At 52.8% G+C, this 141,918-nt stretch overlaps 2 protein-coding genes across 8 annotated transcripts; both read right to left on the bottom strand.

Moving 5' to 3' along the window:
• Positions 1-36,085: 36,085 nt before the first annotated feature.
• Positions 36,086-106,104, bottom strand: ARAP1 (ArfGAP with RhoGAP domain, ankyrin repeat and PH domain 1). Of its 7 annotated transcripts, XM_049889940.1 has the most exons (37): positions 94,905-94,948; positions 94,175-94,405; positions 93,899-94,003; positions 90,444-90,519; positions 80,217-80,769; positions 63,962-64,131; positions 63,235-63,302; positions 62,406-62,536; positions 62,091-62,246; positions 61,660-61,729; positions 61,212-61,332; positions 60,570-60,772; positions 59,928-60,034; positions 58,319-58,518; positions 56,366-56,451; positions 54,640-54,822; positions 53,308-53,482; positions 52,035-52,169; positions 49,972-50,107; positions 49,577-49,679; positions 48,478-48,673; positions 48,152-48,203; positions 47,878-48,041; positions 47,300-47,512; positions 46,842-46,947; positions 46,264-46,411; positions 46,089-46,175; positions 45,946-46,014; positions 45,550-45,667; positions 44,053-44,166; positions 43,697-43,842; positions 43,171-43,203; positions 39,426-39,508; positions 38,643-38,693; positions 38,397-38,460; positions 37,018-37,167; positions 36,086-36,697 (listed from the first exon to the last, which is right to left on the bottom strand). In XM_049889940.1, exons 5-37 carry the CDS (start codon positions 80,723-80,725, stop codon positions 36,680-36,682), a joined length of 4,365 nt encoding a protein of 1,454 aa, XP_049745897.1. In that variant the 5' UTR covers positions 80,726-80,769; positions 90,444-90,519; positions 93,899-94,003; positions 94,175-94,405; positions 94,905-94,948; the 3' UTR covers positions 36,086-36,679. The 7 variants fall into 7 exon arrangements, with proteins under 7 accessions (XP_049745897.1, XP_049745896.1, XP_049745899.1 ...); XM_049889939.1 differs by lacking the exons at positions 93,899-94,003; positions 94,175-94,405; positions 94,905-94,948 and adding an exon at positions 105,991-106,104; XM_049889942.1 differs by lacking the exons at positions 93,899-94,003; positions 94,175-94,405; positions 94,905-94,948 and adding an exon at positions 105,991-106,104 and having other exon boundaries at positions 62,091-62,243.
• A 793-nt stretch (positions 106,105-106,897) lies between these two features.
• Positions 106,898-133,383, bottom strand: STARD10 (StAR related lipid transfer domain containing 10). Its single transcript, XM_049890293.1, has 7 exons — positions 133,293-133,383; positions 132,589-132,907; positions 111,991-112,138; positions 111,220-111,323; positions 110,391-110,508; positions 108,623-108,675; positions 106,898-108,369 (listed from the first exon to the last, which is right to left on the bottom strand). Exons 2-7 carry the CDS (start codon positions 132,793-132,795, stop codon positions 108,124-108,126), a joined length of 876 nt encoding a protein of 291 aa, XP_049746250.1. The 5' UTR covers positions 132,796-132,907; positions 133,293-133,383; the 3' UTR covers positions 106,898-108,123.
• Between the last annotated feature and the right edge of the window lie 8,535 nt (positions 133,384-141,918).

The raw sequence follows: 141,918 nt of genomic DNA, 5'->3' as shown, positions 1-141,918 counted from the left end.
TAGCTCTTAACCACTATGCAACCAGGGTTTCCCTCCTATACATAGACACACATATTCCTATACACAGACATACATCCCCCCCCGCCCCACACACTGACATCCATAGAGGCACAGACACACTTGCTCTCTGCCTCCTTCTGGGACCACAGTGCTGCCTTCTCCCTGATGCCCAGACCTGCTAGAGTAATCTTTTCTACACCCAAGGATGACCCTGCCTCACCCACACCCACATGGTTCCCCATTGCCCACAGGACAAAGTCAGAGCCCTGGTCCTGGCCTTCACAGCCTTTACGGCTATTTAGCCCCAGAAAAGCCTCCTCTCTGCCACACCCACCCCTGCCTCTGGCCACACTGCACTGCTCACCAGTCTTTACACCAACACCTCTCATTCACTCCTTTCTGCTTTGTCAGGCACTCCGCCTCCCCGCTATGCTGTCAGCTTCAGGGGACAGGACTTGTTCTGTTTTTTTCACTGCTATGTCCTCAGCACCTAGAACCCAAAAGAATTGCTCAAAACGATATTTACCAGCCACCATGAGTCGGAATCCACTCGACGGCAGGTGATTGGTAAAATGGGTGGAAGAACCTTCCTCCCAGTCTGGTCTGCTCCCTTATGTAAGACTTACCCAACTGTATTTGTTTCCCTATGTGCCTCGTCCATCGGCCTGGGTGTTCCTCAGGGCAGAGACTGGGTCTGATTTAGCTCCTTGTGTCCATGTCCAGCAGGGGGCTGGGCACAGAGAACAGGAGTGGGGATGAATACAGGGTTAGAGCCCAGGGCATGGTAGCCTCTCAAGGAAGAAAACTCAGGGGTGTTTGGAAAGCAGAGCCACCTGAGGCAATCACACAAATCCTACCTGGGCCAGGTAAGGGGCCACCAGACCACTTTCTCTCCCCCCTCCTCCATCAGAATCCCTTTCTGAAGTCACCTTGACTGGCCATCCAGTCCCTGCTTGCACACTCCCAGGGATGGGGAGCCCACTTTCTTCCCATGTGAGATGGCTCTGCCTGACACTGGTTCCTCCCAGAACATCTTCCTGTCAAACCCTGATCATCCTGAGCCACAGATTCCCATGGAAACCAGGAAGACAGCAAAATGAGAGGCAGATCCTAGCTTTCTCAGCAACTCTGCCAACCTTTCCAGCTTTGGGCAGAGATGGTAAAAAGGGCTCTCGGCCTACGCCAGGGACAGGCAAAGGGGCTCAAGGTGCTCAGGCCCCCCAGCCACAGACCACCATCCTCAGGAGCCTGGGGAAGTGCACAGATGGCCTGAGAAACTCCTTGGCAACCTCCATGGAGTACCAATTCACTCACTGAGATCCACCCCCAACTGAGCCCCCTCCCCTTATTGGCTTCCCACCCCCCAAACTGAGTCCCCACCCCATCACCAAGCCACACCCCCTTACTGAGCCTCACACCTAACTGAGCCCCCAACCCTTTTACTGAGCCCCATCCTCTCATGAAGCCCCATTCCCGAGCCTTCACTCCCCATTGAATCTTACCCCCTCACTGAGCACCATCCCTCCCACAGAGTCCCTGCCTCACTGAGTTCTTCCAGCTGCAAAGCCCTTGCCCCCTCCAAACCCATTAAACCAGTTGTCATCAAGTCAATTCTGACTCACAGCAACCCTGTAGGACAGAGTAGAACTGCCCCATAGGGTTTCCAAGGAGTGGCTGGTGGATTTGAACTGCCGACCTTTTGATTAGCAGTTGAGCTCTTAACCACTACACCACCAGGGCTCCTCACTCAGTCCTAAATCCCATCTCCTTCACTGAGTTCCATTCCTTCTCTCACTCACATTCCCCCTACCCAACCCAGATAAAGATCCCACTCCCTCTCACACCTATCTCTTCCCCTCACCAGTGCCTCCTACCCTCCAATCTGCAGGATGTGAAGAGTCTACACGGACTCCAGTCCTAGGAGTGCCACATGGAAATGCCTCCTCCTGAGCCCCGCCTGGCTGGCTGGGTTCATAAGGGGGCAATCCAGTCCCCAGGCAAGGGTGGCTGCCCAGAACCCCTCCCCACCCCACCTGGACAGCTGTAGCCCACCAGCTATTCCTGGGCTAGCCCCGCTCCAGGGGTGCCTCTGGCTGCAGCAGGTCACTGACCCCTGTACCCCATTCACGCACGTGCGTGCACATGTGCACATCCACACACAAAACCAGAGCTGCTTGGAGCTGAGCCCATCAGGGACACGAAGGCAAAGAAAGTCAAAGCAACAGGGACACAAGGTCCCATGCTCTGAGAACTCCCTGCCACCTCAGAAATTGTCATACTGCGAGGCCCCAGCCTGTGACTTCAGAGTTCTAAGAACTCCCCAAGCCTCAGGGTCTAGGAAAATCAGAGCCTCTATTATCACGTCCCATTCTTCCAAGGGTCTGTGCTTCTTGCATTCTAACAATGTGAGAGCCTTGGGTTGGGAGAATGCAGGAGCCCTAGATTCTAACGTTCTGTTATTCTAACTTTCTGAGTCTCCATGACTCCAGAACTCCAACACTCAGGTTCCATGCTGGAGCTCTGTAAATAAAGGCAAGGGGAGAGAGCCCTAGCAAGCCCTGGCACAGCCCTGGTGTGGGGGACTGAGAACAGAGGTTAGACAGGGCCCAAGGAAATGAGCACCCACAGGCAGTGTCTGGGGAGTGATTGAGGTGCGCTGGAGCACAGGAGGCAGAGCTGGCAGGGTCATTGTGGGTTACTCAGGCTAGTCCCACCACTTTAGAGCTGTGTAACCTTAGACAAGTACCCACACTGCCCCAGTTTCCTCACCTGTAAACTGGGGGTCAGTCAGTCTTCTTCACAAGGTAGTTGTGAAGAATAAGTGAGATGCTTAGCACAGAGCCTGGCACATAGAACGGAGCAGAAAATGATAGCGCCTGTTGTCTTTATTCCCCAACAGCCCTCAGAGTCCCCTGGCAGTGCTGGTGTAGATGGTTATGGCAATGGGGATATTTAACCTTTTCGTGGTCCCTGAGTGACATGAGGCTGCTGCCCCTCAGGCTTCCCACACCCCACCTCATCTCCTCTCTTCCCTCTCTTCCCTGGTGGACTGCAACCCTTAGTATAGAAGACAGACCTACACAGTGGAGAGAGCTGAGCTCTAGGACAAGGAAAGCCCCTCCCACTTCTGGGCCTCAGTTTTCTCATCTGTACAATGACAGAGCGGGGCCTCCATTGACAATCCATGGCCCCAGGATTCAGGCTGTGTGGCCTTGGTTACCTCAGGGGCAGGCCTGGCAGGGAGAAGGATTTAATGGAAGCCACACTCCTGGGGCCCAGTGACAGGGGGGAGGCAGGGAGGAGTATGGGAACAGACAAGGGGACCCCAATGTGGCTGCTGCTGCTCTCCACCCCAGGAACCCCAATGCTAGAGAAGAATTTGATCAAGCCCGTCCCTCTGCACCTGGCCACAACACACCTTTCAGGAAACCCCCATTCCTCCTCCAGAAACACCTTAGTCTGACTGCTTCTGGAAGAACCATTTCCAGATACAGCCCCTGGCCCTTCCCTAAGCATCTCTGCATCCACATGCCTCCACTCCTTTGTTTATGCCTGGGTGCTTTCCCCTTCCTCTCTAAGATTTAAGGAGTTAAATATCCTTAAAGGAGAAGGAGAGGGAATGACCACCTTCTAAGTGCTAGGCGCACCTCATTTATTTCCCCATTTAATCCTCAAGATATTAGCTCCATTTCACAGTTAATAAAACTGAGGTTCTGAGACATTTGTCTAAAGTTACACGGCTAGATATGGTAGAACAGGGATCTGAATCTGGCCCCTTCCAGCTCTCAAGCCCAAGCCTCTTCCAGGAAGCTGACTCCAGGGAGAAGAGCCTGGGACCCACCCTCCTGGCTCCCCCTTCCTCTTGGCTCCAGGGCAACACTAGAGCACCCAGCGCCCCCAAACTCCAAAAGGCAGAGATGATTGTCCTCTCTTCTCTTGCCTCCCCAAGCTGGAGGCAGCCTAAACCTGGGCCACACTGCTTCCTGATTGATCGAAAGGCACTCTATTAGGCAAAGGCCCCATGGTGGGACTGGGAGATGTGGCGTTTCGTTTCTAAGCACCAGTCGCTATGGAAGCCAAGTGCTGCCAGCCCAAGGCCTAGCAACGAGGCACAGGGCGGAGGGCATTGTGTGTGTGAGGGTGGGGGGAGGTGGGGAGCTCCGAGGCAACCCAGTGAGCTAGAGGGCCGCAGTTCTGGGCTAGAAGGCCGCAGTTCTGGGCTAGAAGGCCTGACTTGCTGCCCCAGCTGGCCTTGCAAGGGAAGGAGGGATGTCAAGAGGTCAGGACCAGTCCGAGCCTGGGGACAGAGAGACAGAAACTCAGAGATAAGAGCAGAGGGAGACACAGAGACAGAGAAAGGGAGTCCAGAGAGACAGTGAAAAGCAGAGACACCGTCAAAGAGAGGGATACTGGCTTGAAGAGGGAGATGGAGAATGTGGGAGAGGACAAGAGCTGCTCAGAGTTGCAGAGACACACTTAGACAGACAATTGGCAGAGAGGGATGGACTCCCAGGGAGCAAGAGGGTATGCCGGAACAGCAGAGAGAGCCTCAGGGGGGACTGACAGAGATGGATGGACAAGTGACAGAAGGAGATAAGCCTGAAGCAGGAGGCAATATAGAGGCAGATAATAAAGGGAGAGAGGACTAGGCGCTACAGACAGGCAACTTGGGAAATACAGACAGTGGTGGCAGCAAGATGACAACGGTGATATAAGGGCAAGGGCACCAAAGCCGCAGGAGTCCTGGACCCTTCCTCCTCACTCTGCCCATCTGTGGCATGGGCATCACCAATCTTGTACACCATCCTCCTCTCCCCCCCTAGCCTCCCCCCAGAACACAGAGTCATCTAGTCACAGACCCTCAGAAAACAGACTATGGAAGTCATAGGTCCCACATTTCTCTGACTCTCATGGGGACAGGACTTGCCCCAGATCGTACAACAAAGCAGTGGCTTAGAGAGCAGGAAGTCAGGTATTGGGCCCCCTAGTCCATTGCTCCTTCCCCACCCCCACTTCCCTGCCACAAGAAGGTGGCAGAGCCTAAAATGGGACCCATCCCCCCCTTATGGGGGGGGAGCTCCAGCCTTGGGATGTTTGCTTCCTTCCTCAATAACAGGCCCTGTGTCCAGGTCCTAGGACTCCAGGATGAAGGAGATAGCATCTAGTAGAGAGAAGGACCACAGCTGACCATCTCAGGGCTCTGACTAGGAAAGTTAGCATGCTCTGGGGAGCCCGGAGCAGCCTGACCCCTTGCGGTCATGGAAGTGGCAGATGGATTTGACAGGCAAAAACCAGTTGCCATCAAGTCAATTCTGACTCATAGTGACCCCATGTGTGTCAGAGTAAACTGTGCTCATTAGGGATTTCAATGGCTGATTTTTCAGAAGTATCACCAGGTCTTTCTTCCAAGGTGCCTCTGAATGACTCAGAACCACCAAGCTTTTGGTTAGCAGCTGAGCCCACTGGCCATTTATACCACTCAGGGACTCCCTTGACAGGCAACATCACCTTTAATCCTAACCATATCCTGTTACAGATGAGAAGACTGAGGTCTGAAGTGAAAGCGACTTGCCCTAGCCAATCAGCAGATGCCTAAATCAGGACTCAAACCTAGGTCTCTTGAGGCCAGCACAGGCTGGACGGCCTGGCAGAGGCTCTTCCCCAGGGGTAGAAGTAGCTAGCTATTCCAGAAGGGGGGCTGCTCAGGGCTGCTCGGGGACCTCTTCCAGAGAGGCGGCGTGGGGGCAGCCTGGGGGAGGGTCCTGTGCTTGCAGGAAGAAGACTGTCAGGTGCTAATATTTCTCTCTCTGTCTCTTTTTCTCCCCCTCTCCCTCCCCTTTCTCTGATGGTGGAGCTAATTGTACCTGAGATTGTTAACACTGTCACCAGCACCTGACAGCCTGCTCAGAGAGCTCACAGTGCCCTCTCAGGCACCCTCATCCACCCCCGCTTGCCTCAGTCTCTCAAGTCTCCTCAGGGAAGAACAAGATAAAGACTAATTAAGCGCCTACTATGTGGCCCTTGCAGTGTGAAGCACTTCACATTCATTACCTCATTAAATTGTCCAGCGAGGTCTCTAAGGGCTTTGGCTCCCCCTACCTCCTGGCAGCTCCTGGCCCCTGGTTTCCCTAGCACCACTTCCCCCACCCTCACCACCACAGGTCAACTCTGCCTGCACCTGCCTCTGGCTCCAGGGCAGGGTAGCCCTATAGCAGTAGACGTGCACAGGTGCCTGGGAACTGGGCATCTGACTCGCAGGGTCTGCAGTCTCCATGGTGGGGGACAGTGGGAGAAGTAGGGAGAACAGGGAGGGGCAAGGGAAGGCAGGCTTCTGCAGACCAGCCTCAGCCCACACACACCCCGCGCACACTGGGCCTGCCGCCCAGAAAATCAACCTCCGGAGCTGCACTCCCCTGGGCCCCAGTTCCTGGAAGGTGGCACTGCTGGGATAATTGATCTGACTGCTCTCAGCCTCCCCTTCCAGCTGCCTGGAGGCTGCCTCCTCCATGCAGCCCCCCCTGCAGCTGGCCAGCGTCACCACCAAGATGAGAATCTAAGGGCAGTCAGTGGATGATGAGCAGTGACCTGGCAACTCCTCCTCAGCCCTGCATTCCCCATTCCTCAGGAACCTGGTCCTGGTAGATGGCTGTTGCAGGAGTGGATATGGTAACTCGTGGTTGTTCATGAGCGTGCATGTGTGTGTGCGTAAGTGAGTCAGTGGAGCTGAGGATTTTTGAATGTAAGATGTGAGCCATACAGATCTGGGTTCAAATCCCAGCTTCTCCACTTCCTAGATATGTGACCCTGGGCAAGTCACTGGACCTCTCTGAGACTCAGTTCTCTTGTCTGTACAGTGGGGCTACCAATAGCAGCCACCTAAAGGGCTGGATGAGATTACGCATGCAGAGCTCTGGAGCAATGCTGGGCATACCACATTTTTTTGACACACGAAAGCTTTTATTACTGTTACTGTGAGCGTGTGCGTGTGTGCATGTACATGTGTGTACGTATAGGTGTCCCTGAGAGGCCCAGGAGGGATCTATAGTACTCCAGCAAGGGGGCACAGGCTACTCCCTGACACTTGACCCCCCAGAGTAGGAGCTATGGCTGCACTCTCAGACTAGCCTCAGAGGAGAAGGACCTGCTGTGCCTCTACCCCTCCCCCCCAAAAAAACCCCACCTGTGTGAGGGAGATGGATGGGCTGGCGGCCACCAGGCAGGACTGGTGATTAGGAGGCTAACGGCCCAGCATCCAGAGAGGAATGGGAGGGAGGGAGGCTGAGCTGCCGGGCCATCCATCAAGGCTGTCGGCCAGCAGTGCTGCACAGCCAGTGGAGGAGAGGTAAGGGGAGAGCAGGGGAGGGCGGCAGGGGAGTGTAGGGAGACCCAGGGCCAGACAGCCAAGCCCAGCCCAGCCACTGACCCTGAACTGTAACCCTGAATGATTCACTGCTACCTTGGGGCCTCAGTTTCTTTATCGGGACAATGGGGGTAAAGGTCTTTCTCTGCCACATAAGTTCCAGCCACAGCAGGCTCAATATTAGGCCTCAGGGCCAGGAAGAGCCCCACAGAGAGTATGAGGGGCTCAGGCATGCCCTTGCCTCCTGCAGGTATCTACCTTAGTCAAAGACCCCGGAGGGTGAAGAGTAAAAGGATTGGAATAGTGTCTGGGCTGGGAGCCCAAATCCCGTGCTAAACTTGGCCAAGCTCCTAACTTCCCAGGTCCTTCCCTGGGCACCCCCACCCCATCCCACCACACAAATACATCCAAGCCAATCACCTGACAGAGGCAGGAAGAGACATAAGCATAGCCTTGCTATGCAAATTTTATTCAAACTGAGGGAAAAGTCACCCATGGGCCCTCCCCACCTTTTGGAGGTAGCGATTATCTTGAAAAGTCCTGGCCAGCAAGACTGGGCAAGACCCTAGCAAAGTCCACAGGCTCAGTTTGTCTCCAGCAATCTAAGTGGGATTGTGCAAGTCCCTTTTCCTCCCTGGGTTCATTTTTCCCGTCTCTAAAATGAACTCTTCCATTTAAAAAACAAACAAGTGACATCAACAACAGAAGTCTTCAGGGCTCCTCTTTCCTGTGAGAAAAACTGCAAACTCCTCACTGCCCCCACTGCTTCTAGGCCTACACTTAGGTACTCTGAACTTCAGCCACACCCCCACCACACTGTATGTTTCACCTCTGGACCCATACTCAGCTGCTCCACTTCCTCTCACCGGACAAACTCCTCCTCACTCACCAAGGGCCAGAAGCGTTGCCTCCTCTTCAAAGCCTTTTCCACAGACCTGGTAGAGTTGAGCCAGATCCCCTGTTGAGTCGCCAGTGCTCCCTGACACCTTCCGTGGGGCCTAGTTCAGGATGTGTCTATCCCCCCATCTTACTCTGACCTCCCAAAGGTCATGACCAGGCTGGCCTGATTCCCAGGAAGGGGGTAGGTGGGTAGTGTTGGACAGCCCAAGGCCTCAAACAAGGATCCAGCTCAGAGAAAGTAGAAGGAAGCGAAGGAGAAACAAGCAAGAGAAGGAGGGAGGGGCAGAATTACTGTCCCCAAGGTCCTTTTGGATTTAACAATCTGAATTCTATTTCCTTGAATGCCACTGCAGATGGAGCCCCCATGTCCTGGTCCCTGCCCCATCCCCTAAATCACCTCTACCCTGTCCCCCTTGGGCCCCAGTCTCCCTCGGGGCCCAGCCCTGTTGCACACACCAGCACAGAGGCCCCGAGCCAAAAGGGTTTCTGGCCTCTGCCACTGCACCCTGACTGGAGGCTAAGAGCACCACACGGTCGTCATAGTGATGCTTCAATATTGTCATCACTAATTCATTGCCAGAGCCCTGGGAGGCCAGCAAGGTGTGAGGAGAGCTAGACAGAGCTGATCAGAGCAGACACTGGGGGCAGGAGTCTTGGGGCCTTGGGCCTAGTGGGGGGCAGGGACTAAACTCCACCACACCATGCAGCTGCGTCCTCCCCTCGGCCTCCCAGCACCTGTCAAGGAGGAGGAGCACAGGAGTCTGTCCTGTGCACCTACTGTGTGTCCAGCTCTGTCCAACTGCAGAGTTGGGGGCGGTTCAGAGAAGGCTGGGATGGAAGCTTCCACTCCCCCAGCCTCTGTGAGTGTGATATCCTGGCCCTGCTCTCCTGAACAGGGCAGGGAGATGTCCTTCCTCATGTCACAGGGCCTGAGGAGGGGCCTGAGTGGAGGCAAAAGGGAGGGAGGGAGCCCATATGTTCTGCCCCCTCCAGGCAGATGCAGGCCAGACACTGCAGCTCATTTAATTCTCTCCAAAACCTGCAGGGTCAGAATTATGACTCCACTTTACAGATACCTGGATTTCTCTCTGCACACATCCTCCCAGTCATCCCATTCCCTTCTCCAGCAAGACTTTCAGGATGCACCCCCCCCACTCCCTACTCCCCATCCTTTGAACTCCCAGGGATGGTGGCTGAGGGTCCCAGGCTGGGTTGATGGTTCCTCCTTCTCTCACGACCACCATTAAAGCAGAGTGGAGCTGTCCATGGTCCTAAACCCTCCCAGACCTCACTGGAAGCCTGGCTTCTTTGCGTTGGAAGTCACCAGCTCATCAACCTGTGGAGAGAAACCAGGGAACAGGCACTTCCCTACCCTCCTCTCAGCTAGTTCTTAGTGACAAGGAGCCTCAAGACAAGGAACCCATTTGGAGCAGGAGAATGGGAACTTTGGAAACTAACATGCATCCACTCAACAAGCATTTACTGAGCACCTACTGTGTATGGCCCTGTGAAAGGAGCTTGGTATATACAATAGAGAACAGAACAGACCTAATTCCTGCCCTTGTGGAGCTCTTGGACTAGTAGAGTCAGCAATGGGGTTTGCTTTACACATATTAACCCCTCAATCCTTACAATATGTATGAAGGGTAGACATTGTTATACCCATTTTACAGTAGAGCAAACCGAGGCTTTGGATAATAAAGGAACCTGCCCAAGGCCACATAGCTAGTAACCAGTAAAGGCAGGGTTCAAACCGAGATATGTCTGACTCCCAAGTCCCATTCTTGGTCTGTTCCTATGGAAGGTTCACAGACCTAGTCTCCGTCCTCAAAGAGTTTATAATCTAGTTCACCTGCCCCAGTCTTCTTCAATAAACACCACTGGAAAGTGTCTTCTGAGTCGGATATGAATCACTCTGGCTGCAGCTCTGACTTGGCCTTTCTTTGTTGGAAACTCACTGGGGCAGAGGATCAGCTTTCATCTCCTTCCAGACACCTGGGGTGTTTCCATGAGCTTCAGCCCCTTCTCCACCCCCACCTTGCACAGAGGCCTCCCCCCACAGGAGGGTGCGAGGTGTGCAATCTAAAAATACCTTAATCCCTCCCTGCTCTCGCTCTAATTAAGCTGAGTGAGTCACTACTTTAAGTAATTTATTGCTAGTTACATAATTGCTTTAATATTTGGTTCTAGAACTGGGGAACAAAAGTGCCCCTCTTCTTTTTAGGGAATTGCTAATCCACAGAGTAGGGTTTAAGGCCCCTGAGGAAGGATGTGGAGAGTAGTGGAGTCATCTTGGCCATCCCCCTGCTCCAGCCCAACATATGGCACACCTGGTCCAGGGAGGAGTAGCTTGGTGGGAACACCAACTCTCTGTCACCTACTCGGTGGGTTCCTGAGGTCACCATTCCCAGCTGATCCAGACCTCAGACCCAGGGTTAGCCCTCAAAAGACCATAGCTTGCACATCTCTTCCCTCCCTGGCCTCATGACCTCTGGCCCCATAGGAACCAAGGCCCAGAGAGGGTGAGCCATTCCTTGGTGTCTCCCAGCTTGTCAAAGACAGCCTCACTCCAAGTGCCAGATTGTCAGCTCAAGGCAAACCCAGCACCTCTCTTAGCCCTGTAAGATATCACACCCTCACCTTTTGGACCCCCTTGGCAGTAATAGCTGTGCAGAATTGTTAGCCATGCAGAAACAAAGAGGGGAGGTGCCAAGAGCCAGCTATGGAGGGCACATAGTAGGTGCTCACACAACGGATGTTTGCTTCACTCCATTCCAATTAGCAAGGAGTTATTAAGCACCCCGTGTGCACTCACACATCCTTGATCTCATTAGCGCTCTGCCTGCACTCACGCAGCCCAGAAAGGCAGCCAAACTGTGTACCAGGTGCATTACCCTCTCTGTCTCATTTAATCCTCACCGCAGCCCTAATGAGGTGGCGCTATTGTCATCCCCCTTTCACAGATGAGGAAACAGAGATGGCACAACCCACACAAGGTCCTGTAGCTAAGAAGTGGAGGAGCCGAGCTTTGAACCAGGAAATAGTCGTCAAGACTTGTGCTTCTAATCACCCCCCTCTACTGCCTCCCTTTCCACCACTCTCTAGCAGTTTGTCAAACTGTGGTGGCTTTCATATTGCTGTGATGCTGGAAGCTATGCCACTGGTATTTCAAATACCAGCAGGGTCACCCATGGTGGACAGGTTTTGGAGGAGTTTCCAGACTAAGGGAGACTAGGAAGAAAGGCCTGGCAATCTACTCCCAAAAATTAGTCAGTAGAAACCCTATGGATGAGAACAGAATATTGTTCAATACAGTGCTGGAAGATGAGCTCCCTAGGTTGGGAGGCATACAAAATACACAGTGGCTGTAACGATGGACTAGAACATACCAACGATCATGAAGATGGCACAGGACCAGGCAACGTTTTGTTCTGTTGAACATGGGATTGTCATGAATCAGAGTTAACTTGACAGCAACTAACCACAACAACACTGCCTCCATTTACCACACTAATGGCATGGGTTAGGAAGCAATGCCCTTGCCCTCTGAGCCTAGGCCCTGAATAATGAGGATTTCACTAGGCTTAGGAGTAGGAGCAGGGTACCTTGGATCAGAGAAGACAAATGAGCCTGTGTAAACTCAGAGAGGTGGCAAGGGGCAGGTTGGCTTTGGAAAGGAGTGAATTGGGTCAGATGGCAAGCCTTGCAGAAGCACAAAAGAAATTAGGCAGAGAACCTGAAAGTAATCGGCAGAGTCTGAAAAACTGAGGCAGAGGGCACTGGGCTGTGTCATCCTGTGGGTTTAAGTGCCTCCTCAGGCCCTGAGCAGTCAAGATCCATCATAGCTATGCCTGACTCGGTGCCCGCCAAATTTGTCTTTGTCCAGTTTCTCAGCTCTAATAGCCCACTCACACCCAAAGTCACCACCTCACTGGGAACAAGCAAAAATTCTTCACCCCAAAACTCGGCGGAGACTGGTCGGAAAACAGACTACGGTGCCTTGTGGCAGGGGAAAGCTCCAGTGGTTGGGGAGTATGGAAAGGTTCCTACCAAGGCTCAAGGAAGCCTTCCCGGAGGAGACACCAACGGCTGAAGGACAGGAGTTAGCCAGGTGAAGGGAAGGGAGCATCGAAGAAGAGTGTTCCAGGCAAAGGGAACAGCATATGCAAAGGCCCAGAGGTGAGAGATCCAAGACCAGTGGGGACGAGGGTAGCTCAGTCTGGCTGTGTTGTTGGCAGTCTGTGTGTCCATGCTGAGTGCAAGTGCTTCTCTGGGTGTCTGTGTGCACTGTGTGTGTGCTGAACCTATGCCTGGGCTGAATGTCTGGCTGTGCATGCCTGTGTTGTGTGTACCGGTGTTTCCATTTGTTCTGTCTCTTTTGTTTCTAGGTCAGTTTTTGAGATTCGTTCTGTGTCTCTTTCTCAGTGTATATGGTGTCTGTGTTGTGTGTGTGTGTTGTGGTCTGCTTCTCGGCGTGCAGGGTTCTTCTGTTTATTTCTGTTTATTTGTGTTTCCCTGTGTGTCTCTATGCCTGGATAGTGTGTGAGTCTCACTGTGTTGTGGGTTTGTGGCCTGGACACTCAGGCAGCTGGGGCGGAGGAGAAGCCTGGGGCACGGGGTACTAGAGCTGGGATCCAGTTGCACACAATAACACCTAATGGTCATCAAGTACTTAGTGGGGGAGAAGTGCACCAAAGATGCTAATTAATGATGATAATGAGTCAGCCATCAGAGGCCCAGTGGAGGCTGAAAGTGGGTCCCCACTGGCACACAGACAAGCTGGCTGGGCTGAGTCCCTAATCCCCTAGCACAATGAGGGGCCTGTCCTCACTGACTCATCTCCCAGGGAGGCCCAGGACCCAGGCTCTGAACAGCAAGAAGGATTGAGGTCACCCTCTGGGAGGAAGGTCTTAAAAGGGAGGACTTTTACTAGCCTTGGCAGTGGAGAGGTCAAAAGTGTCATCAGGAGGTGAGTTAGCAGGGACACAGCTTTGCTCTTGGGTGTCACGGTCTGGGGGAATGGTTGTGGGTACCATGGGTGGGTGCTCTGGAGTATAGAAGCAAGGCAGGATAAGGCAGGGAGGGGTTCCCTGGAGGAGGGCCTAGAGCCAAACATCCCTGCCTCGGTGGGTGAAGGCTGATGAATTAGGCCTACAGCTCAGGTGGGGGATAGGGAGTGGGGTGAGGGGGATGGAAAAGATATGGGATTGGGGTGGGGGGCTGTGACTCCTCCTCTGACCTGTCATGTGACTCACACGTCCTCAGCTACACCTGACACAGCCTATTGCCTCTCACCTGGATCTATCTCCACACCAGCCTTCTCACTGGCCCCTCTAATTCACCCTTCATTTTGAGCTTCCTAAAACCCAAAGCTGACCACAGCCTGACTCTGCTAAACCCTCCTCAGCCTCCCTGTGTGAGCCGGGTCTCCACTACTCTTCCTCTCCACCACCCAGCCCTTCTTCTTGCCCATGAGCCCAATATCTGCCACCCTTGACTTTCTGCTATTCTCTAAGCCTTTGCTCTGCTGGGCTTTGTGCCTGGAATGCCCTTCTTCCTCTCCTCCATCTGGAAAATTCTCATTCATCCTTTAAGGTTCAGACTCAGAGAAGTTCTCTGATCAGCTATCCCAGACTGGGCTTCTTTCCCTGTACTCACCCCACCAGGTTCATTGCCTGGGCCTGGGTGTGCCTGTCTCCAACAAAGATGAGGGCAAGGGCTGTCTGAGCCCTCTCCATGGCCAGGATGACAAGCCTGGTGACAGAGAGGGGACACAGGAAGACATCATCAAGGTTGTGTGGAACGAATGTGCAGACGGCTTGGTGGGCTCCAGGGCATACTGAATTCTAACAATGACATTCTTCAGCAACCACACAGCTGCTCAGATAGGTAACGATGGTCATGGTAAAAAGCAGCTCCTTGCCCCACTGCCAGAGGATGACTAGATTCACGTGGGAGCACTCAGGAAACGATGGTGATACCTGGGCAGCTCACTAGGCCTCAGTGAATGTGACAAAGCTGGGTGTTTAGAGGCAGAGCCTGGCTTTTGGTCCCAGCTCTGAAACCAACTAGCTGTTTGGCCTTGGGCAAGTCTGCACCCTTTCCGGGCTTCAGTTTCCCTCATCCATTTGCTTCTCCAGATCCAATCTCCACCCTTTTCCACTGCACTCTGTGCCCCAGAGGCTGACACTTCCCTGCTGCTTTACCTGGGATCCCTAGCCCTCTGTCTTCTAGTTGGCTTTGCCAATGGAGGCAGGGCAGAGGGCACTGGCTAGAGATCTGAGGGTGAGAAGTGAGAGGGCCCAGGGTATTTATCTCCCTCCCTCATCCCTCCTCCTTTGACAAGCAGTGACTGTGATCAAGGCCCCTCTACCATGGCTCTGGCTCTCACAAGAACAGAGGACACCTTCCTTGCCCCTTCATGCTTCTTGGATGCTAGTCCTAAGTACCTACACATCCCCTGTTAGTTCCCTTACCCTCACCCTAACCCCTGTAAATAGCTGCTTCATTAAACTGCCTTCAATTAAACCATCTGAGTGTGTCATCTGTTTCCTTCCTACAAAACACAGCTAACTGCTTGAAGGATTGTTGAGGTGACTAAAGAAAGTAATTTTAAAAACACAAAGGACACTCTGTAAACACTGGTTCTCTCCATCTAGCCCCAAGGCCCGCCCCACTCAATTTTAAAATAACTTGGACTTCTCAGGGCTTGTGAAGGATGTGGTACCCAACTGCCTGCTTCTTTCCTCTCCTACCTACCCCGCCATCCCCCACCTCCAAGAAGCTTCCGCCCCTTCCCTACCCAGAGCTGATATCTGAGCCCCCCACCCACGGGCCTCCCACACTAACTAGAGCCCCCAATGACTCAGCACAAAGGAGGCTGCCTGTTGCCAGTCTGCCTGTCTGCCGAAGATTCTCCCTCCCCGCCCGCCTGCGCTGAGGCTGCAGAGCCCACACAGAGCTGCCTAGTTCTCTATCCCCCCATTCCCATCCCCAAGTGTCATCGCATCCGGTCCGTGCCTCCGCATCCAGCCCCAAACCACCTCCAGAGAGACAAATTTCTTCCCAGTTCCCCAGAGAAGAGGAAGCCGCTGCTTCCAACTGGTCGGTCTAATTTCACGCCGTCCCTCTACCAGAGCCGCCAGGGGGCGCACTGGGGAGGCTCAAAACTCCCCGTGCGGAGAGGGCTGAGGCATATCTTTATCCGGCCCTCCCCCGACCCCGTGGCATCTAAAGATTCAAAGGACTTCAGAGTTTGCAGCCAACTTTCCTGCTAAGGCAGACGTCTCATCTGCAGCCTCCCTAACCGAGGGATCCGACGGTGAGAAGTGAGAAGGCTCAGGGTATTTATCTTCCTCCTTCATCCCTCCTCCTTTGACAAGAAGTGACTGTGACCAAAGCCCCTCCACCATGGCTCTGGCTCTCGCAATGAACAGAGGACACCTTCCTTGCCCCTTCAGGCTTCCCAGCCCCCACTCTAACACACACCACATCACTCCCCCATGGACAGGAAACTCATACTTCCCTCCCAGGCAGACCCTTCCCTGTGAGATGGCCTTGCCTCCCCCACATTGGGCTTACCTGGGCCTCCTGTTCTCCCCCACAACCTCAGGGGTGTCTCCAAGCCACGGAACCTCTGTACTAGGAGCCCAGGAAAATATAGGGAGACACTCAAACGTTAAGAGTAGTAGAAACCTAAAAAAGCACCTGCCACACAGATAAGGAAATTGAAGCTTCTAGAGAAGGCCCCTCTCCTGGCCTCATCCCACCTCTGGGCTCTTCTCCATGGAGTCTCCATGCTCCACAGCCTGACAGACTTCACAGTTCCTGGGAGGAGTCGCACCGCAGGCAGAAGCTCTGGCAGGGACTTCAAAGGTGGCATCTGAGGCTTGGGAAGCGTGGAAATGTCCAGGTGCCGGAGGTGGCCTCAAGCTGCAGACTTGGACGTCTACTCTGAGCTCCCCCCAGGCTCTCAGAGGCTGGAGGAAGGCCTTCCAGACCTGCCCCCTCTCAAGCTACACTAGGCAGACATATCTCTCCGCATCAAGCCCTGCCATCTCCTTCTGAATCATGCTGTGTGACCTTGGGTTAATCACTGCCCCTCTCTGGACATCAGTATTCATATCTGTACAACAAAAAGGCTGGGTTGGGAGTCCCTGGAACCCCATTAGTGGGGTGCAGTTGTGGTCATTAGAGTTCCCTGAAGAGAATAGAATCTAGACACCCCTTAGCCATGTCCAGCTCCTCAATCCAATAGCCCAGGATCTCAGATGGCCCATCCTGACCCTCAACACATAGATATATCCGGTTCCTCCAGGGCTCTCACTGAAAGGAAGGGACCCCCACGTTGCCTGAGGGAAGCCCAGCTCCACACATGGATGATGGGCATGATGCTCCTTCAGCCCAAGTCCACACACACATTGTGTCACTCCCTTCAGTCCAGTGGGATCCAGGGGAGAAAGTATTGAATAGCCAGACCTTGGCATGGCCCTGCTGGGTCAGCAGAACAGACGTATACATCTTCACACACACATTGACTCATCCATGCACTCACACACAGACACCATACACACACAGATGGACAACCACATATAGTTTCATTAGAACACATGTACATAACACTTTACATACATATACACACCCAAGCCACACTGACATGCACATAGCTGTTTGTCAGTAGTCAGACATATAATTGGACACTCACATGCTCACACACGTGAATATGTCCACGCTTTTACATGAACACTTATCTACACACTCTCATTCTATCAGACACATGCACAGCCAGAGCTCACATTCAGGTACACATACACACACACACATGCATACTCAGAGACATACAAATAAACCAGCCAATCTCACCCAACTCAGTATCAAACAAACCATGATCCAGTAGAAAGCCAGACCCCAACTGTAATGCTATTTTAAATCCATTTCCAAATCTATGCATGCCCCAGAACTGTGAGGAGAAAATTTCTCATCCCAGGGTTCGATCCCTTCCAGTGTGTTTGTCCCGGCTGTGTGGGGTCCAGCCTCCCCTCAGCCTTCACTCCTCCCTATGTCATTTCAGCAGGGCCCTCTCACCTTGGGCCCACTGGGAATGAAGAATGATGGACTGCCCTCTCTACACTCTTCATCCTTGCTCCTTGTCCAGCCTCTTCTCTCCCACTAGCCCTTCAAACACAAGGAAGATACAGGCTAGGGTGGACTGTCTGTGACAGCAACCCCTGCTGGAATCATGTGGCATTACAGCACAGCTCTTTCGTACACAGTCATCAGTCCCCAGCTGGAGTGGAGGGGAATAGTGAGCAAGTGAGAGGAAGAGAATGAAGAGGAAGAGAAGGAGGAAGAAATCAGAAATGTGGAAGAGGAAGAAGATTGAAGTACTGGGAGCACCAACAGTGGAGTTGGGAAATCTCAGGCCACCTTGATTTCTCCACTTCAATCCATTTAGCACAGGCTGCAAAATCAGTCCTTCCAATGCCCAGCTCTAATCACGTCCTGCCCCTCCTCAAAACCCTTGGATGGATCTAGGGCCTGGCTAGCCCACTTCTCAGCCTTATATCTCACAGAGCATAGTTCTTTCTTCTGTCCCCTGAGCTAGGCCTTCGCTCAATTATTCCTCTGCTGAGATATCTCACCCCCAGCTTTAATTGTCCCTATCATGCCTGTTCTTCAAACCTGGCCTTTTTTGCCTGAAGAAGTAATCTGTGGAAAAAGCAGGAACCCTGGATGTGGACAGATCTGCACTCCAGCCCTGGGTCCACCTGTCACTGGCTGAATGCCCCTGGGCAAGTAATTTCCTTTCTCCAGAATACAGGAGCCTCTGGGGTTTGTGGTGAGGATTAAAAGAGATAGTAGATATGAAAACTGTGTTTGGGAAGCTGTAAAATTCTGTGCGAATGTGTGAAGTGACATAATTACGGCTTAATCCTTTTATCCCTACCCCCACCCACACTCCCCAACACAGAGCAGTCTGGGGGATCCCTGAAGGCAGGGGCTGAGGCTGCTTCACCTCTAGGGCCCCATCGCCCAGAACCCATTGGGGCCTGCCCCTAACCAGCCTCAGTAGCAGGGTGTGGATTTGGATCAAAAGAGGCAGCATGAAGTGTACTTAACTGCACATGCACCCAGACGACAGCTCCTAGAATGACACAGTGTCATGGGTGTGGCCACAGGCTTAACCCTTTCCTCATCGAGCCCTTTCCTCCACTGAATGCTCCAGAGATCGAATTCAGACCAGACAGGGGCAGCCTAGGGAGGTGGTCACATGTCTTCAAGGCACTTTGGTCCCTCTTCACAGAGTTCCTTGCCATGCCTACCACCGATGAGGCCCCAAGCTTGGCCTCGTTTTCTCCCCTACACTAGCATGGCCTCCAGGCTCTGGCTCTGGTCTCTCATCCTTCAGGCTCCCACCGTATCTGTCTAAAACTGTAGGTGAGTGTGGGTGGTTCGTAATGGCAGCAGCTAACCTTTATGAGCACCTGCTGCATGCTTGGCACTAAGCTATGCACATTCACTGGCTCCTCACAGTTATCCTGCCAGGAAAGTATTATTATCCCCATTCTTCACATGAAGGTCAGAGAAATTTTAGGTAACTTGCCCAAGACCACACAGCTACAATGTAATGGTCCTGAGATTTGAACCTGCACTTGCCTGCCTCCATCTCTAGTCCACACTCAAGGTTCCTCTGAACCCAAGGTACCCATCCAAAGATTGAGAAACCTCAGGTCAACACATCTCAGCAACTACACTCTTGGGAAGTCCTCCTGGATGTCTGACTTAAATCTGTTCTGCTGCACCAAACCCCAGTTCCCTCCAGTTTTCCGGGGAGGGCAGTGAGAAGGGTGACTTCAGGGACTTCAAGAAGTAGGTCACGTCACTGGGGACCTGGCCTTTCCCAGGGAGCAGGTAGCTAAACAATAGGTGATAAATTCGTGTGAAAACATTCCTGTTGCTATATATATCGACTTCCTGAGAGGATGGGGATGCTGACAGGGAGCCCATGGCCCTCACCCTGGAGGCCACAGTCTTGTGGCTCATACAAGCTGGGCACTCAGAGCAGCAGACCAGGCTTTCTGCAGTCCCGGGGGCTGGGCAGAGGGGGCGGGAGGCCAGCACGGAAGGGGGCGACATCGCCTTCTCCCGACCAAAGCTGCCAAGTTCAAGCTGGCTTATTTGCATGTTATTTTGCATATATTTACATATCACTTTCTAAAAGGGCCCCACTTTCTTCAATCACTGCCTCTTCCCTATTTCCAGGGTCATTGTTTGGTCCCTGTACACCCTCTTCTCAAGCAAAGAGGAGATCTTTGGCAGGTGCTGGATGGGGGCCCTGGGAGAGACCAAGAGGTTGCAAATTTACAATGGCACCTAGACACCCACACACCTCAGTGACAGAAGGCGCTGTCTATAGTCTAACCTCAATTCCGTTGCTCGTCTCCTGCTGCATCTCAGCCCAGTCCTCTTCCCTACCCTTTTAATTCATGCTTAGGTCATTCTGAACTCCTACAGCCCTTGCATAAACAAAGCCATGCTTGCTTTCACCTTAAGGCCTTTGCACATGGCATACCCTCTTCCTGGAGCTGTCCCTCCTTTCTGCCCTAAGAACAGTGACTTTTCCTTCCAAAGCCAGCCCCCACGGCCCCTCCTCCTAAATTCCTTCCCCTGACACCAGCAGAGGTGGGGAAACCCCTGGGCTTCCCTCCATGTGGTTATTGGCTCTGTCTGTCTCTCTGCAGGGCTGCCATGTTCTGTTGGGCAGCACAGAGGGCCCACCAAGCATGGCTGATGAATGAATGGACAAACAAATGAATCTTGACCACCCCTCCTCTGTCTTTCTCAGCCCCCAAAGGTGCCTACCAGTCTCCCTCTCCCTAGATGACTTCACTCATCCTCGGGAGTGGCAGGGGTGGATAATGTCTCTGCCTCCAACTCCCCTTCCAGTTAGGAGACTTCCCTCCTCATCCCCACAGCCCACTCTCATCAAGCCAGGAAATGCTGGCAGGAAGTTCTTCCTGTTGTCTATCTTCACTTGCTTTTCTGAGCGCGCCTGCTTTTTCATCATTATTTTTGGAGAGCAGTCAGGGATTTCCGCCATCTCAGTTTCACAGTCTGTAAGTTGGAATAAAGGCTGCTCATTTTTCCCCAATCTGTCCAGGATGTGTTCATACCACTCCTGCCTGAACCATTACATCCCAGCCTGCCCCCTCTTAGAAGGAAGGACGGTGACACAGGGTGGAGAAAGGACATAAAGCAAGGCCCTGTAGCCTGGAGGGAGGCCCAGGGAAGATAGAACGACCACAAGGGAGGGGCTACCCAGGAAGGAAGAGATGAGTGTTCTGTCTCTGCAGTGTGCAGGCAGGGGCTGGCCAGATCTGCAGGGAGGCTCCAGAGAGGAGTAAAGCAACTTCTAGAAGGTGGCCCAGTTGCTCTTAATGTCCTTTCTCACTCAGAGGCTGCACTGAGCCCAGGTGCCCAGCCTGTGCTGGGAGTGGGGTGGGGAAGCAAGATGAGGTAGGCCCTGACTCAAGGAACTCCTTGGCTGGCTAGGTAAGAGACTCATACACAGAGGACATTGCAGGGGAAGGCCAAGTCTGAGCCACATACTTGATCCTGTACCATGATGAAGGGAGAGATTTCAGAATGGCTTGTGGGATCAGAGGGAGGAGGGAACCAAGGAGGGCTTCCTAGAGGAGGTTTCCTAGTCAAAATTCTTTCCCTAGCTCCCTAATCCTACAAGAAAAAGTCCAAGCCCGTTAGCTTGGCATTTGAGATCCTACAGAATCTGGCCCCTTCTGCCTTCTCTTCCTCTTCTCACTCCTGTCATCCCAAACTCTTTCTGTCCCCTGAATATGCCGTGCTCTCTCACACCAACCCAACGTGCTGTTCCTTCTACTCTTCCCTGCCTGGGCAGCTCCTTCCTAGCTTTCAGAACCCAGCTCAAATGTCTCTTCCTCTGAAGCCCTGGCTTGGTGTGGAGCCTCCTCTGTGCTCCCACAGTTCCTGGGGCTTCCCCCTGCACAGCACTGCTCATACTGTGGGGCTACAGGTTTCTCCTACTGCCTCCCTCATCAGACTAGACACTCCTGAGAGCAGGGTCTGAATCAACGTCCCTAGCAGACTATCCCTGGCATCAAGGAGTCCCTGTTGAATGAACGAATACACGAATGGAACCAGGTTGAGTGGGTAGGATGTATAGGCCCAAGTGGCAGAAGCCTGGGGAGTGCAGGCCTAGCCTGACAGCAGCATGGCTGAGGGAGAGACTCCCAGTCCATTAAGACTGAAGGGGCACTGCTGGAGCTCTGCCTCCCCCTCCCATTTGGCTAGATCCCAGCCAGGCCATCAGCAGCCTCTGGGGACAAGAAGCTGGAGTGGGAAGCAGGAAGAGTGGCAGGAGCTGCTTGGTGGGCAGGGGACCAGGGGATGGAAGGAGAAAAAAGACAGTTAACCCTCGCTGAGCTGACCCAGAGCCCCTGGACCCTGCCTAGGAGGGCTGCTCCCCAGGAGACAGCTCAGCCAACCAAGAGGTCCTGAGCAGGGTCTGTAGGAAGAGATTGAGGCTGAGATCTGATGGAGGAGGTTTAGCCCCAGGCTTGCAGTGTGTATGTGTACTTGTGTGTGTAGTTGTGTATGTGTGTGTGCATGTGTGTGAAAAAGCCACAGCCTCAGTTTCCCTCTATAAGGAGTAGGTGGTTCCATGATCTCTGACCCTCTGTATGCTGCAAGAGTCTCTTCCACTACCTGGGTCCAACATCCAGTGGCCTGAGCCTTCCAAGAGCTTTTTCCCTCCTGACATCCTGCCTCTCTGAGGTCTGTCCACAGCACCCCCCAGCCTAGTCTAAGCCTGAGACCCCTCAGTACTCCTTTCCCTACCCTCTTCTATCGGGTCTTTCCCAAGCCCTCAGACTTCTCCCTTCAGGAAGCCCCGGGTCTCATCTGTCCTTGGCCCATTCCAACCTGGGCCTCACTGATCTCCACATTGACCTGACCTCCTCACTGGCCTCCTGGCCCCCACCTTTCCCTTCTAGTTCAACCTTGACGGTGCCACGGAGCAGCTTTCTAAAACCCAAATCTGATCACATCCCTCCCCTCATAAAATCTTCCCAGGCTCCCCCAGGATAAAGCCCAAGAGGCCTGGAGTTCAAAGCCCTGCAGAAGGTGGCTCCTGCCAGCCCTTCCAGCCTCTTCCTACTGCTTCCTTCCACATGACCTCCTCACTGTTCCAGGCACAAGTCCAATCCCAATCCAGGGCCTTTGCTTATGCTATTACCCACCCCCTTCACCTGTTAGCTTGATCTTGATCTTTACTGCTTAATTATTCTCAAGCTATTTTATGTCTGTGAAGCTTAGAAGGCCCGTTATTGCCTATTTCTTTTCTGCATCTCCCTATAGGGTGTAGAATGAATTGCTCTGAGCTCATGGGGGTGGTCACACATTCAGCCACTCCCTCCCTGCCTCAGTGGGTCACAGTATCCCAGCTGTGTCCTCAACCACTAGGGGGAGGAAACAGCCACCCACACACACACAGATGAACACACACATATAGACACATGCATGCACACCAGCCACAGAAGCACCAAAATACACACTCATGCTATTGCACATTAGCACCCAAACCAGAACACTTACGTTAACACATACATCCCAACACACACACACACACACAGAGATACCGATGTTCACACACTAATATACACACAAACATAAATGCACACGGAATCAAACAACATGCATATTGAGACAGTCTTTTACAGACGCAGTACGTTATTAACGTGCATGACAACAAACTCAAACACACACACATCTACACACACACACCTACACACACACATGCACCAACCTGCACTCATACGTGTACAGATAAACTCTCAGAGCCACACATGGATGATCACACACGCTGAGAGGCTGCTGCACATCCAACCACCAAGGACCCCAAAATTCTACAGGCTCCCCTGCATCACACGTGTCCTCACACACCTCACACGTGTACACACATACACCCTCACACAGCCTGGCACAAACCTGCACCTCCATTGATTTGGAAACACACACACATACACACACATCACCTGCCTGTACCTCGGCAGCCCTCAGGTGGTGGAGGGGCACCTCCATAAAGCCCCCCTCCATTCACCTGCACGTGCATACACACATCTGCACGTGGGTGTACACGAGGCTGGCACACACAGGCCTCGTTCCAACTAGCTCCATGGCTCCCTGTCTCCCATCTTGGGACAGGTGCTTTGGGGTGAAGTTGCATAAAGTGACAGCCTTGAACCCCAATTCCATGGGAAGGGTGGTTGCCTCAGACCCTCACCTGTTCTGGGGCCACTCTTATTCATATTCTCTCTCACACACACACACACACACAAACTCACGCACTCTGGGACATTGTCCCTCTCCAGGGTCCTGAAGCACCGTATCTTAGACCCCAAAGCTCTTTGGAACTCCTTGGCAGACCTCCCCCTCCCCATGCCCTGAAGGGTTGGCTCAGGTTCATCAACAAACCCTCCCCCAGCCAGCAGCCCCCTCTCTGGGACTCCAGCCTCATTGCCCCCTAGGTTGATATGAGGCACCCCCACCCTGCACAGAGTCTTCCAGCAGGCTGCAGTCTGGGAACCCAGCACCCAGGACCAAAATCGATCCTCCCACGTGGCTCAGCTACATGCCAAGCCCAGCTCCTTGGAGAGACTGCCAGGACCCTGTCCGTAGTGCCTCTTGCAGCCGCCCAACCTGAACACCAGTCCCTCGCTAGTACTCACGGCTCAGCCGGTCGCGCTGCCGGGTACTGCTGGCTCCTGCAGAGGATGGAGTGGCCGCACGCCTGCCCCATCGCTCCTCATCGTCCGCCTCCCCACCAGACTAAGGTGGCACCTCGCCCTGTCCACCCTGCCCGGGGTCCCGGGCCAGGTGGCTGGCCTGGCAGGCACGGGGGCCAAGAGAAGCAGCTTGCCCCCCACTCAGCCTGGACTCAACACCCCAACCCAGCTCTGCTGCCCCAGCTGCTCCCGCCTCTCATGCTGTCTCTGCCGCTAGCTGGCTCGGCTGGCTCTGGGAGGAGAAGGTTGGAGCAGGTCTGATAATGCAGAAGTGGGAGGGAGGAAGGAGGAGGAACAGAGAGAGGCCCAGACAGAGAGAGGGAGAGGGAGGGGTAGAGAGAGACTCTGACTGGGAGAGAGGAAAAGAAAGACTCACACACAGAGGGAGAGACTGAGAGAGAGAAAAGGGACAGAGAAGGGAAGAGAAACACTCAGACATGAAGAAAGAGAGAAGAGAAGGATTGGAGCCTCACAAAGATCAAGATAGAAATACAGAGATCAGAGACTTATGGGGGAGAACACACACACAGAGGAACAAAGAAAAAACAAAGACAGAGAAATGGAGAGAGAAAGGAGAGGCCGATGGAGTCCAGAGAGGTGTGAGGATGAGGGGCTTACAATCTTCCATTAGCTAGGGAAGGAGATGGAAACCCAAGGGCCAGGTGAATGGGACCCAGGCCTTCTGCTATTCCATCAAGTCTGAAAGGGCCAAGACCCCAGGTAGAGCTAGCTGCCAGCTCATCTGGGCTCCCTCACTTGGTTTGTATCCTGTCCTAGGATCCATCCTCAGCATGGAGTTAGGCACACAACGGCTCAGGGAACTTTTTGCTGATGGCCATTGGACTCAGAGACTTGTTATGGACCCCATCTCTTGATGACTCTGTTTGGCTGGGACAACATGGGAGATGGTCCCTGAGCATGGACTTCCGCTAGGAGTTGTAGGCACCTGGGCCACAGTTCACCCCACATGGCTTTCATTGCCCACAAGCCTGCCACACCTCTGGCCTGTCCTGAGGACTCCTCAGGATGAAGCCTTAACCCCATGGAATGGGGACACTTTGGGCAGTGGATGAGGTAGGGCATAGTTTCAGCACAGTTCCTGTTGTATGTAGGAGAAAAAGCACCACAACCTGAGGCAGAAGATGGAGGTTCAAGCCTGGATCCACCACTAGCTTGCTCATTCATCTATTCATTTATTCATAAACACCTACCATAAGCCAGCCCCCTCAGATGTGGCTCAGAATGCCCCTGCCTTGAAGAAGTATGCAGGCTATGGGGGGAGGGGCAGGACTTAAAGGCTATGATGGTGGGAGGCACAGTGAGGGGATGTGGAGCCCACAGGGAGCCCCCGGCCAAGCCAGGGCATTGGCAAGCATTCCCAGAAAGGGGATCTGAGCAGAGTCTTCAAAGGCAAGGAGGGGACCCCAGGACAATGGTATGTTTTCCAGGCTAGAAGAGCTACGTGTAACCCTCAGCAGTAACCTTGCCTTTCTGGGCTGTGGGTGGAATAGCCCCTGCCCCACACAGCAGGCTCTAGGCAGAGGAGCCCATGAGACCCAGTGGAAACCTGGACCATGCTGATGAGCAGGGGGTACATAGTGGGGAGAGGAGATGGACAAGAATGACTGAGCTTGTGGAGGAAGCCTGCCAATGCTGAGAGTGGCACAAAGTGGTTATCTTGTGGCTTGGGAAGAGTCAGGAAAGAAAACATGAAGGAGTCTTTGCTTCCCATTGTGGCTCCAGAGGGTAGAATTTTAGATCTCTGAAATCTTTGGGAAAACTGTTTTTTCTCTTGAAGGGAATGAGGCCCAGGCTGGTCCTAAACCAGCTGAGTCAGCCCGGAATCTGTCTTGCTTCTCAGTCTGATGTATCCCTGGGGCCCCGATACTCCATCCCTGCAGGCTGGACAGACATTCTCTGGGCTCAGAGAGCCGAGGCCCTGGACGGTGCCCAGTGGTGGCCTTTCACAGCTCCCATTCACCCACTGACAGCTCACTCATGGGCCTGGGGAGCCTGGCCATAAGAAGCTGAGTCAGAGCCTTGCATTTCCCCAACATACACACACTACAGCTCCAAGGAGGGCCCCTCTTGGGTGCGGGTGGACACAGGTGTGATGAGGCCTCACCTGTCCCTCAGCCTCCTTTCTGTTCTCCCACTCTGAAATTGATGCTGGTGGCCTCATCCTCAGAAACCTCCTGGGAATATGTTCAAGAAAGCTGGGTGGGAGGGAGGGTATCCTCCCCTTCCACTGCCACACCAAGCTCCACAGCTGCCCCAGAACTAGGGAGTCTGCAGGGATGAAGTGCAAGTTCCAGGACTTAGCAGGTCTAATGGGTACACCAGGACTTCAGACCAATGGAAGTTCATACCAGCTCTGCCCCGAGTCTTAGGCAACTTATTTCACCTCTCTGAACCTCAATTTAGTTTTCTCATCTGAAAGAGGGGTCACAAATTCCAAGATGGAGGAGTTGTAAGGTTTGAGAGATGCCTGTAAAACTCCTAGTAAACAGCGTGTCCCTCCCACCTCCACCAAAGAGGTTGGATTCATGGGGCTGAAGCCCAAAAAACCCATTGTTGTTAATTCCAACTCATAGCAACCCTATAGGACAGAGTAGAGCCGCCCCATAGAGTTTCCAAGGAGCACCTGGTGGATTCAAACTGCCGATGTTTTGGTTGGCAGCCATAGCACTTAACCACTACACCACCAGGGTTTCCATGGGGCTGAGGGGGTAACAATTTGGGGTAGGGGTTCCGGTAGGGCAGTGCTGGGACGGGGAGGTTCAGAGAGAGAAGAAGACTAGAGGCAGTCCAGGCCTGTTCTTTCCGCCTATGTCTTGAACAGGTGGGCAAGCCCAGCTGATGGAGGAGCCCAAAGGTCCTGTGATTCCACGGCAAAGCCCCGCCCCCGCAGGCTCCGCCCCCCGGCGTCGGCCGCTCTCCAAGGTGCTGAGGCCTGCGGCCTCGCTCACAGGCCCAGGCCAGCTGCCCCTCCCCCACCCCGCCGCTCATCAGCCGTTGTTGTTGTTAGTCGCCGTAGAGTTGATTAAGACTCATGGTGACCCCATATATGCAAAGTAGAACTGCTCCATAAGGTTCTCAAGACTGTGACCTTACGGAGGCAGATTGCCAGGCTTGTCTCCCGAGGAGCCTCTAGGTGGGTTAGAACCGCCAACCTTTTTGTTAGTAGTCAAGCACTTAACCGTTGGCGCCACCAGGGACTCAGCTCATCAGCAGGCGCAGTTTTTTGCTAGCTGGGGAGCTGGGGGCGGGTGAGAAAAGGCAGGATGCTCCTAGGAGGCGAGGTAGCTGCCCAAAGTGATGGGAGGATGCAGCCTCCGGAATCCGGCTCCGCCTTGCCTCAACCGCCTCGCCTCCCGAGGACTACAGGCTCCTTACTGCCAGAGGGGGCGGCCTCTTCTCAGCGCCCTCCCCTGCCCCTCCTGCGCGGCAGTTTCCCTCCCACCTTCCAGACGGCCCCTCCTGTCTCCCTCACTGGCTCATCCTGTACTCGCCCCCTCAACGTGGATGCTTCTCCCAGGAGCATCAGGCTCTCATCACTTCTCATTTTCCACCCCACCTGGCCCCTCTTGGAGCATGGAACTGTCCTCCAAAGTCCCAACCACTCTGAGTGCCCCCTACGGTTCAGCCCTCTCTCTGGAGCTCCAGATGTCTGTTACTGGTTGCTTCCTGGACATCTTCCCTGGGGACATCCCTTAAGCCCCTCACACTAAAATACTCAACATCCAACACACCTCCCAAAATTTCCTGTCGTTATCCAAGGCGTAAACCAAAAAAACCAAACCTCTTGCCATAGAGTCGATTCTGACTCATAGCGACCCTACAGGACAGAGTAGAACTGCCCCATAAGGTTTCCAAGGAGTGCCTGGTGGATTTGAACAGCTGACCTTTTGGTTAGCAGCTGAACTCTTAACCACTACGCTACCAGGATTTCCATCCAAGGCATAGCAAGCTTCTAACCCCCAGGCCAGAAATCTCAAAGTCACTTGGCCTCTTCCCTTTCCTCCACCTTCTGTGTCAAACTTGTCACAAAGACCTGTCAATCCCCCCCTCTGCAATTCTCTCACACCCATCCCCTCTCTCCACCCCTCCCCCCATGCCCCAGCTTCCTTCTTTCTCCCCTCTTCATTCCCAAACCACCTCTCCCAGATCACCCTCTCTATCCCACCTCTACCCTGCACTCCTTAGGCCAGCTTTCTAAGACATCTGTCTGGTCATGTAATGCCTCAAACCCTTTGCATGGCTCCCCAGTGCACTCAGATAAAGGCAAGTCTCCTCAGCCTGGCATTTGAGGTCTTTCACAATCTGGCGTCACTGGTGTCTCTTCAGCCTCTGCTCCAGGTGAGGCAGTGGCTGGTCCCTAAACACATGCCAGTCCTTTCCTCCTTGGCATTGTGCAGGCTGTTTCTTCTCCCAAGCTGACTTCTCTTTTCCCTTTTCTCTGTCCATCCCACACTTACCCGTCCTTCCTGGGCTAGTTCAGCACACATCCTATCCCCTACCCACAGGAGACAGGGTAGACAGAAGTCACTGGCTTCTGGGCAGAGGACCGAGCAGCCTTTGGCTGCCTCTCCTTTACCTCAACTTGCTATCTATCCCACCACCTCATCCCCCCCGCCCCAGTTCATTTGATTTCTTCTACTGGATCATGCTTTCCTCAAGGGCTGGCCCAAGTCCTAGTCACCTCTGCACCCGCAGGTGTCAGTGAGACATAGTGGAGGGAAGTTAGAAGGAAGGAGAGAGGGGTGAATGGGGAAATGAGGTGGTGCACATCAGAGTCAGCTCAGGTCAGGTAAGAGGCTCAGGTGGACGTGGGGACGCAGGTGGTAGTGGCAGCCGCCCCGGAGGCAGATTTAGGATGCAGAGTGTGAAACAGCCCTAGGCTCTCTGGGGACAGACTGGTAATTGGCAGAACATGGATTTCACGGACGGTTGGCCTGGACCTCCCTGAGTGACTCCCTACGGCTGGGGGTCAGCATGGGTCCACATCTGGGTCTTGGGGACAGGATCCCAGGTATGGTGGGGATGGAAAAGTGCAGAACTCAGGTAGCCATCTCACAGTGCTCCTCCCCCTCCCTCCTCTCCTCAGCTAGGAAGCTGCCACCTGTAACTCTGAGGACAATGGCTGGAGGAGTCCCACGGCCTTGGGAAATGCCTGGTCTAGTTTCTGCATTCCCGCATTAAGCACACACCCTGGTCCACAAGGCCTTTGCTGACAAAGGAACGCAAGGCCTCCATAACCTCCTGAACAGCTCTAAGTTGGGGCAACTTCTTCTTCATACCTCAGGAAGGTGGCTTTCGGAGCTCAGAATCTAGGGTTGAGAGGTTTGGGCACTTAGATTCTATGGTTGAGAGGTCTGCATCAGGCTCCAAAATCCATCACAGCTGCCCTCTGAGGGAAGGGCAGTAGAGGCAGAGAGCTTCCTGTTTCTGCAGGGTGGGTGGAGGGGGGGATGTGCTGGCGGACAGATGGAGAGTTCAGGGAAGAGGCAGACTGGCTGTTCAGTCCTCCACCCATTCAGTGACTTCTGCCTACCCTGACCCCTGTGGGTTGAGGGGCAGGGTGTGGGTTGAACTGGCCCAGGAGAGGTGGGTAGATTTTGGGATGGGCAGAAGAAAGGAAGAGGAAAGGAGAGAAATCAGCCTGGGCTGGAGTTGGACCAGGCACTTGAAAGTGCCTTCTGCCTAAGGTTGAGATCATCACCAGGTATATGAAGCAGGGAGCATAAGATGCGAGAACCAACAGAGTCCAGTTCCTCATTGTACAGATGGGGAGACTGATGGCAGAGATGTGCCCACGTTTCACACAGCAGGTAAAAGTCAGGCTGGGTCTGGGACCAGGACTCCTGGCCACTGCCCCACCAGACTACCTCCTCCTGGTCACAACCTTCCACCTCTCCCTCCTCCTTACTCCCTTCCTCTATCCAGCTGGGACAGAGGCCCAGGAGAGAAGGCTGTAGGTTCTGTCAGGGTACAGCTTGTGGCCCTGGGGAGGTGTTCCAGGAACGTGGACTTTCAGCAGGGATGGATCAGGGCAGAAGTGGCCTGTGCAGTCTCATTCTGGGGAAGGTTTTGCTCTCCCTGGAGCCCCGGATTCCTCCCCAATACGGTACACCAGCCTCCTCCTTGTCCTGGGCCTCCCACTCAGCCCTGATCTACCTCTTCCCCCTTAACTCCAGGCACCTGGTGGGGGGAGGGCAGAGGGGGTGTGACTCAGTGGGATAAAGGCAGCTGCTATATTTGAATTATTATGTAAGCCAAGAGGGAGGCAGCTGCAACGTGACTCCATCGAGGTGGAGAGAAAAGTTGAGGCCAGGCTCAGGAGGCAGGGTTCTACTCTCCTTCACCTGTGGGCTCCAGCCTGGGCATCAGACCCGAGTCTAAAAGGAGCTGGGGACTGGGAGCCAGTTTCTGCACTGCTGGACCGCAAGGTCTTCCCAGGTCTAACCGCGCTAGGAAGGCGTTGTTCCCTATCCATTTTCTTAGAAAAATAACCTCCACTAGTTCCCTTCTAGGGAGCACTGGTGACGCAGCGATTAAGCGACTGGCTGCTAACCAAAAGGTCGGCAGTTTGAATCCACCAGCTACTCCCTGGAAACCCTACGGGGCAGTTCTACTCTGTCCTACAGGGTCGGGTTGCTATGAGTCAGCAGTGGGAGTTGGTTTCTAGAAACTCAAAAGCCAGACACAGACTAAGCCTCCGATCTTCTCCCTGATCCCCTGAAGACACAGTTTGCCACTCATTTAGAGAAAGGTGCCTGCTGGGGACAGCTCCAGGCATGAAGCCTCAGCCCACCTGCACCACCTGGAAAGGGCCTGTGCTCCTGCCCCAGCTATACCACTTCCACCGAAGTCTCCTGACATTGGCAAGTTCACGCTTCGGTTTCTTCACCTATTAAATGGGAACAAAAAGTGTATCTTCCTCATAGGGCTTGTTATAACGATGAAATAGGATGACACATGCAAAACCCTTAGCACGGTCGGTGATGGGTGCTCCCTAATGGTATTACCAGAATTATTATTTGCACAATCATTATTATTGCCAACACTAAAGACTGGTCAGACCTCCCAGGTGGCTGGATCCATGGTTGGACTGACTGCTAACCTGGATGGAAGATGGGATACCAGAGGAGGGAGCTGAAGTGTGAGTTAGGAGAACAGCCAGACTTGCTGTGTGACCCTGGGCAAGCCCCTGCTCTCTTTGGCCCTGTCTATGAATGAGCCCTCAGGGTCTCCAGCTCTAAGCTGGTGTTGGCAATAGGACTTTTTCCCTACTGGGATTAGTGACTTGCATTGGAAGCTGTGGAGCACAGGTTGGGGTGTCCTGGGGGGTGGTAGGAGGCAGGCCTGACAGCCAGTGCTGGGCATCAGGCACAAGGCCCACCTTTTCAAGGCCTCTTGGCAGCTCCTCCTATGCCCCCCGCCTAGGAGAAGGCTGTACCCACCCAAGTTGTGTTGCCATGACGCTGGTCTCCATGGTACCAGGCACACAGCTCTCCCCTAACCCAGAAGGAGGGACTGGAGGTGACAGAAGCTGAGGAGGTTCAGGCTCCCTTGGCCTGTCCCTTGTCTCCATCAACCCCTATGAGGTCTCCATCCTGAGCCCTTTAGGAGGGAGGACAGGGAGGGACAACAGTTTCCACTTCAGAGGGTCAAAAAAGTGACAGAGGACTCAGAGGGACTTAGGTGGAGGGAGAGATACACAGGAGTGCAGAGCAGCGGCAGAGGGGGGAGGGGAGGGTAGGAAGAGCTGGGGAGACAGACAGACAGGGGGTGAGGACAGATCGAGAACATGATACTCACAGAGGGAGAAGTGCCTCCCAGGCTGACAAGTGGTGGGAGACAGTGTCCAGCCCATCTCTTTGGTCTGGGCTTTGAGGGTGGGTGGTGGTGGGAGGACAGAGTAAAGGAGCAGCAGGAGGGAGGGGGAGCAGTTTTCCTAGGCAGCCCCTTGTGTGGGGCGGGGGGCTGTTCCTACATGTGCTTTGCTTGTGTGTGGCATGGGCTTGCTGATCTGGAAGTGCACGCTGAGGTGTGCGAGCACGTGTGCAGGGTATGCATGTTTGTGCATATGTGGCATGTGTGCGCCGGTGCCGCCATGTCTCCAGGGTGATAAATACAGCAGTAGGAGCTGTAACCAGGGCAGAGAAAGTGCGGAAATTTCCATGGGCTGGAAGTCGCGTGAGAGAAGGGGCACACTGGGCCTCAGCCAGTTTGGGCTGACCAAGGACCTTGTCCCTGCCAGCTCTCCCCTGGGCCAGTCCCTAGCTGAGCGCAAGTGATCTGGGCACACTTACGCATACTCCAAGTGTACACACACAGTAGAACGGAGGACAGAGGAGCAATCCAGAAACAGCAGCTTCCTGAAGGAGGCAGATTACACAGCGTCATACTGGAGGAGAGATTGGGAGTTCAGGCCAGCTGTATGTGTGAGTGTGAGTGTGTGTGTGTGTACACACGCACACACTGACATACATACACTCTCCAGAGAAGGGTCTGGGCCACTCAGGTTACAGGGCTGGCTAAGAGAAAAGATGCTCCTTTTTCTGGCAGTGGGAAGGTTCCAACGAGCACGTTTGACTGGGATGTGGTCTTATCTCAGAGGTGGAGAGAGGGGGAAGGCAAAGACATCAACACTCGAGGCATGGGGGATAGGTCCTGGGGTGCCAATGGGCACTAAGCTCCAAACACGACAGGCTGGAGTTTGGTCACATTCCCTTGCCGCTACTCATCTCATCCCCTATCCCTGAGATATCTTTCCCTCTGAACTCCAACCATCAAAATATTGCCTGTCCTAGGCTTCCCTCCTCCATGGAGTCCATCCTGATCAATATCTCCCACTAGGAGAGTTCCATCCATCCCCAATACCACTTACATCTGCTTCCCCTCAGTGCTCAGGAAAGCTCTGCACACTGAAGGTGTTCAATAAATGCTTGTTGAACAAAAATATATTGGGCCTGGAAAGGACTCTGGATGCCATGATGTCTCCCCAGATGTGTCTGGGGAGGAGGTTAACAGGGTATAGTGTTGTATACTTCACGCTTGTTAGCTCATTTAACCCTCTCAAACTACCAGAGGGTAGGTACTATTAATCTCTCAAGTACAAACAAGAACACGGAGTCCCTGGTGGTGCGAATGGTTAAGCACCTGACTACTAGTCAGAAGGTTAGCAGTTCAAAGCCACCCAGTGGCGCCTTGGAAGGCAGGCCTGGTGATTGCTTCTGAGAGGTCACAGCCTTGAAAACCCTATGGAGCAATTCTCTGCACACATGGGGTCGCCATGAGTCTGAATCAACTCACGGCAATTAACAACAGATGAGAACACCAAGGACCAGAGACCTAATACACCCAAAGATGCAAAGCTTGTACATGGGAGAGTCACCACCTGCCCAGGATTCCACACCCTTTTCTGAGACAGCAAGCTTCGAGCAGGGGACTTGGGGCCCACCAGAACATGGGGCCAGGAAGGAAGACCTCAGCTCCAGGCCACCCACATGTCCCTCCTCCGAACCCTGGGCTTAAGGGCAAGGGGAGCAGGAGGCAAGACCCAGTTCTTCCCCTCCCCCACCCTGTCCCATCAATTTCCTGTTGAGCCCAAGGGTCTCCTGAGACTTCTCAATGGCTACTGAACTCTGCTGAACCCTCTGCAGGGTGGGAAGGTTGGGCAGGAGGGAGGGGGAAGGGAAAGAGCAGAGACATCCCACCTAACCTCCTGGCCCCTACTCTCAACCCTTCCCCCACGCCCCCACCCCATCAGCCTCCTCTCCATCCACAATGCTCTTACCACCCAGGTTCTGACCCATCACTGCCTTCTCTCCCAGGGCTCCCTGTGGCCCCCTGGGATGAAGCCTGGACTTGGCCCTCAAAGGCCTGTCTTCCTCCCCCAACATTCAACCCACTCCTACCCCAAATGGCATCCCTCCCCACCATGTGCACCTGGCCAGCTCAGGAATACCTTGTCCTCCAGGAAGCCCCTTCCTCTCCAAGAGCTGCTCCCCAACCCTTAGCAGACCCAGCTCTTCATCCCCTACCTCATTGTCCCCCACCACCCAAACTCAAATGATATATGAACCACCCCCAAAAGGCTCCATTTCTGGGAATCCTTATGACAAAGGCCAGCAAACTCCCTGCCATAACCTAACAGTCATCACTGCCGTAGTCATTAAGGTGGAAGCCCTGAAGGTCCCTACTGGGATATGATCCCCTGTCCCCAGAGACAGCTTCATTAACATCTGACAGCTCACATCCCCTTCCCCGGGGACGGATGGGAACTCCAGTAAGAGGAGAAGCTCTCTGGGCGTTTACTGGGTTGGAGTTAAAATGCGAGTCTAGGAGAAAGATCCCCTAAAGTGGGGTGGTGGAATGGACCTCAGCCTTGATTCTTGAGAGCTGTGTGACCTTGGGCAAGTTACCTCCCTTCTCTGGACCTAACTTTCCTCCTTTACTAAGAGACTCATTGCTGTCGATTCCAACTCACAGCGACCCTACAGGACGGAGAACTGCCTCATAGAGTCCCCAAGGCCGTAAATCTTTACAAAAGCAGACTACCACATCTTTCTCCTGCACAGCAGCTGGTGGAATCAAACCACCCACTTTTTGGTTAGCAGCTAAGTGCTTAACCACTGCACCACCAGAGCTCCTTTACTAAGAGATGATGGTAAACACAGCGTAGGTGCTGACACACAGTAGGTACTTGGTAAACAGCTGTTCCCTCCTCCTGGCTCCTAGAGTCGAAGGCACATTCCTGCACAGTGCTGTCGTCCCACCCCACCCCTGGCCAAGGCTGGACCAGCGTGACCATACTAGGGTTCTCCAGACTGTTTCGGGACCAGCAATGCTGAGCTGTCTACGGCTACCCCCCAGTGGCCGAATGCAGTCACTGCAGCCAGTCCTGAGATAGGGCAGTGACAGTGCGGCGGGGAGGGGAGGGTGCCTCCAGCCTCACCCCAAGAGGGCAGTTCTACCCCACCTACTCTCCAGGCCCCAGGGATGGTCAGTCCAAGGTCTGATTCAGGGAAGAATTCCAGCCCCCCAGCACTTGGACAGAGGCCCATCAGCCCTGTTCTGACTGGAGATAGGGAATGGTCAGAGGTTCAAAATGTCAGTCTGGCCTAAAGCAGCCCACCCAGGAAGGGACAAGAGGTGGCAGACTCAAGGGGCTTAGCCCTAGCCTGTGAAAGCTGCCAGTGAAGCTCAGGCAACTCGTCCCAATCTCCTAGCATCCACTCCAGGCATGGTTCCCACTCACACGCATGTCTCCCCATGCACCAGAGTCAGAGGTCATCTGGTCCATCCTCTGCCCCTTGGCCCAGCCTCACTGGCTGGCTGAGGCCAGGGACAAGCGGTCAGCCTGTCTGTCTTCTGGGCCCCTGGAAAGAGGCCAGTAATGAGGCTCCAGGCAGAGGCAGGAATGTGGTGTCTGGCACCTTCCCAGGGAGTCCCAAATCCATTTCTGAACAGGTCGTTATAGTCCCTGCTTGCCAAGGCTTTGTCTCCTGGAGATGGCCGGGCAGTACCCAGTGAGGGCAGCTTCCTAGTGCAGGGCAGCGCCCATTCCTGGAGGGAGCACAGGGCCCAGGGTACCAGGAGGCCCTTCTTCCTAATTTAACTGAATATAGCTCCTGTGATTCTGTGACCTCACGTCTCCAGCAGTGGCTGCTGAGGGCTGCCTCAGCCACCAACATGCCGCACTGCAGCAGGGACCAGGACTTGGGCCCAGGTGGGGTCTGTCTTGGCTGGAATCAGGACTGGGCCATGGCTAGACTTGCACTCCCCACCCCGGCTACAGAGTAGGACAAAGTGATGGCATAGAGCCAGGCCAGGGCTCCACCTGGGGCAGGGGAGAGTGAACAGCTCATGCCTGGTGAGAGGATCCAGGTCCCTGGCTTTGGGGCGCTAGGTACTCATTTCTGGGCCTCTCAATCTCCTGGTCCCTCCTACCTCAGGACACCTGATCCCCTCAACCAATCATAGGCCTCAGGACCACTGGCTTAAATATACAGATATATTTATATTATCAAAAAGCCCCCAAAGTGGGGAAGGGGCATTGGGCAGCCTGGGGTCTCCCAGTCAGCCCAGCAGGAAGGGGGGCTGAAGGCCCCAAAGTCCAGTTCTTGGCCCTATAAAAGCTCACTTAAGAGTTCCCTCCCCACCCAACTGAGTGCTCCTTCAGACGACCTACTGCTTGCTGTCCTGGAGTTCATGGCAGGGAGTGGGCTCCCTTCCAGCGGGCGCCCAGGGCCTCCAGCCTCTGAAAGGATGGTGGCCCTCCAGAGTTCCTGATTTACATCCAGCTCTCCAACCCCACAAACTCAAGGTGGGTGACCCTGGAGGTGGATAGGTGAGGCCACAAGGGGCAAGCCCTTGGACAGGGCAGGCAAGGTTCCTCCCCAGGAAAACACTGCTGCCCCCCACCCCAGCCAGGGAACCCTATGCTGCACTCAGGGCTGGGATGTGGGGTGTGGCTTCCTCATGTGCCCCCTGCTGGCTCACACCAGGTGCACAGGGTTTGAGGGCTGTCTGGACAGGAAGGTTGGCTTCACAGCGACAGAGTCCCAGCAGCAGGGGTCGGCTCTGGTGCTCAGACATTGCGGAGGAGCTGTGGGAAGACAGAGAACCCAGATTCCATAAGCACATCATGAAGGCTCAGGGGGCCAGGGCCCTCTGTAAGCTTCTGCAGCCACTCTCCATTCCCAGCATGGGAGTGCTCAAGTCAGCTTGGGTTCCTGGGCCACCTACGAAGGGGTTCTGGTTAACTATGTGACCCAAAGGTGCCTGTTGACCCCTACTAAGGATGGAGTGAGGGGGCTAGAAGGCACTCAGAGAGAAGAAGCAGAGAGGTGAGTGGTGGGATACAATGCAAGACGAACATTCAGCCAGGTCCTACCCCACTGCCCACAGGGATGGAGACCTACTCACAGACAGGGGGTCCGCAGCAAAGGCGGCCACACTCCGGCGCATCTCGTTCTCATTGCCACGCAGGGGGATCAGTGATACGCTGCCCAGTCGGACTTCAGGAACCACCCGAGACACGCGTGAGGGCTCCGAGGGCCACACCAGGCCATCATGCTGGGGAGCAGAGGAGAGAAGAGGTGCTGGGCCTGGGCTCGGCTTTGGCTTACCCAGTCACTTGGCAACAGATCCACCCACCCTTCCCATAAATGCCTTCAGCTCTGATCTGAGGTGACACCCTCAGCTTTGATCTCCAACGATTTAAGCAGCAGCTGTTAGGAGAACATGACCACACCCCAGCAAAACACAGCCCAGTTATGTTACTCAACAATTCCTGTCTCAGCATCTGCCAAACAAGCCCTCCAAGAATGCAGCACCGAGAAAACACTTCTCCTAGAGGAGTATGGCTCTGCTTCCTTTTATCAGGACTGCAGAACTCACCCTGTTTCCCTTTAGATCTTGACTACCAGGAAGCTCAGGATAAAAAGAAGAACCTAGCTACAGGAAAGAACTCAGCCCAGGGCCCTGACCCAGTTTTCCTTCCCTAAACAATTTTGGGCTCTCACTTAAAAATCTTTAACCTGTCTGTTTTAAGTCTAACCCAGGCTCTCTGACCCTGCTCTGGCTCAGAAGTCACCACCACCACCCTGGGTCACTGCAGTGACCACCTCACTAGCCTCCTCGCCTCCAGGTTCTGTCCTTCAGTCCATTCTCCCCTGCACACCATATCCAGAATGAGCCATCTCAGACTCAAACCCGCACCCTATTCTCTCTTGCTTAAAACACTCCTGGGGTCTTCTCTGCCTACCGGATCAAGTTCAGCTTCCCTGGCGTGGCCTTCAAGGTTCTCTCAGATTTTGCTCCTGGCTCCCTAGCCCCCTTGCTTCTTGCATTACACTCCACTGAACAATCTCTAGTTCTCTTTCAGGTGTCCGTGGCTTTGCTTGAACTGTCTCCTCTGCCTGGAAGCTGCTCCTCTTTGCTTACCGGAGCCTCCCTCATCCCCAAAGACTCCACCAGGTCAGGTCCCTGGGCTTCCTCGTTGCCACAGCACTGATTACACTGGGCCACAGTGGGCTATTTCTCAGTCTGTTTTCCTCTCCGCATGGGGAGTGCCCTGAGGGCAGGGCCCGGGTCTGCCAGCTCTCTCTCCTTCATGTGTCCAGCTCAAGATTGGATCACAGCATGTGCCAGGAAGGGTTTATTGAGTGAACGAACAAATGAATTAAGAGCCAACTCAAAATCTTCTGAGGCAGTGGGTGGCATGAATAATGAAGAAGCAAACATAGTCACTGTCCATAATGGACGCTCACCCAGGGCCCCACCCCACATCCCACACCTGGTACCTGCACAAAGAGGAAGGTGGCGAACCACTCCCGGAGCTCCATTTGCGTGTCACAGCACAGGTACCTGTGGGGCAGGGCACAGGTCTGGATGCTGTGAGGGACCTGGCAGTGGAGGGACCCCTGCCCAGCCCCCCAGCCCAGGGTTTTGGGGCAGGCACAAGTCTGGGCAATGATGAGGGACTCAGTCAAGGGGAACTTGCTCCCATCTCTCTTCAGCCCAGGGTCTTGGAGTGGGGCCCTGCTCACCACTGCTGTTTCTCGTGTTTCTCCGTTTCATGCACCACTGTGAAGCCCCAGCTGCAGAGGGTGGGGGTGAGGGGTCACCTGACAGCTTGCCGAGGCCTCAAAGCCCAGGTTCCCTGGGACAAAGCCCAGTAGCTGGGCTGGAACCTGGGGATGGAGTGCAGGGCCTTCTCGAAGCACAGCATATCCTGACCACTGCCTCTTCCTCTCACAGTCCCTATCAGTCCCCCAGACCCTTGCCCCCACCTCAGGCCTGCCCTAGTCCCAGAGAGACAGCCAGGTCCAGCCAGCTGATGACAGGACAGTGTCAGAAAACCAAGTCCGCTGACTGCAATTAATAATGCTAACAGTGGCTATGTACCACTTCTCAACTTTTTAAAACCTACAACTACCCTTTGAAACAGGTGTGCCATTATTTTCCCCATTCTATGGATGTGGGATGAGGCACAGAAGGGTCCCAGAGCTAGTCAGTGACAGGATTTGAATCCAGGCCCCTGGTTCTCAAACATCAGCAAGCATCCGAGTTATCTAGGGGGTTTGTTAAAACGCAGATTGCTGGGCCCCATCCCCAGAGTCCATGAGTCAGTAGGTCTGGGGTACCTGAGAATGTGTGTTTCTAACATGTCTCCAGGGATTCTGATGCTGCTGGTCTGGGGACCACACCTGGAAAGCCACTGCACCAGGGTATACTGGCTGTCAGAGCCTCCCCGGTCAAGCTGAAGGCTCCCAGCTGTGCCTCATCAGATTCTGACCTTCCACAGGCCCATCTTCCCGGCCCCAGCTCACCAGGTGGGTGGTCGGAGTTTCTTCTTCACTCCCAGGTAGACTTTGAGGCTCTTGATGGGCCACTCCTTCTCAGGCCGGTGACTCTGGTGTATGGGAGGGTAGACGGAGAGCGTGGCTTCAGACAGGCAGGGCAGGCACTTGGTAATCCTCCCCAGGTGGGCACCTCTCTCCTCCCACTCCCAGCCCCACTCGGCATCCCAGCACAGGGCATCTCCTCCAGGAAGCCTTCCTGGCAAAGCCCTCCCTGTTCACAATCCAGCCCAACCAGCATCTAACCCTAGCCACTCAGACCTCCCTCCCTGAAGTACCACCCCTTCCAGCAGCAGCATCAGACAGTCAACCCTTAGTCCCCGCGACCGCCACTCCAGAGCATCGAGTCCCAGCCCCTCCCTACATCCCTGCAAATTGGAAATGACTTGTCGTGCATCAGCCTAAATCAGATCGTTTGTGGAGAGAAAACTCTGCATGTAATCCTCGGGCACCCAACTGGAGTGAGCATGTGATCTGAGCACCTTGCTTAGCTGCTTCAGTCTATATTTGTCCCCGATTATTCATTCCTCACCCCTTTCCACCCCACGGGGGCTCCAGGGTTGACCGTGTGAACATTAAGGCTTGTGGTGGGCTCAGCAGTTGCCAGTTCTTTGGTTTCACAAAAAGAAGGCTAATGCCTCAAGCTGAAGCAGAATGGCCGTTCAGTAGACCAAAGGAAGAACTCCCAGTGGTCTAGGTCAGGAAGCAAGAGACCAATATACTGGGGAGGGGTACCAGATCACCGACGTGCTGGCCTCTGGCCCCTGCCTCTGCATATGGGTCTGGGCTTGGGATGAACAGGCTGGCTCGGAGGCAGGGGGATAAGAGCAATGACCCTCAAGGAAGAAGCTGGTTGGAGGTCAAGCTAATGAGCCTTCCTCCTGCTCCAGGGGCCACTTGCTCTAAGCCCTCCCCACACCAGGCACCCCTGGAGCCAACAAGGGTACCAGGATGGACAGCAGGGGAGGAAGACTCACTTACAACCGAAACTGGGGGACCAAGACTGAGCCACCCCCATCCTGTTCCCCACCATTGCTCCCAGCCACCCCCAGGCATGGCTCCTGGGCAGAAACTAAGAGAGGGGGCTAGGGGATGGCCAGGGGAAGCAGACTTTCAGGAATTGGTGGACTTCCCTGTGATGTCACAAAATGATGGGCTGCTTAGGGACTGGTGGAGACCTCCATGCTGTCACAGGGGGCGTGATTAGGAGGTGCTTACTAGGGACTCTTCGCCCTGCTTTCACCCTGTTGCTGTTGTTGTTAATTGCTGTCGAGCCGATTCCAACTCATGGCGACTCCATATGTGCAGAGTAGAACTGCTCCATAAGATTTCCAAGGCTGTGACCTTTCAGAAGCAGATCACCAAGCCTTACTTCCAAGGCACCTCAGGGTGGGTTTGAACCACCAACTTTTCAGTTATTAGTCCAGTGCTTAACCATTTGTGCCACCCAGGGAATGGAAATCAGGCTGCAGATGTGGGAGGGACAAGGAGTGGAGAGAATGCAACACGGAAGAAACCTGCATACAGTCAGGGCAGAAGCAAGGCTGAGAACATTGAGGAAATCAGACTGCTGGCTGGAAGACACTGGGATGGGGTCAGAGGCTGTGAAAGAAAGTAGGCTGCAGGTCTGGTAAACCCAAGGCTCTGGCCATGACAGGAAAAACTGGAGGGAAAATTGGGCTGCAGGTATGGAATGAATCAGGCTGAGGGGATGAAAAACAGGCTGCAGGCTTGGAAGTAGTCAGGCCGTGGGTGTGGAAGGACAAGGACTAGAAGCAAGGAGTAAAGTGACTCCAGAGCGGAAGAAACAAGGCAGTGGGTGTGAGAGGAACGCGGGCGCAGAGGGAATTGCAGGAGCTGAAGAACTCAAATCAGACGATGGCTCCTAAGAATCTGAGTCAACAACTCTAAGCCCTCGGCTTCACTGGGCTCCAGGGCATGTGCACGATGGGAGTATGGCTGAGATGAGAGGTTGAGGGAGGGTCTTGTTGGGTGAGGGGTGCGTGAGTAAATGGAATCTTCTTTTGTCCCCAAGAGTTTCATTTCTAACCACACAGCTCAGGTTTCCAGCATCTCCGAGGTCACTGGCAGAGAATGAAGTTCACCCCTTGATGGTCAAGGACCTCTGCTTGAACCAAGATCTTTCTAGAATGTACCTCTCTCAGGCGTCTCAGGGTCTTTAATAAAAAGAGGCCCCAGGATGAGACTTGGGTGGCCACATAACCTGAATTGCCTGGGATTGTCCCAATTTCAAATATTTTGTCACGTGGCCCATAAACCAAGAAACACCGGAATTACTGACGCCTCAGTAAGCAAAGCACTTTCCAGGGGCTTCTGTCAGGGGAGAGGGGCTGCCTGTCTCTGGGGCAAGGAGAGCACCATTTCTCCACACCAACAGCCACACCTTGCTGAGTCCTTAAGTTCCTACACTTTGGAGGACACAAAGCTTGGGCTTTGGTGCTGACAAACCTGGGCTTGAATCCCATCCTACCACCTAGAGATGGCCTTTCACAAGTCACCTGAAGCCTGTTTTCTCACCTGTGAAATGGGGATAATACCCCTCCTCACAAGATAGTAGTAGATTATATGACCCAGTATGTGAAGGGCCTAGCACCAAGCCTGGCTTGATAACACTGGATTTGTTTCCTTTTTCTAGCTCTTCCACCTTCTCCCCTCTATGCCAAGGGATTAACAGCTACTTTTCCAGGTTCCTCAGCCATCTTCCCTCCCCTGTGTTCACAGTGGTGGTCTTGCTCTGCTTTATAAGGCTAAGTACCTCAGAGAGAGAGGCTGGGGAGATAATATCCCAGAGCTTAGCAGGGACAGGCTGGAGGAGTAGACAAGGCTCCCAGGCCCAGAAGTGAGGATGTGATCATAGAGGGAGGAAAAGAGAGAAGATGAAGTATTTCTCATAAAGGTAAACAGGAGGCCAGGCTGTATTAATAGAGGTATAATGTGCAAAGAGATGGAGGTGAGGGTCTTTGTCCTATCTGCCCTGCTCCATCTGGCCTGTTCCAAGGTCCTCAGGGGAAGGAAGGAGTTGCAAACACTGGTAGGGCAGCTGCAGGGGCTAAGACTAGGCTGCTGGACTTGGAGTCATGGTCTCTGTTGCCATCTCTGCAGGGTCCTCTATGCTCTCTAGCCCCTGAGGCATAGCTGAGGTCTTCTCTCAGGCAGTTCCAAGGGAGGGGTGGGTAAGTTTCCCCTCCCCTAAAGGTATGTGAACAAGGGCAGTAGCCAGTCAGGGAGGCTGCAAAGGGACTTCTACCACAGGTGGGGAGTATCCCACAGGCCTCTGCGATCCTACCCTGGCATTTTAGGACCATGGCAGTAGTGAGGACACTCTGATAGCCCTGTAACTCTCTCCAAGACTGGAAAGAAAGTGGTTCCTGGGGTGTAAGACAAGGATCAGATCTCTAACTTAAACCTGGGGCCATTCACTGCTGGCTCCACAGCTGAGTCCTTTGAAAAATTCTAGAGCATTGTATTGATGGGGATCCTATCTTGGGGGCAAGGCCCTCAGACTGGGGTAGGGATGACGAGCAGGAGCTTAGGCCACGGGCCCCAGGGTGCAGGCCAGTGCTGACTCACAACGGGACAGGAAACCATGCCTGGAGACAGCCGACAGCCCTGGCCACGTCTCCTCTGCTCCCACCCAGCTCACTTGGCCCCCAGGTGGTGTAAGGCAGCCAGCAGTCGACCCACAGCTACTCACGGTCTCAGGGGCCCCACTCCACGGCCTCTGGCTCTGTTTGATAGAGGGTCAGGGTTACGGAAGGAGTCCCAGGTCCAGAGCCAGGACAGTGCGTGCAGTGGCAAATGGTGGGATATGGCAGATATGTGCCAAAGATGGGGGGGTGTTGCGCCAGGATGGAGTCTGGTCTGGCAGGACACTGGCATATGGACAGACTGGGGATGGAGTATGAGCCAAGAGGGGTATATTCTGGAAAGTGACAGAGTATGCTGGGCCACATCTCGGGGCTATCACCATGTAGCATGTCCTTGTGTTTAAAGTGACAAGGCCCATGCCCAGGTGAGACACCATATGTGTGTGCTGTGATGGTATCCGGGTGCCAGGATCTAGTGAGTCTACAGGGCACAGCAGAGTGGCCACCGAGGACCACAGGCTTCTCGGGAATATTTCACTTGCAAACCAAGAGGGACGTTTGTGCCTGAGTGTCTGAGCACACAAAAGGGTATGGGTACCCAGCCTAGGGCAGAACCCGAGAGGGGCCACTTACCCGGACCTCCTTGTAGAGCCGCAGGCAGCTTCTGTTGAGAATGAAGTAGCGGTCATGGAAGCCACCAGACGGCAGGCCCAGGCCCAGGAGGCTGCGGTCCTCGCGGAACTTCATCATGCCATGCTTTGTGTCACCTACACGGCTGGCTGGCGGGGGAGTGGTGGAGGACTGAAGTAGGCATGGCTGCCGCAATCCCTACCCACAGACACGGACGTCCTGGGAAGGGCTGCAAGATGAAGGAAACTGCCCCTCCTGCCCCAGCCCGTCTGGTACCTTCTGTCTGAGCTGCTCCTACCTGGCACCATCAGGTCCCACCCTGACTCTGCAGATACCACCCACCCAGGGACACCACTTACCCAGGTACAGCATCATGGCCTCCATGGACTGGTGCTTCTTCACCACCAGGTAGCTGTCTGTGCCTAGCCCGTGCAGGATCGGCAGCACCTTCTCTGCGAAGTGCAGGGGGCGCTCTGGGAAGAGGTCATACCCACTGTCACCAGGGCTACATGGGTTACACTACCAAGAGGGCCAGCACACAGGCCACACATCACCTACATGTCCACTGTCACCATTCACCCATACCACCCACCAGTGCCACGATATACCAGCATCATGGCCACCCTTCCCATGCCTGAGCTTTAGGCTTCACACACCTTGGCTGTGACTAAAACTGTTCAAACTCAACACGTCCAAAACCAAGCCCATGATCTTCCCTTGTGTGTCTCTATCAGAATAAATGGCACGCCCACCCACCACACTGCACAAGCCAGAAACAAACCCCTCCTCCCTCTCGCCCTCCAATCTCAAATCTATGTCTCTGTCCACCTGCACTGCCACCATTCTGGCCCAAGTCACCGTCTTCTCCTTGACCAACGTGCTCTCATTCCTGTCTTCCCTCCTCCCTCCACCCAGCAGCAAATAACAATCTTTGCAAAACCCCAATCCCTCCCCTGCTATAGTCCTGTATTGTTGTTAGGCCCTGTGTGGCCAGTCCCTGCATCTATCTCCAGCTCTACCCTGCTCTCTGGCCTGAGTTCAAGCTCCCCGAAAGCTGTGTCCATACTCACCTCAGGGTTTTTGCCCATGCTATTCCCACTGCCTGGGAGCACTCATCCCCCTTCTTTACTCAGTAATCCCAACTCTTCCTTCATATCCCAGCTCAGGGAATCTCAAATCACAGACCCCGTTATAAGCTTCTGTGGCACCATGGATCTTGCCTACACAGCAGTTAACACAGCTGTAGCTGTAAGTTTATTGCTGTGATACGGATTAACATCTCTATCTCATATCAGAATGGAGCACCCCATGAGAGCAGGGATTGTGTGTTTGAGTCTCCAGCCCAGCGCCTGGCACTCAACACATAATAGTTAAACAAATGGACAGATACACCCTCATCCTCCGCTACCATCAAGACCATCCTTCCCCATAAAATGTATTTGCGATCACCCCCTAGCCTTACCACCATGGCCAGTTCATACCACCATAACAGCCACCTTCACCCACCATCTTGCACATTCATCATCACTATCATGGCTCACCACCACCACCGGTGTCACTCGCAACTCCACTGCCACATTTAGCAACATCTCTCTTGTAAGCAACAAACACCATTCTCATTGTCACCTGAGAAACATCTTCACAGCCAACACCATCTACCCCCTTTACTGTCCTTCCCATCGGCCATATTACAGTCATCACTCTCAAAGCCTGCCAGCACACCATCACCACCATCACTGAGATCACAGCCTTCATTAGCATGGTAGCAGTCACCAAACGCCCCTCTTTACCACCACTGCAGAGTAGGCAAGGACAGGCCCCACCATGTCCTGCACCAACCCCCAGTGGTCACCCACCTGCCTCCTCCCTCTCGTTGACCTCAAAGCAGGTCCAATAGTCCTTCTCCCTGATCCCCACATTCCTGCGATCTAGAATCTCCATGGTGAGTTCCTCAGCTGTCATGGATGCTGGAACCTGCAGGGACCGAAGAAAGGGGAGATCAGCCACACCTCCAGCTCTGCCATAACCCTGCTGTGTGATCCAGGGTCTGAGCCCACTCCCCTCAGAGTTCTCTGGAGCTCCGTGGTGTCTCTGAGTGGGCCTGATCAGTTAGGTGAGGAAGAAGGGAAAAGAAAAGTCTCAAACTCGAGACTCTCCTTGGGATGGAAGTCCTGCTACCCTGCCCACCTGCACTTATGCCTACCCCAGCCTGACTCTTCTGGACCCTTGTCTTCTAAGTCCCTGGTCCCCACCTTGATATGTTGCTCTGTCTCTGCCGCTTTCTCCTCCAGGTACACGGTGCAGATGAAGTCACCAGCATGCTGTGGGGAGACAGGGCTCAGCTAGAGGCCTTGGGAGCAATGCCCAAGCCCCAGCCCTAGGCCTTGTCCTTCACCTGGGTTCCACTGGCAGTGCCAGCCACACGCATCTTCACAATGGCAGTGATTTCCTCCCACTGCTTCCTCAGCTCCTCCTCATCCACCTGGGAAATGGGGAGGGGCAGGGACAGATGGTCACTGCCACCTGGAACCTCAGCCCTGCCCTCCCCTGCCTACTGGCTGGGGACGCACACGGAACACCACCACATAGTGGCTGATGAGGTCTTCCACCACACGGCCAGCCTTGTAGTCCTGCCCATCTGTCTGGAAGAGCGTGGGCCCAAACACAATAGCCAGGTTGTGCGTGTTCATCTGGTTCGTGTCTGAGAAGCACTGGACACTGGACAAGGTAGGAAGGAGGCTATGAGTGAGGAATCTGGCCCAGAACTTCCCCACCTCACCTTCCCAATTTCTGACAGGTCCAAGACTGGCCACTGGAGTGAAGCCAGGGAAAGTCCTGGTCAGAGTGGACCACTAATAGGGGCAGAGAAACAGTCTTTCTGGTCTTGTCTTGAGTCCTGGCAAGGAGTGGGACAGGAAGTTAGGACACATGCCAGGTATCCTCGCCCCAAACTGAAACCCTCTCTACTTTCCTACCCTGCAGGAAGTAAGCTCAGAGACAGAGTCCACGATCAGGGTAGATCACAGGCCAACACTCAATCTCAAGGCCTATTTGGTTTCCAGGGGAGGGAGGGCAACCAGCCAGCTTGGGAGCAGAAGACTCTTTTCTTCCCATTCCCCCAGAGCCTTGCAATGGTATTGCTCCTCACCAGTACAGGTGGCTGATAAGGGCCTTCACCGTAGCACGGTTGACTGGGGGTAGACGTGCCTGAAGTTCTTGGTACTTAGAGACCTTCTCCTCCTCATCCTCGATCTCTGGGTCGGGAGAGAGATCAGATCAAGAACCTCACTGTAACCACCTCCCCTGGCCCACCCTTCCAGCTGCTCTGCCTCTCATGCTCAGTGACAGCACACCCTGCTGCCCTCCAAGGCACATCAGACCAGACACTCAGTAAGGACAGGGGTCTCTATCTGGAGACCCTGGCTCTGTGTGGAGTGGCAATGGAATGAGAAGCAGTGTGTGGGGAGAGAAGGCTGAAGCCTATCGGCTGGGGATTGCCTAGTCCAAGTGCATTTTTGGAAGGGGAGGGAATTCTGAAATCTGCGTGGGCTGCACATCAGCAGCACTGGCCAGGGTTTCAGGGTGCGCGGGGGCTTCAGGGCCCACCTGAAGCCTCCAGCCAGGCTACGCGCTGGGCACGAGTAAAGAGCCCATCCGGCAGGTCCCGCAGGAAGCGCTTGAGCGCCGAGGAGACGTCGTCCACGTGCTGCTCGCCCTCCTTGAGACGCACAGACCTCGCGTCCTGCCGCAAGCTCTCCAGAAGTCGCTGGGTCTTCGAAGTCTGCCCACACTTGCGGTAGATGCCCTCAGAAGTCAGGCCTGGGAAGAGACAGGGCTGAGCTTGGAGGCTCAGCCAAACACGGTGGGCCTAGGGCATTACATCATGGGGCCGGGCCACGCAGCTGCTTTCAGAGGGATACTGGGAACCTGGAGGTGTGGCCTCTGGGGCAGTCGATAAAGGTCTCCCTGGCGGGGAAGCCCTCCTGGGTGGCATAGTAGTTAGCTATAGCTGCTAACCAAAATGTTGGCAGTTTGAATCCACCAGGCACTCCTTCAAAACTCTATGGGGCAGTTCTACTCTGTCCTATAGGGTCACTATGAGTCGGAATCATCTAGACAGCAAGAGGTTTTGGGGGGGGGCAATCATGCATGAGGGGGGCAATCATGCATGGGGCGGGGCTCACCGCACTGCGTGATGTAGTCCACACAGCGGTACACAATCACCGGAATGTTCGAGTCCCCAAGCTGTTGCTCCGACAACGTGTCCCCTGAGCTTGCCGCTGCTTTCTGGATGGCCCCCAGCCAGCCGGTGAAGTCCAGCCGCCTTTCCCCCTGGATGTACAGTGTCCTGGGCCAGGGACAGTGAGTCACCACGGGGCATGCCCCTGCTCCACCCCTCCCCAGGCCTGTCAGGCTGCCTCCAGCTTCTCAGAGGCCCTTGGGGAGGCCATGGCTTACCTCCTTCGCTCTACCAGCACCAGCACCTGGTTCTCACTGTCCCCTTGGACGGCTGTGGAGGACCCAATCAGAGTGAGGCCCAGATCTTGTTCATGGTCCCCATTCTGCTCCCTCCAGAGGCTCTGGACACACATACTCCTGGGACCCACCCACCAACATATGGGGGCACTGAAATGCACCTGACAGGCAGGGAAGAGCATGGGAGGGCAGGCTGGCTCTTTCGGCCAGCCTGGGATAGAGTTCAGACTTCCAGAGAGGGGCTGGGGCCCTGAAAGCCCAGGAAAGGGTGCCCTGGGGTTTGGGGGTCTGGGTCCCGGTCCACGCACAAAGCTCCTGCAGTTTCCGTAGCTGGAGCGGCTCCTCACAAGGCCCCTCTGGGAAGATGGCGTGGAGTTCTGAGCCGGTGAGGGAGAACCAGCCCTCCTGGGTCCGTTGCAGGCTCAGGCCCGCCTTGTAGGGTAGGCGCCCAAGCCGGTCAAAATCCCGGGCCAGCAGTTCCTCAGCCAGGGGAGGCACAAATGCCTGGGGGGAGGGCCGGGGAAAGGGGAAGGGGTCAGAGAAGAATGCATCAGCCAACACCACTATGTGCCCAGAACACCCCTGCTCCTGGGCTTGTGGTTAAGTGCCTTCTTCCCCACCCAGCAGCCCTCTCTCTCTTTCCAGGTGAGAATCCACCACAGTGGATCCTGCTCCCACTCCCACCTGGGAGCTCTATTTCTTCCTCTACACCCTTCAGATGTGCCCTCCTCTGGAAAGCCTTCCCAGGCGCCATCAGGAATGCCTGTTCTCTGGGCCACCAGAGTCCCAAAATATTCTTCCTTCTCGTGTAGCACCACAACTACCTGGACCTCATCTGTCTCTCCCACCAGCCTGGGAGTTACTCAGGAGCCACAGTCAAGACTCGTTCACCTGAGTTCCCAGGGCTCTAAGTACCGATCCTCAAAGGCTGAACAACAAACAAGAACAATGAACAAGAGTCAGGCTCTCAGGGCACCTGGCTTTAGTTCCCAGGGTAGAGGTCTTCTCTGCAGCCTCTCTGCCTCTTCCCTCCAGCCTCTGCTTACACATGTCCAGTGGCAAGGAGCTCACTCCCTCTGGAGGCAGCATTGCCCATCCTAAAATCTCTCTGACCTTCATTCATTATTAAACATTAATTGATCACCTGTGCGGTTTAAGGCCTACAGCCCTCTTCCCAGAGCTGATATGGTCTCCTGACCTTCCCCCTGCTCCAGGGGGCTGCAGGTTATGTCAGGCCCTTGACCTGAGAAGTCCACCCTGTGCCTGCTGCCCTCCATTCAGACCCTGCTCTATCACAGAAGCGGGATATGGGAAACATGAGATCTGCCCTGCCCAGTGTCGGTCACAAGGCTTCAACCTAGACCCTTTCAGGTTCCCCCCATACTCGCCCTTCTAACCCAGACCCACCTTGGCAATGCACTTGACCCACTCACGAGCCAGCTCCGCACTCTCCAGCCCAAATAGGTACAGCCGCTCTCCCTCTGTGTACACCTCAAAGGTGTGTTCAAAGCTGTAGATACAAGGCTAGAACTCAGGTCCAGCCTCCTACCCCAGCTAACCCCCACCCTCATCACTGCCCTTCTCCATCCCCTCCACACTGCCCTCGTCTGCCCTTACCCTGGCCACCTAAGAAGTGGTGGAAAAGTTCTGGGCGGGGGCCTGGGTCAGCCCTTGTACAGCCCTAGCTTGCTGTGTGACCCTGGGGATATCCTGCTCCTCTATGGGTCTGTTTCTTTTTTTCCCCAATGGGGGCGTGGACCTTTCAGCAGTAATAGTCTGTGATTCTACCCAGGAGTGCTCACCCGTGGGTATCAGGAGGGGGTACTGCCAGGCACACGATCTCGCTGGCGCGAATCTCTCCATTGGGTGTCACTGCCCGCTCATTCTCGTAGTAGCTCAGGATCCCATCACTAAGGACACACCAGCGTCGGCTGAACTCTGGGGAGAAGTTGACCAGAGGAGTCATGTCGGAGCCTAGCCTAGCCTCCACCCTTGCCTGAATACCACATTTGCATCCTCCCTGGTCCCCCATACCCCACCTGACCCCATTTCCTCTTCATTCCAACTCATGAGATTCCCCCAAATCCATCCTCCTCTCTCCACCCCACCACCATAACCCAGCCCACCACCATAACCCAGTCTGCCATCATCCTCCCCACTGTACCTCTGCACTGGCCTCCTCATTCGTCTCCCAGCCTCCAGCCTTACCTCTTCCGAGATCCAAGAGTGATCTAGCTAAAATAAGACCCTTCCATGGGTCTTCTTTGTCCTCAGGACAAAGTCTACGCCCCTCAGCCTGACATTCAAGGCCCTGCACAGGTCTACCCTGCCCACCTCTTCAGCCACCTCTGACCACTCCTAGGCACACCCAGCTCTCTCAGCTTTGGTCGACCCTGTTTCCTCCACCCATACCCCCTTGTCTGTGATCTACTCATCCTTCAAGGCCAGCTCAAATGCCATAGGGAGCCTTCCATGTCCCCCCACAGGACCTAACTGCCCCTCTCTGTGCCCCTTCTGCCTCTCGCAGCAGCACTCGTGGCTCTATACCCTGCCTCCTCCCATAATGGTTCTGAGGAGACTGACAAGATCCCATAAAAGAAACAGAAACGACAACCTGGATCAAGAAAAGAACAGAATATCAAAGTCACACAGGCTCGTATAGTTCATGGCCCTGAACTTCACACTGGCTCAGAGCTTCCTGGCACCCAAGGCAAAAAGGATGACTCAGGCAATTACGTAAATGACGTTATCAGGCAGAGGGAGGTAAACCAGGGGCAGTGTACCACGGGCAGTGAGGTAGTGAAAGCAGAGTACCAAAGAAGTTCTTCAGGGAGTTGGAGGGCTTGATCCAAAGGTGCTGAGGGATGCAATCGGCAATGGCCTCAAAATGTTCCCATGGCAGACGCTGTCTCTCATTCTGTCTATGAAGGTGTGACACTGCCCTCTGAGGGCCGTGTGTCCTCAAGCCTTCCCCCAAGGCTGGGCTTCCTCCAGGAATGCCAGCCTACAGACCTCATTGTGCCGACATTTGCCAAGTACCCACTGTGGGCTAGGCACTGTTCTAGAAGCTGGGGCTACAGTGGTGGCCAAGAGGAGCTCATATTCCAGTGGGATGCAGGATCAATAGATATACACATAAAGAGACAATGTCAGATAAGTAGTATGAAGAAAAAGTGGGGTAAGGGGAGAGTGTGATGGGGGTGCTGTTTTCGATACGGTATTCACGGGTCATATCTCTTAGGGAGTAACAAAGACCTGATTGAAGTGAGAGACTGATCATACAGTTATTTGGGCAAAAGCATTTGGGGTAGAGGGAACAGCAAGTGCACAGAGCTTGGTGGGAGCGGCTATAGCATGTTTGAGAAGTAACAATGAGGCCAGAAAAGCTGGAGCAGAGTGAGCAATGTCAGAGACAATGGGGTAGTACAATAGTTGTGAGGTTCACGTGGGATGTGGTAGGGACTTTGGATTCTACCCAGAATTGGGGGGCAACTGGAGGGCTGAGATAGGAGGAGGTATGGAGCTTTAAACTCAGTCTTCAAACTTCCCACCATCCCCAAGACCCTAAAACCAGATGCCTAGCACAGGGCCCACATCCAACAGAGGCTCAGTAAAGTCTTCTTTAGTCTGTAGGAAACATTGGCAGTGACCTGCTCTGAAGTGCCTGGGCCCTACCCCCGCCAACTCATCCATTTATCGAGCACCTACTGTATACCAAAGACCATATCCAGGAAGCCCTCCAAGGTCACTGCCAGAGTTCACTTGGCACCCTCATGGGTCCACCAACCTGGCGAGCCCTGGTGTCCCTGGCCTTGCAGCCATGCCAGATGTTATGGGCCAGGGTGGGGTCTGGCACAGCACCCACCTTCCCGGGCACGGCGATCCTGCAGCGGCTTGCCAGCGGAAGCGGTCTTGTAGAGGAAGCCGCTGTGGCTCACAGTGGGCAGGACAACTGAGTAGTGCTTTTCCAGGGGCTTCATTGAATCCAGTCGAGGTAATTCTTTGTGGGGGGGTAAGAGGGGGTGGCTGGTCATGCTTGCCATTGAAAGGTATTCCCACCTAAGCTGGGCATCCAGGCTTCAAGTCCCCAGTCCCAGTTCCCCAGCTTCAAACCAGTCCCTCAGGTGCTCACTCCCACCTCCAGGGCTATGTCCATGCCATTTCTCCACCTTTCCCCACCCCATCCCCAGGGCCCAACCCTAGTACTTCCCCTTCCAGGAATCCTCCCTGACTCTCCAGCCCACCCCACTCTCCCTGTTTGAGAGGCACAGGGCCAGATATACTCAGATGAGGGGGGCCTTGGGCAAACCCAATAATAATGCCTGGACTGAGGTTTGTCCCAGACAGTGTGAAGCCCAAGGAAGCAGCCTGGCTCCAGCCCTGGTCCCAGCAGTCAGCAATGAGGGAGTCCTGCCCTCCCAAGCCCAAGCCAGCTGGGTGGTCTCCTGTGCCTCCCTGGACACCTGGGCTCTATCCAGCCCGGCGCGCCCCACCCACCCATGGCCCTAAGCCCAGAGCCCCAGCCACTGAGCTCCACCCTTGGTCCTGGGATGTGGCCCCAGAGACTAGGCCTGGCTGTGACCAGCAGCACTCACTCCCCTCACCCCCTCCTCACCCACCCTCAGAGTGGGAGGCAAATGGGACTGAACCCCAGTCTGCGACTGAGCTCCACCCCAGGCAGAGCTGGTGTGACAGGTCACCCCATACACAGGGAACACACCACCCCACACAGCAACATGGACACAAACACCAAAGCCCTCCATGTCCCCAGGTGCAAGGCAACAGATCCACAGGAGCTCAGAGACGCACAAACGCTGGTATGGGGACACCACCCAGAGTGGCCCACACTGCAAGTCAGGAAGAGACAACAAATGCACAAATACACACAAAGACAGAGACACAAAGAGACACACATAGGAAGAAATGCATAAATGTACACTGACATACAATCCCAAACACACCCAAAACCGCACACACCATTGATTGCACCAGGGACTCTCATGGAGCTGCAACCCCAGCTTTAGAATGGTACCTAAATCAGCCCCTGGCTGACTCCCACCTGCCTCCCCTTCAAAGGGCCAGACCCTGGCATTAGAAGGCCCCATCCCCTGTGGTAGACAGTCCCACTGGCTGCTCACCTGTGGTCTGGTTATTCCGAAGGAATTCCATCTGCAGTGTCTGCCCCGCCTGCTCGGCGAGAGCCAGAGGTGTGGGGGCCTCAGGGTCCCCTGAGAAGCAGCTGACCCCTGCCCCACAGCCCAGGAGTGCCTGGGTCTCAGCCAGGTCTGTGGTGGTGACTGCAGCACACAGGGCCTGGGAGAGAGAGGAGGGAGGACAGTGTCAGCCCAAGGTGGGAGTGAGGGGCCAGCAGGGAATGGGGGTGTGGGGGAGGAGAGGAAGGGGTCACCCAAGTGTGAGGGGGTCTATCCTCAGGATGAAAGAGAACAGGGAGAATGAAAGAGGGTGAGGAGGAAGAAGAGAAAGGCCAAGGGGGGAAGGGTGCTCAGGAGCTGCCTCGCAGAGGCTGGGGTCCCAGCTGCCTAGGCCTTACCCTGCTGGTGGTCCCCAAAGATAGCTGCCCAGTCGAGCTGCCCAGCCCGTTCTCTAGAGGATCTCAAACTCCTTCTGCCTTGTGGAGAGGCAACGGGGGAGTGTGTTTTGTAGTTAATTCCTCCCACATCTGAATTCCTCGCCGCCTGCCCAGCCCTCTCAACCAATGGGAGCCACCGCCCCTCCTGGCTGGCTGGCTAGACTGGGCTGGGCCAGGGACTCGATGCCTGGATCCCTGGATCCCTGGGAGGTGGAGGCCTGGCTCTGCACTGAGTTTCTAGCTGCAGGGAGCCTGCCTGGGTGGAGTTGATGGGGACGGGGCTGAAGGCTGACCAGAGGTCACAAGTGGCATCCCTCTGCCTTGGAGCAGGATGGCTCTTGAGCAGGGCCAGTCAGATCAGGACCCAAGCCTTGGCTCCTAGCCTGTCGGGGCCTGGGGCCCATAAGGGGCCTCATCTTGAGGGGGGTGGGGTGGGGGTAGGTCAGAGCAGCCCAGCTGTTTTTCATGAGCCTGACAGGAAATAGCATCCCCATTGAGTTCACTCCTTTTGGCAGGACTCTGAAGGAGCAGGACAGGGTGCGGGAGACAGTGAAATCAGGAAGGATGGGGAGGGGCGGAGAGGGGTGGGGAGGAGAGGCATGTGGAGGGAGGCAGGCAAATGCTGGGGATGTGGCCCTGCCTGTGGTATCTGCCTTGCCCCAATTCTCGGTGTGCCTTGGGGAAGGCCCCTCTGCCCTCTGAGCCTTAGTTTCCCATATGCCAGTTCATCGCTCTGAGCTGGTAGAAGAGAGGGCTGAGACAGGGTGAGGAACAGGGTAGCAGGCAAGAAAGGAGGTCCCAGCCAGTGGTCTTAAGAGGCCCTGACAGTGAAAGGACAAACGGGGCTGTCTCAGGGGCCCCAGAGGCGCAGCGCCCTGACCTTGTCCAGCTCCTCCTGGTTGCCAAAGAGTGGGTGGTAGCAGCGGTACTTGCCCTCACGATACTTGGCCTCCAGGTGGCGCCGCCGGGCACCAGGGCTGCTGCTGGGCTTCAGGGCCTCACTGGGGGGCACATTAGCTGCCCAGAAGCGGTTCCCAGCACCATTGCCCAGCTGTAAGAAGAGCTGCAGGTGTGGACAAGAGGTTAGAGGAGGCAGCCTATGGCCAAGGGCCCATGCCAGAAAAAACCTTGGTTTCTGAGGCTGTCAAGCAAGGGATTGGAAGAGCCAGGCCATCTGCCCACTTTCCCAATGGAAAAGCTGAGGAGCAGCCTGGCCTGATGTGGCCCTGAATGCTCCCCCTACCAACCCTGGGCTCTGAGCCCAGTGCGTCAGCTCAGTGACAGGACACGAGTCAGACAGGCTGACAGGTGGACACCCCAGGCCAGGCGCCTGGTCAGGGGGGTCTTGCTATTGTCCCATCCACTCCAACATCTGGAACTCTGCATTCCTGAGGCTATCACAGCTGGGGGGAGGGAGGGTGTCTATCCTGTCAGCCAATGGGGTGGGCAGTGATTCTGGAAACACCTACAGTCCCTGACATTCCTCTCTGGAAGGGGTGGTGGCAGATTCTGGGGGAGCCCAAGGTCCAGCATTTGGGGAGTTGGCTTATTCATTCTTTCATTGTGCTGATCATTCATTCCATAGCCATTTCCTGAAACCCCCACCTTGCCTCTTTGTCAGGTCCTCTGCAGAGTGCTGGGGTAACAGAAGAGAACAAAGAGGGAATAGTCCTGCTGTCTCCTGGGGCTGGCTGGGGGTAGGGGCATGCAGGCCTAAGACCTCCTCTGTCACTGACTTACTCTGACTTTGGGCAAGTCATATTCTCTCCCTGTGCCTCAATGTCCTCATCTGTAAACTGGGGATTCTATCCTAACTCACAAGCTTGTTTTGTAGGTCAGTTAATTACCATATGCAAATCCCATAGCATTTACAAGCCCAGCAGAGTGAGGACCTGGGAAATGCATGTGACACCCAAATTGCTCTGGAGCCTGCAACCTGATGGGGGCATCAGGAATGCTCTGGTAGGTCCCTGGGCCTAGCCCACCTGTAACTACCACACATACCAGTACCTGGGAACCCCAAGGACCCAGGCACAAACATACATATATATGTGCACCCAACAATGTACATACTCAAAACCACCTGTGAGTACAAATGAAATGAAGGCTAAGAGGCCCTAAGGGGTGTGCAAGGAAGGGGAGAAGGCCCAGGCTAGCCAAGTAGTGGGACGGAAAGGGGCAGGGCTTGGTGGTCAATATGGATTTGCTGGGCAATTGCAGGCAGATTATAGCCCTCTACAGGGCCTCAGGTTCCACATCTGTAAAATGGGATGAGAGTCGGACTAGACCAGGAGTCAGCAAATTCTGGTCACAAAGGGCCAAACAGTAAAAATTTTAGGCTTTGTAGGACACATACAGTCCCTGTTGCATGTACTCGCTCTTTTTTTTTTTTAATGACTCTTTAAAAATGTAAAATCATGTTTAGCTTGCAGGCCATAGTTTGCCAACTTTCCCAAAAATCAGCCTTTCCAAAATCCCCACCCACTAGATAATCCCCTCTCTTCTAGCTCCAGGGTGCTGGGGGCTGTGGGATGGGGCTTGTGAGACCCAGGCAGCAGCTAAGTTGGGTAGACTCCAGGTACAGGTGGTAGGCGGGGACACCCCACCTCGATGAGTGTTTCCGTCCACACCTTCCTGTCCATCTTCAGGCTTCGTACCTTGGAGACGCCAGCGCCCAGGCCACGGTGCTCCCCTGCAGACAGAGGGCCAAACTTGGGCGTCATCCTGGGTCCTCCCCTCCACATGGCACTCATCCACCACCAGAGCCCATTCAAGGACAAACGGGGATCCAGGCCTGCAGCTCCACATTTTACACAACTGCTGCAGAATCCAGCCACGTACTCCTGCTCCACAGGACTGAGCCTGTCAGCGTTCTACCTGATGGGCAGCAGCCCCCACTCGGCTCCTTACAGCCATGGTTGGCCTCCAGCAGGCCACTCCACCACAGTGATCTCTTTAAAACACAGATCCCCTCACTTCAAAACCCTGCTTGAACTTCCCTGTGGCTCCCCAGGATTAGATCCCCCTCTGACCTCATCTCCTGTCACCTTTTCCAGCATCCCCCCTCCCCACTCTGGTCAGCTACACTCTCCTCCTTCTAATAGCCCACGCTCAGTCCTGCCTCAGGGCCTTTGCACTCACTGTTCTTTGTACTCACTAGGCTCTTTCTCCACCTCCTTGTCATTCAGATGTCACTTCTCAGAGAGGGCTTCCCTGACCAAGTGCACATTCTCTGCCAGCACTGGTATTACCCAATACTTCTACTGGTTCACGTATGCATTTTCTCCCTCCTCCCACTACAGTGTAAGCCCATGGGAGCAGGCAACTTGACTGTCTGGTTTAGGGCTCTATCCTCAGTGCCTACAGCAAAGCCTGGCACACACTGGGCACTTAATAAATCTCTGTGGAATGAAAGGGGAGATGGGGAGTTGGGGCTGGAAGGAGTGTAGCTTTGCTCAACTACAGGCCCCAGACGAGACCCCTGGAGTGGGAAGGAGGACTGGGGATATAACAAGTGCCTTGGCCTCGCCTCCCTCTGCAATCTCCTACTGGGGCACCCCATCCACCCCATCATCATCCCCCCCTCCATGAGCCTATGTTCCCTAATCTGGCCTCCAGCCAGGTCATCTCATTCCTGCATCCAGACTGGATGGTCCAAGGATTCTGGACACTTGTCCTAGCTGCCTCAGAGGCCTCAGGCTTCTTCACTGAGTGCTGTGACTTCCCTCAAATCTGTTCCTCCCCTTGGGCCCCCATCTCACAGGAGGGCACCTCCAGCCACCCAAAGCCGCCACCTGGGCATTGTCAACTCCCAGGAGGGCTGGATCCCCAGCACCTAGCACAGTGGTACACAGGAGACCCTCAGTAAATGCTGGTTGAATGGAAAAGTGAATCTTGGACTCCATCTGCTTTCTTTCTCACCCTCCTCACCTGGTCTGTCACTGAGATCTTTATACTGCAGATCCAAAACATGCCTTGAATACTATTCATCCCTCCCCCGGGCTGGGTCTCCTCCTCCTGGCTCTCCTAGATCCTGCAGGGGCTCACCGGTTTCCAATCCCACCTCTTCCAATTCAGCCTCTGCCCACCAGCCAGAGTCTGACCCACAAAGCTGACCTCACCTCTCCTGTTTAAAGCTTACCCCTGCCTCCCATCCTTCAAGATAAGACACCAGCTCCCCCTCTGCATGCCAGCCACTCCTCCCTCACCTTCCCCCACTCTTCTGATGTGACAGGGGCGCTGGACCCCAACAGGCCTAAAATGAACGCAGACTCACGCATTTTCTAGGTGATCCCAAACAAGACAATTTCCCTCTCTGTGCCTCACTTTCCCTACCCATGCTGTGGGAAGTCAAATCCCTGCCTTGCAATGTTGTGTAAGGACTGAAAGTTAATCACAGTGGGAAACACTTGGCATACAGGAGGAACTTCAAAAACAGTGGCTGTATCAACTACTGTCTTCACTCCAGCCCCTCCAGCCAGACAGACCACCTGCCCTCCCAACACACCAGCCCTGTCATGTCGCCATTTCCTTTGCCGAGGTCCCCCCGCTCCACACACCTGCGCAGCGCTTGCAGATGACGACGCAGAGGTTGATGGAGGCCCAGTCAGGCTGGGCAGCCCCACAGTCAGCACAGAACCTGTTGGCAGCCACGGCCCAGATGCGCTCGGCCACCTCCGAGGTGGACAGGGCCTCGGCAATGGCTCCCTGCATGGCCTCCAGCCACTGCTCCTTCTCTAGTTCTGATTCGGCCGAGAAGCTGGGGACACAGGAGTGGGTGGCTGGTGGGAAGGGGCTCAGAGGGATTTGGGGGCAGCACAAGCATGAAGTGGGGCAGGGAGACAAGGCGTTGGGAGCTCATGGCCAGAAAGAGGCATCCTGGGTGTGGTGGGAAGGTTGGCATAGACAAGGGCAAGGACAACAAAAATGTAAGAGATGTATGGGGGCTGGGGGAGCCCCGAGGGACTCTGATCCAGCCCAGTGAGCAGAGAAACTTGCTGGGAAGAAATGATGCTTGTGCTAAGGCTTGACAGGCAAGAAGGACTTACCAGGTGAAGAGGTAGAAAGTTCTGAACAGAGGAAACAGAATGTGCTCAGGGGCAGGGTGGCAGTCACAGGGGACAGACTGAAGAGCCTCAGACAGGAAGCCGAAGGGTGAAGCAACAGGCACCCAGGGCCAGAGAGCCCATAGGCCTAGGCCAAAATGGTACAGGAGCAGGAATACGGGAACACACGGGGGTGACAGGCTTGATGGAGGCAAGACAGGTGTGGTGCTAGATTTGCACAGGGCTGTGGAGGAGAAGCAAGGACCCCCATGGGTGGAAGGGGGGCCTGGGAGGACAGTGAGTTGAGGAGGAAGTTGAAAGGGAGAGATGCCTACAAAGTTGTTAGACATGCAGGTTTTGAGCTCAGAAGAAAAATCCAACTGGACACAGATATCTGGGCTAGGGCCCCAGAGATGACGGTGGGAGCAATGCTGGCGTTTATTGAACAGTTACTACGCACTGTCAGACAACAGCTTTACAAAGATTATCGCGTTCCTGCTTCACAGAGGAGGAAGCTGAACCATAGAGAGAAGCAAAGTGATTCATCCAGGTCTCCCAACCGGTCAGTGGTAGACCCAGGATTTGAACCCTGGCACTGCATATGCACCTGAAAGCCTGGGAGTGGGCAAGGTCTACCAGGGAAAGGGCAGAGGACAGAGACAGACACTCATGAGGGAAAAGTGAGGTCAGACGCCGCCAAGAGGACAGAATCTCGGAGGCTCAGGGAGGAGCATCTAGGCCAGGTCCCACAAGGCCAGGAGTGAAGAGTAGCCTTTGATAACGAGAGGGTGTTAATGACAGACATGGGCACTTCTGAGGGAGTCAGGGCAGGCTGGTGGGAGCTGTGGGGTGAGCAGGCAGTGCAGAAAGTCAGTATGGACAACTCTGTGAGAAGTGTGGCAGTGAAGGGGGGACGGTGATGGCCAGAGGGAGATGAAGTAGAGAGTGGACTTCTTAGAATGGGACATCAGACCAGGTGTCTGTGAATGCAAAGGACTAGCTGGGTGGGGTGGGGCTGGGAAGGGAGAAGAGCTCCACCCCAAAAGGCAAGGGGGCAAGTCCCACATTATGCAGGAAGGAATGTGGGAGAGAGGATGCAGGTGTTGGGGCGTGGGAGGTTCACCTGAAGATGCGGTAGGGTGTGGTGAGGTCAAAGCTGCGCCGGTCCACTTCCTTCACGTTGCCCACGCTCATGTCAATGAAGGTGATGCCAATGCCCAGGTGGTATTCCTGGCAGGTAGTTGGGAAGGAGTGAGAGAGGTAAGGGTGAGGCTTGGAGGGCAGGGCTCAAGGGTGGGGTGGGGGTGGGGGGTGGTACCTTATGGACTAGAAAGTACCTAGGAAAGACACAGAGAAGGGCTCAGGAATCTGAGCATGAGTAAATGGGTCTGGGCTCAGAGGCCAGGTAGCCAATGGGTATGGGGCACAGAAGCCAGGGTGGGGAATGAGGGGCAATGTTCTGGGACTAGACAAGAGCTAGGGTCAGAACTAGGATGGAGAAGTAGGGGCAGGTGAGGGGCTGAGCTCAGTGCAAGGAGGGAGAGGGGAAAAGGGAAATGGGGTCCAGGTCCAAGGTTGGCAAGGGCAGGGCTGGGGGACCAGGTGGGCATGCAGTGGAGATGAGGGACCAGGGTGGGCACAGAGTAATGTTGAGGGGTCAGGATGGGCACAGGGTGGGCTGAGGGACTAGGTGGGTACAGGGTGGGGCTGAAGGACCAGGTCAATAAGGGGGAGGGGTTCAGTGGCCTGGCAGACCCCTTTGCACCTCCAGATTCTTGTAAAGCAGCACTTTGTCGCCGACCACGGCCACATACAGCTTATTCTTGAAGCCACGTAGCTCTAGGCTGCCAGCACGGTCAGGCAGCTCTGGGCCTCGAACTCCCAACAGATTGGCACTAGACAGCCGGGCCCGGGCACGCTGGTCAGCCACAGCCTGCTGTAGCACCTGCATCCACTCCTTCCGCTCGCCTACACGCGAAGGTGAGGGAGTGAGCCCGAGCTCAGCTTGGCAAGGAGTCCCTCAGGGTCCCCTGGCCCCAGGCTCCTTGGGCAACACCTCCACCAGGAAGCCCACACGGACTGGCCCATCTATCACTCTGTCTGAGTTCCCAGACTTGGACAAGCTCAGGCTCCAATGCCAGCTGTGCCACTTATTACTGGGCAAGTCACTTCCCCTTTGTAAATGGGAATATGTGGCTCTGAGGACTAGAAGAATGTCTCCAGCACAGATCCTGTCACAAACGGTGTCCCCTTCCCTCCCCTGCCTCACAAAGCTATGACTCTGCTCTGGGTTTGATGGGGGAGTGGGGAATACATGCACCCTGCCTCCCTTTTCCCTTATCTGGCCATACTGCCAGTCTTCTCTTCCCCCCATAGTCCTCCCCTCCCTATACTCCCCACTCCCCACCATCACTCTCTGCCCGGAAGGCAAAAGTCCGGTTGTTCGTGATCACTTCAAACTTCTGATCCCCAATGGCAGCCACGCGGGAGATGCAGGCTACAGGGATGAAGCGCTTGGAGTAGGCGTCCTGGGGAACAGAGAGGGGCTGTATTAGGGGTATGGTGGTGAGGTGTCCAGAGGTCAACCCCTCCGACTCCCCTCAACCTCAGCTGAAATGACGGCTACAGCCCTGTTTCCCACAGGTGGTCAGGGACAGCCCCCCTACACTGACCCTGACCATGGGCCACCCTGGCTGATGGGTCAGGAGGACATGGTTCAAGGAGTCAGACTGGGACTCTGGCCAGGCCTCTTCTGTGGAGGGATTCCACCTGGGTCCAGGTTTGAGGTTCAGTGTAGAGCTAGGCTCAGGTCAGGCTAGGGCAGCGGTCAGGCCAGGGACCAATGCAGGCCTCACCTTGTTACTATCGAAGTATCGCAGGTGCTCAGCATCCACTCTCACCCATCGCTTCTGATAGATATAAGATCTAGAAAGGGACAACAGACCAGAGGACTGGGGATGGGGGAGAGGTTCTAGGATCAACCCAGCCCCCTCTGACAGCCACACACAACCTTAGGAACAGCCAGGTAAAGGGAGGAAAAATTCCAAATGGTCCCTGAGTACAAAATGGACTTTACCTCCAACAACAGCAACTGAAGTAGGACTTCCCAATTTTAAAGGTAATAAAACATAGGGCTGGTAGAGATAACAGGCAGTTACAGTCTGCCTGGAGGGAGACCTGCTCAAATCACCTTGGCCCGTCTGGTTTTTGGATCCATGATACCAGTACCCTGGGTACTGCCCACCCCCATGCAGACCACCAGCGGGACTCAAGAGGCCATACTCACCCCTGTGGTGGGTTCTTGTCCAGCCAGCCGGCCTTGATGACCGGTGTGATAGGGGCGGGACCCCCAGGTAGCCCGTCCATGGGGTGTGGTGGGAGCTCAGGGATCAGGGGGCCACTGGCCAAGGGCAAGCTCAGGCTCTCAGTGTGCCATCCACTGCTAGCGGAAAAGGAGGGAGAACGAGGGCACCTAGGGCCATGTGGTCATTCCTAGGGGCCAGGGAAGGGACTCCCGTAGGGTAGGGGATGAGGAGCTGGGCTGGGCTTTGGGAGGAGGGTGGCTGGGTGGGTGAGCCATGCAGGAGGAGGTGACACTCACTTGGGGACACCCTCGTAGGCATGGTCATCCTCATCCTCATCCCCTTGGTCGTCCCCCGACAGTTCCTCTCCCTCGCTCAGCAGACTGGCCACACGCACGGCCCGCGGGACTTGGCTCAGTGGGGGCTCCTCCTGCCCCTCCCAGACCCGCTCAGCGTCACGTTCCCCTCAAGCTCCAGATCACATCCACCCAGAGGCTACCGCACCCCGCTCTGTCTACTCCATCCCCAAAGCAGACAACTCAGCAGTTTTACTTCTGTTTCCTCACACATACCGCCTCCCCCACACCTCACCCCCGCAACAGAGGCCACACAGGGACCCAGAGAGACAGGGACAGAGAGAATCAGTGGCAGACGCCTAGGACGGAGACAGAGGCAGAAAGATAAAGGGGTCAAGAAAGAGACTCAGGGATAGACAAGACACACAGAGAGGGGGTGACACAGCAACACAGGAAGTGAAACAAACAGCCAACCAGAGAGATGGACAGACACCCTGAGACAGATGTGCTCAGAAAACAGGGGAAGGGAGGAGGCACACATATCTAGATGCAGCCAAAGACTGGAGCCAGAGCCACAGACCAGGGCCCCCAGTCCCTGGCCCAAAGTTCTGGGGTTATGCTTGACCCCTGGCCCCTGTTTGGTCATGGGGGTGTGGAACCCTCCTGGGAAATGGCTGCCTTTCCCCCGCTTCTCTCTTTGGTGGTCCTCAGGATGGGGGCCCTGGAGCAACCCCTGAGCCCCCAGGGTCTGCAAGGGAGCTGGGCAGCCCTCCCTCCCTCCCTCCCAACAAGCAGGAAAACAGACCATCCCCTAACCACTGCCCTGCCCCACCTTCTTGGTCATCACGCTGACTGGGGCCCCTGGCCCCTGCTCTGGGACCTCATCGTAGTCAGAGTCATCTGGGGAGAAATAGGGGTTGGTGGAGACTCAGATGCTAGGAGCCTGGCCTTCTCTCCTGGGACACAACTCTGGCTTCACAAAGACCACCCCCAGCCCCAGAAAGACCCCCACCCCCATCCTGGCCTGGCTTTCAAAAAAGGCACGGGGGACAGGAAGTGCTATTTATACCCTCGAGGCCTTGTAGGACAAGGGCACTAACTGGTGGCCAGAGGAGAGAGGGCTACCAGAGGGAGGGCTGACCTTGAGGGGAAGGGGCGGGGAATGCCCAAAAAAGGCTAAAAAGCAAGATAATCAGAGGACTGAGAGAAGTAGACAACCCCAGGAAAAGCAAACCACCCACAAACATGAAAAATATTCCCTGACTTTAAACCACAGATAACTCTGAAAGTTTGCCGTGTCCCCACACTTCAGTCAGGTCAAACAGATGCTGCTGTCTCCATTTTGAGGATAAAAACAATGATGCTCAGGGAGGCTGAGTAACTTGCCCAGGGTCACCCAGTGGGCAGGCAGCGTGGCCAGAATCTGGCTCAGGTGTTGAACAATGACTCAGTGTCTGGGCCCAGCAGAAAGGGGAGTCTGATCCTTGTACACCCTAGAGTGGCCTGGAATCCTGAGGACCAACCCAGGGCCCTGTCTTCTCCCTGGCTGTGGTACTCACCAAACTCTGGGGGCAGTCGTGGAGGCTTTGGGGGGATCTCAGGAGGACTGGGCGGTGGAGACGGGGGCTGGGGAGGCCCCTGGGGGAGAGTGGACGGAGGCTCCTCAGGCTCTGGCTGGGGAGGAGATGACAGTGATGGCGGCAGTAACTCTTCCTCCTTGGAAGGAAGGCTGGAACAGAACAAAAGTTGGGCACCAAGGGGTTAGCTCGGTGTGGCTGAGTTACTGGGCCAGTGTCACACAGCTAGTAAGCCACAGAGCCAGGACTCAAACCCACTGAGCTCCCAGCTTACCTGAGCTGCAGCAAAGCACTTGCAGACAGAAGCCCTCCTACACCCAGCCCTCACTCCCTCACCCAGCACCCTTCCTAGCTCCCCAAAGCCTAAGGAAGCAAGCACCCTCTTTGGCCTGTATAAGCTGTGTTGTTGTGACGTCACCTGTGCCCAGTGCTCTAGCCACATGTGTCCACTGGCTACTGCTCTTGAGAATGGATAAAGATCAAAATTTGGGGGGGTGGGGAATCTCAGCTGGGGCAGTCAGGGAAGGCTTCCTGGAGGAAGTGAGGCTTAAACTGAGGTTTTTAAGGGTAAGAAGGCATTAGTTGGCGAGAGAAGTTGGGGTGAGATTGAAATGGGCATTGAGGCCAAGGGCATAAATCAGAGCCTCAGAAATCAACTCCTGAGGCTCTGAGTCATGGGTTTCTGTCTCAAGACCACCTTTTCCCTTGCCTCAGACTTGGATATTCCCCTCCTTGGTGCTCCTCAGACCCCCAGATCCCTCAAACTCACTTCATTGCATCACACTCCTCTTCTACAACACGGCTCCTCATCTCTGCTACCACTCCCACCTTCCCTGGCTCCCTGAGGCCAGGCTTGGGTGCTTCCCAGACCCCCCAGTCATGATGCTTCATTCTGTCACACTGTTCCCTGCAGGTGCAGTGTCTCCTGAAGGGCTCTGACACATCAGGGACTCGGCCTCTTAGCTCCTGTGCGTCATGAGGCAAGCATCTAGCCTCTCTGGGCCTCTGTTTCCTCTTCTGTAAAATGGGGACTATATTACCAACCTGGCTAGGTGGCTGGAGGATTAACCAAGACAAAGCATATCATGTACCCAGAAACAAGATGCTCAGGGACCACCAGCGGAGCCCTGGAGGCCTGGTCCCACCTGCTGTCCCTCCCAGGGTCCTACAGGGGCCAAGCCGGAGCATCAGAGAGGGCAGCAACTTCTGCCACTGGTTATTTTCACCTGGGGCTGTTGCCCAAAGATCCTGGCAGTGATTGACAGTGTGTGGCTACCGCAAAAGCAAGCAAGAGTGGGACGAGAGCAGCGGAGTTTGCTGGGCATGATCATGGGGTCAGGCTTTGTGCCTGCTGTTGTCTCCATCAGGGATACTCTTCTCCTTGATCTCTGTCTAGGGAAGATCCACTCATCCTTTAATTCTAAACTCATGTCTACCTTCTCTGAAAGCCTTCCCTGACGTACTTCCCTCTATCCTCCCCACGGCCCTGGCCGTGCTTCCCTCCATAGTGAGCCTATAAAAAAAAAAAAAAATACAAAGGATTAAAAACAAAAACCCAAACCAGTTGTTGTCAAGTTAATTCCAACTCATGACGTCCCCGTGTGTACAGAGTAGAACTGCTCCACAGGGTTTTCAAGGCCGTGACCTTTCCGAAGCAGATCACCAGGCCCTTCTTCCATTCGAATCACCAACCTTTCCATTAGTAGCCGAGCGCTTAGCCATCTGCATCACTCAGGGGTCCTACAAAGGATTCTAGATAACTTTTTTAAGCATCTCTTTTGGACCAGGATGTGAATTCTGACTTTTGACTCCACAGTCTATGTGCTTTTTAGGGCCCGTGGCTATTTCCATCTCACTGTAATTGTCTCTCCACATATGCATGTGTAAATGGTTACCAAACCCTTCTGGGTGAGAACTTGACCTTCAGGTGGCTTTCTAGCTCTGTTCCCCTAGAAACTTTCTACAGGAGGTGTATCAACCATGTTACTAAGCAACACTGCCTTTGGTAAAAACGGCCTGATTGGGGAACTGCATCTGAACCGAGAGAAACTATAAACAAGACTCTACACCTGAGGAAGAAGCCATAGTTTTGGGCTTCCGTGAGGGTGGTGACTCGTAACTGGGCATATCCCTTGCAACGACCTGAAACCTGGCCACGAAGTTCTTATAAGAGACTACTGGCTCCTTGGGGCAAGCAGTTTCTAAGCCAGGGTGGCTCCCACACCTGTCCACTAAGAGTTTCATTCCCTCACTCCTGCGATGTCCCTGGGGGGGGGCACAGAGAATGCTCCTGGATGGCTGCGTGGACTGTGGCATGAATTGCTACCAGGACGCCCACAGGAAAGAATACCTGACATGGCTCTACTATCAAGCTGTTTTCCACCGTAACTACTTCTAAGGGAATCGGATGCCAAGTATAGTCAATGGTAGTCTTGAGGGTCTGAATGCTCAGCAGGACCTAAGAAGACTCCCTGGTAGGCACTGCACCAAGCTGTCTCCCCACTTGACCCTGAAACTCTTTAGGGTGGGGGCAGCATCTGATTTGACTCTGTATCCCCACAGCCCATCACAGGGCCTAGCTGATTCAGCAATAAGAGCATGTTAAGGAGGGGTGGGAATGGAAAAACACTAAATAGACAATAGATAAGAGGTTAAAAAAAAAAAGAGCATGTTAGATGAGGTGGATGGGTGGGTAGGTGGGCAACAAATGAAGAGAGGGGTGGAGGGATGGATGCACGCACGGTTAGGTAGATGGGTAGGTGGGCAACAAATGAAGAGAGGGGTGGAGGGATGGATGCACGCACGGTTAGGTAGATGGGTAGGTGAGCAGATGAACTGATGGATAATGGGTAAGTGGGTAGGTAGGTGGATGGATAGGCGGACAAGTAAGTGGGTAGGTAGGTGGGTGGGTGGATAGGTAGATAGGTTGATCGTTAGGACTGGGAGGAAAGTAAATGAAAAGGTGAATGATAACGAAGTGGCTGAGTGCCCGCAAACACAAGAATATGACCTGGACAAATCCATGCCTAGGAGTTGGCCCAGCTGGTCAGGTGCAATGTCCTTGGGGACTTGTTGACAAGCAAATCAATCCATTACACTGCTGCCTCCCAGAGCTTAAGAGGAAGGGGCTCTTGGGAGCCAGGCCTGTGATCAGCTGGGAGCTGAACCTCAAGCTTCCTGGGCTGGGCCAGTCAGACTGTGGTCTAGAGGAGGTGAGAACAGCCTCTGTCCCTCCAATGCCAACCAGGGCTGAGGGGCCTAGCTCCCAAAGCTCCCCAGGGCTGGGCCAGGGCTGAGGGGGAGGTGGTGGCAAAAGAGCAAAATCTGCCCACCTGCTCCTCCTCATCTTCAGGGCCCAAGCAGCATCAATCCTCCCACCTGGGGCACCCTAGTCCATGCCCCCATCACTGTCCTCATCCTGGAAGGTGTCTGTCCATCCTTAAGCCTGCCTCCCTAGTCTGTGGGTTCCCTGAGGCAAGCTCCACATTCATCTTGTTCATTTGTATCCCCAGTACTCAGCAGGAATTTATAAATGCCTGAATTAATTATCCTTATTAATTAATAATAGTTATAAACAGATGAATACCTGGACCAGTGAATTCTTATTAATTAATAATAGTCACACAACTATTGTTAATCAATTATGTAACTAACAAGAATAGTTAATCCAGGTATTCACTTATTTATAAATCCCTGCTGAGTAAGGTTTCCAGGTGGTGCAAATGATTTGTGTGCAACTGCTAACCAAAAGGTTGGCAGTTTGAACCCACCCAGCAGCGCCACAGAAGAAAGGTCTGGAGATCTGCTTTCATAGAGATTACAGCCCCAAAAACCCTATGGAGCAGTTCTATTCTATAACACACGGGGTCAGCATGAGTCAAAATCAACTCGACAGCAACAGGTTTGGTTTTGTTTTATATGACTTATTTACTCATCCCAAAGGATCGATAAGGTAAGGATTATTATTATCTCCACTTTACAGATGAGGAAACTGAGGCACAGAACCACTAAGTAATTTGTCCATGGCCCCAAAGCTAGGATTTGAACCCAGGCAGTCCAGCACCACAGCCACAAGCTCAACCACCAGCAGTGAATGAGGCTATGGCCAGGATCTGAGGGCTTCTGTGACACCAGTATCCTCACACTGGCCATGTGGGCTCGGGATCTAGGCCACTCTGGAGCTGACATTCTGTCCGAGAGGGGATGCAATCACAGCTCTGACGGCTGTGGTGACCATGGCGAGAAGTGCAAACTGATGCAATGGGCTCCTCTCCCAGCACAGCCTTCCCAGGCAAGAGACTGTTCCAAGAAGTGGAAGCAAGGAGGTCCCTCATAAGCCTCTGGGCCCCACTCTATTCACTGCCTCCAGGAAGCCTCCTGGCTGACCTCAGCCTACTGCAGGGGATCAAATCCTGCTGAGTCAGGCCAGGCCCAGGAAAGGAGAAGTGGTATCCGGAAGGCACAGTGTGCTGGAAAACCCCAGGGGAAGGAGCAGTGATCCCCTACTGAGGCCAGGGTCTCCAGAGTCCCCTCCCACCCTATGAGAGCCCCAGCTGCATGCCATAAATGCACGCTCCCAGGTTTTTGCATATGCTGCTCCTCCTACCTGGAGTACCCTCCCCTGTCTGGCTAACTCCTACTCCTCCTTCAAAGGGGCCAAATCGGAGTCCCCCTCTCCACTGCAAGCCTCCACACCTAGGCTGAGCTGGGACCTCGTCGGGGCTCCCCCCAGGCTCCATGCTTCCCATCACTCAATATAGTTGTGTCTGTCAATATTTGCTTCACAGAGCTGACCTCAGAGGACCAAGGGCCCAGGCCTACACCCCCTCCAGGAGTCAGAACCTTTGCCCCAAGATGTCACACAGGCCTCTGAGGGATCTGGGCCCAATCTCAGCCTCTGGACTCTAGATAGTGGGGCCAGGAGGTGGGGCCAGGCCCAGTGACCTGGGGACATCTTTCTCCTACCCTGACCTCCCCTTTCCACAGGGGCAAACTTTCCCAGCTGTCCACTTCCTCGTTTGTGCCCTGGCCTGCTCGAGGCCTGGGCCTCAGTCCTTGCCCCTTGCTTCCTCCATGGTTGCCCTTGCCCCTCCTCCTCCATCATGAGGCCCAAATGTAGGCCCCCTCCTGCACTCCCCTGGTTCTGCTCTGTCCACCTCCGCCCACACCACAGCACAGAAAGCCCTTCTTAGAGTCTCGCTTTCTAGAATATGTTATCTGCAGACCATCTCTCATCTCAGCTTTTGCACATGCTGTGAGCCCCTTGGGCCAATTCCTCTCTGTGCCCTTGGCACCGGCAAGCACAGGTGAGCAAATGACCACAAGCACACTGACATCTTGACCACTGGTGGTCAGCCGCTCCGCCACCCCTCCAGGCAGCAGTACCCACTGAACCTGGAGCCCACCCTCACAACCAAGGCTTCACCCAGCCCTTGGTGCTTCTCCCTGGAACAAAAGCTAACACTTGCTAAATACCCACTATGTGCCAGGCATTCTGCTAGGGGCTCTTCCTCACTTAATCTACACAAAGACCAAGTATCATCGATTCCATTGTGCTCATCGATTTCATTGCGCTACCTCCTCCAGGAAGTCCACCTAACTGCTCCCTCTAAACTCACACAGCCTGTTTGGGCCCTTCCTGGCACTTCTACCACCAGGTCTACACTGAGCTTCCCCACACGCCAGCCCTGCCATGGGGGGCAGGAGGAAGCAGAGGCCGGATCCAATGCCAATCTCCCATGGCAGCACCAAACTTCTGGGCCTGGTCCTGTCCTGGTTCCTGAGGACGGCAGTAGGAAGCTTAGCCCTCAGGGACCCCTCCCTAGTCCCCACCCCAAGTGCCCATCTTAGGGCTGGCCTGGCAGGAGAGGGTACAGGTATCCACTGGGCCCTATGGAAAGACAAGCCGGAGGCACAGGGCAGGGCTGGGAGGGCACCTGCTGCACAAGCAGGACCTGGTTAGAGTCCTCTCTGTGTCCCCCATGACCAAAGCACAGCGTTGCTGAGTTCACTAGGGATCTACAACTAGCGGGAGGGGAAGCTAGCCCCCACACTCCAGCCCAGGCCCCAACTCCACAGGTGGCACCTGCCACACTAGCAGCCCTGGGGAGGAGAGGTAGGAACCAACACTGGCTCCACATCAATTAAGTGCCAGCCCTCTGCATGCTTCCCCTATGACCCTGGACTGGGGTGCCGGGCCAGGCAAGAGCTGCCCAGATCACAATACCTTTGAACTTAACACTGAGATATGCCTCCCTGAGATTCCCCGGAGGGGTGAGGAAATCAGCACCAGGTCCCCAAAGGGCTGAAACCCTACAGAAGAGCAGCCTGTGGGACAGAGTCCAGGAAAGGCCCAGAAAACAGGCACCATGAGCTCCCAGTGGACTCAGGAGAGGGGCTTATGAAGAATTAAGATCTGGAAAAACAGGGGAGAGGGAGTGAAGAGAGGAGAGAGAAGGAAGAGGCCAGAGGAAGAGAGAAGTGGAGAAAGTGAAGGAAGAGAGAAAATTCTGAAGGCAAAAAAGAGAAGGGGGAGAATACCCTAGAAAAGCCAGCCTAGAGGTGACTGACAGACAGGCAGGGACTGCTGCCCTCCCAGGCCCTCAGCTAGAGCCTGTCTCCCACCCGCCTCACAGCCCAGGCTGCCCCTCGCTCACCCTCAGATGCCTGCTGGGTCCTGGGCCCAAGGCCTCACACGGCTCCGGCCAAGCGGGCTTAGGGTATGTGCGTGTATGTTGTGTGTGTTATGAGCCTGTCTGCACAAGCCTACAAGCAGGCCTAGGCTGGTCCCGGGGACAGCCTGGCCCCTGCTCGCTGGGCGTGTCTGAGGCCCAGTGTTTTCTGGGAGGTGTTTGGGTGCAGGTATGCCTCTGCACATCTGTGATTAGTGTCTCTGAGTGTGTGTTAATCACTCCTCCGAGTGTGTGTGTGGGTTTCTGTGCGTAACTCAATCTGTCTAGGAGAGTGAGTGTGAGTGTGTGTATCTGTGTCTAGCTCTGGCCTCCTCTAGGCTTCCTGCTCTCCGCCTCTCCCCCACCCCCGCCCCCCTCTCCCCTCCCACCCCTGAAGCCCCAGGGCCAACACACACTTCCTGAAAACACTGAGAAAGAGAGAAAAAAGTCACCCAGAATCCCCTGGGGCAGAGACTTCCTCCCCCCCCCCCCCCCCCCCCCGCCGCTACCCCACCCTACTGAAAGCTGGAATGGGACAAACACTACCCTCAGTGCAGTCTTGCTGGGCTGGAAGCCCTGGACCTGGCTGGTCCTGGCAGTGGCCTCGAACCCTCTCCAACCCTGCAGGGAAGCCCAGAAAGGCTAAGAAGCTCACTGAAGGGACCAAGTTCCGCCCCGGCAACAAGTGACAAGCCCTCAGGAAGACCAGGGATTGGCTGGGCTGCAAGGCAGTCAGACATGGGGGGAGGACCTTCAGTGTGACTTCCCCTGGCAGCTGCCTCCCTGAGCAAATACTCCACTCTTCCCCTAGCTATTTCTAGGCATCCAGGTGCCAGGAGGAAACAGAGGCCAAGAACAGACTGGGAGAAACTTTGTGGCGTGATCTTGGAAGCCCAGATCAGAAATAAGCCCTCTGCTGCTCTCTGGAAAGCAAGCTCAGAGGGTTCACTTCTGATGCTGTTGTTAGGCGCGCCCCCAGTCGGTTCCAACTCATAGCAACCCGATGTAAAACAGAATGAAACACTGCTGGTCCTGCATCATCCTCAAAATTGCTGCTCTGCTTGAGCCCATCATTGCAGCCACTCTGTCAATTGAGGGTCTTCCTCTCTTTTGCTGACCCTCTACTTTACCAAACATGATGTCCTTCTCCAGGGACTGGTCCCTCCTGATAACGCGTCCGAAGTACATGAGACGAAGTCCCACTATCCTTGAAACTAAGGAGCATTCTGGATGTACGTCTTCCAAGAGAGATTTGTTCATTCTTCTGGCAGTCCCTGATATATTTGCTATTCTTTGCCAACACCGTAATTTGAAGGCATCAGTTCTTCTTTGGTCTTCCTTAGTCATCATCCAGCTTTTGCGTGCACATGGGGCGACTGAAAATACCCATGGCTTGGGTCAAGCGCTCCTTAATCCTCAAAGTGACATCTTTGAATTTTAACACTTTAAAGAGGTCTTTTGCAGCAGGTTTGCCCAATGCAATGCATCTTTTGATTTCCTGACTGCTGCTTCTATGGGGGTTGATTGAGGATCCAAGTAAAATGAAATCCTTGACAACTTCAATCTTTTCTCTGTTTATCATGTTGCTTATTGGTCCAGTTGTGAGGATTTCTGTTTTCTTTATGTTGAGGTGCAATTCGTACTGAAAGCTGTAGACTTTGATCTTCATCACTAAGTGCTTCAAGTCCTCTTCACTTTCAGCAAGCAAGGTTGTGTCATCTGCGTATCAGTTTGTTAATATGTGTTCCTCCAATCCTGATGCTGCATTCCTCTTCACATAGTCCAGCTTTTGAGATTATTTGCTTAGGATACAGACTGAATAAGTATGGTAAAAGGATACAACTATGACGCACAACTTTCCTGATTTTAAACTACGCAGTATCTCCTTGTTCTGTTCAAATAACTGCCTCTTGGTATATGCACAGGTTCCTCATGAGCACAATTAAGTGTTCTGGAATACCCATTCTTCCCAATGTTATCCATAATTCTTTATGATCCACACAGTCGAATGCCTTCGCATAGTCAATAAAACACCGCTAAAGATCCTCCTGGTATTCTCTGCTTTCAGCCAAGATCCATTTGCCATCAGCAATGATATCCCTCATTCCACATCCTCTTCTGAATCCAGCTTGAATTTCTGGCAGTTCCCTGTCGATGTACTGCTGCAACTGCTTTTGAATGATCTTCAGCAAAATTCTACTTGTGTGTGATATTAATGATATTGTTCGATAATTTCCACATTTTGCTGATCACCTTTTTTGGATGGGCACAAATATGAATCTCTTCCAGTCGGGTGGCCAGGTAGCTGCCTTCCAAATGTCTTGACATAGACAAATGAGCAGCTCCAGTACTGCATCTGTTTGTTGGAACTTCTCAGCTGGTATTCCATCAGTTCCTGGAATCTTATTTTTCACCAATGTCTTCAGTGCAGCTTGGACCTTTTCCTTCAATACCATCAGTTCTTGATCATACGATCTTCAGCAAAATTTTACTTGCGTGTCATGTCAATGATATTGTTCAATCATTTTCACATTTTGATGGATCACCTCCTGGAATGGCTGAGTGTCAACCAATTATTTTTGTTACAGGGACTCTGTGTATTCCTTCCATCTTCTTTTGATGCTTCCTGCGTTGTTTAATATTTTCCCCCAAAGAATCCTTCAACTCGATGCTTGAATTTTTTCTTCAGTTCTTTCGGCCTGAGAAGTGCCAAGCCTGTTCTTCCCTTTTGGTTTTCTAACTCCAGGTTTTTGCACATGTCATCACAACACTTTGTCTTCTAAAGCCACCCTTTGAAATCTTCTGTTCGGCTCTTTTACTTTATGATTTCTTCCATTCACTTTAGCTGCTTGATGTTCGAGAGCAAGTTTCAGAGTCTCTTCTGACCTCCATTTTGGTCCTTTCTTTTTTTCCTGTCTTTTTAATGACCTTTTGCTTTCCTCATGTATGATGTCCTTGATGTCACCCCACAACTGGACTGGTCTTCAGTCATTTGTGTTCAGTGCATCAAATCTATTCCTGAGATGGTCTCTAAGTTCAGGTGGGATATACTCAAGGTTGTATTTTGGCTGTCATGGACTTGTTTGAATTTTCTTCAGCTTCAACTTGAACTTGCACATGTGCAATTCATAGTCTGTTCCACGGTTGGCCCCTGGCGTTGTTCTGACAGATGATATTGAGCTTCTCCATAGTCTCTTCCTGCAGATATGGTAGATTTGATTCCTGTGTATTCAATCAGGCAAGGTTCACATGTAGTCGCTGTTTATGTTGTTAACAAAAGGTATTTGCAATGATTAAGCTGTTGGTCTTGCAAAATTCTACCATGCTATCTCCAGCATGGTTTCTATCACCAAGACCATATTTTCCAACTACTGGTCCTTCTTTGTTTCCAACTTTTGCATTCCAACCAACCACCAGTAATTATCAATGTATCTTGATTGCATGTTTGATCAACTTCAGACTGCACAAGTTAGTAAAAATCTACATTTTCTTCATCTTTGGCCCTAGTGCTGGGTGTGTAAATTTGAATAACAGGTCATATTAACTGATCTTCCTTGTAGGCATATGGATATTATCCTATCACTGACAGCACTGTACTTCAGGCTAGATCTTGAAATGTTGTTTTTTACAATGGATGGGATGCCATTCCTCTTCAATTTGTCACTTCCAGCATATTAGACCATGTGATTGTCCGATTCAAAATGGCCAACACCAGTCCATTTCAGCTCACTTATGCCTAGAATATCAACCTTTAGGTGTTCTATTTCATTTTTGACAACTTCTAATTTTCTTAGGCTCATACTTTGTACATTCCACGTTCCAATTATTAATGGATGTTCATAACTGTTTCTTCTCATTTAGAGTCATACCACATCAGCAAATGAAGGTCCCAAAAGATTGACTCCGTGCACATCATTGAGACGACTCTACTTTGAGGAGGCAGCTCTTCCCTGCTCGTCTGTTTGTCATACTGTAGGTGGCTTGTGTGTTGCTGTGATACTGGAAGCTTTGCCACCCATATTTCAAATACCAGCAGGGTCACACTTGGTGGACAGGTTTCAGTGGAGCTTCCAAACTACGACAGACTAGGAAGAAGGACCTGGTGGTCTACTTCTGGAAAAACTGGCTAGTGAAAACCTTTTGAATGGTAGCGGAACATTATCCGATATGGTGCCAGAAGATGAGCCCCTCAGGTTGGCTGGTACTCAAAATACGACTGAGGAAGAGCTGCCTCCTCAAAGTCCAGTCAAGCTTAATGACACAGGTGGAGGCAAACTTTTGGGACTTTCATGTCTATGATACTTGTAGTTGAACAAACCAGGTGGAGGCTAGGAGGGTCTTTGTGTCTGCTCCCTCTCTGCTGCGTTAGGTGACTTTGGGCAGATTTCTCAGCATCTCTGGACTCTTTGCAAGTTCCCTACAGGATTAAATAATGGTAGGAGGTACAGACTCTTTGGGGGTGAAGTGGGGTTCTCCCAGGCTAGGCAGAATGGTCAGCCTGCTTCTGAGTGTCCTGGACCCATCCCAGGGTGGGGAGGACAGAACCCTATCCTTGCTCCTTTTCTCATTTGCTTACACTTTGGTCTGTGGCCCAGGGTCCTAGGCCAGACTCATTCTTCCCATCTGCCTCCTCTGCAGGCCTCTCCCTTCTCAAGAGGTCTGGGGTGACATGGGTTGGGTAGCGAGATGAGGGGAAGGGACGTGTGCTGAGGAGCTCAGGGCCCTTTAACCCTGTCACCCGGCATGCGCTGAGGGCAGCTGTGGAGCCGGGTCACTGTGGGCAGCACACGTACACACAGACATACAAGCACCCCAAGTTCAGCTCCTAGCATTATGTAAGCTCATGCAAGAAGTCGTCCATTCACTTATGCAACAAATACTTCCTAAGCATTTACTAGGTGCCAGCACTTTTCCAATGCTGAAAGTTTCAGCAGCAAACAAAATAGACAAAGATCCCAGCCCTAGTGGCACTGATATTCTAGCAGGCTCACTCTCTCGACAGCACATGCACACACATGTACACACACTGCCTCACGCCTGACAGTACATAAATAACACACGTGCTAATTGCCCCCCCCAAACAGCACATGCACTGACATGGTGTTGGAACCCCACCCTACCAGTACACAGACCCCGATGAACTCACACACACCCCACTTCAAGTCACTATTGAAACTTCACGAATCCCTACACACTCGGACATATTAGGGTCACACAATACTACCCTTAGAACCTGCAGAAAGATGTAGATACAGACACATTACTATCCTGACAGCTTACACAAACATGTAGGTGCACACACACAAGCTGCCCCAGGCATATCCTCAGGTTGAGGCACTTCCCTAGAGCATTGTATGCACACATGGTAGACAACCCCAAAATTCCACTGGGGAGCCTGTGATGGGTCTGGAGCCAGGCAGAAATGCTCACACACAGTCACCACAAGGTCTGGTATGAAAGCAAGCCCCCCATCACCAGGGGGTGCGAGCAGGGGCAGGGAGGCCATGGCAGGCGACGATGGAGCAGGGACTCCTGTGAGGGTGGGGAGGGGCAGGCTAGGATGAACAGTCTTCTAGCACGCACCATGGAGCCTTAGGTCGTGGGAAGGAGTCATGGCCCCATCCACTTCACTGCAGGCCAGCCTTCACCTGTTACACACACATGAGGCTCCATCTGCCCCAAGTTTTTCTTTATAGATTTTATACACCCTGAAAGCCTAGGGGGCTAGGACTGCAGATTCCCACAACTCCAAGTGTCAAAGACCCCAGGACAGAGAGTCAGATCTGACGGCCCACTCCCAACTCTGACCTACAGGATAGTCCCAAATTACATGGAATAACTTTCTATAAACTTTTTCAGCATGGAATGAATTTTGGGTCCTCTGGCTACAAGGCCCACTCCTGATCATGGTGACCCGGTCTCCCCCACACATTGGTTAAGCGGCCTGAGTTTCAGACTCAGGCACTGACAGTGAGGACTGATACCCCAGGACCCAGGAGTGAAGACGGGTCTCTCACCCTTCCCAGCAAGTTAGTGCAAATGCTAATACCAGGAGGGCCGCGGAGGGCATCTCACCCACCATTCATTGACCTGATAGGGAAACAGGCCCAGAGGGGCCTCTCCTAACACAGCTAACTGAGCCTGACTCAGGTTTCCTGTCTCCTAAACAGGAATCCGGGAGTCCCTGGGTGGCACAAATGATTAAGCGCTCAGCTACTAACTGAAAGGTTGGTGGTTCGAATCCATCAAAAGGCACCTTGGAAGGAAGGCCTGGCAATCTTCTTCCAAAAGGTCACAGCTATTGAAAACCCCACATGCAGTTCTACTCTGAAACACATGGGGTTGTCATAAATCAGAATCAACTTGATGACAATTGGTTTGGTTTTGGTTTTAAGCAGGAATCCAGGCCACTAACCCCGACTGGGGACTTTGCTTCGACAGCCTGAATGAGCTTCCTAAGGACAGGGCTCTACCTCTTCCCATTGTTCATCCACTCTGACATCCCAGGGACAGGCAGGCAGACAGACATGGGAACACACAAACACACACAGACACACACACAGAGAGACACACAGAGACACACACACACACACACAGGCAGACACACACACGCGCCCGTTCCAGGGGTGGGACTGAAGAAAATTTAACTTACTCCTGCATGCAGAAGAATGGCCACTAGAGGGCGCAATGGTACCAGGAAATGCCAATCTGGGCTCCTAGGAGGATCAACTTTGTGAATCCAGAAAGGCACACAGGCATGCATGAACCCTTTCTTTGCTTCCACGAATCAAACACCACAGCCCTGAACCATTACTGAACATTCTGATCAAAGATCATATAGCAGAATTCTGATCAAAAGGGAGAAAATGCAGAACAGAATTCAAATTCCCATAGACTCCAGACTTTCTGGAGCCAAGGGGGCTGGATGAATCCCTGAAACTATTGCTCTAATATAATCTTTAAAACTTAAGCCGAAAATATCTCCTGAAGTCTTCTTAAAACCAAACGATAATTTAGCTTAACTAGTAAAAAATGTCTGCCTTGAGCATTCTTTTAAGAACTACTTATTCAATAGCACTGGGGTGTTGGGGTATATAGGATCAAAGTGAAAACAGCAACATGAAAGATTAGATAGAAAGCTTAGGGGGCAGTGAGTTTATGTCAGTGGGGGAGGAACAGCTCAGAAAAGCAGGGTGAGAATGATTGCACCAATGATTGAACAACTCAAAGAATGTAACCCATGTCACTGAATTGTACATGTAGAAATGGCTGAATTGGTGTGTGTTCTGCTGTATATATTCTCAACAACAACAAAATAAAAATTAAAAAAAAAAAAAAAGGTCTTGTGGGGTCGGGGGGAAACACCACAGCCCTAGTTTGACCTTTAAGGTCCCCTGACTTAATGCCCACTCTCTAGGTGTGGAAAACCTCCCAGGCACTTCCCATAAGAGCTTCCGAAGCCTGTACTTGGCATCGATCCAGCCAATGCTCCTCTCCTTTCTCTGAGCCTCAGTTTCCCTGCTTGAAAACAGGACACAAATCCTCCGGAAGGTTTGCTGCAGGGATCAGATGAGATCATGTAAACAAAGCACCACAACATTGCCCAGCAATAACACAGACATGGAGACCTCTCTCTGCATATTCCTACCTCTCCCAAGAAGCCTTCCAACATTAGCCTAACTTAGCCCAAGTGCTCCAATAAATCCCCAAGACACCTCTTATGGTAGGTGGAATTGTGTTCCTCAAAAAGATACGTCCAAGTCCTAACCCCTGGTGCCTGTGAATATGACCTTATTTGGAAACAGGGTATTTGCAGATGTAATTAAGTTAAGGATCTTGAAATGAGATCATCCTGGATTTTAAAAATACAGTGAAACCTGTGAGAGTCAGAACTCAACGGGAGTGCCTTGTTTTTCTCAGTCTCGCAAGTTTTCTGCCTTCGACAGCATGCAGTTTTACCACTTTTCTATCTCTTGTTTTAGTGGGAAATATTTCAGCTTTCCTTTTCTGACAGGTTTCCGCCTTACAAAGGTTCTGGCTTTCACAGGTTTTACAGTACCAGATGCCATTGGGTCAATTCCGATTCATGGCGACCCCATGTGTGTCAGAGTAGAACTGTGTTCCATAGGGTTTTCAATGGCTGCTTTTTCTCAGAAGTCAACTGCCAGGCCTTTCTTCTGAGGCACCCCTAGGTAGACTTGAGCCTCCAACCTTTTGGTTAGCAGCTGAGTGTGTTAACCATTTGTACCACTCAGGGCCTCTATCCTGGATTTAGAGTGGCCTTAAAGCCAATGACTGGTGTATTCATAGGAGGAAGGACAGTGAGATCAGAGACACAGCGAAGATGGAGGCGGAAATGAGAGTGAAGCATTATAAGCCAAAGAATGCCACCAGGAGAGGCAAGGAAAGATTCTAGGGCCTTCAGAAGGAGTAGGGACCTGCCAACACCTTGGTTTTAGACTTTTGGTCCCCAGAACCATGAGAGAATAACTTTCTGTTCTCTTAAGCCACCAACTTTGTGGTAATTTGTTACAGCAGCTCTCAGAAACTACAACCTTGAATACATATGCACCCCAGCTGGGTCGGCTTCCTTCAGCAGGGCACCCCAGCAAATGGCAGGAAGAGAGGGCCTCTGTGAAGATTAGAATGGAACATCCACAGAAGTAGGGGGAAACTCAAGAAAATGGAGTACCAGGAGTCAAAGAGGGGAGAAAACAGTTCTAAGGAGGAGACTGGATGAGTAGGATGAGACCTGAGAAGTGTCCCCAGGATGTGGTGGCATTTAGCAGGAGTAGTGGGAAGAGGGAGCCGAGGCCTGACAGAGTACAAGCACCGGGCCCTGGGAGGTCCTGCTCCCAGGTGAGCTCACCCATCCTAGGCTTCCCATTCCCTCCACTCTGCCCCCTGACTCCAAGATGCACCCTGGGTGCCCCACAGCACCTCACACTCACCAGGCCCCACAGTGAACTCCAGACTTTCTCCCAAATCCACTTCTGTCCCTGGGTCCCATTTCAGGGACAGTTTACTATGGTCTACCCAGCCACCCAAGATGGAAAGCTGGAGGCTGTCATAGCTCCCCCTTCCTCTCTACCCACGCCGGAATACCCAGGCCCTGTCCATTTCACGGCCAACATCTCGCTCTAATTCTCTCCAGTCTTATTAACACAGCCTGAGCAGATGCCTCTCACCTGGCCCTGTGCCCAGTCCTCTCCCTGGTCTCCCAGCCGTCCCCCTTCCTCCCCATCAATCTTCAGCAACAGCCAGTCATCCTTTCGGTCCTCAGATGGCATCCAATCACTCTGCTTAAAACCTTCCTGGCTCCCCAGCCTGGCCTTTACAGCACATCCTGCCAGCCCCTGCCCCAAGCCTCACCTGCATTCCCCTAACAGTTGAGCCCCACCATCTGCTCAGAGTGCCCAACAGGGCTTTCCACTTCTGAGCTTTGCACGTGCTGTTCCCTCCACCTGAAGTCGCTTTTTCACCTAGTACAAAAGGCCACAAATTCCCCGTTTACCCGTCAGGGCCCTCTGCCCATGTTCCTCCCGCACTGGATAGCACCCACTCACCTCGTCAGCAGGCGGGGGGGCCCCATGCGAGGAGGCACAGGCGGCACGCTCGGCTCTGCCAAATGCCGCTTGGTGGGCAGTGGGGGCAGAACAGGGTCTGGGGCAGCTGTGGGTGGTGTGGAGAAGCAGGCAGGTGGAAGGCAGCTCCTCCGGGGCGGGATAGGGGGTGCGGCGGCCAGCCCCTCGTCCTCTCCAGCAGAGGGCAATGGTTCAGGTGGAATGGTAGTCTCAGGTGGTGGACGGAAGATGTGGCGTTTCATGGGCACAGGCCGTGGGGTGGGGCGAGGCGCAGGGACTGGGGGTGTGTGAGCGCGGAGCAGGCCAGCCAGGATGCGGCGGCGATGGCCGGGGAGCTGCATGCCCATGTCCAGCAGGCGGGCATCGCTGAGGCCATGGCAATCAGCAGCCCACACCAGTCCATGCTGTTCGAACAGCCCACTGTACTGCTCTAGGTGCAGCGCCCGCAGCCACTCAGCCACCGATAGTCCACCATCCCCAGCCTCTGCCATGGTTCCTGCCAGCAGAGGCCCAGCCGGCAGGGCTCTGTCCAGACCTGCAATAGATAGATGGGCATGAGGTCATAGGCCTGGCTCCTCAGGCATGGTCCCCAGAACAGCATTCCTCTGTGACTCTGCCCTGCCCTTGAGCCTCCTTCCCCATGCCCCATGGGCCAGGCACAGCCAGGCACTGCCAGGTCTCTGAACACAAAGGCTGTTCCCTTGGCCTGAAACCTGCATCCCCCATGGCCTCCTGGCATCCAGCTCATGTGTCTCCTTCTCTAGGAAACCCCCCAGGACCTCTGGGAGTTGATACATGACCACCACAGCATGACTGGTGCTACATCTGGCAGCCTCCCAATGTCCGCTGCAAAGTCCAGGTCAGGGCCCAGTTCCCTCTGAGGCCCTGGTTCCCAGCTGAAGACCAGGCCCGGAGGCTTAGGGAGTATGTGTGGGATTGACGTGCACCACTGCTGGCCCCTTTACATACCCAGTCTGGGGGCTGAGCCCTGTCCCACCCCCGTGCCTGGGGAGGAAGCAGAATGCTCCAGGAGGTGAGTCAACCCAGCATCACACAGCCTCTGGCATCCTGACCCTATGAGTAACCCTTTCCATCAACAACAGGGGCCAGGGGGTCAACGTATAAGGAAAGGCCATTCAGTTGTCCACTCAGAATAGGTTCTGTTGACAACAAAGACTCAGGCTTCATCCTTGCAACTCAAGAGCTCCTAACCAGGTAGGAGTCAAGATATGACACAAAGAGAAGGTGATTAACGATCAAAAACCAAAAATCAAACCCGATGCCATTGATACAATTCCGACTCATAGCAACCCTACAAGAGAGAGTAGAACTGCTCCATAGTGCTTAACCACTATACCACCAGGGCTCCTTATTTACAAATCAAAGGAGAAAAATCATATGATTCTCTCCAGATCCTAAAGAAGCATTTGACAAAACTCAATACCCAGGTTATTTAACACACACACAAAAAAACTTACTAAATAATAGTGTGATACTTCATTAAACCAAAACCAGCACCTTGCTTAATGGGAAAACAATAAAAATTTTCCCTTTAAAGTCAGGAATGAGAAAAGGATGTCCATTTTACCACTATTATTACTTCACATTATTCTGAAAGTTCTAGATAGCTAAAATAAAGAGGAGTAAAAACTAGGAAGAAAGAGATAAAATACCCATTAGTTGCCAACAATATGAGTTTTGAACTGGAAAGCCCAAGAAAATCAACTGAAAAACTATTATAAATAATTTATTTAAGGTAGTTGGGTTCAAAATTAATATAATAGAAACCAATAGTTAAAAGCAATAACCACACAGCAATAAAGAATTTAGTAAGATAGTTGAGTTCAAGATTAATATGACAGAAAGCAATATTTATAAGCAATAATCTGGTAGTAACCAGGAAGAAAAGGTCCAATTTTAAATAGCATCACAAAGTATAAATACCCTGGGTTATAGAATAAATTGAGGATGGAATAGAGAAATTCACAGAATCAAATTTGAGAATGAAAACACATCCTACCAGAACCTTTGGGACACAGCAAAAGCAGTGCTCAGAGGTCAATTTACAGCAATAAATGCACACATCAAAAAGAAGAAAGGGCCAAAATCAAAACATTAACCCTACAACTCAAACAAATAGAGAGCAGCAAAAGAAGTCCTTGGGCACCGGAAGAAAGCAAATAATAAAAATTAAATGACATAGAAAACAGAAAAACAATTGAAAGAGTTAACAAGATCAAAAGGTGGTTCTTCAAAAAGATCAACGAATTCGATAAGCCACTGGCCAAACTGACAAAAGAAAAACAGGAGAGGAAGCAAATAAGCCGAGTAAGAAATGAGATGGGCGATATCACAACAGGCCCAACTGAAATTAAAAGAATCATAACAGAATACTATGAAAAATTGTACTCTAGTGAATTTGAAAACCTAGAGAAAACGGACAAATTTCTAGAAACACACTACCTACCTAAACTAACACAAACAGAGATGAAACAACTAGATAAACATATAACGAAGGAGACTGAAAAGATAATTTTAAAAACTAACACACACACAAAAAAGCCCTGGCCCTGATGGTTTCAACCGGAGAATTCTACCAAACTTTCAGAGGAGAGTTAACACCACTACTACTAAAGGTATTTCGGAGCATAGAAAAGCATGGAATGCTTCCAAACTCATTCTATGGATCCAAACTCATACTATGAAGCCAGTATAACCCTGATACAAAAAACCAGGTAAAGACACTACACAAAAAAAGAAAATTACAGACCAATATCCCTCACAAATACAGACACAAAAATCCTCAACAAAATTCTGGCCAATAGAATTTAACACCATATCAAAAAAGCAATGCAACATGACCAAGTGGGATACAGACCAGGTATGGAAGGATGGTTCAACATTAGAAAAACAATCAGTGTAATCCATCACATAAATAAAACAAAAGACAAGAACCACATGATCTTATCAATTGATGCAGAAAAGGCATTTGACAAAGCCCAACACCCATTCATGATAAAAACACTCAGCAAAATAGGAATAGAAGGGAAATTCCTCAACATAATAAAGGGCATTTATACAAAGCCAACACCCAACATCATCCTAAATGGAGAGAGTCTGAAAGCATTCCCCTTGAGAACAGGAACCAGAAAAGGATGACCTTTATCACCACTCTTATTCAACACTGTGCTGGAGGTCCTAGCCAGAGAAATTAGGTTAGAAAAACAAATAAAGGGCATCCAAATTGGTAAGAAAGAAGTAAAAGTATCTCTATTTGCAGATGATATGGTCTTATACACAGAAAACCTGAAAAGAATCCATAAGAAAACTATGGAAGTAATAGAAGATTTCAGCAAAATATCAGGATACAAGATAAGCATACAAAAATCAGTTGGATTCCTCTACACCAACAAAGAGAATGTCAAAAAGGAAATCACCAAATCAATACCATTTACAACAGCCCCCAAGAAGATAATATGCTTAGGAATAAATCTTACCAGATACATAAAAGACCTATACAAAGAAAACTATAAGACACTACTGCAAGAAACCAAAAAAGACCTACCAAAAAACCAAAAACCAAACCCACTGCCATCAAGTCAATTCCAACTCAGAGCGACCCTATAAGACAGAGTAGAACTGCTCCATAGAGTTTCCAAGAAGTGCCTGGCGGATTCGAACTGCCGACCTCTTGGTTAGCAGCTGTAGCACTTAACCACTACGCCACCAGGGTTTCCAAAGACACCTGCAGAAGTAGAAAAACATACCTCGCTCATGGATGGGAAGACTCGACATTGTGAAAACGTCTATTCTACCCAAAGCGATCTACAGATACAATGCAATCCTGATCTAAATTCCAATGGCATTTTTTAATGAGATGGAGAAATAAATCACCAACTTCATATGGAAAGGGAAGAAGCCCCAGATAAGTAAAGCATTATTGAAGAAGAAGAATAAAGTGGGAGGCCTCATACTACCTGATTTTAGAACTTATTATAATATCACCACAGTAGTCAAAACAGCTGGGTACTAGTACAACAAAAGACACATAGACCAATGGAACAAAATTGAGAATGCAGACGTAAATTCATCCACCTATGAGCTGCTGATATTCGACAAAGGCCCAAAGTCTGTTAAATGGGGAAAAGACAGGGTCCTTAACAAATGGTGCTGGCATAGCTGGATATCCATCTGCTAAAAAATGGAACAAGACCCACACCTCACGCCATGTATAAAAACTAACTCAAAATGGACCAAAGACCTAAATATAAAATCTAAAACGATAAAGATCAAGGATGAAAAATAGGGACAACACTAGGAGCCTAATGCACAGCATAAACAGAATATAAAACATTACTAACAATGCACAAACACCAGAAGAGAAACTAGATAACTAGGAGCTCTTAAAAACCAAATACCTATCCTCATCCAAAGACTTCACCAAAAGGTCAAAAGACAGCCTACAGACTGGGAAAAAATATTTGGCTACGACAAATTGGATCACCATCTAATCTTTAAAATCTGTAAGATATCGCAAAACCTCAACAACAAAAGACAACCCAATTAAAAAACAAGCAAAGAGTATGAACAGGCACTTCACTGAAAAAGACATTCAGGTGGCTCATAGATACAAGAGGAAATGCTCATGATCACTAGCCATTAGAGAAATGCAAATCAAAACTATAATGAAATACCATCTCACCCCAACAAGGCTGGCATTAATCCAAAAAACACAAAATAATAAATGTTGGAGAGGTTGTGGAGAGGCTGAAACACTTACACACTGCTGGTGTGAATGCAAAATGGAACAACCACTTTGGAAATCAATTTGGCGTTTCCTTAAAAAGCTAGAAATAGAAGTACCATACAATCCAGCAATCTCACTCCTTGGAATATATCCTAGAGAAACAAGAATCCTTACATGAATAGATACATGCACATCCATGTTCACTGCAGCACTGTTCACAATTGCAAAAAGATGGAAACAAGCTAGGTACCTATCAACAGACAAATGGATAAACAAATCACATATATTTACACAATGGAATACTGTGCAACAATAAAAAACAACAATAAATCTGTGAAACATCTCATAACATCGATGAATCTGGAAGCCATCATGCTGAGTGAAATTAGTTGCAAAAGGACAAATATTACATGAGACCACTATTACAAAAACTCAAGAAAAGGTTTAAAAACAGAAGAAAACATTCATTGATGGTTATGAGGGTGGGGAGGGAGAAGGAGGGGTACTCACTAACTAGATAGTAGATAAGAATTATCTTAGGTGAAGGGAAGGACAACACCCAATACAGGGGAAGTCATCACAACTGGACTAAATCAAAAGCTAGTAAGTTTCCTGGATACAACCAAACACTTTGAGGGACAGAGTAGCAGGGGTGGGGGTCTGGGGATCATGTTCTCAGGGGACAACTAGGTCAATTGGCATAATGAAGTTTATTAAGAAAATGTTCTGCATCCCACTTTGGTGAGTGGCGCTGGGGTCTTAAAAGCTAGCAAGCGGCCATCTAAGATACAGCAACTGGTCCCAACCTACCTGGAGCAAAGGAGAATTTAGAACACCAAAGACACAAGGAAAATATGAGCCCAAGAGACAAAAAGGGACACATAAGCCAGAGACTCCATCAGCCTGAGACTAGAAGAACTAGATGGTGTCCGGCTACCACCAATGACTACCCTGACAGGGAACACAACAGACAGTCCCTGATGGAGCAGGAGAAAAGTAGGGTGTAGGACTCAAATTCTAATAAAAAGACCAGACTTAATGGTCTGACTGAGACTGGAGGAATTCCAGAAGACACGGCCCCCCGGCTCTCTGTTAGTCCAGAACTGAAACTATAACTGAAGCCAACTCTTCAGACAAAGATTAGACTGGACTGTAAGACATAAAATGATACTCATAAAGAGAATGCTTCTTAGCTCAAGTAGATACATGAGACTAAATGGGCAGCTCCTGTCTGGAGGTGAGATGAGAAGGCAAAAAGCGACAGGAGCTGGTTGAATGGACATGAGAAATTTGGGGTGGAAAGGTAATGTGTGCTGTCACATTATAGGGAGAGTAACTAGGGTCACATAATAATGTGTATATAAATTTTTGTATGAGAAGCTAACCTGAGCTGTAAACTTTCACTTAAAGCACAATTAAAAGAAAAAAAGCCTCCAAAAAACACAATGCCTGGCACATAGTAGAAGTTCAATAAATATTTGTTAAATGACAAATATATATATATATATGCCAAGAATAAACATAATAAGAAACGTCCAAGATCTATAAAAAGAAAATGAGTGTTACTGAGAGGCAAAAAGAAGAGAAAGCATGCTCTTGGATAGAAGATATCATAAAAATGTTAATTCTCCCTATATATTAATCTATAAACATATATAATCCCACTAAATAAACACACAGAAATTTTTTTTGAAGCTAGACAAGCTGATTTAAAAGTTCATATAGAAAAATAAACAAGCCAGAAGAGCCAGGAAAAATTCTGGAAGCAGGAGGGGGAGGATAAAGAGTGGGAATCAGCCTTACCACATACTAATAAAACATATCATAAAACTACAATAATTAAAACTGTATAGTAGCAACACTTGAACAGACAAAACTGAAAAGAATAAAAAGTTTAAAAATAGACTAAAATGTATATGAGAATTTAGTATACAATAAAGGTTTTAAAGGTAGCATCTCAAAGTTGTGGAGGGAAAGATGGGTTATTAGGTGGTTGACATAGCTGTGGCACAATCTAGAAAAAAACAAAGTTGGATCTCTACCTCACACCTAGTTGCCGTTGAGTGACCTCCAACTCATGGCAGCCGCATGTGTGCCAGAACTGTGTTCCACAGGGTTTTCAACGGCTGATTTCGGAAGCAGATCACCAGTCCATTCTTCTGAGCAGACTCTAGATGGAGTCAAACCTCCAAGCTTTCATTTAGCGCCACCCACGGACTCCCCTCATACCTTACACCAGAATAAATTCCAGATGGGTCAAAGGTTGCAATATAAAAATAAAACCACAAAAGGATTAAAAAAAAAAATCATCTCAGAGAGGCGAAAGCCTTTTGAAAACAACTCAACCCCAGAATCTATGAAGCAAAGACTGAAATATTCAACTACATGAAAACCAAGCATTCCTGTACGGTAAAAACAGCCATAAGCAAAGCCAAAAGATAAATGACAAAGTAAGGGATACCTGGCACTCATGTTCCAAAGGGCCAATTTTACTAAAACATGAAAAGCCCTTAAAAAGAAGAAACTAATCAATAATATAATAGAAATATGGGCAAAGAATCCGAAAAAAGAAATTCACAGAAAGAAAAATACAAACAGCTCTTAGACATATGAAAAAGTATTCAACTTCACAAAGATAAACGGAAATTTAAAATATTCTTAAACACCACTTTCCACCAATCAGATAGACAAAGAGCAAAACATCTGATAATACACGGCACTGGTGGTGGGGTAGGGAAACAGCACTGCCCTACACATGGGTGGAAGTGCCTCTAGGAAAGGCAATGCCATGAGTGCTATCAAAAAACCCCATGTCCGAGGTCCCTGGGTGGCACGAATGGTTTGCGCTCAGCTGGTAACCAAATGGTTGGCAGTCTGAACCCACCCAGTGGCACTGTGGAAGAAACAGTCCTGGTGATCTGCTTCCATAAAAACTATAGCCAAGAAAACCCTATGAGGCAGTTCTACTCTCTAACATATCCCATCTCCTAAACCACAAAACAAAAACAAAATCAACAACAAAACCCAAGCGCTCTACCCTTTGACCCAACCACCCTTAGGCATTTATCCTGCAGTTGTACAGCACTCATTCGAAATGGCCTATTTAGAAGGTTATCTGCGGCAGCACCATGCATAATAACAAAAGACTGGAAGTAACCAAACTGTCCATCAGTTGGAATGGTTAACTAAATTATCGTGCAGTCATACAATAGAATATTGAGAAGCCATAAAAAAAAAAAAAAATGAGGAAACTATGTCTTGATAAGGGATGACGTCTAAGACATACTGTTAAATGAATAAAAAACTATAGAACAGTATGTATAGCATTCTGTCTTTTATGTGAGGGAAAAAAAAAAAAGCAACCGAGGGAGGGGAGAGATCTCTATGTATCTACTTGTAAATGTACAAAATATGCCTGAAACAATACACAGAGGTTGTCTCTGAGGAGGGGAACTGAGTGGCTGAGGGAACTGGAGGCAAATTCAGGTTTTATGGCACCTGAAGCTAACCAAAAGGTTGGATGTTCAAGTGCACCCCGAGGTACCTCAGAAGAATGGCCTGGTGATTTACTTCCAAAAAGTCAACCACTGAAAACTCTATGGATTTTCAAAAACAACAACAAAAATAAATTATTTCAAAAAAGAAAGAAAGAAACCCTGTGGAGCATAGGAGCCCTGGTGGCACAATGGTTAAGAGCTCATTTGCTAACCAAAATATTGGCGGTTCGAATCTACCAGCTGCTCCTTGGAAACCCTATGGAGCAGCTCTCCTCTGTCCTATAGGGTCACTGTGAGTTGGAATCAACCCGAAAGCAACAGGTTTGGATTCTTTTTGGTTTTATGAAGCACAACTCTACTCTGAAATACATGGGGTCACCATGAGCCAAAGTTGACTCAACAGAAGGTAGGTTTTTTTTTTTTTTTGGAAGCTTACAAAATTTGAATGCCCTCTTTAAGAAGAACAATCCAAAAATATTTCACTTTTGTAAAAGTTACAAAAACACACGAGCAGATGCACACACAGTTTGCGCCCCTCCTTGGGTCCTAGAAGGAGCCCTGAAGCTCAAGGGCCGTCAGTTTCCTGGAAATTTACCTCTGGGTAGGAGGCAGGCTTTTCACTGTATATTTCTGTGTCCTAAATTTTGAACTCCACAAATTAAAAAAAAAAAAAAAGGCTAGTGAGGGACCCAAAGGAAGACAAAAGCAAAGAGAGATGCATTCCCCATTCCTAGAGAAGATGGTTCAATATGATAAAGACGTCCAATTTTCCAGGGTTAAGCTAGAGCTTAATGCAATCCCAACCAAAAATACTAACTGGAATTTTTTTGACAGGCAGATTCTAAAGTTCACATAAAATTCTATTAAGGATTTACGGTTCAGTGAAAAAGCAAGTTGCAGAACAGTGTTATAATACACAAACATCAGAAAAATAAAAAATATACATACATATACACGTACACAAGAGTCCCTGGGTGGCGCAAACACTTAAGTGCTCGACCATTAACCCAGAGGTACCTCAGAAGAAATGCCTGGCAATTGGCTTCCAAAAGGTCACAGCCTTGAAAACCCCATGGAGTGCAGTTCTACTCTGACACACATGGGGTCGCCATGAGTTGGAATCAGCTCAACGGCGACTAGTACTGGTACCGGTATGTGCACACATGTCTACGAAGAATACCTCTAGATGGATACATGAAAAACTGGCAGTCTCTGGGGAGACAAACTGGGCAGCTAGGAAGACAGGAAAGGGAGGGACAGTTACCTTTCACTATGCCCTTGTGCATCTTTTCAATTTTGTACTATTTTCAAAAAGTAGGTAAAATTTGAAAGATAACGTGATAGTGTTGAAAGGAGGGTGAGCTTCTGTTAAGGGTGATGGAAAAATCTGCAAACGGATAATGGTGATGGTTGAACATAATAAATACAATTAACATCACTGAATTGCACATGTGAAGAACGTTGAAATGGCAAGTGTTTTGTTATATATTTACCATAATTAAAAAAAAACAAGATAATGTGCTACGGTGATGAAAAACTTCTAGAGATAGATAGTGGTAATGGTTGCATAACATGGTGAATATAAGTACTGTTACTTTGTACACTTAAAAGTGGTTAAAATGGCCAATTTTGTGTTACATATATTTTACCATAATTTCAAAAAAAAGAAGATAATGTGATAATGATGACTACAGACTGGGAATGAGAAAGAGACTAAAATTCACAGGCAAGGAGGGGAATCAACAAGCAGACTGTGACAGAGTTAACCCCCTCCCCAACCTGCTAGTCCCTGCCTCATCCCACCTCTTCGAAGCCTTCCTGGAGGCTCTGCAAGATCTCTGGGCCTCACCCTCTGCCTCCCAATCTCAGTTTTCAAAATAGAAAATGGGACCTCAGGGCTCAGCCTCCATGGAACCCCACTCCTCCCACACCCAGTCCAGCTCCCACCTTCACACCCTGACTCACCGGCTGGGCTGCAAGGAGGTCCTCCCAGAGGCAGCAGCTACTCGGAACAGCGCCCCATGGTGGCCTGAGGCAGAAGCTGCAAGGACAGGTAAGGGAGACAACCCATGAGGCAAGGCCACTAGGGTACTGAGCAGCCAGGATGGCAGAAGGGAGAAGGGAGGAGGGGGGGAAGGAGAAGAAGGAAGAAGAAAGAGGGGAAGGGGTGAAAGATGGGGAGAAGGAAAGAAGAGGAAGAAGGCAGAGAGAGATGGGGAAGAACGTGGAGGAAGAGGAGGAAAGGATCCTAAAGGACAATGGGGATGGAGGCTAGACCAGAGGTAGGCCTTCTGGTGGGGATGCAGGTTAGACCAGAGGTAAGCCTTCTAGTGAGGGTGAGGAAGGCTGATGGACAGGCCTGCCAGAGGTAAGGCCACACATGTGGTAAAGGGGAGTCAGGCCTTCCCATTCTTGGCCCTCCTCCAGGACCAGTGGCAGGGATGCTCGGGCAGGCTGTGGTAGGGATCTCCAGAGCCTGGTGAGGAAGCTGGACAGCCCCCAGGAAGGTAATGAGGAAGATCTGTGCGGCTCCATGACTTCTCCCACAAAGAGCTGGTCAGAGAGGGGGACTCTGGGAGCCATGAGTGGGACAAGAGGCCACTGAGGCTGGGGGTGTGAGGCCCCAGGGTTCTCCCTTAAACATGTGTGGGAGGTTGGGGAAAACAGGCCAAAAAAGGGTGTTTCTAGGCAGGACAAAAAAGAACTGACCATCCCTGAGGGCAGGTCACCACTCCTGCTGCCAGCAGTTTGCGAGTAGGCGCGTGAGGGATAGAATGGACGGATCCCTCCACCCCCAGCCTGGGGCAGAGCCAGGTCTGCCATTAGTGCAGGGTTAACCTACAAACTTAGGGGCTCTGCAGGATGGCTTTAGGGGGTATTCATTACCATTTTTAATTTTACTAGTTGGTGTTTATCTTAAGTAGACTCCACAATTATTACTGCTTCGGATGGGGATAAAATAGGTGTATGTTTTAAAACTGAGCACTTTAAACAGAAATTTTAGGTTAATTAGTATTTCAAATGGCAGAGTTGGCAAAAATAGCAGTGCTACTCAAATGACAATTGTAAAAATTAGACAACATAAACAATGCTTACCATATGCCAGTACTATTCTAAGCACTTTATATTAGCTAATTTAATCCTCACATCAACCCTAGGAGACACGTATGATTCGTATCCCTATTTTAAGATGAAGAAATTCAGACACAGAGAGGTTAAGTAACTCGCCCAAAGTCACACTGCTAGGAAGGTGCAGTTTGGGTATAGTCTAGACCTGTGCTGCCCAATACAGTAGCCCATTGTCATATGTGGCTATTGAGCATTTGAAATGTGGGCTTTGGAATAAAGTGTGCTCGAAGTATAAAATGCACACCTGATTTTGAAGACTTAGTACCAAAAAGAAAAGTAAAATATCTCATTAATAGTTTTTTCTATTGCTTACATGATGAAATGATAATATTCTGGATATGTGATTATTATTAAAATTAATTTCACCTGTTTCTTTTTAGTATAGCTGTTAAAAAATTAAAATTGCATTTGTAGTTTTTTTGAACAGTGTAGTACTAAACTCTTTACTCTGTTTATTGCCTCTCAAAAGTGACAGGCAACATTTACTGAGCGCCTACTATAGGCTAGGCCATCTTAGTCTGGAAGCACCTCTGAAACCTGTTCAGCACCATAGCAACACGTAAGCCTCCAATGACAGACAGGTGGTGGCTCGGCATGAGGTGCACTGGCCAAGAATGGAACCCAAGTCTCCTGCATAGAAAGGAATTCTACCATGGAACCACCACTATCCCAATACTTCTGAAAATCAGTCACTGAAAACCCTATGTATGACAACAGTCGGATCCATAACTGATCATGGGGGTGATGCAGGACTGGGCAGCTCTCCATTCCACTGTGCATGGGGTTGCCATGAGTCGGGGACAACCTGATGGCAGCTAACAATAGGCCAGGTACTGCTGTAAAGACTTAACACAGATTAAATGATGATGGTCCCAACAACCCTCCTCCAATGACGGTCTGGGAAACAGGAAACCACTTCTCTCCCTGACAAAGGCCCAGCCCCCTACAGGGCCTCTCTCAAGTTCCTATTCCTGCATTCGAGGACTCAGGCCAAGATGAGAGACTTGGGACTCCTTGTGAACATCACCTCCAGGATACCCCTGTTCAAGGTGCTGGAGGCACAAACAGGACCCAGACCTTGGACCTGGTCATGCCCCTCAGGAGCCTCAGGGTAGGGGGATCCAAAACCATCCAGCCCGTGTAAACAGCCTGAGGGGCTTTGGAGGTTTAAGTCTTCAGCTACTATGACACATCACTGAGTCCCCGCACCCAGGGAGGCAGAGACTTGGCAGAGGAGAGTGTCATCCTATTGCAACAGCCTGGCCACAAGTTGGAGGGTTCCCCTCCTCCCCCAGCCCGAGGGCCCAGCTCAGGCTCCAATACCCCCACCACCCTACCCTGCCCCAGCCTCTCCCATCTCCCTCCAGCCTCTCTCCGCTGGGCCACAGCAGGCATCTACAGCAGATACGACCCCAGTCCCACCCCTGCCCAAAGCCCTTTCAGGTTCCCAGTGCCCTCAAATCCAGTTCCTCAGCGGACCTGGTGCCTAACATTTCCAGGTGAAGAAACAGACACCCAAGGGGAGGAAGCAACTTGCCCAATTTGTCGGTGACATACCCCAAGCCCCAGCAGGCTGTGCTGGCCCGTCCACAACTCCCTCATGTCACTTCTTGCACCAGGAAGGGCCTGGCATACAATGAGCGCCCAAACTGTCTGCTGACAATGAGCAAATGAACCACACTCTCCCACCTCAGGAACTGGGCTCCAGGCCGGGTCTTTGAGGAAATCTTCTTGATTGCCTCCTTGGGCCCCTAGGCCTCTGAGGTTGAGCCACATACACAGCTCAGCACTGCTTCTGTTCTGTCTCTGGTTGCTCTGTTTGTGGGGGCCCCATTCACCTAACCTCCACCCTGACCCGGGTGTCCTGAGACTCTACACTCCTTATCCTCCCTGCCCCCCAGAGCAGAGCCCAGGACCCAGCTGGGCTCACAAGGGCACTCAGTCCAGAAGTAAGAGCCATCTAGAATCCTTGACAGCCAGTCCTTCTTCAGGTCTTGCCTGAGTCTCTCTGGCTGGAGCCAAAGTTTCACCCTTCTGTTTTCTATCACTTCAACCTCCAAGGGCAGAAATTCCACTGCCCCTTCTCTATCCTGGTTCCCCCAGCCCAGGCCCTTAGCCAAGGAAAGGCACACCCAGGCCTCCTTCATTTCCTAAGCACCCACTGTGTGCCTGGCCCCTGCCAGATTTCCACCTTCATCTCACTCATCCTCGTAACAACCCTAAGGCCTGAAACTGTTACCTTACCCCAATCACGGAGTACCAGGCTGAGGCTACGTAAGGTAGAGACTTACCCAGGTCACTTGCTGGAGCCAATGGGGCCTGTGGAGGATGTGGCTGCCTCTGTCTGGTGGGGTCAGAGAGGCTCTTGAGCTGGGCCTTGAAGGATGAGTAGGAGGCTGCCGGGTGGAAGAGGAACAAAGCCCTCCCAGGCAAAGGGAATGGAGTGTGTATAAGGCCCGGGGATAGGAAAGGACTTGGCGACTTCAAAGACGGGGGAGATTTCAGTAGGGGAGGAATGGAGGATGTGAAGGGATAGTAGTGACACACAGAGAGGTTTGGTGACTCACCCTGGTCACCCACAGGGCCTGCTGACCTGTGTGGGTGTGGCCCTTTCCTGGAGGAGTGGGATAGCTCCAGGGCCATGAGCTCCTTTGCATGCTGATTTGCATGAGCGAGTCAGCCCTGGGCCAGGGCAGCCCGAAAGGTCCTAATTCCTCCACACTCAGCTCTGGAGCCTCCTCACCAGGAAGCCTTCCTGGATTGTATCCTTGGCTCCCATGTCTGCACACAGCTCAGCTCTGAGTCCAAGGAAAGACCCAGCACTTGGTGGTGGGAGACAGGCCCAGGGTTCAGACCTGAGGCCTCAGCTCATGTACCACCCCTCACCTCCTCATCCCCTGCACAGCCCACCCCTTACCCCTGGACCCTAGGTTTCCCAGCACAGGCAGGAAGGCCAGGGACCCCAGCCCCTAGGCCTCAGAGAACCCCTCAGAGCTCCCCACAAGAACCAAGAATGATACACATCCAGCTCTGGCCAGGCCCTGGTCTAAAAACCGCATCCCGCCATACCACAAGCACACAACTCACACAACCTCAAGGGACACACACCTCTGAGAACCACATACATCTTCGACCCCACCCATGGCAGCACAGCACATCTGCCCCCCATTACCACATACCCTTCAGTGCCCACAATCCCCACCAACAAGACACTAGATACGACCACCCCAGAGACCCAAGATGCCCGATACCCCCCTCCCACACCCCCGCCTCCCCAAGTCTAACCACCAGTGATACCTATTGGCAGACTTGCCGCTCTCCAGGGGGTTCTCAGGACTCTGACAGCACAAATGAGAGGCCTCAGGAACACTTCCCGTAGATATGAGGAACTAGGTGGGGGCGGGGTTCCTGGCCCAGATGGTGCAGAAGTGGCCCCCGCCCTACTGCAGGGACCAGCTCCCTGCAGTCCCAGTGGGACAAAGTAGCAGTGTGGCCCTTGGGAAGGGCGGGGAGCTGACTGGCCCCTGGGCCAAGAAGTCTATTTTCTGTCTCTCAAGGACTGGTGGCTGCTGCATGCTGGTCCCAAGGAGGCACACCAGGGTCTCCTGCCCTATCTCAGCCCCATCTCCCTGCCCTGTAACTTGCCCTGGCCCCAGGAGATTCTGTCCCTCCCAAATGTATTATGTCCCATCCTCTGGGGTCCCTGGAGTAGTGAAAGTTGATGGGGGGCAGCCCCTCAGGGCAATGAGGACTAAGTTGAGGTCCCAGGGCCTGGCTCCATGAAGAGCTGCCTCAGCCACCTGGTGGGGAGCTGGGGGCTCATCAGCAAGTCCCTAGACCCAGGCCTAGAAGGCCCTCCCTGCCCAGGACGCAAGGCAAGCCTGACTCCATCACTTCCTGATTGAAGCCCTGGGCAAGTCATGTCATACTTGGAGCCTCAGTTTCCCCCTCCACAAAGTGGAACTGTCAGACCTGCCTCACAGAGCCTGGCACCCAGATGAATGTTATACATTATCATACCTGTAATAGAGGCCATATTCACTCATTATCTGCTTGCTCCTCCACTAAGGTAGTCACTTCCTGTCCCTAGCTCCAAGGCCTTAGCCAGTCTTGACCAGAGGGGCCCTTGAGTATCAGCCCCCTCAGCACTCGAGGTCTCAGTTATCCCAGACACCAATGGCTACTACACCCTGCCTCCAGCCCTGTTCCCCTGCAGAGCTCAAGACTGATACCCCACTGTCTCCTGACCTCCTCCTGGATGGCCCCAGGCACTGCAGACTCCCCATCTCACACTGAGCTCACCAGGGCTGCCCCAACTGAGATTGGGCCTTTGAGCAAATTAGAAAAAGGTGACTCTTCCTCCAGTAGCCCCACACCAGGGTATGCAGCTCAGCAAGCAGAGGACAGTCTGGATTTCAGTACCCTCCACCCTGCTCCCGTGGGTCTTCCCTCCGCAATGGTTAAGTGCTCAGCTGCTAATCCAAAGGTTGGCAGTTCAACCCCACCCACCGGTTCCATGGGAGAAAGACCTGGTAATCTGCTTCCATAAAGATTATAGCCTAGGAAATCCTATGGGGCAGCTAACAACAACATGATTCTAAATATAATATGCACAGATTACAAAGGAAGCCATCAGAAACGAAATGGCTGATTTCCTGGACCATCGGACTGGAGAATGAGCCTAAGACTCAAAGCTCCTCCTCTCCCCCAGGCCTCCTGGGGAACTAAGACAGCTAATCAAACAAGGTGACCCTCACAGGCCACCAGAGGCTGGCAGCATATAGCCCAGCCTGCAGACTTTCAAACGGGAAATGGACTGAGTTCCATTAGTAAACACGAGACTCCAGGGTCCCTGTGGTTTGGCCTCCGGTTGCATCTGACTCCACCTTAGCCCTGACCGGCACCCACCTCCAGTGCCACTCCTACTCCATCCTCCAAACCTCACCCTGGCAGCCCCCTCATCATGCCCAGGCCCCACCCTGGGAAAGGATCAGGCAGGGAGTGAGGTCTGAGGTGTGAATGTCTGAAGTATTCCACTCGCAAATAAATGAAGCTGAAAGTAAAACAATTTGTTTTTTTAGGCCTTCAGGTCTCACCATCTACCTCTATTTCCAAAGGGACCATGCCGTCCCTTCCATTCCCACTGCCCCCACCTACCCCAGCCTCCCCATCTTGCCTGGACCCCTGGGCCCACCTCCTTGCCTCCTGAACTCTCTCCACCTGCAGCCAGGGCTCACCCGTCTAACCAAGCACAAGGTAGAGTTTCTGGGCCTGGTACCCACGTCCCTCCATAGCCCTGACCCAAGCCTACCCCTCCCTCCACTCCCCTAATCCTTCACCCTCTGGCCTTAGCTCAGGCCCTTCCTACTCCAGTGTGTGACTCAACCAGCCCCCAACACCTGTGGGGACCTGGGGACACTAGGTTACCCTGCCCTAGGGCATGCCCACCATGAGTACAACTGGACTCTGGCCTGGCCCCCTGCCCCTCAGTCACAGATACACCCTACTGGAGTGGGGACTTCCCACGGCAGGACAGGGACAGCCTTCCCTACCAAAGGGTACAGCGCTGGGCACAGGGGGTGCTTCAGGATGACTACTCTAGGGAGTTCCCCAGAAGATCCTCTTCTGTGACCACTGGCCCCCATGGGGGAGGTACAAGGGGGACTCAACACAGTAACAGGCAGAAACAGGAAGAAACAGGGCCAACCACAAGGGGGGGATGGGAGTGGGCAGAGCTGACAACAGAACCCGCAAGCAGCGGGTGGACAGAATCGGAGTCACAGACTTGCTCAGGACCCTCGCCACCAACGGAGCAGCCAAGGGCCAGTACTGGCCATGACAGGGTGAGGGAAAGAGAAGGAGCTTGGCTCATGCCTCCCTCAACTGGCCGGGAATCTGAAGGAGCGATTTGGTGGGCTCCCCTGCACCCCAGAACTAGCAGCCAGGAGATTCAGGGACCATAGGTAACCTCCTAGAATGAGAAGCCGGAAGATAAGTTGTTGTCCCTTGCTGCTGGCACCCTAAAGGGGAAGCTGCCCACGTGGGCAGGGTGGAGATGACCAGATGGGGACAGGGCTGGAAGGGAGAGACGGAGACAGGGGAGCCAGCCCCACAGGCTCTAGCCTCTAACTTGGCAACCTCCAGCCTCCCTCACTATATAGTCAGGCAATAGATGAGAAAGCCTCCTTGCCTCAGCTTCCCTCCTCCAGTCTATTCTCCAACAGGGTCATTGCGGAGCATTCTCACCCACTCACCTGATCCAACCCTGCTTAAAACAGCAAGAGCTTGAGGTATGGAGTGGTTACCATCTACCAGCACTGGGCTAAACTTGTTATACTGACTGTAACACTTTAGAAAGTACACGGTATTAGCCCATTTTACAGATAAGGAAACTGAGCCTCAGAGAAGTTAAGTAACTTGTTCAAGATCACCCAGGGAACTGACATCCCACCTTCGAGTAAAAGCCAAAGCCAACAGTATGGCCTACCAGGCCTGTGTGATCTGTCCCTGCACCCCCACTCCCACGCTGTTACTCCAACACGCGACTGTGTGCTCCCAGCGCAGGGCTTGGTACTTGAGCTCCCTCTGCCTGGAATGCTCTTGCCCAGACATCTGTATGACTCACTCCCACACTTTTTCTGGCACCTTCTATATGAGAGGCTTTCCTTCCTTGACCACATTCTAAAAAAGTGTTCTTATCAGTCTCTATCACCCTATGGTTTCATGTTTCAGCATCTCTCTTATCACCACGGGACACTATATTCGTTAATCGTCAGTCTTCTCAACTGGAATATCTAGGAAAACAGGGACGCTGTCTCACTCACAGCTGTATCCCCAGGAGCTCAAAGAGTGTCTGCCAAACGCTCAGTAAATATCTGTTAAAGATACGAAGGGACATCTTCAAAGGCCTGCCTTGCGGCAGGCGCTCAATATGTGGCAAACTGGCGTTATTTTCAGCATTTGCTGCCCACCCTCCTCAAGTCTCCCTCCTTCTCTGCCTCCCTTACTCAAGTCCTTCCCCAGGAAGTCTGTGGGTAGCAGCAGGGGCTGGGCACACACACAGGTGGGGAGGGGGTGGGCAGAGCAGGTCTGCAGAAGGCTGGGCTGGGAAGGCTTCCATTGCACCACGGGGCAGGGACCTCTCCTCGGAGGAAGAGGGATAGTTGGATGAGGCAGATGTCTTGGTTCAGACCACAGCCCTAGGAGTCAAAGTTTCAATTCTGAGGCTCCAGGGCACCCTCCATCGCTGGGCCTGTCCCTACTCTGGCCTCTGAGGCTGCCCCTGCCACATCCTGCTGTGCTGTCCTGATAAATGCTGCTGGGGGACCCCTTACCCACACACGGCAAGTGCTGACTCTCAGACTCCTTCATTTCGCCTCTCAACCATTGCCCAGAAGCAGGCCCCCAGCAGGTCGGAACCACCCCAGACTTTCAGGAGGCTGAGACATCACCCCCCCCCCCCGCCGGCTCCCCCGTCCCCCATCCCCCCCGGCCAAAGGCAGGTACTGCCCTCCCCTGCCTGCCTATACCTTCTATGGCTCGCCATTACACAGAGGGGCTCAAAGAGCCTCCACCTTCTGGCTCCTGCCACTTGCTCCTCCTCTCCCATCTCACTTCTACTCCCACTTCCCAAGTCTTTGGTTTTGCTGGTCCCTCTGCCAGGAGGTCTTTCTCTACCTCACCCTTCAAGCTCAAATGTCACCTGCTGCAGGAAGCATTCCCTGACTCCAGGCTGGGTCAAGGGACTTCTCCTGGTCTCCCATAGCCACAGCCCTGATCACACTAAGATGTCACCATCTGTGACTGTCACACACACTCTCTTGCTCCATCCTCAGCACCAGCTGGGAGCTCCCTCAAGGTAGGACCAGGGGACCCATGTCCCCACTCAAGGTGGCACACAGTGAATATCTATTAATGGAATAAGTATTTCCCAATTTTAGACACAGAGAGCAAGTAGCCCAGAGGGAGCGATGACTTGCCCAAGGTCATGCTGCCAGCCAGTGGCCAGTCTGCCTCCCAGCACCAGACACCTTCCAGTTCCCCTAGTGCCCACCTCAGTTACAGCCCACTCTCCTGCCTGACAGACCCCAGCCCTGTCTTCTCCCAGCATTCCACAACTACTACCTACCTCCCAACCTGCCCTTTAGGCATTTAGGAACCACCTAATACAACCCTCCCCATTTTCAGATGGGGAAAGTGAGCCCTGGAGAGGAGCAAGAACCTAGCCAGGGCCACACAGCAAATCAGGACCAAGACCCAGGCTTTGACCCCCAGCCTGAGATCAGTCCCTTGGACTGGGCCTGTCTTTGGAAGAACTGGGAGGGGCTGTGTGTCCCCCAGGTGACCTCAGAAATACTGGAGCAGCCCCCTACCTGGTCCAGCCCTGCAATGAGAAATGTGGGTTTTCAGGCCATGGGTGGTAGAGGCAGATGAGTGTCTTGGTTCCTGTCCTTGGAACAGAACCACCAGATTCTCCTGGATCTTCAGCCACCCTAGGTTTAGCACATCCACCTTTAGAGCTAAGGAGACACGGGGGGAGGAACAGCCCCAGTCCAAGCGGGGAGGTAGGCCTTTAGCTGAGACTCTGGTATCCAGGCACCAAGCAAAGGAGACGCCCCCTCAGAGCTGCCCTGTCGTCATCTGGAAAAGTGTCAGTGTCCAGATGGGCCCCTCAGAGGAGGTCCCTTTCTCCAAATTGTTGGTCCCTTGGGATCAAACTGTTGCCTTTTAGCTGTAGACCCATACAGTGGACCTCCTGGATGAAGGCCCCACTATGGAGATGGAAAGACTGAGGTTCAGTGGGTGAAGGTCTCATCCAGCTCACACATCAAGGGGTATAGATCCTGGGCACCCCCTACTCCAGCCCCTGACTGGGACATCGGATGCCAGTCATGTGTTTGCACAAAGACCAAAGTATGATGGATCCTCCAAGGACCTACATCTGCCTGCTCTGGGCCATGGAGCCCGAGAGAGCACGCGCACATACACATGCAAACACAGTCCCCCCACCAGAGGGATAAGGAGTAGGAGGGGCCTGGGAAGCAGACCCAGGAAGGAGCTCACCCCGCCAGGAAGTCTTCCAGGAGGAGGAGGGCACTTCCTTGCAAAGGACAGGTCTCTCCACAGGGCAGCTCCCACTCCCTACCTGTACTGCCCAGGGCCCTCTGAGGGCAGCTGCTGGGTCCACAGGCCGAGATAAAAAAAAAAAAAAAAAAAGGCACCAGAAAATGCTGGGGGAAGCGCAGTGATTAACTCAAGGCTCTTGGTCAAAGCCCAGCCTCCTGCACCCTGAGGAGGGGCAAGTCCTCCCTCAAGGGCTCCACTCATGCCTCTGCCTAGCATAGGGAGCCTGGAGCCTGGCTCTGGCCCTTCAACGCTTGACTTCGGTCTGCTAGGCCATATCCCCTGCCGGCCCTGTTATAGCCTACAGCAGGAGTATGGTCCTGACCTTGCTCTGTGGCCAGGCCAGCCACCAGCGCTCTCAGAACCTCCCCTCATTCCTTCCCTGGTGTCCTTGGGGACAGCCTCACTACTACCTGAAAATGAAGACAAGGCCTAGCCCCTCTCTGTACCACCCCTCTCCCCAGCCCCAGATGGCTGCCTCTTCTGCTACCACCTAGTCCCTCCCAGAGCCTGGTTCTCGCATTTCTTGAAAGGGAAGCAGCAGGGTGTGTATGCTGGGGGGTGAAAGGGGGGTGCAGAGAGCACACAGAGGTAGTAGGATCCTGGAGGCCAGAATGCCTTGACAGCTGGGTTACTGGACCACCTAGCCGCCACGAGACATGCTCCAGTCCTCGTCCATCTGGCATCGGCCTGGTCCAAGTGAGGCCCAGGGATCAGTCTCAACTCAGGGTTGACCCAGCTCAACTCTAGGCTTTGTAGGCTCTTGGAACCTAGAATTTTGGAAACTAAGAAGTTGGGAATCACAGGAATAAAACACTCTAGAAGCCTTGGACCCCCAATGTCTGGAATCTCAGACTCAGAATCTTAAAATCCCAGCTGCCCAATGTAGGGAGAGGGAGTATGTAGAAAGGGGTGGGAACAGCTCCCTCTCCTACCTGCCTCACCCCTCACCTGTCCTGCTTGGCTGGTCTCCTGTAGCGTCTGGTGGCTGGTGCCTGGGAGTTCCCAGGAGCTGCTTCTTCTGGCTCCCTCCCTGAGGTTCCAAGGAAGTTGAGCCCCTTGAAGATAAGTGGCCAACCCAAGGCCTCTCACTGAGCTGGAGGTAAGGGACAGCCCCCGGGCTCCAGACTCCAGGTCTGACCATAGGCAGACTCCTGCCCTCCTGGATTACTGTGGGGAAGGGGAGGAGAAAAGGGGATGCCCAGGGGCAGGGGCAAATCCCCAGGGTGGGTGGGAAAGCTGGCAGGGGAGACTCAGAAACGTAGCCCTGCTACTGCTCTCCCTGTCCTGGCAGCTGACTTGCCTCAGCACTCCTCCTGGTCAGGAGGTGGGGCCAGGCCAGGTTCCTCCAGGACTCAGAACTTGATAGCAGCTAGTCTGGTCTGCAAGCAGGATGTCCTTGCAGGCATGCCACGGCACAGCTGGCCACCAGCTGCGTCACCTGATCAGGTGGCCATTCAGCCCTCCCAACTACGCAATGTACGTGGTAGATGATCTTGAGCAAATTACTTAATCTCTCTGGGCCTCAGTTTCCTCATCTGTAAAATGGGTATGGTGCTTACCTAATAGACTATTGTGAGGACCAAACGAAATCAGTGCATTAAATGTTTAGCACCGCACCTGGTACACAGTAAGAAAGCTTCCAAGAAACAGTAGCTACTGCTACTACTATTAAATACCCTATTATTGAACTGGTCGCTTAACTTCATATCCCCTCCTAGAAATTCTGACTGTCTTAGGACAGTCTGGGACAGATTTTCTGATGATGGGATAGGTTTTTCCCTTCAGAAGTATGGCCCAAAGGCTGAGACAGAGAGAGCAATTCCATGTTAAGGCGATGCAAAAACCACCAGCACACCCCGCCACTCACACACACCACCCCTGACACCAATGGTCATCTGGCTCTTTGGGCTGGGACGGTTCTCCCCAGAGCCCTGGGAGGAATAGGCAACTCTGGGGGCCTGGCCAGGGAAAGAAGGAACATGGACAAGGTGTCCTCTCTGACCAGAGCAGGGGGCACTGGTGTGGAGTCTGCAGCAGACCCTGAGTTTGTGGGGAGTGTGCTTTGAACGGGGATCTCTGAAGCCCCCCCAAATCCTCCTGCTGTTGAGGACTGCTGGTGGAGGACTGCTCCTCTGGGGTGGCCACCCTTACCCAGAACTCCTACCTGAAACAGGAAGCACTCTCTGTGTAGAGCTGTGAAGGGGGCTGAAGGTGGGCAGGCCAGCGTTCAGCCTGACAGACAAGAGGAGGAGGTGGGAGGGGCAGTTAAAGGGACTGAACTCTGCTTCTGAGGGAGCAGCCAGGTCAGCTTGGCTGGGTCTGGGATGCCATTCCAAGGTTGCTCCTGGGGTCTGCCCCCAACCCAGGTATAATCACACTCTGTTCAAGGCTGCCTTCGCCACCACCCAGGGGAGAGTCCCTCACTGAGCCACACCCTGAGCTGAGTTCAGGGTCCGGTCGGGTTGGAAGAGGGGTAAATGAGGCCTAAGAAGCCAAACCCACACCTAGGTTGTGATCCTATTTCTACCACTTATTTGCCTTGACTTTGAGCAGGTTACTTAACCTTCCTGTGCCTCAGTTTTCTCATCTATAGAATGGAACCTAACTTCTAGTGTTGTTGGATTAAATTGGTTAATATATATATAAGTGCCTACAACAGTGCTACATTTCTGTTTGCTGCCACTGTCATTCTTGGTGATATTACTCAGCTCTCTAAGACTGTTCCTTCCTCTATGACATTGGAGGGTGATCCTTGTCTCACGGAACGGTGTCAAGCTAAATAAGAATAAATGTGCAGTGTCCGGCACATGGTAGATACTCAATCAGGGAGAGCTTCTTCCTATTCCCTCCCCTTTCCCCAACAGGGAGCCTAGTCTAAGAGTTAAAGTCAGTCCTGTTCCCCATCATGTCTAGCTCTGTGACCCTGGGCTGATCTCTGGCTCTTGGCCTCAGACTCCTCATTCGTGGAAGAAGCTTCTGGACGAGGTCATCTCTGAATGTCCATGGTCACACCTCCTGTAGCCTCCCTTCCCCATTTCCAATCAATGTCCTACTGCACCTCTTCCTGTCACAGCAGGACCACTGGGAGCCTGGGGTGGAGGGGGCAGCTAGTGGGCAAGAAATACCAGCCCTCGAGCAGACCACTGCCCAGCCCAGGCCCCCAAGGGTTAAGATCCAGAGAAAGAGGTGGGGGGCTGGGGTCAGCTCTGGACAGACAGGCCTGGAGCCCAGGGCCTGCCTACCCTTCCCCCACCCTGGAAACAGAGGCCACTTGTTTGGGCAGAGGCTGGCTGGCTGGCTGGCTGGCTTTGAGCTCCCTCTGCCAAAGGAAGAGTGGGGTGGGGAGGAGAGCCCCTGGAGCGTGGAGGGGACTCCCCTTCCTCCAGCCAGTGCTCTAGGCTGGTCCACCACTAGGCCCCAGGACTCTCAGAGACCCTGAACCCCTCTGAACTGATCTCTTCCCTTGGATTTTCCCTTTCCTTCATTCGAACATTTGCTGCTAGGAGCAGGATTTAGATTCAAACAGGCTCAATTCTTGCCCCAGCACTACCTCTCTTTGGGCATGGGGCCAGGGCTTATTACCCCATCCTGCAGATGGGGAAACAGAGGCTCTGATGAGTTTGGGAACTTGTAGAGTCACACAGGATGGCAACACAGTGATTCCTAGTCCCAGATCCTAGTTGGTCCCACAGAGCTCCAAGATCCTTCCTACACTGTGACACTACATAAAACTGAAAGGATAGGCAGGCAGGAGGAGGCATTAAGCAGTCCACCTTTGAAACCTTAAGTCCCAAAGGGCTGGCGGGCAGGGCCATGAAGAACTTGCACAAAGGGTTGAGGCTAGACATGTGGAGAAGTATGGCTGGAGCTGAAAGGGAGGGATAATGCTGGGGACAAGAGGGAAGCTTGAATGCTTGAATGAAGCTTGGGGATAATCAGAATCCCTGGCGACCTCAGCTTACCTCCACCTCACCAGTCCTCACGACTCTGCCTGGGACACCCTATCTCCTGCACTGCCCCAGTGAGCAAGTGGCCAGTTGGGCGGCAGCATCCTCCAGCCAGAGTCTGGACAATCTCTAATCAGCCATGGGACATGGAGATGAGCTCTCTCTACACCACTGCCCCACTACCCTTCCCAACCACACCCATCTCCTTGCCATTCCTCAGACATACCACACAAGTTCCTACCTGTGCATGAGCTATGCCCTCCTCTGGAAGGTTCTTATTCCTGTTAATTGCCACTTAACTGCCCAGGCCCATTCCAGTCATCTCCTCCTCCCTGGGCCTTCCAAGAGTCCCAATCCCTGACTCCATCTCTTCACCTGTCTATACCGTCTTCATGGTTCTGCTAGGCTCCTTCTACCCCACAATCATTTGCTGGGTGGTCTCCCCCAGCCTGGGGGCTCTCCAAGGACAGGCATCCTGAGTGCCCTGGTCTGGGTACCCAGTGGCCAGCATACAATCAGATCCTTCCTTGAGTGTCACCACCTAGCCAGGGGATCAAGGAAGGATCTTCAGGGCAGGGATGGGGGAAGAGATGGGAAGAGTGGGTGCATATGACAGAAGTCATACTGTGATGGATCCTGATCAGAGCTCCTCAGCACCAAAAACCACCCTGGAGGTTTTGGGGACCAAACACACACACACCCTAAGCTGCACACCAAGCCTGCTCTCTCCAGTCCCAACCACCCAGTCCCAGCTTGACCCCATTCAGTGCACAGGCACCTCCTTCTTTTTCCAGCAATTGGGCCAGATAGGGGCTCTTGGGAGGCCATGCCCCCATTACCGGTGGAGGACTGAGACACAGAGAACGGAAGTAGACTGCCCAAGGTCACTGGAACCCTAGGTCCATAGCATTGGGTCTTACGCGTCTGCAGAGATAGGAGGGTCTCAGGGTCAGTAAGGCGGGAGGTTTCATTTCACAGATGGGAAAAGCAAAGCGCCGGAGGACGGGCGGGCTCCGGATCCTGGGTGCCTTCGTGCCGAAGGGCTAGGGGTTGGAAGCCCCATGCCTCGCCAATTCGCCCTCCTCCCCATGGTCTCTGGCCTGACCGCGCATCCTCAGGAGGAAACGCCCCACAACCACCACCTGGCAGGGGAACAGACAAGGTGACCTGGGGAGAGGCGCCCGCGGAAGTAGGGGCCGGGTGCAGAGTCGCCGCGCGGCCTCGGTGTTTCCTTCTGCGGAATGGGGAAACTCCTAGGCCACACCTGGTAAGAGGGTAGCAGACAGGAAGGCCCCAGCAGCCGCACTGACCTGTTCTGAACGTAGACTCCGCGCGGGGACCAGGGGTCCCGGCGCCGCCACTGACTCACGCTGCCTTCGCCAACTCGCGGCCGCGGGCCGGGCCGGGCGCGCCCACCCCACGGGGAGCTTCCGCCCGCCCCCACGTGATGCCCCGGGGAGGGGAGGGCGGGGAAGGGGCAAGGACCCGCCCCCTCCCCGGCCCCGCCCACGTCTCGTCGCGGTCCTTCGGCATGCTAGCTGGTTTGGCCAGCTTTCTGGATCGGTCCGTCTCTGTCTCCCCAAGCCCTGTCGCTGCTCGCCGGGCGGTCTCTGCCTCCCGATGCTCAAGTCTCCACCTCTCCCCGAGTCTTCTTGCTTTTCGCCGCCCTTGCCATCCCTCTCCTGGAGAGTCTGCCCCCGACAGGAGTGAGCGACAGCCCCCCCCAGATGTCCAGACCCTCAGGTCGGTGAGGGGCGGTTGGAGGCGGGACGACCTCGGCCCTTGACCTCCTCCAGTAACTTCTTCCCCCACCCCATTCTCCCGAAGGTCTCCCACCTCTCTCCTTGGCCCCCGATCCCTCATAGGCAGGGTGGTGGGGAAGAGTCCAGCCCAGTCATAGCGCGCGAAGGTTCCTTGGCTGAAGGTGCAGTTTGAAGTCCAGATACCCAGGTGCCTTTGCTATCCAAGGAACAGAGAGGTTCCTGCCTGTCCTTTGAACACATACAGATGAGAGCCTGAAGCTTGATAGGCATTCCTGGGTCCTCTATCTAGGGCACCTCTGGTGCCAGTCAAGCCAGAGACCCTAACTTCTCTGGGCTTCTATTTCTTCATATGCCCAATGGGGATATTTGGAAGAACAGATCTCACCAGGATGGGGGATAGGGATTTGCCCTGAAAGGAGAAAAGACTCATTAATTTGCACACCTACTACATGCCAGGCTCAGTAATTTATTCCTTTTATCTCATTCCTCACACCTCTACTTGAAGGCAAACATTATCACCCCAGGTTATGGATTAGGACACTGAGGCTCCAAGAAGTTCCAAGACTTGACCAAAGCTACAAAGCTGGGGTTGGAACCCAAGTCTTGATAAGTTATAGAATCTCCTGCTCACTGCCACTAGCCGTTCACCCTGCTCCTCTGGAAATGAGTCGACTCCTAGTACCCTGTAACCTCTAGAGAAGGAACTTCGAGGGAGGGGAGGACTGGGCCAGACCTTGGGTGGGAACTTCCCAGCCACCAGTTCAAACGGAGTGCAAGACACTCCAAAGACATGGGGCACAGGGCCCTCTGCTGGACCTGACAACGGGGTGTCCCTCTGGCAGCAGAGGGCACCAGGGAGCCACAAAGAACCAGTCATCAGGCAACACCTCAGGACAGCTGGAGGGAGCATTGGCCAGGGGGTGAGAGTACCACTCTTTCTGTTAACACAGGCCTTATGTCTTCAAAAAGACTTGGGGAGGGCTTGGGTTATCAGACCGGGAGTCTGATGAAGCTGACCTGCACTCCTAACCCTCCTCCTCCAGGACATGCTGCCCCAACCTCAGCTCCGAGTCCTATGGCCCTGCGGCCTGAGACCCTAGGGCCTCTCCCCCTCCCTTCTGTGATGACTGGAGAGTGTGGTCACACATTAGAACCCTGCCCTCTGAACCCTGATCTGGGGCTCTGGCCAGGCGTGCTCCTCCTCTTAGAGCAGTGAAGGTAACCAAATGGGGTGTGGTGAAAGGCAAAATAACATGTAACAAGGACAAGTCGCTGGATGAAGACTGAACTAATGAACAGACACAAGGAGAATGGAAAGGAAGGATGGACAGGAGGAGGGGGTGACAAACCCCCAAGTACACAAGGGGAAATGAGAGGGTGCTTAAAGGAGCAAGGGCCTGGCGCTCATTAACAAAATTAACAAAATTAGCCGCGGGAGGAGGAGATAAAGCACAGATAAAGGACCGGGGGCAGGTGAAAAGTGGGCACAATGATAAGCGGGCTGAGGCTGTGGGATCGTTTATTGGGCCTGTGACCAGGCCAGGCCGTCCCACCCACCTGGGTCTGAGCCTAGCGCCCCCAGGAAATGCAGGGAGGCGGAGAGAGGCAGGGTGCCTGAGGATCCGCTGCCCCCAGGCTCAGCCCCCAGGTCCAGTCTCAGTCCCTGCGGTGGTGCCGCACTCAGGTGAGCGAGGTGTCGTCGTCACTGCCCTCGCCGCCTGCGCCTCCCGTGCGCTCCTCCCGGCTCTCGGCCACAGCGCTCTCATCGATGTTCTCCAGCGAGTCCGCGTGCTGCACCGACAGCTCCGACAGCGCCAGGCTCGGCAACGGGCTCTGCTCGGGGTGTATCCACGGCTTGAAGTGCGGCTGGTGCTTCTGCTTCCACTCAGGGTACTTGACGCATGCCTTGTACATCTTCTTCATGGCCTGCGGGCCCGCCGCCCCGCTACGTTAGGGGGTAGCTGAGGCATGGGAAGAGGTCTTCTCCACGTCCTCTCCCGCGCCCTCCACTGGCCCAGCCCCCAGGTTCCGGGACCCTGGCTCTGGCTGCAGTTTCCTAACCCCGCCCCTCAGCCCTAAATCAGCCCCTGACTCCTAGTTTCCATCCTAGACTCCACCCCCTCAGCCCTTAGTCCTCTCCCCCTGCCTCTATACCCCCAAAGTCCCAATGGTAACTCACCTTGGGAGCCAGGAACTGAGAAGATTTATTCACCACCCACTTGGGTAAGGAGCCTATAAGGACAGGGAAGGGTAATGGGGAGAGAAGGGAGGAAGCAGCCTCAGGGACCCAGACCCCACCAAACATAGACCCAGCAGCCTCCTCTTTGAAGCCCAGGTATTCCAGGGAAGCCACCTCTTTTCCATGGAGAAGGGTGTGTAAGCAAGGCCTATAAGACTTCATCAGCCTCACTCCCTCTTTCCAATTCAGACCAAGGGCCTCAGGCTCAATGCTGTCTGCCCTGTCCCTCTGCTGAGCCCCACATGGCTTCAAGGAAGAAAGCCACCGGTCCTAAGTACCCTACATGTGGGTTGAAATCCTGACTCACAGCTCTGGCCTGTCACCTCCCTCAGCTCACACTGATATCCTTCTCATAACCAACCCCTCCTGATACTCAGACCCTCTTCTGCCTGTCCTTCCAAGCCCCCTTTCCAGGAAGACTCCCTGACTACATGGGCCTCTTGGGTGACCAACCCAGCCAGGCCTGACCTGTAATCCACAGCCCAGTTCTCTACCCTGTCTTGTTCCCAAGCGTCTTCTTTGCCTTTGACACCCAATACACTCGATGATGTTCCAGGGGAGGCCTGGGCTTGAGTCACTCAGCCCTGAGGAGGCTTGGGGTATACCCAGGCAAAGATGCTCAGAGCTTACCCATCCTGTAGTCATTCATTCATTCATTCACTCACTCATTCCACATTCACTGAATGACACCAACCCTGGGCCAGCCTTGGGGACTGGGAGGAACTCACTGGGGGGCTGACCAGTGTGTCAAGTGCTCTGCTTGAGGGGGATGGGCCATAGAGTAGGGAGCCAGTGACCCCCCTGGGGGGATCAGGGATAGAGGCAGTGACATCTGAAGCAGACCTGGAAGGATGAGTAAGGTTTTGTCTGACAGAGAAGGAAGGAGAGGTGTTTCTAGGCAGAGGGAAAGGGCTGCCTGGACAGGGAGGTGGGAAAGTGTAAGGTGTAAGGAAGGGCTGGGGAGGGGACTCAGACTTTAAGGGCAATGGGAGTCACTGAAAGAATTTTTAAGCAGAGTCGAGTCATGAGGAGACAGGTGTTTTAGAAAACTTCCTCTGGTGGCTGGTACAGACAAAAAAAGGTGGCTGTAAGTATGGAGAGAAATGACAAATTTGGGAGCTATTCAAGAAGAATTCGTGACTGAATTTGGATGCTGAGGAAGAGGGAGGAGTCCCAGATGACTCCCAGGCTCCTGGCATGGGTGACTTAGTAGAAGGGGGCGGCTAGTGGGGAGACACAGTGAGTCTAAGGTGCCTGGAAGACATCTTGAGGGAAGTGTCTAGGAAGGTGATGGCCACAGGGCTCTGGACCTCAGGATGGAGACACAGTGGTCATCTGGCCACAGAAGTCAAGGGAATACCTGAGCCCTCCCAAGGGAAACAGGACCGAGGCCTGGAAAACTCCAAACCTCAAGGATGGATAGAGGATGGTAACCAGCAAAGCAGACAAGGTGAGAGCAGCCACGGAGTCGAGAGCAAATCAGAGCATGGGATGTGGGGGCCCAGGAAGAGAGAAAGAGTCAGTGGAGCCGTGGCCACCACTTGGCCCATGCTTTTCAAATTTTGGTTCAAATGATGTTTGAGATGGAGATGCCCCAAAACACAAAACAGCCCCTAGCAGATGACTTGCTGGATTCTTAATGGATTAAGCCCTTTCCCTGTGGTACAGGGAAGGATCCCATGACAGGCTTCCAGGGCCAAGCCCTCACCTTTGGGGTCTACCTGGGCCAGGTAGGTGATGACGCAGCTCTTGGGCCCCGTGCTCTGGATGAGGTAGCCCGTCTGGATGGACACAGCTCGGACCAAGTCTTTCCGAGGCGGGTATTTCTGGGGATGGAAGGCACAGGGAGGTGAGACTCGGGGTGAGGAGCAAAGGTGGTGTCTTTGTGAGCAACTACACACACACACACACCCCATTGGTTGGCTCATATCCCCTGGCATCTGCTCCAGGCCAGGCCTACTGCTGCTACGAGGACAAACGGAAAAATCAGACTAAGTCATCCTTGCCCCTCTCAAGGCTTTCCCCATTCCCCTTGGGTAAGCCCCCAGTCTGGGGTCAGGGCTCATACAGACAGTCTCACACTCATGAGCACATGTGTGGTCACTCACACTCACATACATGCACACACACTCACCCTCGCCCAGGCCAGCCATACCTGCCTGTCCTCCCTGCCCATGGAAATCAAGGTGGCCCAGCTTCAGGAAAAACCAGAGGACCCTGCCTATCACCTCCTGCTCCCCCCTTTTCCAGCCAGTCCTGACCCGGAGTCCACCCAGCCAAATTCAGCCATCCCACCTCCTTGCCCACAGCGATGGTCCATACTGCCCTCTCTTGACCTGCCTGAGAGCCTCAGCAGGGAGACAGGAGCCACAGCCTCACTGTGCAGCAGGGAAACTGAGGGCTAGAGGGGCTCATGCCTGGCCCGGAGTCATAGGGAAGTCATGGTGGCAGCCATGGGCCACCTCCTAGGCTACAGCTGCCAGCTCAGTTCTGACACTGTGTCCTGTCCACCCAATAGGGAGGGCAGGTCAACTCACAGGATGTTTGACAGAGTAGTTCATAATGATGTAATCAGTGCCCATGGGGAGCCAGGAGCGGAGGGTGATGACATCGCGGTTCTTCAAGGGCTTTGGACACCTCCCTGTGGAGGGTAAGGGACAGAGTCAACCAGACCACTGGCCCGCCTGCTTACAAGGTACCTGGGGGTGTCCAGAGCCCTGGACAGGGGATCAAAGAGGAGACAGGCAAAGAGGGGATGTGCAGAAGGAGGAAAGACAGAGACCAGAGACACAGGGATACCTAGTTAACTGCCAGGGCCCCCTTCCCTGACCTAAACAGGCACCCCCGCCTACCAGACCAGAGTCCCAGAGCTGGAACTAGGAAACAGAGCAGAAGGCTCTTCCCTATTGTCTCTAGCCATCCGTACTCCTAACAACCTCCTACAGCTCTTACCTTGCTGGCCTGTTTGTATATGTGAATGTGAGTGTAGGAGAGGACAACGGTATTACCGTGTATGTACACGACTGTGTGTGCACGCGTTTGAATCTATGTATTCATGACCATGTGAGTGCGTGCGTGTTTGTGAGTATACATGTGTGTGTACCCAAGTGTTTGAGAGTGTACAGGGATGTCGGTGGGGGGGTGGGTGGCTGAGCCTTCCCTAGGGAGACCCTCCCTTAGGCTCAGGGCAGTGGCCCTACACCTCAGCACTCAGCACTCAGTGACCACAAGGAGGAAAGATGGGAGGAGGAAGCTCAGTGTGAGGCCTGGATGAAGGGGGCTGAGATTAGCATGCTGTGCCCGCTCACAAGAATAATAGCCCACGTCAGCGTTGACTGTCAAGCGAGCGATGTCAAAAGTCTCGATGACGTTGCTGTCCCACTTCTTTCGGTACTCGATGTCATGTAAAACGTCGTAGAGTGTCTCAGCTGGCACATCACGGCATTCCATCCGGCACTGCAGACAGACACATGGGTTGTCAGGGTCACACAGTATTCAGATACAAGGTAACTGGGGGTGTCCAGAGCCCTGGCCAGGGAACCAAAGGACAGACAGGCAGAGAGGGGAGAAGAAGGAGTAGAGGGAGGAGCAGGGGCCTCTGAAGCCACCATGGACTCACCTCTTTCCATAAGCCCCTACCAGAAGTCACCTGTGCCAGGAGATAGGCCCTGTGTCCAGAGACCATCTCCCACATCTCAGTTCCCAACAACCACCACCCCCCTATTGTTCCCAGTATCTTCCTCCAGGAAGCATTCCTGAATTGCCCAGTCAGGCCACCTCGGGTGTCATATGCTTGGTCTCTATATCTGTGCCTCCCTCCCCAACTGTGAGCCCCTCACGGGCAGAGGCTCATGGCTGATTCAGCACAGAGCCTGGCACAGGCAAATGATAAATGAAATGAAAGCATGAAAAAATGAAGAAATAAACCCACAAATGCCTAAATGAATTATCTCTTTCCTCCTATATTTATCACCTAGCCATACTACTTTCCTTTTTTTTTTTTTCTCATTCAGCAAACATCTTTGGATTTTTACTATTTGTTAGCCTTGCCCTCAAAGAGCTTCTGTCTAGGCAAGAGAACAGCTGAGCATGCCTTGTTTTATTTGACCCTACAACAACTCTGCCAGCTAAGAAATCCAAGCAAGAACTGGAGCCTCAGAGAGGTTAAGCAACTTGCCCAAGGTCACCCAGCTAGTAAGTAGCAGAGCTGGGATTTAACCTAGATCACATGTCTGGAAAGCAAGTAAAAACAGGCCAGGTTTCCATAGATTTGCACTCAACAACATGAAACTCAGTCAATGTCCTTGTTCTGCGATTTTTTTTTTTCACCCAGGAGTAACCCCCAGGGTCAAGATTCCCTCAGCAAATGGAAAAGATTTCTTATTTAAAAAGGTCTTCCAGAACTGGGCATTCAGAGGGTACCAAGAGAACCCAGACATATTACTTTTTATTCATAATGTGATACATATGATGGAGGGTCCCACTGCCTCCCCCTAATCGCAGGGTAGGTCTTGGCACCACTAATGGTGATGTGATGCCACAAGAAGGACACATCAGCACCTATTGGTTATTCCAGGTACCAATGAACTCACCAAGCCTTGGATGTAACTTCAGTTCATATCCAGAGGACACAAATACAGAGGACAGAAGGACAAGCTAAGTGACACCATAAGGATACAACCAGACAAAGCCAGATAGTGAGACATTCTGCAGGCCTACTGGCTCAGTTTCTTCTCTGAAGCAAAGTCATAAAGAAGAGACTGAGAGGCTTTCAGGACACAGTGATCAGATGCAAAGTGTGATCCAGGATTGCATACTGGTTTGGACACATCAGCTATAAGGGACATTTTTGGGACAAATGGGAAAATATGAATATGGTCTGAGTATTAGATGTACTGAAAATTCACTGAAGGAAAATGGTGGAGATTGTTGCCCGGAAAAAAAAAAAAAGCAGGTTAAAATTGGAATGCATGGTATAATCTCATTTGGGGAAAAAATATATACGCATAGGAAGAGATCAGGGAGCATAATCACTAGGGTGTCAACAGTGGCAATCTCTAAATAGTAAGAATATGATGGCTTTATTTTCTCTTTTTGCTTGTCCAAGTTTCTAATTTCCTACAGTGTATAATACTGCTTCTTCAATGATGAAAAAATTTTAAATACCATGGTCCCCCAGAGATACTGAGAGTTGTACTCCCCATATGCCAGGCAGTGTACTAAGTGCTTCATACACATTACTGCATTTTATTCTTCCAGCAATCCTCTGAGGTATTAGCCCCATTTCGGAATTTAAAGACACTGAAGTTCAAGGAGAGCCTCAAGCCTGCAAAGACCTATTGTGTGACCCTCAACAAATCACCCTCCCTCTCTGGCCCTATTTGCTTTTCTGCTCTGTGAGGGGATGTGACTAGATTTAATCATTTGGGCCCTATCCCCAAGCCACATTCCAGCCCTATGCTGAGCACAGAAGAGTCAGAGATAAATCTGACGACTGTCCTCGAGGGTGGAGACCACCTTAGAAAGGCGGAGGTGCCCTAACCTCTCCAGCGCGGGCACAGAGGAGGAGGTCAACTCTGCAGGGTGGGTAGGGGGATGAGGCTTCATGCAGAAGCTCAGTCTAGAAGGCAGGTGTTTATTTGCCCAGTGGCCCTTGTAGAGGGAGCAGCAAGGGTGAAGGCACAGTGTATAGCTTGTTGGGGAAACAAGCCACACACTGGAAATGAGTTGTCTGGCTGGAGTTTCCATGGTGTGGTGCAGCCTAATACTAAAAAGGTCCCTGATTCTAGGCCTCTTTGGAGAAACGGCTGGTTCCAGAGCTAAGTCAATGTATAAGATGACTCTGGAACATCTTATTGTGCCAGAAAGTAAGGAAGCACTCAAAGAATGATAGGGGCCTTGTCCAAAAGACACAGGAACCAGCTTGAAAGTCTCCCACTGGTATAGTGACCAGCTCATCTGGGTCTGCCTGGGGCTCTCCCAGTTTTAGCATTGAAAGTCCCACAATCTGGGAAACCCCTCAGTCCTGGGCGAGCTAGGACAGTTGATCACTCTACCATAGGCCAAATCTGGGACAATTTGTGTATCGAAATAAATGATAGTAACAGATTATACACCACGGAATAAAACAGGAAACCAAAGTATATACAGATATGAATAAATTCAATCTTTGACGAAGAGTAGGATATTTACAGTTTCAAAGCACCTTCCCATCAAATACTTATTACCTACAAAGGGAAAATGAGTAACTTCACAGTAGAGAAGCCACCTTAATCAAGTGATCAAAGTGAACATCATTACCAACGGGATAAATTACAATTGGGTGTTGCCTGACGGGATGCAATTAGAAGAATACAGGCATCATTTCATGCGAAATTTCTGTGAAGATGCATAACTTTAATCAGAAGGAAACATCAGACAAACCCAAAATGAAGGACATTGTATAAAATACAACTTATAAATTGACACTTATAGGCCAGTCATAGGTTGTGAAAGTCAAAGACAGACTGGGGAACTATTCTAGACTGAAGGAGACTAACTAGACATGAGTGAATGTGTCATGGATTGAATTGTGCCCCCTAAAAACATGTGTCAACTTGGTTAGGCCATGATTCCCAGTATTGTATGTGGTTATACTCCATTTTGTGATTGATGTAATTTTCCTGTGTGTTGTAAATTCTAATCTCTGCCTATGGTTCATGAGGCAAGATTAGATTATGTTAAAGAGAATTAGGTGGGATGTAACACCCTTACTCAGGTCACATTCCTGAATCCATGTAAAGAGAGTTTTCCTGCATCACCTTTTATCTTACAAGAGACAACAGGAAAGGGAAGGGAGCAGAGAGTTGGGGACCTCTTACCACCAAGAAAGAAGTATTGGGAGCATAGCATATCCTTTGGACCCGGGGTCCCTGCACAGAGAAGTTCCTGGTCCAGGGGAAGACTGATGACAAGGACCTTCCACAAGAGCCAACAGACACAAAGCCTTCCTCTGGAGCTGATGCCCTGAATTTGGACTTCTAGCCTACTAAACTCTGAGAAAATAAATTTCTCTTCGTTAAAGCCATCCGCTTGTGGTATTTCTGTTATAGCAGCACTAGATGACTAAGACTGAATGAATGATTGAACAAAACAGTGAGTGATTGAACGAAGTGATGGGAGAGATGTGATGGTGAGAAAGAGGGTTGGCGAAGACAGCAGAGGGCAGATCTGGCATCATTAGTATCCAAACAACTTTCTATTGAGCTGCCACACCACGGCCCAGATGCTGCACCAGATAAGTAACACATACTCACTCTTCACCCCAATTTTACAAGGTGGGTGCTGTTGTACTACAAAATAGAAAACTGAGGTTCAGGAGATTAAGCAAGTTGCCCAAATTACACAGCAAGCAAGCAGCAAAGCAGGGATTTGAAATCAGGTCTTCCTGTATTCTTGACCATTAAGAAGAACTTAAGTGTGGCTTCTGAGCAAACTAGAACATCTCTAAATGCAAGTTTGGAAACTGCTCTGGCTTTGCAAGTTCTCAAATGTGGTATCCTGGGCAGTGAGTGTATGGACAGGCAGTGACAAGGGAACACTGCAGCTAGGTTAGAATCCAGCCTAGAGTGCCTCCTCCCTCTGGCCAGGCTCAGTGCCCCCAGGGCTGGATACACACTGGGAAGGGGCCACACTGCCCATCTGCCCTAAGAAGAGTCCTGGCCTTAAGGGCTGTGGGCTACCTGCTGTGGCCCAGAGCCCTAAGGTCCAGTGTCTCACCTGCTTCTAAGGCAGCATGCAGAGGGAGCATGCAGAGCCACAAGATGGACCCAGTGGGGTGTAAACTCAGCCTAACAGATTATCTTTAGGACAGAGAGGAACTTCAAGGTTTTCCAGGCTTGGGACAGGCTCTTGTGGAGGATGTCCAGCGCCAGACCCTGCCGGAAGGAGGGCACTGGGAAAGTGAGAACTGTGGCTATGGCAGCGCTGCAGGTGAGGAAACTGAGGTGGGGCAGGTCGCTGGATCAAGCAAGTGTCCACAAGCGTCCCCATCCCTCAGCGGCAGCCTGGCTCCCAGCCTGGGCTCTTTCCACAGCCCCCCCCTCCTCGGTCCCCCAGGAGGCAGTGCGCCTGCGCCAAGTGGGAGAAATTACATCTGGCATTGTTTCTGCCGCCCCGCTAGCAGCGGCCACACCGAGCAAGGTGTAATTCTAAGAAGCCTCGGGAGGAGCAGGTGGTGGAGTAGGATGGGTTACCTGAGAGCACCTGGCGGGCAGGCCTGTGACCAGGACCCACGCCATTAGACGTTAGGCAAGTCAGTCACCTCAGCTGGGCCCTTGGAGATCCCCCAGGAGACCGCAACTGAGGGGTGGAGGGCTGCTCTGCCAAGGAGCTAGGCTCCGCTCCAAAGCCTTTAAAGCCGGGTGACAGCAGGAAGACTGACATGGAGCCATTTTACAGCTGAGAAGACTGAGGCCCTAAGGGAGCAAGTGACCCCTGGAATGATACCAGAAAAGCCACTGGCTGTGTCCTCTGTACTCTACTTTCTCCAAATCCCCATGAAGTAGAGACCTGGGATTGCCCAGATCCCTGTGACCAGCACTGGGACACCCCCTCCCAACACCGGGAAGCCCCACAGATCAGCAGTCAGAAGGGACTGGACGAGGAAGGGCTTTGGGGGAGTAACTCATTCAGGCCTGGAGTCTGGCAGTCCTAGGTTCCAATCCCGGCTCCTTCCCTTGAGCACTAGAGTTAACTCCTCTGGGTCTTAGTTTATTCATTTGAAAAATGGGGCTAATAAGAGTAACTATCTCACAGACATATGGGACCACATTAAATGAGATAATATGTGTAATACGCCTAACACAAAGTAAATGCTCAAAAAATAAAAATAGTAGCTGTTATTACAAGGGCTGGAGGTAGGAGAGGAGGGTGGCCTGAAGCAGGTTTGCACTGGTGGCCATTCACCTGTCCACTGTGCCTCCATATATTTTTGCCCTAGGCACCTCTCTTGCCTCACTCTAGTCCCGGCCCTGCTCTTCCGTCCCATTCGCCACTTTCTGAAGCTGCTGTGTGCCAGACCTACAACTAGGTAGTGAGGACCCAGAGGTGGACCCAACCTGGGTCCTGCTCCAAAGGATCCCCTTCAAGTGGGGTGGTGCGGAGAGACAGGGACACGAAATCCTAATATAGAATGAGTAGGGCTGGAAGAGAGAGGTCCACAGGAACTGCGGGAGCAGACATAACTGAGCCTACAATGATAAGGAGCTGAACAAGTCAAAGGCGGAGAAGGGCATTTCAAGCAAAGGAACTAATGGGTGTGAAGGCCTATACCCACCTCAAAACCCATTGCCGTATAGTTGATTCTGACTCTAGGCTTAAGCAATTAAGTACAGAACAGGGTCCAATGCTCTACCCCTCACCTTTCTCCCACCTCTTGCCCTATGCTCTCTGGGATGCCTTCCTAGTGCTCAGCAGCAAGGACAGAGGCAGCAGTCTCTTCCAGGGCCCGAGAGATAGCCAACCTGAGACAGGGGGAAAGAAATCAGGCCCTGGACTTGAGGGACAAAAGCTGGGACGATAAAAAGCAAAACAACCCAGAGACAGGTGGACTCCAGGCCCTATCCCAAGACCTCACACAGCAGGTCTCTAATATCCTTGCGTATGGGATATGTGGGGCACATTCATTATCCCACAGTCCTTAGAACCTAGGAGATGATCTCTTCCGCCACCACTCTTCAGGTTTCACCAGGGAAACCGAGGTCTAGGAAAGGGTAAGGGGTTCATTCGGGCTCTGAAACATCAGGCTGTGCTGACTTTTCACCACATTGCATTTCAGCAGTTTTGTAAAGGGAATAACTGTTAAGCAAATCACCCTTTCGTAAAAGAACCATATTCAAATCAGAGAAAGAGTTCCTAACTGGGGGCGGAGTATCAAACCAATTATAGCCTCAGCCAACAGGCCATATACTCAACAACCACTACCATGTGCTCCAAATCTCTGACCAACTCATTACCCTACAAAGGAGACAGGAGTGCCAGGGACGCCACAGGGGCAAAATTTAGTTGTCATCAATCCACATCTACCGAGTTGTCAAGGGCACCAAGCTGGGTCTTTTGCAGGCATCGCCTCAAACCCTCCTAACAACTCAGTAAGTATCTTGATCCCTGTTCTACAGATGTGGAAACTGAGGTTCAGAGAGGTGTAACGGTTGGCCAAGGTCATACGGCTAACAAGTAGTAGACCAGAGAACTACAGCTCAGGTGTGCCTGAGCTTAACATGTCAGAACTTTGTGCTACCTTCATCAAGGGGCAAGACAGGCCCAGATAAAACAAACATGCTGGCAAATGGAGACTAAATAACGGTTATTATGCAGTGCTTACTGGACTTGAAAGGATCTGCTGACCAGGGAGGCTGAGCTCATGGATTCTTGCTCTGACTCAATCTCATACCTCACTGGGCTTAAAGGCAGGACATACTTTGCAGAAACCCAGCACAGGGCTCTGCTCCTTGAAGTCCCCTTTGAGAGCCCTTCAGGCCATCGCATTGCTGCCCCATGAGACCTAGCCAGGCCCCACAGGCTCACAGTTGCCATAGCAGCTCCAGGCTGTATGGCTCAGGCAGGCCTCTGCCCTGCCATGTCTTGACTATGTGGCTGTTGCTTGGGCAAAGGACTTCAGCTCTGAGTGCCAGTATCTTCATCTGTCAAACAGGGATAATTGTGCCCTCAGAGTGGTGCTGTAAGGCTTAAGTGAGACTTGTACATAAAGCCCTCTGCCTGCCCTTCAGCCCCAGGCCCTAGCACCAGGCCCCCTGCAGCTTTCCCTGCCTTCTCAGACTCTGTGGAGGATAGCGCCTTCCTGTTAATCCCCGAAGGGCAAGGCATACAGGAACAACAAACAACCAAATTTACCAAAAAAAAAAAAAAGGCCTCAGATCCCTCCACAGGGTGGGTAGACTAGGAGAGGGTGGCAACTCCCTTACTCCAGGGCCCTACACAAATCTACCCACCCTACTATCACAACCTGAGTCAGGCATGGCCCTTATCTTGTCAGACCAGGGAAACAAAGCTGTGAGAGATGCAAACACAGGCCTGGGGTCCACAGCAGACCATAGAAGCTCAGCGTGGGGGGCGAAGGGGGTGGAATAGATGTAGAGGGAATGGGGGAGCCCTTCTGACCTCCCTGCTCCCCAGGGCCCACTCATCACCTGTCGGCTTCAGGGCCCTCCACTCTGCCCCTCCCAAAGCCCCCAAGAGGCCCACATTGGGCCTCTGGATTTCTGAGGCCCCCAGAATGGAGACCTCCAAGCTCTTCCCCCTATTCCTGCCCCGCTCCAAAAAAAAATTCTGAAGAGTGCTCAGGGCACTGGCAGGAGGGGTCAGGAAAGGGTTTCGTGGGGGAGGTCTGATCAGTCCTACGGTGAGGGGTGCAGAGGTACTTCCTCCTCCACGCTGCCCAGAATACCTTCCCTGGATCTTCCTTTGTTAACTCCTTTCCTATCTGGGCTTCAGACTTCAGTCCAGCTGTCCCCCTCCCATGCAGCCTGCCCTGGCCCTAAATTCTCCACATTGGACTGAGGGCCTACTCCTTTTTGTCTTCTCCAATCCCTGGTGCCTCCCACTATTAACGCATTGATTTGACTGCAATGCTGTGGCCTCTTGTTCATCTCAGCATCCCTGTGCCTAGTGCAGGGCCTGACATATAGCAAATGCTCAGAACTGTTCCCTGAATAGAAGGATGGACAGGTGGGCTAACACCTGTGTGCCGGTGGGTGTGCTACTCTGATTTTTAGGGGCTGGGGCCTGTCTCCCTCAGTGCATCTGCTTCTGTCAAATTCAGAAAAACGGGAGGGCATGAAAACCTCCTGTTTTTGTTAGTTGCCACTGAGTCATGGGGACCCCGTGTGTGCAGAGTAGAATTGCTCCGTAGGGTTTTCAAGGCTGTGACCTTTCAGAAGCAGATCACCAGGCCTGTCTTAAAGGAGCCTCCTGGGGCTGGGGGCGGGGGGAGGTGGTTCGAACCGGCAACCTTTCAGTTAGTAGTTGAGCGCTTAACCATTTGCGCCATCCAGGGACTCCTGAAAGCCTCCTGGACTCTTGTAAATCTCTGTGACACGTAAGGATGAATACTACTTCTGCCATCATCTTATAAAATGGAGTGTAGTGGGGGTAGTCTCAGAAATACCAAGAGACAGGTTCAGGGGACTTGCTTTAAGATCTTTTTAAGTCTTGATAATCAAAGAAAAATAAAATTGTATGAGGTACTGATGTATACTTAGTAAATTAGCAAAGATATGTAAAATACCTAATGCTTGTGAGGATATGGTAAAACTGTTACATAGTTAGTGGCAGCAAAAACTGGTTGCACTGTTCTAGAAAGCAAATATTTTTAAAAATCATCATCAAAATCAATCTTTTGACTCAGTTCCTGGAATCGCAAGACCAGAAATTTATATTCAGGAAAAAAATATAATAAGAAAAAAGTTCTGTTACAATATTCATGGCTTTTTTTTTTTTTTGCAATTAGAGAAATACATTGGAGGACAATCTGGAACCCCGCCAATGGCACAGTTCGGTTAAGAAGGACACATCACCTTAATGCTTACTCCACATCCACCGAGGCTTGTGGGCTCCCCGAGGGCCGGGGCAGTGGCTGAGCCAGCTCTGAACCCTGGGAACCCAGTAACAGGCCTGGCATAGAGCAGCTGCCAGAAATTTCTTGAATTAATAATTCTGTAGCAATATGAGAAACCTCTAAAGCTGCAATGTTAAATGAACAAAACAGGATACGAAGTTGTACCTGTGCCACAGTTTAAATTAGGAATAAAGTCAGAATAGGCTCAAAGGCTATGGGTGTTTTTTTTGTTTGTTTGTTTCAGTGATCTACACCCTTGAGTGAGGGCTAGAAGGCACCAAGGAAAAAAGTTTTACTAGGGAAATTGGAGCTCCGGGTGATTTATTTTTCATTTTCAGATTATTGTGATGGTTGGTACAATACAGTTTATACTAAAAAGCACACTTTTTTTCCCTAAATTAAAAGTGTTGGCCAGAGTCCTGAGGACCTCATTCCTTGGACCTGGAGCCTGGACTCTGCTGAGTTGGGGCTCGAGGCTGCCCGTGCTGACGGACGATAAGTTAACTTGGAAATTCTCCGCATCACCTAGCTGGGCTCACACACTAAGGAGCTCTGCCCAGAGGCCAGCACAGTACTGGGAGAGGGAGCCAGAAGGGACTCCTACCCTTGAGGAGCCTCTAAGCTGGGGGTCTGGGGAACAGGCAATGATAACCCTGGGTGGTCAGGGCCGGGGCAGAGGGAAGCTGGAGACTTGGGTACAGGGAGGGACACCTAAGCTGTGTCTTAATGGAAGAATAGAAGAGCAGGTGGCACCCAGGTGAAAAGGAGGGTCAGGTGATGGCATGAGCCTGGGGGCTAGAAACAGCTGGGCTCGTTGGGGGAAGGAAAGGGCTCATGCAGTTCCATGAGGTAACCTGAGTGAATGAGGATGGAGGTGGGAGGAAATGGAGCTGTCCCTTGGGAGCCTCAAACTGTGTTCATTCTTTCATCCATTCAGCAAATGTTAATCGTGTGCCAGCTCTGTGCTAGGGCCATTGCAAATTCACCTAATTCTATCATCTGGACTACCTGGCAGGAGGGAGGATTAGGCCCTTTGAAAGATTTGCAAAGAATGGCTCGTAAAAGTGAAGTGGAGGGACCAGCCTGGAGCCCAGTGTGACCCTGAGGCTGCTCCCCAAGAACAGGCCCTGCTCTGCGTAGGACCCAAGGAACCCCAGGTGGACCAGTGCCTGGATGGATGAGCACTGACACTGAGGAGTCCATGACAGGGACTAGGGCTACTGGGGATGTTAGCAGAGTGGGAGGGGATGTCGGAGCTGACTCTGAATGGTCTCTATACCACACCTGCCTGGGGTGGAGGGAGCTGGAAGAACCCAGAGAGCACAGGTAGTCTGGACCCAATATATGGTCAACTTCCCCCACCTTTGGGCCTTAGTATTCCTACCTGCAAAATGACCAGTCGAACCCCATGGCCCTCTTCTCTGAAGGGAAGAGGATCTGGCACCAGATACCCCCAACCCACCTTCTCCCGCAAAGTGCAGGCCCCCTAAGACCGGTGGAGAGTGGAGGTGTTGCCACCTCTCCCCTAGAAGGAGCTCCTTGAGCAGACAGAGCTGGGCTCTTCCTGCTGCTCTCCATCCAGGGTTGAGTGATTCATCCCTGCTCTGCCTCCTTCCCCTCCCTCTTCCTCCCTGTCTCTAGCCTCCCTGGACCCCTAACCCCACTCCCAGCCTCCAGAGCAGTAACCCCAGCTCTAGTGATGAATTTTCTGTTCTGACATCTCAGAAGCTGACCTCCTGGTCTGTTCTTCTCACTGCCTTGCTTCCATCCTGGGGGAGGAGTGAGAGCCAGGCAGAGGAGGGAGGGCCCGGCAAGAGAGGCAGAGAGTAAATGGGCCTAGAAGAGGAGGCAGTGGGTAGCTGAGACAAGTGAGACAAGACAGAAGCCAAAGCTGACACAAAGAAATCAACACAGACAAAGAGAATAAACACCACAAATGGACTGATGCCCCCTAAAGCTCTCTAGTAAGCTCCAGGCTTCTACTTCAACAACCTGCTAGGCATCACCCTTTAGACAGCCCACAGGCCTCTCACACTCACCATGTCTAATACTGTCGGATTATCTTCCCCTAATGCCCACCTCTCTCCCCTCCTGTCATGGATTGAATTGTGTCCCCCCAAAATATGTGTTAACTTGGTTAGGCCATGATTCCTAGTATTGTGTGGTTGTCCTCCATTTTGTGATTTTAATTTTATGTTAAAGAGGATTAGGGTGGGATTATAACACCCTTATGAAGCCAGGTCACACCTCTGATGCAATGTATAGGGAGTTTCCCTGAGGTGTGGCCTGCACCGCCTTTTATCTTCCAAGAGATAAAAAGGAAAGGGAAGCCAGCAGAGAGGGGGGACTTCATACCACCAAGAAGTACCCGGAACAGAGTGTGTCCTTTGGACCTGCGGTTCCTGTGCAGAGAAACTCTTAGTCCAGAGGAAGATTGATGAGAAGGACCTTCCTCCAGAGCTGACAGAGAGAGAAAGCCTTCCTTCCCCTGGAACTGACGCCCTGAATTTGGACTTCTAGCCTACTAGACTGTGAGAAAATAAATTTCTCTTTGTTAAAGCCATCCACTTGTGGTATTTCTGTTATAGCAGCATTGGATGACTAAGACACCTCCCCTCCTGTACCTGGAACCTGTGCATGATTCTGGACTTGTCCCTGACTCTCACCCCCTAGCCAATCCATCCAGCTAACTCTGCCACTTGGATTCAACTCAGCCATGTCCTTCCCAACAGCACCTCTTCACCAACCCCAGGCAGGCCTCACCATCCTTGCTTGGACCACTGCAGAGGCTCCCTCATCTCTGTTCTCCTGGCTTCCAGGCCAATCTGCCCCTGCAGCCAGCTTTCAAAAAAAAAAGAGCTGATTATGGCACTGCCCAGGTTGAAAACCTCTGCTGTCTCTTTTTCTGCCTTCAGGGTAAAATCTGTAACTCCAAACATCCTCCTCACTCTGGCTCTGCCTCTTCTCCTTCCTCATCCCCAGCCCCTGCCCCTGTTCTTGCCCCTGGGGAGCCTACCTCACTGAGAGACTCACCAAGACCTTCTCAGCTTGCTGCTTGGCTCCTGCTGTCCCTCCCAGGGTCTACCCAGACACCACCACCAGGCGAAGCTCCCCCTCTTCCCTCACCATGCTGTAAGTCACTGGTTCCTTCAGTCTGAGTTTGAACCTGACCCAGTCCTTCTCACGAAGGGCTGTCACTGTCTCCATCTGTGCCCCGACCAGGCTTTGAGTCTCTTGAGAGCAGGGCCTGGGTCTGATCTGTTTCTCGGACCCTAGCACAACAGCTGGCAGATCAGGTGGGAGGCATGAAAAGGATTTGTTGAATGAATAAATAACTGGGATGGGAAATAACTGAGGAAAAAGGACAAATAGAGACACAAGGGAGTAACCACAGAGGGAGAGGGGAACAGAGATAGGGATAGAGAACACACCCCAAAAAAGAGACCCCTGAGACAGGCACAGAGGCAAGGACAGGAGGTTTCAGATGAGGCGGGGAGGGAAAAAAACGATGGCAAAGACCAAGCTGAGCCAGGGGGCGGGAGCCACCCAGAGACAGCTGAGGAGACATAATTGGATCAGAGACAGCTCTGCTTCTGCAGTGAGGGGGTGTGACTCACACACACAGAGTAATGCCAGGCACAGAAACATACACAGTCCCACACTCAGAGGCACAAACACACAACTGTAGGACCCACACATACATTCAACACCGATTTACTGACACTTGTCAGGTGCCTGTCTGGGGCAGGAAGGGGGATGGGGAACCAGGTGCCTACCCTAGAGGTGCTCACTTGTCTGCCCAGCTAAGGGCCATTTCACACAGTCACCCACAACCCAGCTACACACACAGAAGGCCCAGACATACAATCTGCAACCCCATCACATCACCCTGTCCTCACAACACACAACCCACCGTCTGGTATCTTACTGAGTTATTTCGTTTGCTTCTATTTTGCTTGCCTCCCACCTCCGGATGTAAAACCCATGACAGCAAAGTCCTGATCTATCTCGTTTACCACTCAATTCCTGGATATAACACAATGCTTGGCAAATAGTATGTGCTCAATAAACATGTGCTGAATGAACAAATGAATGGCTGAATTGTGGAGACACACAAGAGAAGTTTATCCCCTCTGGCTGTCAGGCCTCTGCCTCCAGACTCCATACCTCCCTGGCCTAGTGCCAGGGCCCAGGCTCTCTGGAAGAGTCCAAAGATAGAGAAGGGGGCCCAGGAGATGATGGAAGGGATCTCAGGGAACCAGAGGCTTATGGGGGTTGTGGCATGAAATTCAAAGGGTCAGATTAAAAGGGCCTAGGCAGCATGTTCAGGGGAGATGGAAGGTGGTGCTCACTCCTTATATCCCATGGGTGGTAGAGGGGCGCAGGGGTGGGAGGGATGGGTGAGTACATCTGTGTAGCCACTCACTGTTCACCTGCCTCAGGACATAAGGATTCTAGAGAGACATCAGAGGGAGCAAGTACCTGCCTTCAGGGAGCCCAAGCTAAGAAGCAGAGAGGCAATACTCATGGCGTTGAGTTGATTCCGATTCATAGTGACCCTATAGGACAGAGAAGAAGTGCCCCATAGCATTTCCAAAGAGCACCTGGTGGATTTGAACTGCTGACCTTTTGGTTAAAACCCAGACCCTTTGGTTAACAGACATAAATCTTTGGTTATGATAAAGCCCCAGAGAACAGGTCCAGCTGCCCTGTGCCACTTGCCCCAGGCTCTCTTTAATGACAGGTGAGAGGAGTCTGCATTTGGCAGGGGACCCACTACTAAGTTCTGGGCCTTCCACTTTCTTCCACTGCCTGTGTTTCTGAGGCTCCAGGGTCCCCAAAGCATCAAGGCTAGCCCAAGCATGATGGAGGGGATAAACTGAGACACCAAGAGGGGCAGCAACATCTCAAGCCTGACACCTGGTCTGAGCCACTTATTCCCGACCTGGACATGCTCATCTGCCCAGGTCAGGGACACAGGTGAGGGGTCAGGGCGGGAGCAGGGTTTCTGTCCCTGTCTATGCTCATAGCAACCTGGCACTCAGATCTATGGCTACCTGCCCCTCAGTAACAGGCTGGAGCAGCCCAGCAAAGGTCCCAGATCCCAAGCAGAGTGCCAGGCCTCTGGGGTCATGGTGTCCAGGGCCCTGGCTCCAGGCAGGCCCAGCCAGGTGTGGAGATGCAGAGAAAGAAAGAAAACCCATCTGACTCCAGGACTCCCTCCTTTCTCTCATCTCCTGAAACTTTAAAGACTCTCGGCTGGAAACTGAGCTAGGGCTCGTTAAAGTTTAAAGGCCAGAGCCTGGGGAGCTGGGTGTGGGAAGGCACAAAGCCAGCCAGGGCCTGAGGGCATATCCAGTCCCAGCAGGGGACACAGGCTGGAGGTGTCCCCCACCCCACTCTCTCACATACAAAGGTTTCTCACCCCCAGGGCATGGGCCAAGGTGGCTGCACATCCATGCAGTTTTGTACTCCAGCCAGCATACCACTTCACAGTTAGCACATTGCAAAGGGTTTCACTAACTACCATGTTCATTTGTTACCCTCGCAAATTTGAATGCGGCCCTTGCTCCATTCCCAACATTCCCTGCTTCGGTGCAGGTCTGAGCACCTCTGCCTAGACAAACACAAAAGCAGCATCTTCCTACAGACCCCCTTGTCTGAAACCCTCCCTTGGCACCCCACAGCCTGAAAGACTCAAGTCTTAGAGCCTTGGCCCAGCTTTCTAATCATCCCCATTCCCTTAGTCCCAAGTCCCATACTGAAGCTCCTACAGCTCTCCAAATGCATTATCCTGTTTCCCACCTCTGGGCCTTTGCACAACTGCTCCCCTGGAATAATCCCAATGCTAACTATCAAATATGTACTCCTCATTTACCACCCAGTTCCAAAGGGATCAACATTGGTTCAGATGCTTCTTTGGGTTCCTATGGCTCCTATGACAAGTGTCTGTCAGCACCCAATGAGAGGTCCTTGAGGGTAGGGCTTGGGTTTGATTGCCCCCTCTTGTCCACAACCCCCAGCACAGAGATGTATGTTCACAGAATGAGCAAAGGAGCAAATAAGTGAATGAGTAGATGACATGCCTGGAGGTAGGTAGGACAGCATTACTATACATTTGAGAGGCAAGGAAGCTGTATCTATGCAGGTGCAGCAACTGCTCAGGGTCATATAGCCAAATCCTGTGCTCTCTCCCCTATATCCTCAACCCAACCCAGTTTCCTCCTCCAGGAAGCCTTCCCGAAAACCTCCAGCCACCTCTGACCCTTCCTTTCTCTGAGCTCTCCTACCCAGAAGGTCTAGAGCCTGACTAGCTGGGTTCACGTGCTCTGTGGAGCCTGTTCCCTGTGGACAGCTCTGGATCCACTTCCTCCTGTTGTCCCCATACCAAATCAGAGCTGGAGCCAGCCAGCCTAGCCCTGGATTCAGGGCCCCCATGATGGCAAAGCCTGGCAAGGCCTTGGTCATTTGTCCTCATTCACTCTGCGTCCAGCAGTACAGACTCACCCCCCCGCCCCTACCAGCCTAAAGCTAACTACCTACCCAGCAATCTCCTATAGAGATGGGGAAACTGAGCCCCAGAGAAAACAGAGGCCAAACCTGAACCTGAATTTACCTAATCCAAGGTCCTAAAACCAGATTAACTCCTGCCCCTGCCACCACAGATAAGGAAGACTGCCTTAGAGAGGTGAAGTAACCCCCAAGGTCACACAGTGGGGGCTGGGTTCTTGCCCAACTGAGTCTCCTCCAGGCTGCCCTCTCACAATGACACGGCATAGGGAGACCCAGACAGGAGAGTGAAGTAAATTGTGAGCCACTCAATCCTGGAGCGGAAAGGGCCTACCAGTCCAATAACCAGGCCCAAGGGAATGTAGAAAGCTCAGCCTCAGAGGCCCAAGGACCTGGGTTCTGATCCTGCTTCAGATACTTTCTAGCTGCTTGACCTTGCAAAAGTGACTTCTGGCTCTAAGCCTCAGTTTCCACATCTGTTGGATGGGGCTAATGAGACCTACCCCACAGGCTAGTGATGAAGATTCAGTGAGAGGACCTAAAGAAAGTATGTGGTACTTGATACACAATCAAAACATGGCCCTCCAGCCCCTGCCTTCCCCGTGACCCTTTTGAGCCCCACAGACTGTCAAGGGCTAGAAGGCTCCTTGGAGATCCCTGAGATAATCCCCCATTTCACAGGGGGAAGAGAATGAAGCACTTGGAATCCAAGTGGCCTATGGTGTGAGGGTAGATGGAGGGTGAGGCAGGGCAGGGAAGGGTCACAGGAGGTTTCTCCAAAGGGGAAGGGGAGGAGCCAAAGGACAGGAAGTCTGAGAAGACAGGTCCCCACTGCCCAGCTTCCTGTGGCAAGAGGAACCTCAGGTTCTCAGCCACACTCCCCCAAGTGACTCCCACCCCTACCCTAGTTTCCAAGCTCCTCAAGGATGCTGCCCAGCTGGCCCACTCCTACTGTAGGCCCATTCACACAAGGTCTCAGTCCTGCTTTTGTTGGCTGCCTGTGGACATCTGTCCCATGCAGGAGGCAGTGGGCTGGGGGTCACCCACAATTCCTGGAACACATCTCTCCACCACGATCTGGAAACTTCTGAGGAGTTTCCAGGCTTCCTCCTCTGCCTCTCACACAGGATGGCCAAACAGGGCTGGGCACGCAGTGGGCATGAGGAGGAGCTGAGAACATGGGCATCCAGGGCAGGGCTGGGCAGGCCCTGTCATCCCTTGTGTCCGTCCCCCCAGCTCCTCATCTCCCTCCCGTGGGCCTCAGCACAGCTCCTGAGTTCAGAGGCTCGTAGAGCCAGGAGGGCCCCATAGAACAGATGGAGAAACAGCTCAGACTGGGACAAGAACATGCTCAAGGTCACTTATACTAAAAGAGAATCCCACAGCTAGGATCAAACCCCAGCCTCTTCCCTGGATATCCTGGCTGAATGATAGGACCTCCTAGTTTCCCTTTTCTCACCACTACAGGAGCTGGGTGGCAAGCCTTGCCTGGGCATTGAGAGACCTGGGTTCTAAGCCACCCTCTGGCCTTGTACCCAGAATTCATGTTCAGTAGGAGGTGGTGCCTGCCTCATCTTCATTACCCAGGGCACAGTGCAGGCCTGGGGCCAGGCCAGGCTGGAGGCGAGGAGGGAGGGAAAAGGTGGAGGTGGCCCCCAACAGCCTCTTTCCTCTGTCCTGGCTCTGACTGCTGGGCCCAGAGCCACAGTGGCTTCCAGAGACTCCGGACTTAGGGGCAGGGAGAAGATGAGATGTCCAGAGGAAGGAAGGTCAGGAAGAGAGAGTCGACCAGGTAGATAGATAGGTAGAACCCTACCCCCCACCCTGGGACCACGTGCAGAGTGCATGTTCAGAGGGCAGTTGGCTCTCTCAGATCAGGGTGCAGGCCCAGCGCGGACTCGGGCATGAGAGAGGCTGGGTGGGTGGCAGAAGCTTAGTAAACACCTGCAATTGAGTCCCAGCCTCCTGGAGTGACCCAGTCATCGCTGGGAACTCTGGCTTCCAGCCTGCTGCATGACCTTGGCAAGCCACTCCCCTTTCTGGGCTTTCTGATCTATCAAACAAGGATGGGATAATGAAAAACCATGTCCTTCAAAGAGTTATTGATGAGGTTAAATGTTGTAATGTTGACTATTGATGTGGGACCATGCAGAGAGGGGCAGAAGCTCTTGAGCCAGAGTCGCTTGGGTTCTGCTCCTGCCTTAGCTGCCATGTGACCTTAGCAAGTGACATCACCTCTCTGACCCTCAGTGTCTTTGTTTGTAACATGAAGACAAGCCTACTACTGGCCAGAACTGAGCTAAGGATAAATTAGATGATAGAGGAAAATGTTTGGCTCAGAACAGGGACTCTTATTATCAGAAACGCAATTAGCGGCATGAAACCTGGGAATCCTAGAATCTTGGGGATGGGGAGGTCAGAGACCTCTGCCAATCTCCCAGAGCTCTGTCTGGCCATGCCAGCAGGATCAGGAGTGAGGGGCTGGCCCCTTGGGATGCCCTCAGCCTCCTCCCTAGGCCTGAGCTTGGCTTACCTCCTGTCTCCAACTCTCCCTCTTGTGGACTAGGGGGCAGCAATAGGGAGACAAGTAAAATTGAGCTAGGCTAGGAGGCTGGAGACCTGGGTTCCAAGCCTGGGATTGCAGAGACTTTGCTGTGTGAGCCTGGGCTGGACCCTGCTCCTCTTGGGATTCAATCTGCACTTGTACCTGGGGTGGGGGTGGGGGTATAAAACAGGGATTGCAAAGGGCCCTTTGGCCCCTCCAACCTCTGCTCAGTCTGAGAGGAAAGGAGGGTTGGGGTCCTGGCTGGTGGAGAGAGTACATTCCCTGCCCACATGCCATACAACCCCAGTTTTTCAAGTTCCCCTGCCCCAAAGAAGTTCACCTGAGAAGTCTAATCTGGCCACAAGGGGTCTGTTGTGGCAGCCTGGCCCCCAGACCCGCCAACTCCAGTTCTGAGCTGAGCTGGTTTATTCATTAACCAAGGCAGATGGAGGAGGTAGCTCTGCCCTGTTGACACAGAGGGTGGGGGTACTGGACTGGGTTAGACCTTCCCCTCCCCTCCCTTCTGGACAGCCAACTCAATGTGAAAACTACCACTTCCCTACCCACTGTGAATTGTCAGCCTTAAACCTTTCCCAGGTCACAGTCAGGCTGTCTTGCAACAGCCTTGCTCATTTGCTCATTTGTTCCTTCCCTCATTCATTCAACCAACATGCCCTGCTCTGTCCAAGGTTCTGCATCTGTTACTGGGGATGCAATGAGGGATAAAACTTGTCCCTGCTTTCAGGGGCATATCAGCTGGGACATATCAGCTGCCTCCTCCTTCCCTGTTCCTCAGGCTCAGACACCTGTCAGGCCCCTAGGAGGCCCCCAGCCCAGGACCTTGGGTGGAATGGGGAGTAGTCTAGGATTCCCAGGCCTAGGCAGAGAGATTGGGACAGAGAGTCCCAGACAGGGACACACACTGACACTTGGAGAGACAGGGACAATCAAATGGCTAGAGTACAGACACAGTCATAGCGGGGAGAAAGGACAGACCAGAAGGTTACACGGGACAGATAGACAAAGTAGTAAAACACCAAGATAGAATGATAAAGAAAGGCACAGGATCAGAGGGGAAGGGTCAGATGCCTCAGCTTTGGCTTGAGGCCAAAATGACCCAGCTAGGCCTGAAACCAGGTCCCAGGCAGGAAGGGACAGGGGAGACAGTACAGTATGTGTGTGGCCGGGGAGGGTTCTTTGAGTCCAGTGCCTGGTCCCCCTTGCAAGAGGAATGTATTGGCAAGGAGGGCAGCAAAGGAAGGGTACAACAAGGAAGGCAGCAAAAGAAGGCAAAGGAAGGGGAAGTGAAGGGCAGAGGCAGCACAGCCTACTGCCAGGAGCCCGGGAGGGGAGACCTGCCCACTCTCAAAATGTGGCACTCACAGAAATGCTAGTTGTATTGGAGGCAGCGACTGAGGCCCCTAGAGCAGAGTCTCTACCACCTCTATTCCATCTAGTTCGGAGGGGTGGGGGGAGAGGGGAACTCATGGGGCCCCCAAACTCCTCAAGCCTGCCTGTCACAGCAAAGACGGATGAGACTGTAAGGAGGGGGGCTGGCTGCGAGGGGGTTAATGTGTTTGCATCAGCCCTTTATGCTGGCCTCCTTGACCTCAGGCCCTTTCCTCCTCCAGTTCACCCTCAGACCGGCCGGAAAGAGGTAGAGATACGCAAACCTTCAGGATCTGCCAGCCACAACACGAGTCCCTGTAGGAGACTCAGGGAACAGCCAAGGAGGGAAGCAGGAAGAGCAGGGCATGAGGCAGGAAGGATTCAGGTCCTAGGCACCCAAGGGTAGGGGGTGGGGGTGCAGGGAAGAGACCCAGCTCAGGCTGGGAGAACTAGGAGTTGGGGTAAGAAGGGTCCAATGGGAAACTCCCACCTGGGGTGACTCAAGTCAGGTGAAGGCCTCCAGGGAAGAGGCGTCCCTGAGGGAGACCACTCTTCTAGATGGGCCTGGAAGCAGCCCACCTCCCTGGAGTAGGCAAGGACATGCCCCAGGTTCTGGGTGTGTGAGCCAGAGTGAGTTACATCCCCTCTCCAGGCCTCGGTTGGCCCGTTTTGTGTGATGGGGGCTTGGCCGAGGAAATTGTGCCTCCTCCTGGTTCCTGGCAGGAAGCTGTTTCTGAGCCAAGAAGCACAACCAGGTGTCTGTGGCCCTGAGGGAGGACCAGGAGACTCCGTGTCAGACGCACTACAGGTGCAGTGGGGAAAGCACCTATCACAGGGCAAACCTACCTTTATCTTGTGCAGTGTCCGGTCGATCTCCATAGCCTGCACCCACACAGATACACCGCCTTTGCTATATGTCAGGTTCCAGCCCACCTCGGCTTCACACTCTGACCGGAAGCTGCGGAAGTCCTCGTCGTCGGGCACCTGGACGCTGTCACGGCCCAGGACTGGCCGAGGCCCTTGGGGCTCTATTGAGGCAGCAGGCGTCTCCATAGAGCGTGTGGGGAGGCCCCGGGCCCTGGTTCTAGCCCAGCTCTCCTGGTCCTCCGCGGAAGCTTCAACGACGTCGACGCGGCTGCAGATGCTGACGCCACCTTCCTGGGACCTGCAAGACCGGTTTGGGGACAGGAGTCAGTGCGCTGGGCATGCGGGTGGGGCTTTCTGGGGTCCTGGGCAGAGTTCGAGATAAACAGAGACTAGCCCCCGGGCGAGACAGGCAGGCATGGGACAATCACGGGGGCCACCCCCCAAGGAGCGACCCCAGACCTCTCTGGGGCTGGTGTGGGGGCTGCGTATCGGGTGCAGGAGACCCACGCGAGTCCGTCCGGACCGGAGTGAGGGCCAGGACCCCAGGCGACAGACTGTCCAGAGGGGCACCGCGCAGTGGTGGCCGGACCGGCTCAACTAACTCGGCAGCGGCGCCGACGTGGTCTGCGCCCCGGGCGAGTGGTGGGGGCGGGGTGGGGCGCCTGCCGGCCCGACCCACTCACCTGTGCGGGCTGCTCCGCCGGGGCCCGCCGGGGCCGGGAGTGCGAGCGCCGCTGCTGCTGCTGCCGGGGCGACCGGGGGCCGCGCGGGGGCTCTAGGGGGGAGGAGCAGTGGGTCCCGCCGCCTGGTCCTGCCCCGTGCCCCCCCCGCCCCGCGCGCCCCCTCTCTCCCTCCCCGTCTCCGAGCTCGGCTCGGGGCCCTGGGGGCTCCGCTCGCCTCGGCAGGGTATTTTCCAGGCTGCGGAGGTGAAGCTGCCAGAGCTCACAGCCCTTCCCAGCCCCGCCCCGCCCCGCCCCGCAGGGTCCTAGCGCCCGCCCCCAGCAGCGCCGGAAGGGGTCCCGGCCGGCCGGGAGGGATCCCGGTTGGGAGGGACCTGTCTTCAGGCAGCGGTTGGGGACAGGGTGAAGAAGGGACAAAATTGAGTGGACTCTGGGACTGCGGACGAGGAAGGACTAGAAGAGGGATTCTGGAAGTTAATTTGAATCCCTTTTCTCCACCCACCTTCCATTCTCACAGGTACACTCCTCTGCAACAACCTACTTACACACAGCCATGCAATCCCTAGAACAGCCCAGAGACACCTACACCACTGCACCCAGAGACTCAAAGGTGGGCACATACACCCCCACAAGAATCAACAGAATAACTCCAGGGAGGACAGCCCCAGAACAACTCAAAGATACCTGCAGTTTGCATCCCCCACCAACCTAGAGTCACACCAAACCTACACACACCCAATCCAATTCCCTGTGAGGTGTGCAAACCCGGCCCGAAGCTGATCCAACACAGAAGCCTCAAGGTTCACAAGCTGGCCATACTTAGGCAAAATCTCCTCTCTGGTCTCAATCCCAGGTGTGAACTTTAGTCAGTTCCCCCTCCAGCCCCAGACTCTTGGCCCTTGTTCACCTCCTACCCTACCCAACACACACACACACACACAGACCTCCCATGGACTACACTAGGCTCTCAGGAACTTCTGGCCCCAGAGCTCAGGGGGCTCCCCTGGCCCTCCCCAGACATCCAGGCAGAGCTGGCCAGACCCCCATAGCGATAGAGAGACGTGTCCAAGAGCACTCCACCCACCCCTTCCAGCCAGGGAGGCTGCCACCTGCCCCCTGGATCCTCAGCCTCCATCTACTCTGTGTGATCTGAAGCCAGCAGGTCAACGTCTCTGAGGCTGGGCCATTATGAGTATGGCAGAGGGCCCAAGATGAACATTCACTCACCCCAGTGAAATGCCTGCCAACCCTACAGAGGCTGGCTCTGGGCCACAGGGAGGCAGGGAGAGCCCATGGAGAGGCCCCTGGAAGGGTAGCTAACAGGGCCCAGCGAGTGGCTACCACTTGTCCAGTGTCACACAGCGAGTACCTCTGGCCATTCTGACCAGAACGCGCCTCTCAGCCTCCTCCCTGCCCAGGGTTGCTTTCTACACCCTGGCTACCCCTGTCTCTAGGCTTTAGTTTCCCAGCTTTAGAATGAAAGAATCAGAACTTAGAACCTTAAGGTGCCTCCTAGCCTCAACATCCTAAAGCTCTGGGATAGACCAGCTTTTCTTAAAGGTGCTAAGAGAAAGATGAAGAGTTGTCACCGTGGGTTCACAAATAGAGGTGTTACTTCCTGAAGTGCTCAAGGATGAGATGTTTGTGAATCAGGCCCAATTTTAAGAATGAGTGGGGGTGACCAGGGAGCTGTGATGGCAAGTGACTCCAAGGGGCATTCCCCAAAGTAAATTCTGTAAAAAGAGTTGCAGGTCCCCTTGAGGCTGTGTCATGACCTTAGGACCTTACATCTACAGGCCTCCCATCTGTAGCGTGGGGGATATAGTCAGATAATCACCTCTCTAACCCACACCCTTTACATGTCTGGGAGTGAGTGGCAGGAGGGATGGCTCTGGGCTCAGGAGGCCAGGGCTCTGGCTCTCAGGTACCCACTTCCCCAACTCCACTATGTGTGTGGCTCTAGGCAGGTCATTGCCCCTTCCCAGGCCTCAGTGTTTTTATCTGACAACCTCCCTCCCAGGTTGGGGGAGACCCAAAGCCTTCTCTGTGAACTTAGCCTCTGGGATCTGCCATGAGGAAAAGAAACCAGAGCACTGGCCTGGTGGGTCCTGCCTTCTTAGGGCCCCAATACCACAGCATCCCAACAGAGAATAGGCACCAGGGCAGTGAAATACCCATGCCCACCAGCCAGTCCAAGGTAAAAGAGATAAGTCTGGAGTGACAGCAAGAGCTAGCAATGAGGTCAAACTGACAGAACTTCCCCATTTTAGAGAGCTGCCATTCTCGGGGGCAGACACTACACAAACCCAGATCCAGGGAGGTATAAATGCCAGAAACCAAACCATCACTGAAATCCAAACACATTAGCCAAGGATGAGTCTTTTGGGTCTTGAATCAGAAAATGTGGGTGACCTGGTGCCCCTGGATGAGTCTTTTGGGTCTTGAATCAGAAAATGTGGGTGACCTGGTACCCCTGGGCTCAGGTGGTAGCCTGGGCTTAATCCTGGGTCCTGAGTTCAGGCCAGGCTGGCTGGCCAGTGGGTGCACAGAAAGGCACCACTCCTCATCCTACTTATCATTAATGTGCTCTTGCAAGGGGCCCCCAGGAATCTAGATGACTCTGGCTCTGGGGCTCATAATAGCCTCTCCAACATGATCAGATCAAAACGGATTCATACCTTGTCTCAAAAACCCCTGAGCAGCAAAATTAGGGCCCCATCTGCTCAAGGGCAGAATGGCTTGGAGATGGAGCTGGGGGAGGAGTCTGGAGAGGAAGTTCAAGGACTGGGCCACCCCTGCTTTCCACAGCCTGGCAGAGCGAAGAATTTGTGGACGGTTGCTCAAATTCTGGCTCTATCATTTCCTAGTTGTGGGATCAAGGGCAGGTGACATGTCCTTTCTTAGCCCCAGATTCCTCACCTGGAATAAGACCTACTCTCTGAAGATTATTGCAATGAAAAGAGTTATCCATGTGTCAGTTTCACCCTCCCTTTGATAAACAAAAATATAACTGGACGGGGAACAAAAAGCATTAAGGTAACATCTTAACATGATGGCTGTTAAGATTCTCATGAACGATTAAACAGAGTAAAGGCTGGCAAAATGTGGCTCCTGCTCTGCCCACTGTGCCCCGCTGCCCTAGCTCCAGCTCCCCTTCACAGGACGTGGATCAAGGTGCATCTCTGGGACCCCAGGGCAGGGTCCAGGTCTAGCTCCTCTCTGGGTCTCAGCCCCAGAACAGGGCATCACTGAGCAGAAGTCACAGTGGGTGTAGAAGGTGAGACCATGTATGAGAAGGTGCTTAGCAAACTGAGAAGTGTCAGAGGAATGTGAGGAATCATTACCCAGGATGCTGACCAAGTACTGGGTCTTATCCGTGCCCTTCCAGAGAGCAGCTGAGGCCGTGGGAGGCACAGGGATACCCCATCATCTTACGGCAAGTCAGAGTCCATATGGGGATCTCTAGTACCTCAGAACTATGACTCCTTGAATAGGGGGCCTCATGCCAGACTTGCTTGTTGCCCCCAATGACCACTAGAGCAGGAATCAGGTCACCTTGGAGCCACTCAATGACCTGGTCCCCAATACCCACCTCATCCCCCCTCCACTGTGTTCCCCCTAAATTACAGACCCTCAGACTGACTTCAGCTGGCCTCACAGCCTCATTGTACAGGTGAAGAAACAAAGGTCCAGGGGACAGGAACAAAGTAGAGATAAGAACCCTGGTCTTCTAGCTCCTAGCTGAGGCTTTGTCCCTCCACCCCTTACATACCCACCTCTTCCACTACATGTTGGTGGCCTTGGCCCAGTCACCACCCTCTTTCAGCCTCAAGATTCAGCACTGCCTTGGCCTCCAGTGCCCCTACCCTGCCCAGTGTCCTGGATGAGGGGTCCCTAAGTTTTGACTTGCTCTTGGGTAAAGAGGCAAAGGGGTGCCCACCCCTACTCACCATCTAGTCAGAGAGACAGATAACTGCCTCGATCTCCCCTCTGGGAGATGAGGAGAAACCCCCCACCCCAGCCCCTCCTCCCCCACCCCCTCCTCAGGGGTAACCCTGCTCCAACCTGGGTGGAGTAAATTCCAAGGCTGCTCAGGACAACAAGGTAGGGTCCTGAGGACACTGTTCTAGAAGGCTGGGTGATGACCTGTGTGATGTCACCAGGAAGCAGCAGAGTGGAACGGTGGTTCCAAAGTCCCCTCTAAAAGGGCCCAGGACAGAGCACTTTGAGGCCCCCAGGGCTAGGCTGGCCTTGAATCAGAAGGCTCGTGGCAATAGGCTCTACATCGCAGTCCCATCTGGAGCCGGATCTAAGTGTTTGCCCAGGGCAGGTCTCATACCCTGTGGGGCCTCACTGAGCAAACACAGCCCAAAACTTGCCCTGAAGGAGCTGCTGGAGCCTAAGGGAGTCACATAGTAGCACAGAGCCACTCTGTGAGAATCACTCATGGTCACCCACATCCTCACTCCTCCTGATGACGTGCTGCAGCCACATACCATCACACAGACATCCTGACAGTCCCACACAGCCACACACAAACTCAGTCGCATACATACATGGCCAGCCTTGCACAGGTAGGCACGCTTGGTCACACCAGCTCATACACAGCACCAAAGTAGGAATGTCAGATAAAATACAGGACACTTGGCTAAATTTGAACTTCAGATAAGCAACAAGTAATTGCTTAGTATATGTACGTCCCAAATATTTGCTAAGTCTGGCAACCTTATAGCCAAGGCACCACCGCACCCATATCACAAGGCCTCAAAGCACCACACAGTCACACACCAGTTCCCACACAGACTGCAGTCACTCACTGCACCATGGGAATGTACACTGTTCAGGTCACAGCAGTGGCATGCGCATGCACATGGCTCTGTACACCCTCTCTGTGAAGAGGCTCTGGACCATAGTAACAATGTTTCTTATTCCTTTGACTTCGTAACACCCTTAGTTGGAAGGTCAGGCAAAGACCATATCCCCATTTGACAGATGAGGAAACTAAGGCCCAGGAAGGGACAGAAACTACCCTCGGTGTACCAGCATGTGGTCCTCTGGGTATGGAGTAGGAGGGGTTTGAGGGAAGTCATGTCATGCCTGGGCCAGGCTGTGTACCTGGGCATGGCAGAGCTCCCAAGCAGGCCCCCAGCACTCAGGGCAGCACAGCTTCTCAGGAGTCTCTTCCCTTCAGATAGAATAAAAGCCTACAGGTGGGCGGGGGCACCCCGACCCCTCCCACCACCCTAAGGATGATCTTGAGCTCTCTCCCAAAGGCTCTTCCAACCCTAAACCAAAAACAAACCCACTGCCGTTGAGTCGATTCCGACTCATAGAACAGAGTAGAACCACCCCATAGAGTTCCCAAGGAGCGCCTACTGGATCTGAACTGCCAACCTTTTGGTTAGCAGCTGTAGAACTTAACCACTTTGCCACCAGGGTTTCCTCTCCAGCCCTAGGGAGGTGGAAATTGTCCTTAGTCAGGATGCTGAGGGCTCAGCTTTGAGATTAAAAAATAAGAAGACACCAAAAAAAAAGGAAGTTGTGCAGCCTGCTGCTGGAAGATGGGCAGTCCCAGGGCAGGAGTTCTATTTTTTTTGTTTTGTTTTGTTTTAACGAACAGAAATTTATTTTCTCATAGTTAGGAAGCTAGAAATCTGAATTTAGGGTGCTGGCTCTAGGGAAGGCTTTCTAACTCTGTCAGCTCTGGAGGATGGTCCTTGTCTTTTTTGAGCTTCTGCTCCTGGGCGATTTTCATGTGGCTTGGCATCTCTCTTCCCCCATCTCTGATCGATCGCTTGTTTAATCTCTTTTTATATCTCACCCTACACTAATACTGTCTCATTAACATAACAAAGAAAACCCATTCCCATATTTTCGGGGAAAAAAATTCAAGCCATAACAGTGTTTTACTTTCTTAGTGCTGCTGTAACACAAATACCACTAGTGGGTGTCTCTAAAGAATAGAAATTTATTCTCTCACAATTCTGGATGCTAACAGTCCAAACCAGGGTCTCGGCCATATACATTCATTCCTTCCTTGTTAGTAGCACCAGGTATTCCCTGGCTTGTAAACAATCCTCACACGATGTCTGTCTTCCCCACTTTGTGTGCAGTGAACTTCTTATTAAGCATCTTGCCATGTAACAGGGCTGGAGTTCTTGCCACCAAGCAGCCTCGTCCTTCCTGAAGATACACAAAGATGCCTTCCCATCCCCACCCAGCCTGAGCACAGCATCAATGTGAGGGCCTGGGGTCAGGCAGATGGATGAAGAAGGTCTGACAGGGAACTCAGAGGGCTTTGGGAGGCTGCTTCAATCCAGCAATCGAATGAGGTTCCCGCAGGTGGCAGTACCCGTCAGCAGATGTCCAGCCTACAGGGTAGAAGGGTGGCCAGCTGGGTTTTGGGCCTCCCAAAAGGGATGTCTCCATGGTTCTGCTCTGGGCTCTGCCACCTCGGGCAAGGCTCTGCTCCTCTCTAGTCCTCAGTTTTCCTGTCAAAATGCCGGTGTTTAAGATGCCTCTTCTACCAGGCTGAGGCGGGAGGGCTCTGTAAATTGTGAGATCCTATGTGGTGGTGGAGGGTTGTTGTTAGACATCACCTTCCCCCGGAGTCTGTGGGCACCCTAGGCAGCAGGACCCTGCAATGTCCAGAGGCAAATTTCAGGACTCTAGGGTACAGGGACTAGAGGATAGGAAGGGAAGGACGGGAGAGGAGGCAGGACAGATGGGGTACGGCACCTCCACCTGCCTCAGCAGTCTAGTATAATGGCTAAGAGCTTGCGCTAAGAGGCCAAACTGTCTGGGTTAGAACCTCTAACTTAGTGTGCGCCCTAGAATTAGTTACTTAACCTCTCTGTCTCGGCTGTACCATTTCTAAAATGGGTAGGCTAACAGGACTATGTCATTAAAACCGGGGTTAAATGAGTTAACGCACACAAATGCTCAATCAGTGCTACGGCTGCTATCAGTTCTTGTCTCCTGAGCCTCCTCAGCCCCTGTCCCCAAGGCATGGCCCCTTTCCTACATCCTTGTTCCCTGTCATGGAGGCAGTGCCTCCCTCTTTTCCTGACCTGGAGAAAAAGATATAGCCTGAGTCAACCTGGTGCCTGGACAGCTGTGGGTGAAGCAGAGGTGGGCATAATGATATCTTCTCCCTGCTCTCTCATCCCCATTTCCAAACAGAGCTGCAAACGTCCTGGACGGGTCCCATTTGAAAGGCCTTCCCTCAAGGGGTATTAGCTCCTTGCATCCCCAGAGCCCCCTCCCCAGTGTCTGACAACTGGATACTAGAGAGCAGCAGGACAGCGGGAACCCGGCAATGCCCAGCAAGAGGGCAGGACAGCACCAAGATGCCCACACTCCAGGTCCTAGTTCCCAGGACCACATGAGGGGCTGGTGTGAGTGAGCTCAGGGGGTCTATCTGAGACTGAAGCTGAGGGGTCTTCCTGGGTCAAAGTTCATTCTGGGATCAAAATCCACCTAGAACTGGCTGGAACAGGCTCAGCTTCCATGGGGCATTGCTGTGTAAGGGACTCCAGCCCATTACTGTTCCCTAACCGGAGGCCCTGGTGCCTTGGGTCAGCGGGAATCTCCACAATACTCCCCAGGGGAGGCTACCTCCTTCAGCACCTTCTATATTTAGGTCTTGGGCTCTGTGACTCATTCCTGAATCTGCTTTGCTCCCCTACTCCAGGAGTGTGCTCCCATGGTATTTTTATCTTCTGCTGCCTCAGACTGATTAATAAGGCCCCAGAATCCTGCAGCAGCCACACACACCAAGGAAAGCTCCCTAGTTCCACCAGCCCCAGGTTAGCTCTGGGTTTCTCTCTGACCAAATCCTGAACTTCCCACGACTCCCCAGAGCCTGCCCAAATGCCTGCGTTGGGGGTTGGCTCTGAACAGGACTGTAGTGGCAGTGGGGAAGGAGAAGTGGAGCCAAGCCCTGTTCCCTCCAATTCCACTGATGGGCAGAGCCCCAACCTAAAGTCAGGAGACCCAAGCTCTGCGCCTGACTCATCCTCACCTTGCTGTGGGATTCTTGGTGAGTTCTTGGCCCCGCTGGGCTTCTCTTTCCTCCTCTGAAAATCCAGGGTTTGAACCAGGCCTCCATTAAGGAGGCTTGGACTAGAATAGAAATAACCACTGAGCCAGACCTCCACTCTCAGATAGGGTAGGCCGGGGGTGAAGTATTTGATGTGGGGCTTTGTCTCCCACTCAGGCTCTGCCCCCTGCCTCTGGCCTCTGCTGGTTCAAGGGCCACTCAGGCCAGGCACCTGCTGTCAACCTTCTTGGACCTCTGCCCTGCAAGGAAGAAGGCTCATGCACGAGCTATACTCCGAAGGGTCTGAAAAGAGCCCAGGGTATGGTTCTGGTCTGAGTGTCTAGGGCCCTAATGTGTAGTTTGGGGCAAGAACCTCGTTAGCTCTGGGTCTCAGGTTGAGGGGAAGGGAATCAGGTGCACATGGAGGTGTAAACGCTTGACACCTCTATTTTTTGCCAGGTTCCCAGGGTCGGAGGAGATGGGGGACATCCCCACCTCCCCCAGCTCAACTTCCAGAAACACAGGCATCTAGGGCACAGTAGGGAGGTATCTGGAATGTGGGCACACCTGGGGCTGCTGTAGCTCCAC

This window comes from Elephas maximus, chromosome 7 (genome assembly GCF_024166365.1).
Source record: "Elephas maximus indicus isolate mEleMax1 chromosome 7, mEleMax1 primary haplotype, whole genome shotgun sequence".
Classification (NCBI taxonomy): Eukaryota; Metazoa; Chordata; class Mammalia; order Proboscidea; family Elephantidae; genus Elephas; species Elephas maximus.
The sequence above is the reverse complement of the archived record's forward strand: the minus strand, read 5'-3'. Positions and strand labels throughout refer to the sequence as shown.

Excerpts from the sequence above, each read along its gene's own strand:
- STARD10 (XM_049890293.1), bottom strand. The coding sequence starts at position 132,795 with ATGGAGACGCCTGCTGCCTCAATAGAGCCCCAAGGGCCTCGGCCAGTC. Across the intron at positions 110,509-111,219 it reads ACTACTCTGTCAAACATCCT|AAATACCCGCCTCGGAAAGA; the intron begins GTGAGTTGACCT and ends TTCCATCCCCAG. Across the intron at positions 108,676-110,390 it reads GGCCCAGGTAGACCCCAAAG|GCTCCTTACCCAAGTGGGTG; the intron begins GTGAGGGCTTGG and ends CTGTCCTTATAG.
- ARAP1 (XM_049889939.1), bottom strand. The coding sequence starts at position 80,725 with ATGGCAGAGGCTGGGGATGGTGGACTATCGGTGGCTGAGTGGCTGCGG. Across the intron at positions 54,823-56,365 it reads GGACGGAAACACTCATCGAG|CTCTTCTTACAGCTGGGCAA; the intron begins GTGGGGTGTCCC and ends CCACACCTGCAG. Across the intron at positions 49,680-49,971 it reads CCCCCTCCTGATACCCACGG|CTTTGAACACACCTTTGAGG; the intron begins GTGAGCACTCCT and ends TTGTATCTACAG.